This window comes from Nerophis lumbriciformis, linkage group LG07 (assembly GCF_033978685.3).
Source record: "Nerophis lumbriciformis linkage group LG07, RoL_Nlum_v2.1, whole genome shotgun sequence".
Classification (NCBI taxonomy): domain Eukaryota; kingdom Metazoa; phylum Chordata; class Actinopteri; order Syngnathiformes; family Syngnathidae; genus Nerophis; species Nerophis lumbriciformis.
In genome coordinates this window covers 23,316,448-23,460,626 of record NC_084554.2, presented here as the reverse complement: position 1 = coordinate 23,460,626, position 144,179 = coordinate 23,316,448, and the positions used below count along the sequence as shown (strand labels likewise).

General features: G+C 41.2%; 1 protein-coding gene across 2 annotated transcripts; it reads right to left on the bottom strand.

Moving 5' to 3' along the window:
• Nucleotides 1–74,449: 74,449 nt before the first annotated feature.
• LOC133609747 (cysteine-rich secretory protein LCCL domain-containing 1-like) lies at nucleotides 74,450–138,896 on the bottom strand. Of its 2 annotated transcripts, XM_061965626.2 has the most exons (15): nucleotides 138,751–138,896; nucleotides 138,234–138,559; nucleotides 109,062–109,180; nucleotides 100,856–100,988; nucleotides 100,667–100,782; nucleotides 98,514–98,614; nucleotides 98,268–98,444; nucleotides 87,787–87,847; nucleotides 81,359–81,425; nucleotides 81,126–81,256; nucleotides 78,190–78,233; nucleotides 78,037–78,109; nucleotides 77,886–77,961; nucleotides 77,676–77,809; nucleotides 74,450–75,342 (listed from the first exon to the last, which is right to left on the bottom strand). In XM_061965626.2, the coding sequence occupies exons 2-15, from the start codon at nucleotides 138,483–138,485 to the stop codon at nucleotides 75,291–75,293; spliced, it is 1,536 nt and encodes a 511-aa protein (XP_061821610.1). In that variant the 5' UTR covers nucleotides 138,486–138,559; nucleotides 138,751–138,896; the 3' UTR covers nucleotides 74,450–75,290. The 2 variants fall into 2 exon arrangements, with proteins under 2 accessions (XP_061821610.1, XP_061821611.1); XM_061965627.2 differs by lacking the exons at nucleotides 81,126–81,256; nucleotides 81,359–81,425.
• Between the last annotated feature and the right edge of the window lie 5,283 nt (nucleotides 138,897–144,179).

Sequence of the window (144,179 nt, the reverse complement as noted above, 5' to 3'; positions counted from 1 at the left end):
TTTCGCTCTCCGACTTGTACTTTGACTCGACGGACTAAGCTATCTCTGTCTTGAACAGTCTCCACCACTCGTCCTAGTTGCCAATGATTTCTCGGGAGGTTGTCGTCTTTAATGATGACAATGTCGTTGACTCTGAGGTTGTGCTGAGGTAAGTGCCATTTCTGTCTTGTGGATATGTTGAGCAAATATTCCTTTTTCCAGCGACCCCAGAATTGTTCGATGAGGTATTGAACTCTTCTCCATCTCTTTGTAGCGTACAAATCCTCCTTCACAAATTCTCCCGGGGGAGGAAGAGCAACTTTAGATTTCATCATGATGAGGTGATTCGGTGTTAAAGGTTCCAGGGCCTGTGGATCATTGATTCCATCTACTGTTAATGGGCGGCTGTTCACAATAGCCATAGCTTCATATAGCAGTGTTCTAAGAGAGGCGTCATCAAGGCGACCCGGGCACTGTGCGAAGGTGGCATTCAGTACATTCCTAACGGTTCTGATTTGCCGTTCCCAGACACCGCCTGCATGGCTGGCAGAGGGGGCGTTGAATACAAATTCGCACTGCCTTTCAGTCAGGAAGATTTCCAGTAGTTTGGTGTCACATTGTTTAAGTGCTTCCTTAAACTCATTTCTGGCGCCAATGAAGTTAGAACCTTGGTCGCAGTGTAGTTGTCTGACAGCTCCTCTCAGACTGATAAAGCATCTCAAAGCGTTAATGAATGAGTCTGTCGACAAATCTTCAAGCATCTCGATATGGACAGCTCTAGAGTACAAACATGTGAAGATGAGTCCATATCTTTTGTATTCTTTGCGGGCTTTCTTTACAATAAACGGTCCAAAACAGTCCATGCCGCTGTACGTGAACGGTGCTGAGGCTTCAAGACGTTCTTTAGGGAGTTCAGCCATCCGCTGACTCTGTCGGCCATCGAAGTTTCCTGCAAAGCACACAGGTGCGTATCAACTTGGCAACCAGCTTGCTCCCACCAATGACCCAGAATCCATTGCTCCTAAGCTCCATTTGTGTCTGGCTTTGACCTTGATGGCATATCTTGGCGTGGTAGTGGGACACAATCAGCTTAGATATGTGACTGTTGTTTGGTAAGATGACTGGATGCTTCACTTTGTGACAGAGAGATGATTGTTTTAATCTCCCACCAACACAGAGCAGTCCTTCAGACCAGATGGGATCCAGACTGAAGAGAGAGCTTGAGTTTGGAAGGCATTTTTCACCTTGAAGCATCTTTATCTCTTGGGGGAAGGCTTGCTGCTGTACAATCTTAATCACTTTCTCAGCGGCCTTCTCACACTCCTCGACAGTTACATGTTCACTGTGCTGGTTTTGTTTACACCCCAGCCTCTTGATTCTTGCAACCACCTTTACAAGTCTTGTCCATGAGGAAAACTGACTCAGACGCCTAAGGATGTCGTCGCAGTTATTTGCTTTGGTTGCAAGCACCTGAATTGTCTTGACTTCGGGATCACCCACAAGTAAGTCTGTTGGAGTGCTGGGTGTTAGATGTAATTCACTTTCCCAGAGAAACTTCGGTCCTCGCAGCCAGTTTGTTGAGTGAATATCTGAAGCATGGAGACCTCGGGATGCGTGATCGGCTGGGTTTTCTGAGGTGTCCACATAATACCATTGACTGGGATCACTATTATTTCTAATCAATTGAACACGGTTTGCAACGTATATGTGGAACCTACGAGCATCATTGTTGATGTACCCAATCACAACTTGTGAATCAGTCCAGAAAATTTCTTCATCAATTTTCATGTCAAGCTCACCCTTTAACATGACACTTACTTTTGCAGAAACCACCGCTGCTGCAAGTTCTAGTCTCGGGATACTTGTGACTTTTGAGGGAGCGACCCTTGCTTTCGCTATCACGAGACTGCAATGGACTTCATCTTTGTCATTTTTGTACCTGAGGTAAGAACATGCACCATATCCCACGCAGCTGGCGTCGGAAAAATGGTGTAACTCTACTCTGACAATGTCATGAAAGTCATGTGGGTGGTAACATCTTGGAATTGACACCTCTTTCAACTTCAGAAGACCATTTATCCATTCCTCCCACCGTGGCTTAATATCATCTGGGAGTGGGTCATCCCATCCGATGCCTCTGTGACAAAGGTTTTGAAGGATACGTTTTCCACTTAGGCTGAATGGCGCAATGAATCCAAGTGGATCGTAGAGAGAGGCGACGACAGAAAGACAACCACGACGGGTTGAAGGCTGATCCTTCAAGCTGATGTTAAAGCTGAAAGTGTCATTCTTTATCGACCATTGAATGCCGAGAGCATGTTCTGATGGGGTTGGATCAAAGCCTAGAGGCTCAATGTTTGTTGCTTTTTCAGAGGGGTCTAAGCAAGCGAGCGCTGCTTCTTCATTTGAGTTGAATTTGTGAAGGCGCAAGCCTCCTCTTTTGCACAACTCTTGCGACTCAGTGATCAGTTTCTTGGCCTCATCAATTGATGGGACGCTAACTAACCCATCATCAACATAAAAATGTTTCTCCACAAATATTGATGCTAGGGGATAGCTAGCCTTGTGTTGTCGTGCTAGATGCTTTAAACCAAAATTGGCACATCCTGGAGACGAAGCGGCTCCGAAGAGATGAACCGCCATCCTGTACTCCTGTGGTTCCTTCTCCAAATCTCCGCCTGTCCACCCGAGGAACTTCAGGTAATTCCTGGATTCAGGAGTGACAGAGAATTGATAAAACATTCTTTCAATATCACAGATAATGGCCACGGCTTCTTTCCTGAATCGGCAAAGTACTCCTACCAGAGGATTGATTAGATCAGGCCCAGTTAGCAAAGTGTCGTTTAAAGAAACACCATGGAATTTGGCCGAACAGTCGAAAACGACTCTTAGCTTGTCCGGTTTTCTGGGGTGGTAGATGCCATGATGCGGAAGGTACCACTCTGTTTCTCCCTCTGATGTTGCAGGGGCAGGCTCTGCATCACCCTTGTTAATTGTTTCTTCCATGAATGTTTTGTACTGATCATAGTATTGTTTGTTGGCCTTTAATTTCTTCTTGAGACACTGCAGGCGAACTGTGGCTAGCCTCTTGTTGTTTGGTAGGTTGGGCTGACTGTTGCCTTTGAAAGGGAGTGGCATCTCATAATGCCCGCTCTTCTTCTGTGTGATGTGGTCACTGAGGAACTGTACGAAATGCACATCATCTTGGGACACATATTTATCCTCATAAGTTCTCTCAATAAAGTCTGATTCCAGGGTCTTTAGAACATCTGTCGCTGATGGAACTGGCAGTTCTTTTACTGTTAGCCGATGCACAAAGCTTTGATTTCCTTGTCTGTCTAGGTGGGGGTTTGATGAGCCTATTATACTCCATCCTAGTTCTGATCTCTGTGCGAACGGTTGGTTTTTGTCACCTAAGATGACTTCAAGAGGAGCCAGTGCTGCTGGACAGTCATATCCTATTCGGAGCCCTACATCACAGTCTTGAAGGGGTGGTAACTTATTTGCTAAGTTTCTGAGATGAGGCCACAGTGATGCTGTTTCCTTTGTTGGAACGTAAGACTTGTCCACCGGGATAAAGTCACGGCTGTAGGCCTGGTGGAGTTGGATGCAGCTATCAGAGTAGAGTCCTCTAATCTGTAGATCATGAACACTCTTGCTTGATATGATTGTGTCGATGGCTGTCATAGTACTAAGTTTCAGCTTTACTGGTTGGACATCTACATTCAATTTATCAAGTACATCTTCTAAGACAAATGTTGAGTCACTTTGTGTGTCCAGTATAGCATATGTGAGTATTTCTCTGTGTGGTTCTTGTACTGTAGACACAAAAACTGGGACAATACCTGAGGTAGCAGATGCATGTTGTGTCGATGTGTGGGACATGACCTTGTGTGTTTCATGGCTTGCATGTTCTTCTGTGGAAGTGGAGCTATTCATCATTGCTTCCACAGATCTTAGTTTCCTGTCTTCGTGTAAGCAGGTTGGGTGATGACGATTGCATGTGTTACACGTGTGTCGTCTCCTACAGTCTTTGGTCATATGACCCTTTCTCAAGCATCCAAAACAGAGCCGATTTTCATGGATGAATGCCTTTTTATCCTCAGCACTTTTGGCTGCGAAAGTTGGACACCGTATGATACCATGAGTTTCACTTTTACAGACTGAGCAGGGTGGTTTTGGTTTACTGTTGTTTGTTTCTTGTCTTTCTTGAGCAAAACTCTTTGGTTGTGTATTTGTGTTAAAAGCTTTGGCCTTCTTTGGAGTTCTATCATCTGCAGGTTTGAAATGTATCAACAGTGGAGAAGCAATAGGGTTACAAGCTATTCTTGCCTCTCTGCTCAGGAAATCTGTGAAGCATGCAAGATCCGGATAGCTGCCTGATTTGTCAAGCTCATCTACAACAATTCTACTCCACTTTCGAACAATCCATTCCGGCAGTTTTTTTAGCAACTTGTGGTTTTCCTCACAATCGTTAAGGATAGCTAGTCCTTTGACATGTGGGATTGCCTCATTGCAGCTTTGGAGGAAGTCAGCGAACTCTCGTAGTGCTAGTGGGTCATTTGCGCTGATCTTTGGCCATTTCATGAGCTTATCACGGAAAGCCTTTTGTATAATGAATGGGTTTCCATATCTGTCCTGTAAAACTTTCCATGCTCCGTTGTATGCGCTTTCTGAATCTCGATAAAAGAAACCTTCAACGGCTTTGCGCGCCTCTCCTGCAAGATACATTTTGAGATAAAACATCTTCTCATTTGGTAAGAGGGGTTTTCTGTCTATAAGAGTCATGAATGACATCTTCCAATCTGTAAACCTTAAAGGGTCACCACTGAACGTGGTGGGTTCAGGGACTGGCAAGCGATTCATACTTAATGAGCTAGCAATTGCTTGTGCAAAGCTGACAGACTCCTGGGTCATTGTCATTTCAGGAGCTCTTTGGTGAGGATGGAATGAAGCAGCATCTGGATTTAATTGAGGTTCAGTTTGCATTCTGTAAGAAGTAGTTTTGTTGTCAATTTCTTCATTGTGGTTCTCAAAACATTCAAAACTGTCATATGCTCTCACACGAGCTGCTGCTATAGCGACCTCTTTTCCTGCTTGTAACTGCTGCAGTTTTGCTCTCTCTTGTTCCAACTGTTGTTGCATTTCCACCTCTCTTTGTTTCATTTCTGACAACATTTTTGCCTCTTTAAGTTTCCAGTCACTTTCCAACTTGTGAAGATGTGCTTTCTGTGCCTGAATTTCTTCCATGGCTTTTGATTGCTCCAGCTTAGCAGCAAGCTCTGCTACTGCATCTACTCTACTGCTATGGGTACTGGCTGAGCTGGAATGTTTGCTTGATTCATCTGAGGAATCTGATGAACTTACAGTTTCAGTTTTAGTTTGGCCAAAGACAGACCCATATTCATTTTTGTTTAACGTTTCTCTTACCTTTTCCTTTTCTAGTTGATCGTTATAATCTTTATTAATAGTCGCTAGACGGTTGCTTATGAGACTACAGATTTCCTTTGTTAGCGTAACACAAGCGTCCATTTTGTTGACGATCTCTGCCGTGGTTTTACTGTTATGTAGGATAGGTTCATATTGCTGTCTTACGGCGTCGTGCTTTGTTTCAATATCCTGCTGTAATTTATTGAGGTCTTCTAATGAACATAGGGTTTTTAGTTTTGTCCTTGTTTCCCTTGCTGTTAGCTTCCAAGAATTATAGGCCTTGTTAAATGTTTTTTCACGTTTTTTGGTGTCCTCGTCATGCATTTCTTGGCCTTTCTCTGTTAATTTTCTCTCACGTGAGCTAAACCTACTCAGTGGCCTAGTGGTTAGAGTGTCCGCCCTGAGATCGGTAGGTTGGGAGTTCAAATCCCGGCCGAGTCATACCAAAGACTATAAAAATGGGACCCATTACCTCCCTGCTTGGCACTCAGCATCAAGGGTTGGAATTGGGGGTTAAATCACCAAAATTATTCCCGGGCGCAGCCACCGCTGCTGCCCACTGCTCCCCTCACCTCCCAGGGGGTGATCAAGGGTGATGGGTCAAATGCAGAGAATAATTTCGCCACACCTAGTGTGTGTGTGACAATCATTGGTACTTTAACTTTAACTTTAACTTAAACCTGACTGGTGTATATGTAGGATTCTCTGCTTCTTCTGTTGGGAGTGACATTATATTTGCTTGTGCAACTGCTTTAAGTCTTGCGTGGCTTTTGATTGTCCTATGCCTAAATTCACTTATAAGCTGTAGTTATCTTTTACCACAGAGTAATACTTATATCAAGCATTTGCATATTATGGACATTCAAAGGATTTTCAACATAAAACAGTAACAACAAAGTATGTCATAAATGAGCGCTCTAACCATTAATAGCTAAAGTGCTTCACCCTTTAAACCTTTATCGCAACAGACATGTCACAAATTACCTTTTAAAGACATATACCAATTGTCTTAAAACATTCACCCATTTCAGAATTGTTACGTGTTGCTCACAAATTATTTTGACCTCAAAATATGATGTTAGTATTTAAGACACTTCAGATACGCTGTAAGCTTGTAACGTGTGTGTAAATAGTCTCCTTTGCTCCTTGGCACCCAATGTTGTACCTTTAGCGTGCTGTCCTTTTAATCTTGCCTGTGCAGGATGTGGGTGCAAATGGAGTCAGTTGGCTGGTAACAGGTTGGTAGCTGGATCTCGGATGAGATGGCGTCAGCTTCTCTGCAGGGATGGCAGGTCTGTTGCAGCCAGAAGTTGTCACTGGTTGCAGCCGGGGAGTTTTCACTGTAGCGGCCCACTTGGATTAATGACACAAGATGCAGAGAGCTTCGACTGGTGCAACTTTAATTCTCTCCTCCTCTTCTCCTCACAATTTTGACACCGTGAAAACTATGAAGATGGACAAAAAATACAAATGCCATATTTCCACAAACAATACATAAATCATGTTTACATTTTCAAACTTATAAACAAATCTTTTTAGTAAACTTAAAGAATGAATTTTCACATGAATTAAGCTTAATTACAAGTTACAACGCTTATTTAAATAAAAATAATGACATTTTCCCGTTTGTTTTAAATGAAATGAACCACTTGTTTTACAATAAATAAAACCATTAGTCTCCTCCTACCTCTTTCCGCTTCCAAGGGCGCTAAGTTTGCTCCGCTAGTTAGCTTAGCTTCCACACACAGCTCGGAGTGACTCTCCTTAAATGTGACATATAAACAACGCAAACACGAGGCACAATAAAATAACCTCTCACAAATGTTCACACAGAATATGAGAAATATATCTTTGTCAGCATGTTTTACCAGTCCTGGAGTAACGTGAGTATGCTGTTGAAGTCAGACAGAACGGCAGCAGGAAGTCAAGTATCAGCAATAAAGGAAGTAACAGAATAAGAGTGGGCTCTTCAAAATAAAGGCACAAAAACGTAACATGCCAGAACTGCAATTATCTCCTGAACAAAATTTGCTGCCATTTACAGTGTTTGATGAGCATTCCTCAACTTTATCAGTATTTATTGCCACCTTTCCCAACTTCTTTGTCACGTGTTGCTGGCATCAAATTCTAAAGTTAATGATTATTTGCAAAAAAAAAAAATGTTTATCAGTTTGAACATCAATATGTTGTCTTTGTAGCATATTCAACTGAATATGGGTTGAAAATAATTTGCAAATCATTGTATTCCGTTTATATTTACATCTAACACATATTCCCAACTCATATGGAAACAGGGTTTGTACAAAGCAATTAGCTACCTGCTGCCACCTACTGATATGGAAGAGTATTACACGGTTACTCAACAACAACACATAATTTGCAGACAATAATTACTCATTTTCAAAAAATATTTTTAACCCAAATAGGTGAAATTAGGGTCACCACCTTGTGAACAAATGCGAGAGCAAATTGTCGAACAGTTTAAGAACAACATTTCTCAACAAGCTATTGCAAGGAATTTAGGGAGTTCACCATCTAAGGTCTGTTATATCATCAAAAGGTTCAGAGAATCTGGAGAAATCACTGCACGTAGCATTGAATGCCCGTGACCTTGGATCCCTCAGGCGGTACTGCTTCAAAAACCGACATCAGTGTGTAAAGGATATCACCACATGGGCTCAGGAACACTTTAGAAAACCACTGTCAGTAACTACAGTTCGTCGCTACATCTGTAAGTGCAAGTTAAAACTCTACTATGCAAAGTGAAAGCCATTTATCAACAACACCCAGAAACGCCGCTGGCTTCACTGGACCCGAGCTCATCTAAGATGGACTGATGCAAAGTGGAAAAGTGTTCTGTGGTCTGACGAGTCCACATGTCCAATTGTTTTTGGAAACTGTGGATGTCGTGTCCTCCGGAACAAAGACGAAAAGAACCATCTGGATTGTTCTAGGCGCAAAGATCAAAAGCCAGCATCTGTGATGGACTCCTTCTGTTTTTTGGGCACCACCCTCACCCAGGACCTCAAGTGGGAGTCGACCATCAGCTCCCTCATCAAGAAGGCCCAGCAGAGGATGTACTTCCTGCGGCAGCTGAGGAAACTTAAGGTGCCGACCGAGATGCTGGTGCAGATTTACTCAGCCATCATCGAGTCCATCCTGACCTCCTCCATCACCGTGTGGTTCCCCGGCGCCACAGTCCAGGATAAGCATCACCTGCAGCGCATCCTACGTGCTGCTGAGAAGGTGATTGGCTGCAAGCTTCCATCCCTCCAGAAGTTGTTCTCCTCCAGGACCAGGAGGCGTGTGGGTCGGATCATAACTGACTCTTCTCACCCTGGACACACACTATTTTCCCCTCTCCCCTCAGGCAGGAGACTACGGTCCATCCAGACCCACACTTCCCGCCACCTGAACAGTTTTTTTCCCCTCGGCCATCAGGCACATGAACAATAGCTCCTAACAGTAGCTCCTTCAATTCCTTCTAAGTCTATAACAGGATCTGATAGCTCAGTTACAGCTCTTGTTATTATCAAATCTGTGTTATATGTGTTTTATGTTGCACGATTGCACCAAGAAAAATTCCTAGTTTGTGAACCCGTTCTCAAACAATGGCAATAAAACAATTCTGATTCTGATTCTGATTCTGGTGCGCTGCCTGCCCGGACTGCCAGCTGGTCAATCCAGCGGCCATGCCCAGGGCGCCTTTGCGCCCATTACCACTCATAGAGGTCCCGTTTGAGCGGATTCGCATGGACCTCATCGGACCACCGGAGCACACGGGGATATCGTTTTGCGCTAGTCCTGGTGGATTACGCAACTCGTTATCCCGAAGCAGTGCCGCTGCGCTCCATCCCTGCAAAGAGTGTAGCGCAAGCACTGTTTCAGGTCATCTCCCGGGACGGAATCCTGAAAGAGATTCTGACTGACCAGGGCATGTCCTTTATGTCACGCACGATAAAGGAGCTATATGGATTATTGGGGATCAAATCCATTTGGACCAGCGTCTACCACCCGCAGACTGACGGGTTGATGGAGCGGCTGAATAGGACGTTAAAACCATGATCCGTAAGCTCGTGCACGAGGACAAACCGAATTGGCAGGAAGCCGCGCGGGGTTCTGGACCTCATTAAAGAAAGCTGGGAAGAAGGTCCGAGCCCCAGCAAAAATGAAATTCAATACGTCATGGACCTGCGAGCAAAACTCCACACGGTGGGGCACTTCTCACGTGAGAATTTGCTCCGGGCCCAGGAACGCCAACAGCGCTTGTATAATAAAGGGACTCAGCTAAGGAAATTTTCACCGGGAGAAAAAATGCTTGTGTTACTTCCAACGTCCAGCTCGAAATTACTCGCCAGGTGGCAAGGACCCTTTGTGGTCACACAGCAAGTGGGTGATGTGGATTATGAGGTCCGGCGCTCGGTAGAGACACACAGAATTTACCATCTAAACCTCCTGAAGGCATGGAAGGAGGCGGAGCCTGTTTCAATGGTGACGGTGGTCGAGGAGAACGAGGAGTTCAGGTCAGAGATCCCGCGCTCTGCCCCGCCCTCCCCCTTCCTCTGTGATAATCAGCTCAGAAAGCAGATGTTGCCAAGCTGCAGCACCGCTTTACTGATGTGTTCTCCCCTCGGCCCGGCCGCACGGACCTTATCCAGCATCACATTGAGACCAGCCCGGGTGTTACGGTGCGGTTTCGGCCCTGCAGGCTCCCCGAACACAAACGCAAAGTGGTACGTCAGGAATTAAAATCCATGCTGGAGTTGGGGGTAACAGAAGAATCCCACAGTGCGTGTTGCAGCCCCATCGTTCTGGTAGGGAAGAAGGATGGGTCTGTGCGGTTCTGTGTGGATTACCGCAAGGTAAATGAGGTGTCGCGTTTTGACGCCTACCCAATGCCCTGGGTCGACGAGCTCCTGGATCGGCCGGGCACTGCTCGCTTTTTTACGACACTAGATTTGACCAAGGGCTACTGGCAGATTCCCTTGTCGCCAGAGTCCAAGGAAAAAAAACGCCATTTTCCACTCCGGAAGGTTTATACCAATTTGTAACACTTCCGTTTGGCTTGTTCGGTGCGCCCGCCACGTTCCAGCGCCTCATGGACCGGGTGCTGCTCTCTCACGCTGCATACGCGGCCGCCTACCTGGATGACGTCATCATCCAAAGTAGCAGCTGGGAAGAACACATGCGGCGGGTAGGGGCAGTGCTCGAGTCCCTAAAGCAGGCGGGGCTCACCGCCAACCCGGTGAAATGTGCAGTTGGCCAGAGGGAAGTACAGTATTTGGGGTACCACTTGGGAGGAGGGCAGGTGTGCCCACAGGTAGACAAAACAGCGGCAATTGCGGCCTGCCCAACCCCCAAGACGAAAAAAGACGTGAGGCAGTTTTCGGGTCTGGCAGGTTACTACCGGAGGTTTATCCCCAGGTTTGCGGACCTGACCAACCCACTAACTGACCTCACCCAAAAGGGTGCTCCAGATCTGGTCCAGTGGACGGAGCAGTGCCAGCAGGCGTTTGAGAGGGTTAAAAAGGCCCTCTGCGAGGAGCCGGTCCTGCACATGTCTGATTTTTCTCTACCGTTTTGTCTGCAGGCTGACGCGTCGGGCAGAGGACTGGGAGCTGTTTTGTCCCAGCAGGTGGAGGGCGTCGACTGCCCCATCCTATACATCAGCCGGAAGCTCTCCGACCGGGAGCGAGGTACAGCTCAGTGGAGAGGGAGTGCCTCACCATCCGGTGGGCGGTCGAGGCCCTCCGGTACTACCTCCTGGGGCGCTCATTCAGTCTCTGCTTGGACCACAAACACCTCCAGTGGCTCCACCGCATGAAAGATGCCAACGCGTGGATCACCAGTTGGTACGTAGCTTACCAACCCTACAACTTTAGACTGATCCACAGACCGGGGGATAGCTGTGGCTGACTTCCTCTCCCACTACCTCACGTGTCCTGCGGGCCTGCAGCGAAACGGGGTGTGCCAGGACCGGCCTCGAAGTCAGCGACAGGTTCGTAGATGGCCCAGGTGGGCCTTATTATCTAATCACCTGTCGCTCTGTTTAAGCAGCAGCCAGGAGAAGAGACATTGTTGGAGCTGGCGTGAGAGCGAGAGCGTGCCTGTCACCGCGACAAGAGACAATTGCTGAAAAGCAACCCAGAGACTTGATCGAAAATAAAGCTGTATTGAACCTGAACCAGAATATCATGTCGGTGCTTAGTGGTCCAAAGAACCCACTGGGGGGCAACCTCCACAGTAGATTAATAAACCATTTCCTACCGAATGTCCCTCATAATTTTGACTTAATAATACAGTCTATAATGAAACTGTGTACTGCATATGCCAGCAGTCAAATTAGAAGCCTTTGTAAATTGTATACTTACTACTAAAAGAGAAATTGTCTAGTTAAAAAGTTAAAGTTAAAGTAGCAATGATTGTCACACACACACTAGGTGTGGCGAAATTATTCTCTGCATTTGCCCATCACCCTTGATCACCCCCTGGGAGGTGAGAGGAGCAGTGGGCAGCAGCGATGGCTGTGCCCGGGAATCATTTTTGGTGATTTAACCCCCATTTCCAACCCTTAATGCTGAGTGCCAAGCAGGTATGTTTGTTATTTTATTTAATGCGAAAATTGTTCTTTGATTGTAATAAGAAACATATGTTTAATATATAATACGATTTTCTGTTAAAATAAATAAATAAATGATAAATGGGTTATACTTGTATAGCGCTTTTCTACCTTCAAGGTACTCAAAGCGCTTTGACAGTATTTCTACATTCACCCATTCACACACACATTCACACACTGATGGCGGGAACTGCCATGCAAGGCGCTAACCAGCAGCCATCAGGAGCAAGGGGTGAAGTGTCTTGCCCAAGGACACAACGGACGTGACTAGGATGGTAGAAGGTGGGGATTGAACCCCAGTAACCAGCAACCCTCCGATTGCTGGCACGGCCACTCTACCAACTTTGCCATGCCGTCAAAATAAAATAAAAATAAAGTCAATAATGAATTTTTTTGTGGTCCCTTTATTTTGAAAAGTATCGAAATACATTTTGGTACCGGTACTAAAATAATGGTATCAGGACAACCCTATACACTACCATACAGTATAGGTGGGTCTTTACATGAATATCTTAACCTCATAAAAGGTCAATTAGTAAAAAAATACACCAATAGCCTTATTTACTCTAAAAAGTGAACGATTTCTTCAAAATGTGATGCAAAGTTTGGCGGTTAAAACATTTAAAGTGCAGCAATGCCAGCTCATTATCCAGCACAGCTCTTATGGTGTCGAGAAGTGAGTTTTACACAAGATACTCTAACTACTACAGCATACCCACACTAGCTAGCATTCATTATACTTGCCGTGCTGGCTGTAAAATAAGATAAAGCAAGCAAAGATGCTTGTTATGGTATATTTCTGTTGTTAAACACCTTTTCATTCAAAAAAATGCAAAAAAAAACCCAAACAGGATCAAATGCACTCAACCACTCTGATAGTCTTAAAGGATAATTTTATTTAGACAACTTCTGATGCAACCTTTCAAGTCTTAAGTCAAATTCCGAACGCCCGAGTTTAAAGCGAAAATGCAAATGTACAACAGAGCTTAGAGTTGCGACTAATTTGTAACACGCTTTGTACCTTGCCTCTCGGTTATTGCTCGTCTGAGTATGAATATGATTTCCATATTTTTTGCCACACAGGCCGCTAATGGGGAAATACAATTTTAGATTGCCTCTGTGTGTGTGTGTGTGTGTGTGTGTGTGCGTGTGTGCGTGTGTGTGTGTGTGTGTGTGTGTGTGTGTGTGTGTGTGCGTGCGTGTATGTGTGTGTATGTATGTGTGTGTGTGTGTGTGTGTGTGGGTGTGCGTGCGTGCGTGTGTGTGTGTGTGTGTGTGTGTGTGTGTGTGTGTGTGTGTGTGTGTGTGTGTGTGTGTGTGTGTGTGCGTGCGTGTTTGCGTGTGTGTGTGCGTGAGCGCTGTGTTTTTTATTATTAGGTCGCCTTGAACTGATGTTGTTTGATTTGCCCATGAATAAAACCAGATAGTCCAGCATCCTATTAAATGATCACATAAATTCTGCAAGAGCCAAGACTGTAAAAAACCTCCACGTCCCACTTATATATGTACAATGCTGCGGACCGGCAATCAAAAAGCACTTAAAATAAATGCAGGGAAGACAAATTTGACTTTGGCCATAGCAATAGACAGAGTGAGGGGCTCAGTTTGTTGAATTATGATCAGGGAATTTTCTTGGCATTAGACAGCAGATGGTTGAGCTACTGTATATTGATATGACAGGCTGCCATTACTTACATAGATTAAAATGAAAAGAAGATAAATGGCTTATATAATGGAGTAAGATAAGAAGGCTTGGATCAAACATCCTTTGTTAACTCTCTCAAATACTGCAATAAGAAAGAGTCAATGATTAATGTTGCAACACATTTTCCCTTTATGAAAGTTGTCCTTTTTGCTCACGAATCCTCATTTATTTACGAGTGCTTTTCATTCAAAAACTGTGTTTTTGTCACTTTGACTCCCTTTTCAGAAGCAATATTCTGTCAGGAGTCCCAGGGTAAAACGCAACGTCTTCTTTTGTGTGTGTCAAATTCACAAGGGCACACCGAGCAGCAAGCTGCCAACCGTCCAACAAACAACCTGTCTATAATAGTCTGCAAATCTCTCTGGAAGTGTCCTCAAATTTCAGACTTGTCATGGCTGTTTTGGCTTCATAATCCTCTTTGTGTTCCTCATCCTCTCTCTAGAAAAACAATGTTGACACTGTTGTTATTGCTTTCTTTATTTTCACAGCATTGTCATTGGCAAAAATCACACCTATAAACAGTACTGGATATAAAACGTTTCTTAGAGTCACCATAAAAAAGGAAGGGTACATTGTGATACACTTATACATCGGGGGTCTCAAACGTGCGGCCTGAGGGCCATTGCAGCCCACAGGCCCATATTTCGTGGCCCTCTACTTACCTTTATAGTTTAGCGCACAGGTGTGGAACTCAAGGCCCAGCGGCCAGATCTGACCTGCCACATCATTTTATATGGTTCGCAAAAGCCTAGAAATAATAAGCCACAATATAACATTTTACAATCTATCTCTTATTTGACAGAAACGACAATATCTTGTCATACATTTAAATTTGTTATTGTTAAAATGAAAACAAATATTAAAATACTTGCTTTACTTATGATTTCAAAGCACGTTATCCACCAAATTATACACTGTAAAAAGAAAATGTAATTTACAGCAACATTTTTCTGTAAAAAAAAAAGGTGGTACCATTTTTAATTTTACAGTAATACACTAAAACCAACCACCATAGATTTTATAGTAAACAAACAAAAAAAACAACCCTGGCAGGCCACCACCATAAAAAATGTTTTGTTTATATTATTAAGCTGGAAAAAAAAAAAACCTTAAATTTTACAATACAATTCTGGCGACTGTACTGCCAGTTTTTATTTCATAATATACAGCTATTTTTCCCCACAGTAAACATAAAAAAAATATACAGTAATCAATAGCATAGGCAATTGTGTAACAATATCATTATGCAAACCCTTATACAATTATATGAATATGCGATGTCCCTCAATGAACACCCCTGGTTTAAGTGTAATTGCGGCCTGCACACCCTGGGCGGCTAATAGTTAAATATATTATAGCAATCTTGAATTGTCCAAACACAAAAATTACAGTGAAACAAACACACATTGTGGTTAGAGTGTCCGCCCTGAGATCGGTAGGTTGTGAGTTCAAACCCCGGCCGAGTCATATCAAAGACTATAAAAATGGGACCCCTTACCTCCTTGCTTGACACTCAGCATCAAGGGTTGGAATTGGGGGTTAAATCACCAAAAATGATTCCTGGGCACGGCCACTGCTGCTGCTCACTGCTCTCCTCACCTCCCAGGGGGTGATCAAGGGTTATGGGTCAAATGCAAAGAATAATTTTGCCACACCTAGTGTGTGTGTGACAATCATTGGTACTTTAACTTTAACATTGGGCACCGCAAAAAGCAAGCAAAAATGTCTCTAACCTTCTCCTGTGGAATTCAACAGTGTGAAAATATAACATTTTTACATTAAATTTTTATTTTATAAACATTAAGGCCTGTCATAGCTCTGGGTCACCCTAGCTGCTGGTTCGAAGTAGAACACAATAGTGAATATTTTGTGCAGCCCAGCATCACCCTGACTCTACCTCCAGTGGCCACCAGGGAAATTGAGCTTGAGACCCCTGTTCGACACAAAACTAATTAATGCTGTCAGCAAAAGGAGCTTCAACAATCACATGTGTGTATTTATTTATTTAAAATTTAAATTTAAAAACATCTTTAAATATTATTTTTTTTCAAAAAGACTATATTGGTTACGGTATTTGACAATTTTTCTATACACTGTACAAAAATGTCAGTAAATTTTACAGTAAAAGACTGGCTGCTAATTTTACCGTAAGTGTTAGCGTTTTTCAATTTATAGTAATGCACTATAATAGCAATAACCACAGATTTTATGGTAAAAAAAAAAGAGGCAGAATTTTACCGTAAAAATAAAAGTGCTACTGTTTTTCCATTTACAGTAATGGACTGTAAAAAACAATGTAGATTTCACAGTAAAATGAATAGCTCAGTCACCAGTATTTTATTAAAAGACATAGTGGTACCAGTATTTTGTTTACAGTAATACGCAGAGAAAAAACAATGGCCGTACATTTCATGGATGAAATAAAATGGAAGCTCACTCACCAGAATTTTTCCGCAAAAATAAAATTGAGACCGTTTTTCCATCTACTGTAGAACTACAACCGCAGATTTTGCGGTAAATGACTTGTACAGTCCCCAGAATTATGCCTTAAAAATAACAGTGGTACCATTTTTCAATTTACAGTATTTTTTTTAATTTTACAGTAATATTTTGGCCACTGAGCTTTTTTGTTCAGTAAAATCTACAGATTTTTAAAAATGTTTATAGCGTAGTTCTGTGCAAGCAATATCCCGTGTGTTCATCTGCACTGCAAAAACTGAACTCTAAGTAAGATTAAATATCTCAAATAAGGGTGATATTTGCTTATTTTCTGTCTGATAATATAATTCTTCTCACTAAGCAGATTTTATGTTAGAGTGTTTTACTTGTTTTAAGGGTTTTGGTCCTAAATTATCTCAGTAAGATATTACAGCTTGTAGCTGAGATTTTATGGTCTATATTGATTAAAACATGCTTGAAACTAGAATATCAACTGTAGCAAAGCCGTATCATCAACACTCACAAGTATAAAACTACTTTTTTAAAGTAATAATTTCTTATTTCTAGCATGAAAAAAAAAATCATGACTTTGACACAATTGTGTCTCATAATTAAAACGGATATAGTAATACAGTTGGCACAGTACAGTAAATTGACAGTTAATATTTAATCATTTAACATGTGACATTTCAAACAAATTTGAACAGAAATAGTTCATGCACATTCAGATAAATTCTTCAAAATTACAATAAAAATGTTTTTGGCCCGGGGCCAGGCTGTATATATGCACACTAATTGACTGAAAGAGCATGCACTTGGCACGATGATGTCATGTTATCGATGGAAAAATGCATTTTTAGACCATATTATTTGCCTGAGCGGCTCGGAGACCCCGAGAGTAACAAGAGGTTGCCTTGTTGCCTTGCCATTAAGAACAATAAATTAGTTTTTAGTATAAGTTTGCTGGTTTCAAGAAATGTAATGCCGAGCGCATATCATTATGTCAAGATAATGGCACTAGCATTTACTTAATTTAAGAATATTTTCAACATCCATCCATCCATTTACTACCGCTAATTCCCTTTGGGGTCACGGGGGGCGCTGGAGCCTATCTCAGCTACAATCGGGCGGAAGGCGGGGTACACCCTGGACAAGTCGCCACCTCATTGTAGGGCCAACACAGATAGACAGACAACATTCACACTCACATCCACACACTACCTATCCCCAGGTGCATGTCTTTGGAAGTGGGAGGAAGCCGGAGTACGCGGAGGGAACCCACGCAGTCACGGGGAGGACATGCAAACTCCACACAGAAAGATCCCGAGCCCGAGATTGAACCCAAGACTACTCAGGACCTTCGTATTGTGAGGCAGATGCACTAACCCCTCTCACACCGTGCTGCCCATTTTTCAACATATTGAGCAAAAATCTCTTTTTTTTTTCTACCAAGAAAAGTGCACTTGTTATTAGTGAGAATATTCTTATTTTTTTAAGGTATTTTTGAGTTCATTGAAGTTAGCTAATTTTACTTGTATTGGAAAGTCTTGACAGGCCAAATGTTCTTGTTCTATTGGCAGATAATTTTGCTCAGTTCAAATAAAATACCCCTCATTTTTGTATTCTTTTTTCTTGTTTTTGAACACTGACTTTTTGCAGTGTAGCCTGGTAGATACATATGCACACACACACACACGCACGCATGCACGCACGCACGCACACACACACACACACACACACACACACACACACACACACACACACACACACACACACACACACACACACACACACACGCACACACACACACACACACACACACACACACACACACACACTCAACATATGGTCCTGACATACATGAATGACTGCCAACAAGGTCAGATGTGTGAGACTCACTCAAGAGCAGACAGACCTTCATCAAAGTCATGAACGAAGCAGGCATATGTCTGTGCGTGACAACATTATCTTTGTTTACCTTTCATGAATATTTTGCATATTCGTGCCCATATATAGTCCTATCATTGCATTATTATTTTATAGCATTTTTATTGTCATTGCACATTAAGAAAAACTAAATTGTGGAATACTGATGGCGGAAGCTGCCATGCAAGGCTCTAAGCACAACCCATCAGGAGCAGTTAGGGGTTGGACATGAGCTTACCCAGCTAGTATCAATGTCCACCTGCCATCCACATGAATTTACATTTGATATGATTACTGAAATGGTGTGTTCATTGGCTACATCCTAAATAGATGTACAGTGAACTCTGGTTTATTGCTCCTAATTGTTTCTGGGCCTGACCTTGTTTAAATGAATTATTATGTGTAAATTAGGGCTGTCAAACGATTAAAATATTTAATTGCGATTAATCGCTTTGTTCATAGTTAACCAAAAATTAATCACGATTAATCACAGATATATAAATACAATTTTTCATCATTAATAAGTGTACCCTAGACAAATAATATGACCATGAATGGACAATTAATTGTATTTATAATTAATTGTACACTTCCATGTTTAGATAACAGTTTCACGCATAAATAACACAAAATGTTGATTGTTAAGATCACACTTTCATCGTCAAAGATATTTCTGTAATATCCACCCATCCATTTTCTACCGCTTTTCCCTTTTGGGGTCACAGGGGACTGGAGCCTATCCCATTTGTAATCTGTGATATTTCTATCTGAATAAATGCATCTGATATTCTATACATTACATGTTGTACAAGTTAATGGTCTTCATATTGCTGCAAGGTAGAGATGTCCGATAATGGCTTCTTTTGCCGATATGCAATATTCTGATATTGTCCAACTCTTAATTACTGATTCCAGTATCAACCGATACCGATATATACAGTCGTGGAATTAACACATTATTATGCCTAATTTGTTGTGATTCCCCGCTGGATGCATTAAACAATGTAATAAGGTTTTCCAAAATAAATCAACTCAAGTCATGGAAAAAAACTGCCATATTTATTATTGATTATTAATTTTTTTTTTTAACATGCCTCAAAACAGCAGCTTGGAATTTGGGACATGCTCTCCCTGAGAGAGACTATGAGGAGGTTGAGGTGGGGGGTGGGGGCTAGGGGGTAGCGGGGGGTGTATATTGTAGCGTCCCGGAAGAGTTAGTGCTGCAAGGGGTTCTGGGTATTTGTTCTGTTGTGTTAATGTTGTGTTACGGTGCAAATGTTCTCCCGAAATGTGTTTGTCATTCTTGTTTGGTGTGGGTTCACAGTGTGGCGCATATTTGTAACAGTGTTAAAGTTGTTTATACGGCCACCCTCAGTGTGACCTGTATGGCCGTTGACCAAGTATGCTTTGTATTCACTTGTGTGTGTGAAAGGCCGTACATATTATGTAATTGGGCCGGCACGCAAAGGCAGTGCCTTTAAGGTTTATTGGCGCTCTGTACTTCTCTCCACGTTCGTGTACACAGTGGCGTTTTAAAAAGTCATACATTTTACTTTTTGAAACCGATACCGATAATTTTGAAACCGATACCGATAATTTCCAATATTACATTTTAAAGCATTTATCGGCCGATAATATCGGCAGTCCGATATTATCGGACATCTCTACTGCAAGGCGATGTTTTAACCTTCTGTTTTAATTAATAACATGTAATATTCAGCCTGCTAATCATGTTGTAATTGAGGACTAAACCAGAACATATTTATAAAATAATTTACATTATATATCAGCCAGCCAGAATTTTTTTTTTTTCAAAAGTATTATACTACAAATGGGTTTTGCGTCATGAGTCGTAATTCTCGTAAAATCTCATCCCACGAGACTCCACTTTGAGGAAGATAGTGCAGATGTTAAGACGCCATTTCTTTCCCTGTGTTGTTGGCTGCAGATGAGTCTCTAAAGGTGCCAAATGCAGGAGTTGCAACCGTACATCTAACTTGGCTGCACTCTTCAGCCATGAGAAAAATCCTGTATTTAACCAGGTGCTTCCTCAAGTTGGAAGTATTCCCGCCACTTGCCTTGATTTTGGCATCACAAACGCAGCAAGCTTAATCTGCATCAGCATCGTTGTGGCTTGTGCAGCCCTTTGAGACACTCGTGATTTAGGGCTATATAATTAAACATTGATTGATTGGTTGATTGATTAGGAAAAGACCATCCACACTTTAGAACGTTTTCTATTTGACATTGTTGGGTTGTTGTCATAAAACATTGATGGGTTGCAAGATTAGCATGTCCGCTTTGAAATCGCCTGTTTTCCTCTCAAGTGCGAGCAAGTACTTGCCTCTCGCAAGTGAGAATTCAAACAGACGTGACGTCACGCACAACACAGGTGAATCGGTGCCTGGTAGTACCAGCTGGTTTTGGCCGGTGCCAAAAAAGTAACTCCTAGTGACAAAGCATGATCGTAGTGACATTTTTATTTTGTAAATGCAGTTCAACCGGATGTATAGCGTAGCCAGTGCCGGCCCAAGCCTCCATGGGGCCCTAAGCAAAATTTGATTTTGGGGCCCTCTATTTCTGCCAATAATATTGATTGTTGATCATTCACACACCTACTATAAACTCATTGCGGGTCTGGCAGTGTTGTTTACATTATCCTATTGTCAGCCTGGCATGTCTTTACAAATGACATGTCATTTATAAAGATATGGGGGTGGCCCAGTTAAGAACATAAATAATACCAATGAATGAACGAATGATGTCCAGAGTGCCACATATGGTTCCTAATCTTAAAATGTAGAAAATATTCAGCTACAAGAGTGGCCTGGGGTTGAACAGTCCAAGTGATAAAAGCTTTGTATTTACAGTAAAAGTGTCATCTTGTCTCATCAGTCTTGTACATATTAGTATTTAATGACTAGTTTATATTTTTAGTTAATTGTTCATATTTAATGTTTACTTTGTACAAAGAGAGTGCAGTCTACTGAAGTTAAATTCATCAATAGTTTTCCCCTTTGAAAGACGCAAGGCAAATTCCTTCCATTTCACCATGTTGCTACAATGACCTTCACTGTTTTCATGCTGTTTCAGCAGTGCACCTATGTTGACCCAATCCCGCTGTCCCTCGGCTGCCAGTTTTAAGGACTTTTTGGAAAATAATTTGCAGCAAAAGCAATAGACTGCATCTTTACTTCTTGAATAAGTCAGCCAGCTACGCTTGACTTTTTCCCCATTGACTAGCTGTCTGTAGGTATAATGATAATGAAAACTTCGGCCATCATGCCGTTTAGGGAATGAAAAGTTCTCCTTAATAGACAGTGGTCCTCTGATCACCTGCTCAGTCCTGTCTGAATCTGAGAGGAAAGAAGGCCACGGTGATGGTGATGGTCCATGGTGTGAAGGGGACGTTGTGGTGGAAGTTGCTGAGGAAGTGACCAAAGAAAGACAATGACTAAAAAAGAAGGACCTATAAGGTCATTAAATTGCACTGTTGGACATAATTATTAATCTCAGAATGTTCTGCAGTACAATGAGCAATTATAAAGGGTGTTTTGCAGTTAACTTACTAGATAAATCAGCTGTGGTTTCAGACATGGTGGGGACAGTGGGCACAGAGGATGGAGGTGTGTGAGAGAGCACTGTAGAGGATGGAGATGGACCTAAGATGAAATAAATACATACATACATACATATAGGTACACATATTAATGAGATACTTTGACTATATTAATTTCCCTTCAGGTGTAATGTTTATACTAAGAAATTAAATGTATACTGTATGGTGACAGTCTTTTCCTCACCTGATTCATCACTCACAGTTGAGCCTGAGGATGTGGACTGGCTCTGGGCTGATTCTGTGCCTCCAAAGTATTTTATTAATGCTCCTGGGGAAGTTTCATATAACTTATGAGTTGATGTAAAAAATAATGTTTATTTTACTCACATAAATTACCGTGCTCTGCTGCAAACAATTTGTGCAAACAACATATCTCACTAGTAACCTGATGCTAAAAACATATTGCTAGCACCGCGCTAGCTAGCTAACGTCACCTAGCTAAAGCTAATTACAGCTACAAATCTCTTTGATAAACTTTTTATTACCAAGTCATGCAAACATACCTTTATCATGGCATTTTTCTCCTCTTCCACTGTCTTCTTCTTCCTTTTTTCTGCACCTGAAGGATGTGTCCTTTTTTGTGACATTGTTTTGCCTCTATCTGCGCTTTTGATGCCCAGTGCGCACTGGCATTGCACGGCAGGCGGCAAACGTCACAGGTGCAGCAGAGGCAGTTTTACATTTAAAGAGAGGCAGGAAGAATCACTAGGCCTAGATCAGCAGCAGCACTCTGTTGACCTAAAATTGTGTTTTTGTACAATAATATATATTTGATCATTTAGAAATCATCAGTCAGACTCCTACATGCAAAAAATTAAAAATAAGAATTTTTTGTTAATTGCTTTTGGGGCCCCCCTGGTGGCTGCGGGGCCCTAAGCAAGCGCTTAGTACGCTTTTGCCTTGGGCCGGCTCTGAGCGTAGCGCTTTTATTTTGACGCCCTAAAAGTGTGTGATTGGTTTGAAAAAGTTTATTGATACGTTTTGGTGTTGTATCGACTGTTTGCAATTTAAAAAAAGTCTCCTTTCGACTCCCTGCCGACTGTCTTTCATTTCTGTTGAGCTTTTAGGTCATCTTACTTACTAAATCAGTCACAGTAACAATCTAAATGTTATGTTATCACTGCACCTTGACCATAATCTGAACACGGAAGTGAAGCACCACCCACCTGAAATACGCGCGCAGCTGTTGCTTGCTACAGGGATGTCGCCTCTTCTCACAGCGAAAGAGTCCTTTCTTGTCGGGAGAACAACTTTCGATTACTTTAAACCTGATATTTCTATACGGTAGACTTTACTTTGTCCGTTTCTGCTCGCTTGTGGCTCATGACTAACAAGTGAACTACAGGCAACTTCCCCCGCTGCGGCATTCCCCGAGGGTCAAAATGGACATGTGTGCGTTAATCGCCTGTTAAATTATTTTTGGCTGTTATTTAAATGTATAGTTTACGCGTTATCGCGTTAACAATGACAGCCCTAGTATAAATCAAATACATTCATAGGTACAGGAAATAAAAAAACTGTTTACGATTTTCTCAATACAATTTTTAACACTTTGAGTGTGTTCTAGACATGCAATACCATGCACACAGTCTCCTTTACTCTCTTATAATACCATATAGCAGTGGTTCTCAAACTTTTTTTTCCTCAGAAAAAGAGCCACCTTAGAAAAAAACTTGGCTCTCCAAGTACCACTATAATGACCATTAAGATATAGTAGCATTGTAGGCCCAAGTATTCATTAAAAACAAGGCAGAGGTTTTTTTTAACGGTATATTTAATATTTTTGGCCACTATAACATTACACACAGTATTTCTTATGGGGATATATAAACACTGTACGTTAATCAAGTTGGTGTACCACTACATGGAGCCCGTGTACCACTACCACAATTTGAGAATCACTGCCACATAGTAATGCTGGCTGGCGCTGAGTCAATCAGTGGCCACGATACTGAACAGCATGCTCTGATTAGTTTGGTCTCATCTAGTGGCCAATACTAGGGTAGTATTGATATTTGTAGTTCTTTTAAGCATAAAAATGATGAATTTAGGCCAAAAGTAAATAGTTTATGCTTTAAAATAAACATGTGAATGCAAATTAATCATTGTCTTTATTAAGCTGAATATAATTTTTAACCCATCTGCAGCGAATTAATGACTCAAAATCCCCAAAACGTTTCTTTCTCGAGTCTCCGCTGGTGCACAATGAAACGATAAGAATAGAATACCTTAAAAATTAATTCCCAGCAACCCTGTCATTAGTCTGATTTAAAAATATATATATATCGTTTGACAGCTTTAAAATATATCCAAAGCAAGAAAGCTACCTCTATGTTTGCAAATACACACACATCCAGCTAAATAATGAACACAAAAAAAGCATAAGAGTGTATGTGTTAGGAGGTAAGAGTGGAAGACACATCTCGAAGCCAGGTCCGCATTACTTTAATTTTTTTTTTTTAGATGTAGGCGGAGGCGAGTGAAAGAGATCCCACACATGGGCAGAGAATTATGGTAATGTTCTGTACCCGAGCTTTTTACAGCAACCACCATCAGCCTGATATGTTAATAGGCACAATGGGAATTGGGTCTGATTAAATGTCAATGCCTAGAGGGGCTGGGGGGCGGGGGATGGAGGAGCTGGAGTACAGAAAGATATGCCCATTTCTCAGGAAAGTGGGTCCTTGGCCATGCATGCTCGAAGGACGCCGGTTGGTCACACGGTGTGGGACAGCTAAGGTCGACTGAAGTCTCAGAGGATCCACTCATGGCATGTTTGTGATTTACACCATAACAGAAATTCAAAAAAGGATTGGAGGGCTTTTCTGTCCTTCTTCAGTAAGGGGAATAGAGAGATGGCCATTTTACTTAGAGGTGGAACATACAGTTACTCTAACAAAATATACAGTGGGAAGGGGATTCATATAACCCTATTCGTTGCTGTTTACCTGACATATGAAACGTGACGTATTTGGGCCATGCACTATCCACTGTAGCCGCCAGATGGCAGTGTAAATGTTGAATATCTTAAAATGTGTTTTGTGGCAAATTCCAACTTTGACCACAGCATCAGTAGTTACATCCCTGCAAAAAATGTTCTATAGAATCTCTATAGAAATATATAGAACGCTATAGAATTTCGTCGGAATTTCTTTAGAACTGAAGATTCTATAGAATATGTATTCAAAATTCTATAGAAATTCTATAGACATCAGCTTCATGTGCTGGAAGGTCTTTTCACTGTTCTATAGAGCTGGGAATTCTATAGAATATCCTATAGAAATTCTATAGACATTACATTATCTGATGAAAAGTCCATAGATTGTTCTATAGAACTGGGCATTCTATAGAATGTCTAACAGAAATTCTATAGACATTACTTTATCTGCTGAAAGGTCTATAGATTGTTCTATAGAACTGGGCATTCTATAGAATGTCTAACAGAAATTCTATAGACATTATCCTTTATCTGCTGAAAGTTCTATAGATTGTTCCATGGAATAAAATTCTATAAAATGGCAGCAGCGCTATCACCATAGCATTGATTAATCTCATTAAGTTGATTCACCAGACTTGAGCTTGTTTTTTGAACAATGCAGGATGTCTCCCTCAATTATGAAAATGTTAATTTTGTATCATTCAAAATTGTGAGGTGTCATTTCAAGGCGGACACCCAGAACTTCGGCAGACTTTATTTTTCAAAGTATATTTATTCCAATAAATCAATTTATTTTTATTTTTAGAGTTTTTGAGTTATCTATAAGTAAAAAGTGTGAATATTTTCGTAACTTACTTTTTTATGTGATAAAATTAATTTTATTGGACTTCCAACATAAATTGATTTAGCAAAACTCAGTTCAAAGGTTTAAATCAGACCTAAAACGTCAGGACCCGCCCACGTACCTGCATGCAGCTGTGGAAGAACAAGCCCAGACACGTTTCTTCACGGAGCCCAATAGGAAAACACTTTACCGAACTCATGTAAGTAACAATTTATATTGTTAAAAGTCAGTATTTGCCAGGATTTAAATGTATACATTTTCAAAAGCATGGTGCAATGTTATATTTAGTTTACTACTTTTCCCGCCGTAACATTACAAACCCCCCCCCCCCCCCCCCCCCCCCCCCCCAAACACGATAGATAGAACTGCTCTCGTTTTGTTATAAAATAACAAAACTGTTTTAAGGCTGCAATCACAACCAAATTCATGTATAGTTGGTAATAATCGCGTTGTATCAATGTTTCTCATATCCGACACTAATAAGTGCGAATATGTTTCAAATCAACTTTTTTTTTAAATTATTTATTTTTCCCCTTCGCGCTTGCCGTAGTTGCAAAGCAGATTTCGCGGGCAGTTTGAGTTGGTGATGGCGGCCACAACGTCCATGTTGACTTCACTCGCTCTTTCTAAGCTGCCCAAGTCACGTCGGAGTTCATTGACGGTAACTTTGTTGGCTTAAACATCACATTTAGGTTTAGGGTCTTCTAGGCGCGATGCGAGACGTCACAAGCGGGCTAACGTTGAGCCAAACAGCAGCTTCGAGGCACGGGCGGAAATGGTGAGCTAGCAAAACTAGCCTCATTTATTATTATTAGTAGTATTATTATCATCCCTCCATTGTTTGTAACGTCAGGCTTGTGTGATCACACAGAGAAGGAGTTTGGCCCCCAGTCAGGTCGCCAAACGGAAGCAAGGGGAGGATGATCATCGAGACGAAATATATTATATTAACCACGCGGTTCTCGAGAGAAGATGAATGGAGAAAATTGGGACAGTGATGAAGAAGTCCAAGTTCCATGGCCACTCAACAAAGCAGGAGGAAGGAAGCAGTCACAAACCAAATACGTGGCAAGAATTCTGAGATTTGGTGGTAATTAATAAACAGTTGAAAACTTTTCAATTCAATTCAGTAAAAAGTATACGTTTTACCAGAAGTACATATAAATATAGATATATTTAATATAGATATATTTAATGTACTTCTGATTTTACACCTTGAACTTTCGACTTTGTTTATGTAAAGTTAAATTTAAATAATATAATTTTTTTTCTTCCATGATTGATAGTAATTTCTCATCAGTGCAGCCCTGGTATACTGAATGTTTCAATCTGCAATGCTGAGGTGATTGTCATGATAGTACAGACTTAACCTTGACAATTTTTTAATATGGCTGTAAGCCTGTAAATAAGGGAAAGTAAGGTGAAATTTGTTTCTCGCTGAGGTGAATTTCTGAATCATCAGAACTGTAGGTATACCAAAGTAATTTAGTGATAACAATCTGCTGCTGAAATGTATGACTAACTGTACAGTTTAATTTAGCTTAATGTGGCACATATTTGTTTTTACACAGAAGACACACGTGAACTGACGCCATATTTGAAAGCCGCTCAGGATGGCAAGGATGTACCCCTTACTGGTGATTTGGAATATGGCAGAGGCAAGAGAAACAAACAGCCAAAGTCTTGGTCATCAGACAGTGAGATCAAGGATGAAAGTGTTGAGGAGACTATCTGACAGACAGCAGGTACTTTTATTTCAGTGGTGTTGTCGCGATATGACCGAAATAGTGTTGAAAGCGACGTTAAACGTTAATTCACTCACTCACTATTTCAGTGGTGTTTCAACTGTGTGAGGTTTTGTAGGATTCAATCCCATACTTTTGAAGTACCTTGTCAGTTTTTCTTTATCATAAAAGTTAATCAAATCATGTTTCATTGTAGGCTTTAAAGTTATTGAATATTTTGATTTAATTCGACCAACTCAGACAGAATAATATTCAAGACAAATTGAGGTGTTGACAGACTTTCTGCATGTACTCGAAAATCTATCATTTCTGCAAACATATTTCTTCACTTCAATGGCATATAAAAGAACTGAACACGTTTTCTTGTTAATCTTGATTTTTCAGAAGAAAAAGAGGAAAGTAAGCCGTACAGCTGTGGGATATGATGCTCGGGCACAATTGAAGGCCCAACTTGCTGCTGTGAGTACATGAATAGAATAGAATAGGATTTTATTGGTTAATCAAAGCACCCTCTCGAGGCAAACAATCACAAGTACCTAGCATTCATTTGAAATCGAGGACGTAAAAATTGCATCCCTGGCAACTGGTTTAAAACACAAGTTTATACTTTTACTTATATGAAAATAACACTACAAATACCTGATGAACAGTGCCTACTGTGTGAATGGCTTACTGCTACATGTACATGTAGCATATTCAAATTAATGTGCCTACAAGGTTGCTTATACATGTAAAACTTATATGGTGCTGTCAGGGCCGTATCCAGGACAAATTGTTTCCGGAAAACATATGAGCGCCCAAATTAATCATAATACAAATTATTTCATTTGATTTACTATTTTGACATTTTCAGCTGGGAAGAACTTCACCGAAAGATACATGTACAGAAATGGAATCCCTGAAGAAGGAAGTCCTCCAGTTGAGAGAGGAAAACAAATCCCTTCGAGATGCATTGAGGGTTGTTGAAGGTAGGTTTTCTTATTCTAGAAGTATGTTATTGTAATTATCATAGGTTGATGGAAAATATGCTTACATGTCGATGTATGAAATAACTTTCTTATTACTGTATTTTCATCTAACTTTGGCCTACGGGTATTGTCGTCATGTACGGCTGTCCATCCGTCACCGCAATATTTACAGAATCGTTTCATGTACGGAAACCAAACTTGTTACATCTATTTATCTTAGTGTAACAAGAAGCCTATCGAAAATGAGTCGTCTCGGACAATATTTTCCAGAGTTATGCCCCTTTTTTCCAATAAAAATCCATTTATGATTTGGGATAATTTCAGAACTGTTGCATATACAACATCCTAAGTTGTGATGTCCTCCCCTCTAAATAAGGGGAGGACATATGGTGTTTGTTTGTCTGTCTGTCCGTCCGTTTTTGTGTGTTTCTCTTATATTAGCAAGAGTTACGTCCCTTCCTTCTTGATATTTTGTCTCAGCTGGATATCTGATTAATACTTGACCGACAAATATTAAATCTTCGCGTGGTCAGGATGAATTAATATATATGGTTATATATATTTTTCATCTTTGATTGCTTCCTTACCATGTTTCCCTTGACTTGAACAAGATTCCTATCAAAATACCCTTACATTATGATAGCTGGGGTTAGAGCCGAGCGGTTTGGATATCGCCAGCTTCATGTTATTAATGTATTTTTTTTTTATTGTGTCTGCATCACAATGTACTTTTTTCTATTAAAGGACTTCCTGGCCTGCTAATGAAGATGGACGACTTATCACGTCAGGCAACAATACTATCAGCTCGACGTCCTGCTGTCGCTCTGCCAGAGAGGAGCTGGCCAACAGCAGCTTGACAGGAAAAAAATCCAATGCTTTTAAGGATAAGCATGAGAAACCAAAACTGGATGACAAGAAAGTGTCTGCTATTATTGGTGAGTATAAGTTAAATCAATCTGATTAAAACCATATCCACATCAGGGAAGTGGATCTGACCCTTTTCCTATCTCCAAGTCGTTCCGTGATCGTTTGGCATGAAGTATAGATATCCATAGCTTCCAGTCTGCTTGGTCCATGAATTGACTGCGAGATGTTCGTTTTGACAGATTTATAGGCATGGGTGGTCACATTAGCTTTGATCTCGTCGGAAACCAACATCAAGTGACAAAGCAAAAACCGCAGCGCACGGATATCTACACCTTTTTCTCGTTTGATATCTTATATCGGCATTCTCCGCCTTACTATTTAACAACTAGCGTCGGGAATTTCCGTGAGTTCTGCTGCAAGTTGAGAAGTGAACGACTTTTAGATAGGGAATGTGTCAGATCCCCTTCCCGATGTGGATATGGTTTCAATCAGATTGAAGTTAAATATTTTTATTAGAATTCTATTAATGCACTTTCGTGATTGTTCGAACGCCATTGGGGACACCCATCAAGTACACAACAAGATTCACAAGAAAGTGAAATCCTGAAAATAATTTGAAAAATATTTCACACACTGAATGGATTTTCTATATAGCTAATGAATAGTGTACATGCACTGTCAGAATTTGATACAGATTTGTTGCAGTTCGTAAAGCCTGGCATGATTGCACCACATATGATTTTGTGTGCGTCAAGCAGTGCAAGTGCCTTACAGCATAGAAACGCGTGATATGCAATGTATGCAGTGTGTTGACTATCCATTGCATTGATTAAATGATAGACATCACTCTCTTTATCGAGCTGAAAAATGCCATAGTGTGACTCATTGCATGACAGCTAGTGTCTTGGTGTCTGCAGACACTAATTCTGGTATATTTTATTGATCTTTCAGATTTTGTGAAGAAGCTCCATCCCTCAAGTGAAGCAAATGTGATAAAGAAAATCATTGGAGTGAAACTGAACATTGCGCAGAAAATGGGAAAAAAAGAAGGCCTCAGAAACAAATTCTGCTGGACGTCTAACCGTCTCTAACAGTCGGGGAAGCGCGGTGATCATGTTGATTTATGCTGCTGACATTTATTTATTACGTCAAGATTTGAGTTACATGTATATAATAAATACAAGTCAACATTCATTCAACTGCAATATTTGTCTTTCTCCATTGCCAGTGTTAGACCACAGATTTTGTAGAATGCCTGCCCAATCATTTCTACATCATTCTGAATCGTATTCCACAGAAAGCCATTCCATAGGAGCCTGTTCTATAGAACTACTCTTTAGAACTTTCTTCTATAGCACTATTCTTTAGAGGAGATCTATAGAACCATTCTTTAGAACCCTGTTCTATAGAACCATTCTTTAGAACCATGTTCTATAGAACCATTCTTTAGAACCATGTTCTATAGAACCATTCTTTAGAACCCTGTTCTATAGAACCATTCTTTAGAACCATGTTCTATAGAACCATTCTTTAGAATCCTGTTCTATAGAACTTCGGTCCTAAAGTTCATTAGAAATTCTATAGAGATATTCTTTAGAAATTCTATAGAACTTCGGTCCTAAAGTTCATTAGAAATTCTATAGAGATATTCTTTAGAAATTCTATAGAACATTTTTTGCAGGGATAGACTGGCGTTTTCCATTATTTTCAGCACACTGCATTGCAAAATGATTAACCTATCATGCAAGATCCACACAGGAATGGGGCCCCATGAATCCTTTACAGAACGCTCATCGTGAATTCCAACAGTAACTATAAAACGCCTGTCTTTGCCTCTACAGTCATCAGTCACTACGTTTCCATGCACTAAATTAGTCTGATTTCCCAAATAGTTTATTTTTTTGTGAAGTCCCAGTGTCCATGCACACTCTCTAATGTGACTATTAGTCATACGTTGGCCTCCCGTACACTGGGGGGCGCGGATTTCTTTTTAGCAGGAATAAATGTATTGCTTTTCCAGTTGCCTTATGACGTCATACTAGGCATCTGCGGCTCCTTACAAGTTAACAGCCTAGCTCTGTTGTACCTGATGCTCGCTGTAATATTGGCAAAGATTGCAAATATTATGTCTCTAATGGCTATGCTGATGTTAAAGGGGAACATTATCACCAGACCTATGTAAGCGTCAATATATACCTTGATGTTGCAGAAAAAAGACCATATATTTTTTTAACCGATTTCCGAACTCTAAATGGGTGAATTTTGGCGAATTAAACGCCTTTCTATTATTTGCTCTTGGAGCGATGACGTCACGTTGTGACGTCACATCGGGAAGCAATCCGCCATTTTCTCAAACACCGAGTCAAATCAGCTCTGTTATTTTCCGTTTTTTCGACTGTTTTCCGTACCTTGGAGACATCATGCCTCGTCGGTGTGTTGTCGGAGGGTGTAACAACACAAACAGGGACGGATTCAAGTTGCACCAGTGGCCCAAAGATGCGAAAGTGGCAAGAAATTGGACGTTTGTTCCGCACACTTTACCGACGAAAGCTATGCTACGACAGAGATGACAAGAATGTGTGGATATCCTGCGACACTCAAAGCAGATGCATTTCCAACGATAAAGTCAAAGAAATCTGCCGCCAGACCCCCATTGAATCTGCCGGAGTGTGTGAGCAATTCAGGGACAAAGGACCTCGGTAGCACGGCAAGCAATGGCGGCAGTTTGTTCCCGCAGACGAGCGAGCTAAACCCCCTGGATGTCTTGGCTCACACCGTCCCTTATGCCACCGAAGATGATCAAGAGAAGAATATCGACCCTAGCTTCCCTGGCCTGCTGACATCAACTCCAAAACTGGACAGATCAGCTTTCAGGAAAAGAGCGCGGATGAGGGTATGTCTACAGAATATATTAATTGATGAAAATTGGGCTGTCTGCACTCTCAAAGTGCACGTTGTTGCTAAATGTATTTCATATGCTGTAAACCTAGTTCATAGTTGTTAGTTTCCTTTAATGCCAAACAAACACATACCAATCGTTGGTTAGAAGGCGATCGCCGAATTCGTCCTCGCTTTCTCCCGTGTCGCTGGCTGTCGTGTCGTTTTCGTCGGTTTCGCTTGCATACGGTTCAAACCGATATGGCTCAATAGCTTCAGTTTCTTCTTCAATTTCGTTTTCGCTACCTGCCTCCACACTACAACCATCCGTTTCAATACATTCGTAATCTGTTGAATCGCTTAAGCCGCTGAAATCCGAGTCTGAATCCGAGCTAATGTCGCTATAGCTTGCTGTTCTTTCCGCCATGTTTGTTTGTGTTGGCTTCACTATGTGACGTCACAGGAAAATGGACGGGTGTTTATAACGATGGTTAAAATCAGGCACTTTGAAGCTTTTTTTAGGGATATTGCGTGATGGGTAAAATTTTGAAAAAAACTTCGAAAAATATAATAAGCCACTGGGAACTGATTTTTAATGGTTTTAACCATTCTGAAATTGTGATAATGTTCCCCTTTAAATAGCAGGCAGCATCAATAAATGCTCTTAGATTGCGCTACGGACATGACGCTACTATCAATAATGTATTAGAGCGGCTGCAGGTCCGAAGCAAAGAAGGGCCGACGGGAGAGTTGTTTGGAAGGAATTTTTGGACGAAGAATCATGGAAACAAAACTTTTGAATGTCACTGAGTTCATTCATAAGGCTCTGTGGATTGATGGAAGGAGTTTTAAATCCGGAGGAAAAGATAGTTTGTGTCCTAGACTAATACTGTTCCAGATGAGGGTTGCTATTGTTATGTACAAGTTTGCCAGTTGTGTAGAAAACAGAGATATTGCTAATCAGTTTGGAGTGCACACATGCAGCTTGAAAAGGTTTGTGTAAACTTTATTATTTGCCTTTATTATACCTGTTTCATTTTCTTTCATCTCATTCGTATTTGGGGAGTCTGAATTAAGCTGTCATTCTACAGTTCCTTAGCAACCTTCTTAAATAAATCTCTGTTTCTTTTTTTCTCCCATCGATGTACTTCCAAATATTCTGTTATCTCCTTTTCATTACAATTGTTGCATATGATTTTATTGAATGGTATCTGCTTCCACTGAGACTGAAGGATCTGGTTTTCAATCGCATAATTCAGGTGTGTTAGTCCGACTTCAAATATCGAACACGATCGAATTAAGGTGTTTCCATGGGTTGCGGGATGCTTATTTAGAGCCAAACTATTTGAGAAATCAGTCTAATTGAGTGCATGGACACATACTGAATGTTTTATGATGTGGAAAGTTTGCTCCTAAATTTTTTTTTTTAAGTCAAGGTGTAGTGGAATTTCTGACCTTTTGTACCCTTTCTATTTTGTTTGTCAAAGTCAGAGAGAGCGAGGTCGAAAAGCATTAAGGAGGACATGACAGGACGTGTCATCCTGACACTGTACAACATATCTTGATTGTTTGTTATGGCGAAGAGAATGTTGATCCAAAAACAGCTGGTCCCTGTTGGAAGGACACACAACCACCAGGGAAGCAGATAAATAACCAAGTAGACCAAGTCTAGGAGATGATTCAAGCTCTTTCTTTTTTTTCCCTGCTCGAGGGAACTCTTTCTTTTTCTCCGGAGAAAACTGTCTGTAATCATGGCAATTCAATCCAACCTTGTACCATTTGATTATGGATAAATAAAACTTTTGTACTAAATTCACTTTTGTTCCTGCTTAAGATTTGGACATTTCACCACAAAGGGATTTGTTTTTAATTATTATAGCATAACCTAGCAGAGTGTACGTAACATAGCATGGTATAGCATAACGTAGCTCAGCATAGCATAGCATAGCAGAGTTTAACGTAACAGCATGTAACATAGCATAGCATAGCAGAGGGTAATATAACATAATGTAACAAATGTAACAAAGCATAACAAAGTGGAATGTAACATAATATTACTTAGCATAGCATAGCAGAACGTAACGTAACATAACCATTTTAACGTCTATGGATGTTCTCATTCAATCAGGTCATTGTATTCTCACGGCATTCAATCAATCAATCAATCACAACCAGAGGTGGGTAGAGTAGCCAGAAATTGTAGTCAAGTAAGAGTACTGTTATTTTAGTGATTTATTACTCAAGTAAAAGTAAGGAGTAGTCCCCCAAATATTTACTTGAGTAAAAGTAAAAAGTATGTTGTGAAAAAACTACTCAAGTACTGAGTAACTGATGAGTAACCTGTTCGTTTAATGATGACGGCAACAAATAATGCACAAAAACATAAAAATAGCAATGAGCAAATTCAGAGCCAGGAATATCTCTTAAGCAACTAAAACAATAATATACATTAAACAATAATACATAAAAAAAAAAAAAAATGAAGGCAAATTGAGCCGCAATAACTTAACAGCACCATAGGCTCAGTAGGCATTCATTGATTGATTGATTGAAACTTGCATTAGTAGATTGCACAGTACAGTACATATTCCGTACGATTGACCACTAAATGGTAACACCCCAATAAGTTTTTCAATGTTAATCAATTACTTAATTAATGACCAAGTCGAGGTGATCTACCTCATATATACATAAAAATGTACATACACACACATATCATATACTGTATACATATAAATATATATATATATATACATTTATATATACAGTATATAACTTACATTTATTTATTTTGCCGTTTTTGTTCACATGTTGAAGGTTTTTAATGAATATACATGCATGTTTAACATATAGATGCATTGATTGGAATCAGACAGTAGTGCTGATAACGTCCATGTTTTCAAATGGAGGAGAAAAAAAGTTCCTCCTTTCTGTCTAATACTACATGAAAGTGGTTGGTTTTTGGCATCTTATTTGTCCAGCTTCCATATTCGTTTTTATACACTTAACAAGAAATACATTGGCGGCAAACTCCGTAGCTTGCTAGCTTGTTTGCGCTGGCTTTCGGAGACTCTTATTTTGTTAACGCAGGCGCGATGGAGCGGCACTTTTATTGTGAAGACAGGAACTGTGTGGTCAGTCTTTACTTTAGGCTTTTGACGGGAGGTACGGTTGAAATAAAAAATTTTCTTTTTTCCTTCACACTTTTGATTGATTAATTGAAACTTTTATTAGTAGATTGCACAGTACAGTACATATTCCGTACAATTGACCACTAAATGGTAACACCCGAATAAGTTTTTCAACTTGTTTAAGTCGGGGTCCACGTGTGACGGTCATGTGACCGCCTGGCTCTGTTTGATTGGTGAAACGGAGTGCAACGTCACCAGTGACTGCATCTGATTGGTGAAACGTAGTCAGACGTCACCAGTGACTGCATCTGATTGGTGAAATGTAGTCAGACGTCACCAGTGACTGCATCTGATTGGTGAGACGCAGGCATGCGATAGATCCTACTTTGAAGGTCTGTCTGACAAACCAAAACAAACAAAGCGTGCATTAACAGATCGATCAAAATCAGTAGCGAGTAGCGAACTGAATGTAGATAAATGGAGCGGATTAAAAGTAGCGTTTCTTCTCTATAAATATACTCAAGTAAAAGTAAAAGTATGTTGCATTAAAACTACTCTTAGAAGTACAATTTATCCCAAAAGTTACTCAAGTAGATGTAACGGAGTAAATGTAGCGCGTTACTACCCACCTCTGATCACAACTGGACGGTTTGGTTTGTCTTGGTCTTTGCGTCTCAACAGTTTTTTGTCGCTACAATAGGGCTGAACCATCCTTGCCTAGGAACGCCTTGTGCTGGAGAATAAATAGCTGTGGTTTTGGCAGCAGTTGCAAGACTAGATCTGACCAATCTAAGACTATGAGCATGAACTGATTAAGCCTACTTGGATGAGAGGTGAAACGTTTTTTAAGACAGTGTTCCTTAACATTGTTGATCCGCAAGCGCCCAACAAAAAAATATCTGTTTCTCAGCTGTGGTCCTTATGAGCCGTAGCAGTACTCAGTTGTAATTCACTTTTCCCGCTCTTGTGGCAGTAATAACAATATCAAACAAACAGAAGAAGTCTAAATCTAAAGTCGGTAAAACTTTTTTTAAGTGCAAAAATTATGACTGGTGAAGCTGTATTTTCATTTGCCCTTAAATTTTATCAGCAATTTATTTAAGAAACATATATTTTTTATTATCTATTATTAATTTTGTTAGAATGTATTAATTTGAGCACTTTGAATTTTTTTTAATGTATTTTTCGTCAGTTCTGATCAGTCCCTTCTTTTGCAGGCGTGGCGAAGTTGGTAGAGTGGCCGTGCCAGCAATCGGAGTGTTGCTGGTTACTGGGGTTCAATCCCCACCTTCTACCATCCTAGTCACGTCCGTTGTGTCCTTAGGCAAGACACTTCACCCCTTGCTCCTGATGGCTGCTGGTTAGCGCCTTGCATGGCAGCTCCCGCCATCAGTGTGTGAATGTGTGTGTGAATGGGTGAATGTGGTAATACTGTCAAAGCGCTTTGAGTACCTTGAAGGTAGAAAAGCGCTATACAAGTATAACCCATTTATCATTTGTATTTATTTATATTTGATTATTATTAATTGTTGTAATCTGCCTGACTTAAGCCTTGATAATAATATTTGTGAATAATACATGGTTTCATATTATTTGACAAGGTTTATCATGCTTGGCACTCAGCATCAAGGGTCGGAATTGGGGGTTAAATCACCAGAAATAATTCCCAGGCGCGGCCAGCCCTGCTGCCCACTGCTCCCCTCACCTCCCAGGGGGTGAACAAGGGGATGGGTCAAATGCAGAGGACAAATTTTACCACACCTAGTGTGTGTGTGACAATCATTGGTACTTTAACTTTAACTTCTCAGTCAAGTTTCTACCTATGAGACAAATCTAAAGCTCTTGTTCTCCTTTTAACTTTAACTTTAAAAGAGCTGTTTGCAACATTTACACAGATGTCTAGAGGGCGCTAAATTTCCAATGTATTTTATACGGTATATCCCGCCCTTTTCCGGCTTCTCGGATATAATGACGTAACTACGTACGTAGGTAACACATGACCGGGCATTAGCTTTGGGTGTTTTTAGCTAAAAAAAGTGATTTGGATAGTTAGTGTTTGGTGTCATTGAATGTATATTCTATCATAACAACAACAAGACTGAAAATTGTTTGTGGGTGAATGACCGTCATAAACACCAATAATTTTATTCGGGCTGGTAAAATATTTTAGTACACAAACTTAGTAATTGTGAAACATTTAGATCATTTTAACTGAAATGTGTTCTGTTAAACCACTAATAGTAACACAAACTAGCCAGTGGTGTTCTTCTTATATTTTATGCTTTGAAAAATCAGACTTTGAGCAAGTTGCGAACAGCCCCTTTAAACTGTAAGTAGGTTAGATATGTTTATTGAATACAATTATATTCAGGAGTAAGATTACTCATTCCTCTCTATAGTGACAAAATTGGGCCCCGAGGTCAAAAAGGTTTAAGAACACCTGTTCTAAGACAAACCAAACAGTCCAGTTGTGACCAATAATGTTTTAACCTTACTTTCTGCATTTATCAACTGCATTTGTTCTGTTTCCTTTGCTTTTGTTGTTTTTGTTTTTTATATTCGCTATTTTATACACTCTTATTTACAAAACATAACGGAACATAACATAACATAACGTGGCAGAGCAGAGCGTAATGTAACATCATGTAATATACAAACGTAGCATAGTTTAACATAGCTTAGCATATGATATCAGAGCGTAACATAGTGCGTAACATAACGTAAGGTAACTCAAAACTAGCATTTTTTATATATATGCATAGATCTACTGTCTTATCTAATAAGGTGTTGAAAGTGATGTTGACTCGACGTAAAGGGTCATTTGGGTTAGTAACGTAATCTTCCTTTTCATGGTGGTCCATTAAGAAAATAATAATGGCCATAGTATCATGAAACTATGATCGTACAAAGAAACACATTCTGTCTTAATTAAGAGTCAAAAATGAAGAATGCATGCTGGGCAGAGGAGCGTGGAAGCTTGAATGGAAAAGTAAAAGGGTCATTATCAGTGAGAGGATCCACTTCCTGGTGGTCTTTTGTGTCCTAAATTGGGGTCCATTCAGTGTCACATAAAGGTTGAACCCACATCCGCTTCTCTTGAGACTTGTTCTACTGCTTTGGCTTTTCTCACAGAAAGAGCTGAGAGACTGAATCCACAGTTCATCACACTCGTTGTCTCCTCTCCTGGAAGAGTAAATAGCTTCCTCCTTCTACTCCCACAAGAGGCCCTTGCCCCTCCATTTCTTTGTTTTTTTCTTAACGAGAGAATGGCGATTGAATTTATCAAGTTCTTTGGATCAGTGACCAGGTCATTCTTGTGGCCGCCTCGTTTATCTTTCCCACGCCGAAACACTCGATAAATTAGAGGTTGTGTTCCTTATACCAATTCGTATGTCTTGTCTTCTTCAGTTTCACATACTATATTTCATGTTTGTTTCGTGCAGGTACGAAAATATTAGCCAAAATTGTCCTACTTTACGGTTATCTTATGGCCAAACTTGTATCATTTAACAGAATCGACCACCCAAATTAAGAATCTAACATATTGGTGACTAGCAGTGTTGGGTTAGTTACTGAAAACCAGTAACTAGTTACAGTTACTTTATTTCAAAAGTAACTCAGTTACTAACTCAGTTACTTACACCAAAAAGTAATGCGTTACTGTGAAAAGTAACTATTTAGTTACTTTTTTTTCTTTTCTTTTTTTTAAGGCTCCCGTTAATACCCTTTTAGGCTTCATTTCAGTATTGTTATTGCACTGGAGAATAATACAATGTGTTGATCAACTTGACATGCATTTGCATCACTGAACTCTGCTAAGCAATGTGGTCTACATACAACACACAAAGACAAAGATATGTTTCAAAGGGCCAATTTATTTCAGGCCAGAACAAATTGACAAAACTATTTTAAATAGCTGCAACATAATGGCACTTTAACTTTAACTTTAAGTAGATAGGCTCTTTGATCCAAGACACAACTTACATTTAACTAAGATGTTATTTTCTTTGTGCTCGACAAAAGAAAAGTATTGAGAATGTCTCCATTTTAAGAAACTCGACTTCTGGCTTCACCATGATGTCTTGTTAGTTGTTATGAGAGTAGTGTATATGTGTGTGTGTGTGTGTGTGTGTGTGGCCCTTTAAGATATGACAGCATGTGAGGTGAGTGACGTCAGTGAGTGAGTGGGCGAGAGAGGCGAGTGAACTGGGACAGTGAGTGCGTGCAGGTGCTCTAGCTTGGTGGATGGCTGCGTCCAATAAAGTCACAAGGTTGCAACAAACCGTCGGCCTCGTCATTCACCCTCAGCTGTAAAGATCCACTTCCGGGTAAAGTGACGGTTGTTAGCCCCGAAGTACATAGGCCCTGGAGGAACGTCTCCCCTGCGCCCCTCAACTACAGTATGGGAGTCCCCCCCCACCCACACAAAGCACACCTTTTTTCCCCACCGCAGCGCTCCAATAAAACACACTCAGATCTTCTGTTTCTAGCCGATACTACATAACTAATAACGTAAAATAACGCAGTAACGCATCATGTAGTAACGGTAACTGAGTTATTGAATATAAAAAATAACGCGTTAGATTACTAGTTACCGCCGAAACTAACGGCGTTACAGTAACGCGTTACAAAAACGCGTTATTACCAACACTGGTGACTAGGGCTGCAGCGATTAGTCAACATTTGTTGCGGACAATTATATTTGTTGACAATAGTCTTGACGTCATCACTCATGTTTTTCCGGGCAGAAGTTGGTGCGCATTGCCACTCGCAAAAACATTGCCAGTGATAACATGTAAAGTATGAGAACATTTCCTCTTATTCTTGTTAAAACATGAATACCTTGCTCATTTTGCAAATCGGACCTTGATTTTATAGCAGTACATCTGTAATATCAGAATCAGAATCAGAATTAGAAATACTTTAATAATCCCCGAGGGGAAATTAAGATTTTCAGAATCCCATTCAAGAGCAGACAAACATTACAGGGAGACAAAACAGGATCGCTGACGGGTCTGCTAACTTCCAGCGCCCCTTACAAAAAAGGTGAGAAACAGGTAAACGCTGGGTGAGAAAAAAAAACATTCAGTCTAAACCTGGGCCCCTGGAGAGGGGGTCCAGGCTGAGGCCAAGGGGGAAAAAAAAATCTCATAGCCATAGCACATATAAGCATGTGTGTAATAGGGAAACATCAAAGAACACAAAGGACATTCAAGACATTAAAAGAGCAGAGCTGATGCAACCAGCCATTTCTACATACAGCTACAAAAGTAAAAAAAACAAAAAAAAAACATATACACTGTGGTGGCCTCTGTGGTGTTCCATGCCATCTTCTGCTGTGGTGGGGGGAGCATGGCCAGAGACAGGCCAACAAAGAAACCAAGAGAGCCGACTCCACCCTCGGCCGCCCACTAACTCTCGGCCAGTGTCCAGTCCGCATGGATGAGCGAGGATGCAAGAGTGTTACCCAGATAGCAAAATATAACTGGACCAGATATGGGCTGGAAGTGCACAAAAATCTGGTGCGCATCCGTTTTACCCATCTGGGCCAGTGTCATTTTGCACCTCGGACTTATTTAGCAGACCTGACACAGCTTTGGGCCAAATCTGGTCCAAAGCAGCGAAAAACAAGGTCACATACGGCCCAAATATGGCACATGTGCGTTACCCAAATATTACATTCGGACCACCTCTGGAACAGAGGTGGTCCGAGTTATTACCAAAACTTTTTTTAGCATTGATTTGCATCTTATTTTAATGTGTCTACAAAGAAAATAAAGTTTGTCTATTTAAAATAATTACGACAATACTTTATTAGGTTTTTAAAAAAAAGCTATTTATTGATGGTAACAAAATGCACAATTACATTGCAAACAATTAGCAGCACACTGTTGTACAAAATATGTAAATAGTATATCTAATAAAACACAAGATTTCCATTAGAATTATTCAAGTTTAAACAGTAAACGTCACTATTCAAGTAGTGTTTGTTTATATTGTTTTATATATTCAGTAAAATGCTGTTCTTCTGAGCTTGGTTTGTGAAATAGATTGCAAAAATAAACAATTATTGAACAAAATCTAAATAAAAAAACATGGTAATTAAAAGAACATAAACAAATCTTCAAACCTTCAAAAATCAAATCACAGAACCATACACATGTTCAAGTGTCACAGACACAGTAGAACATCCATCCATCCATCCATTTTCTACCGCTTATTCCCTTCGGGGTCGCGGGGGGCGCTGGAGCCTATCTCAGCTACAATCGGGCGGAAGGCGGGGTACATCCTGGACAAGTCGCCACTTCATCGCAGAGCCAACACAGATAGACAGTTTTCCTCAAAAAGATATTACCTTTTTTAACTTAGATCTTACATGTTGTAAAGCAATCAACCTTTTGGAGGGTCAAATGGGACACCATTAAATAAATCTGTATATAATTACTTAAATGTCATTATCTACTATAGGAATTGAATACATAAATGGGTTATTAAATGTGTCATTTTTTATTTAATGTAAATATATATACACATTATATATACACATAAACATATACATATACATATATATATATATATATATATATATATATATATATATATATATATATATATATATATATATATATATATATATATGTATATATATGTATGTGTGGGGAAAAAATCACAAGACTACTTCATCTCTACAGGCCTGTTTCATGAGGGGTTCCCTCAATCATCAGGAGAATTTAATGGGAGCATTCACATACCATGGTTTATATAGGGCACAGAGTGGGTGGGTACAGGCTGGCGTAGGGGCGTGGTGATTGGCTCATGTGTTACCTAGGAGGTGTTTCCGTCTGTGACGGCATGCTGATACAATTTCGCTGCGCTTGTTGAGGGATGACAGGTCTGGACGGTATATAATAAACAGTTTCTCTTTCAAGCATAGGTTGCATCTTTTATTACCACTATTGTAAGGTGTGCTGGATGCAAGAATTTGCCATGTTATTGAATATTCAACATTATTGTCTTTGAGGTCCCAAATGTGTTTGCTGAGTTCTGTGGTATTCCGCAGGTTTTGGTTCCTGAAAGAAGCCTTGTGATTGTTCCATCTGGTTTTAAACTCTCCCTCGGTTAATCCTACATATGTGTCGGATGTGTTAATGTCCTTGCGTGTTACCTTAGATTGGTAAACAACTGATGTTTGTAAGCACCCCCCGTTGAGAGGGCAATCAGGTTTCTTGCGGCAGTTGCAGCCTTTGTTGGTTTTGGGGTCGCTCTGTCCGGGGGCCGACGGCTCATTTGCAATTGTTTTGTTGTGGTTTGAGATAATTTGTCGTATATTGTTCATACAGCTGTAGCTCAATTTAATGTTGTTCTTGTTGAATACTTTTCTTAGGGTGTTGCCTTTGGGGAAGTGTTTGTCAATCAGACTGAGGAATTTGTGGCCAATGTTACTTGAGACGTTGTTGCTGTATGGGGGGTTGTACCAGATGATGTTGTTTCGTTTTCTGTTCTTTTTTGGTTGGTTTCCTGGCGTGGGTTCATAGGTGAGGGTGAAATTGTATCCGCTTTCAGCAAGGGCTTTTTGGTACGGGGGGGTTGCTTGGTCAAATTCAGCTTTGCTAGATGACAGCATCGATAGCCTTTTATTAATTCCGGTAGGTATTCTTTTTGTGGTGGTGGGTGGGTGGTTGCTCTCATGGTGCACGTCTTGGAGTGTTGTGTTGGATTTCGTGAATGGTTGGTAGCTGTTATTTCTCAGGTTGAAAGTGACATCAAGGAAGTTGACGGTTTGCTTGTTGGCTTCAATCGTGATCCGTAGGCCGTTCTCTTTGAAAATTTGGCATATGCGCTTCTTGGTATTCTCGCTGCTCCTTGGCGAGGCGCGGCACACTGCCAGTCCGTCATCACGGTAAATACCAAGGTTCAGGTTGAGGCTAGCAAGCTGGGAGAGGAGGAAACTCCCAACGAGTTCACACGTTTCTGCTCCGTCAAAACTTCCCATAGTGACGTCAAATGTTGAGTTGTTCTTTTTTGCCATGGTGTACTGTTGTGGATGAGTATGGAGTTTTTTGCGTGGATGATGATGTTTCTTTCGTTGCCTGTGATTGAGTCGTAGTCTGAGGCGAAGTCTAGTGCTTGAGTCAGTAGGTCTTGCGTGATGGAAGGGTAAAATTATTCGATATCGAAGGAGATAAAGTTGTGCTGTTGTTTGTCTTGGATGTTGTTGAACCATTTGATTACTGCTGCTGTATTTCTCCATTGGTTGAGTGGTGTTTTGTCCTTGATTTTTGTGTTGACTCTGTCCAGGACTATTTTGCTGATTTTTCCTATTTCAGATTTAGTTGGGTTTATTAGTCGGCATGTTGGGTTATTTGCGAAGTTGGGAAAGAAACATCATCATCCATATATATATATATGTATGTATGGGAAAAAAATCACAAGACTACTTCATCTCTACAGGCCTGTTTCATGAGGGGTTCTCTCAATCATCAGGAAATTTTAATAGAAGCATTCACATACCATGGTTTATATAGGGCACAGAACGGGTAGGTACAGGCTGGCGTAGGGGCGTGGTGATTGGCTCATGTGTTACCTAGGAGGTGTTTCCGTCTGTGACGGCATGCTGATACAATTTCGCTGCGCTTGTTGAGGGATGACAGGTCTGGGCGGTATATAATAAACAGTTTCTCTTTTAAGCATAGGTTGCATCTTTTATTACCACTGTTGTAAGGTGTGCTGGATGCAAGAATTTGCCATGTTATTGAATATTCAACATTATTGTCTTTGAGGTTCCAAATGTGTTTGCTGAGTTCTGTAGTATTCCGCAGGCTTTGGTTCCTGAAAGAAGCCTTGTGATTGTTCCATCTGGCTTTGAACTATCCTTCGGTTAATCCTACATATGTGTCAGATGTGTTAATGTCTTTGCGTGCTACCTTTGATTGGTATATATATATATATATATATATATATATATATATATATATATATATATATATATATATATATATATTAGGGACGGCGTGGCCGAGGGTCCCTGGTTCAATCCCCACCTAGTACCAACCTCGTCATGTCCGTTGTGTCCTGAGCAAGACACTTCACCCTTGCTCCTGATGGGTGCTGGTTAGCGCCTTGCATGGCAGCTCCCTCCATCAGTGTGTGAATGGGTAAATGTGGAAATAGTGTCAAAGCGCTTTGAGTACCTTGAAGGTAGAAAAGCGCTATACAAGTACAATCCATTTATCATTTATATATATATATATATATATTATTAAATAAATTATTTCATGATTTATTTAAGTATTTCATGAATTTATATTATCTGTCAAACTCAGCCTCAAAGTCAGTGGGCGGGTTAGTATTTTTAACTTACAATGGTATTATTTTTGTATTGTTTCAGTTTCACAAATTCTTTTAATCATGAAATAATATGATTAACAAACTCAATAATTCAATATTACATAAAATATTACATAAAAAAACAACAACACATTTATGTATTTAATTCCAATTATAATTATTGACGCATTCAATTTAAAGGTGTATTCTTTTTTTTTGTCCCATTTGACCCTCCATACATTTGAGATCACATTAGCATTTTCAACAAACACATTGTAACCTAAACCTTGAGACAGAGCAACATACTTGAATAAACTAGCTCCTGCGTGGTTCTGAGCTGCAGACCTAGGGAAAATTAGTAAAGACAAAGAAAAAAAACTCGGAAGTGGCTCTTTTGTTGAAATACCAGAAAACTCAAATTGATGACATCATGCAATGTTCACTGCAATAAAAAGCAGTGACAAAAATTAGCCATGTTACAAGTTGAAGTTTGATGTTTAAAATATTAGTTGCATTTAGAGTTACCACAGTCGGACACCAAATTGAACCATCTGATGACATGTTTATGTCCCTGCCCATCACTTGGGCAGAGACATTTGCGTACAGCACCTATAGTAACCCAAACATTGTTTAGTTCAGATGCTTAATATACAATTTGACATGAAGTTTAAGCATTTATTTATATATTGATGATATATTGCTGCGATGAGGTGGCGACTTGTCCAGGGCGTACCCCGCCTTCCGCCCGAATGCAGCTGAGATAGGCTCCATCAGCCCCTGCGACCCCGTAAGGCACAAGCGGTAGAAAATAGATGGATGGATGATGTATTGCTGAGTTTCTCTCCAAAGTAACTTTTATACAGAAGGAGTGTTCCCTGATTGTGATGAAAACCAGGCCCCACCCTGTTCAAAACTATCTTTTTTTTAATTTTTTATATATGTTGAAGTCTAACGCTCCTTCCACATAACATGGGAAACAACATTTGAAAATAAATAGAACGACACATTTTGTAGGATTAAAATGAAACATGTGGAAACTACGCAAGAATGTAACATTTCATAACATTTTCAAAACATGCAACAAAGGATATGTCAAGCCTTCTTTTGATATAATGTTGATGTTTATTGCTTGAATCTTATGAAAACATTGACTTGAAAATCTCAGAAAATGTGGGTTTTTTAAAAACTGTAAGCCAAAAGATTGATATTACATAAAGGCTTGACACGTCTCACTTAGCATGTAATGTGTTTTATGTGCGTGTGAATGTTGTCTGTCTATCTGTGTTGGCCCTGCGATGAGGTGGCGTCTTGTCCAAGATGTACTCCGCCTTCTGCCCAAATGCAGCTGGGATAGGCTCCAGCTACCCCCGCGACCCCGTGAGGGACAAGCAATAGAAAATGTTTCACCTGTCTGATATAATGACTGAGTGAAAATGAGGTTGATGGAAACATGCACATTTTATCTGACTACAATTGAAAATTCACTTACCGAAGGAGCATCTATGTGGCAAATAGTGTAAGCTTTCTTTTGACCACAAACTAAGTCACTGCCTGGTGACATTGGTCGTTCCTGGCCGAGTGGTACTCTTTCCTGCCACGATGAATGCTAGCGGCAGATGTGAATTGGAGCCATTACTGCCTGCTTTGAAACCAATCAGAGTATGTCTCCTCATGGTGATCTGAATAAGAAGGCATTCATTTCAATTTAACAGGTAATAGCGCTAACATTAAAAGCGGTATTAGTACCTGTTGTATTTACGCCAGATCACTGACGCCTGTGATGAGATCGGCACGGTTCAAAAACACGACATTCATTTATAGTTATTGCATGCTATGTGCTCAAATGTTTCAGCATATTGCTTGTATGTCCTCTTCAGGGGCGCCGCTAGGGATTTTGGGCCCCATGAAAATAATCTTTACAGGGCCCCCAACACAGTGTCATTATTTTTTCTGTATTATAATTTCATCATTATTAGGGGCCTCTCTGGGCCCCCTCCATCATGGGCCCTTAGAATCCGTCTCCTTTACCTCCCCTTTTCGGCGCCCCTGGTCCTCTTGATGAAATAACTACTTCGGAATGATTACTAGTAGCGCTGTTGTAATCTTTTCTTATAAAACGTTGAGCGCTTATTCTGTCCGGGTGCCGCCATTTTTTTATTTGCTCCCTTCCATGATATTTTCTTGGCCACATCGTCAAAAAATGTGACAGGATGTTTTAGGTAATCTGCTTGATAGAAGACAAGGCAAACATCTGGGGATGATGAATGAATGAAGACAAATTATAAGAACAATTTACATGTCCTTTCATTTTAGAGATGCTGCCAACATATCCAACTGGAAATAGCTTGACATGGTGAACTACCTACTGCTCAATGATAGTTGGAATGCACATTTTTGAAAGGATATGAAAATATGTTTGTACAGCATTTATCAACTTCAAGAAGAAAAGGACCCCTGTGGAGCCCATCAACATCCAGGACCGGGAGGAGGCACTAGTGGCGCAGTATAAGTACCTGGGAGTCCACTTGAACAGCAGACTGGACAACAGCAAAGCTGTATACAAGAAGGGCATGAGGAAGCTTAGGTCCTTTAATGTGTGCAGCAAGCTGTTGGAGATCTTTTTTTCAGTCTGTTGTGGTCAGTGCCCTGTACTTTGCAGTGGTTTGTTGGGGGAGCAGCACCAGCTAAAGGGACATAAACCGGATTGACAAACAGATCCGGAAAGCCGGCCAAACTATTGGCACGCAGTTGTAGCCGTTTGTGTCAGTGAGGGACAGGAGGACACTGGACAAACTGCTCGCCATCATGGACAATACTGCCCACCCACTACACGACTATTGAGGGACAGCGGAGCTCGTACTCCAACAGGCTCCTTCAGCTTTGTTCCCACATAGTTCCATTCAAGAACTCCTTCATTCCGCACTGCATCCAGCTTTATAATCACTCGCCATACAGCAATAGATGATATCTGTCTATTACCTGACCGCTTCTATGTTAGCTACCTCTCTTTGTTTATAATCTATAATCCATCTTTTCTGCTGGATCTACTCTCCGTTTTATGCTGCCCTTTTTTTGCTGCAGCTGTTACATATACTGTAATATTGTACATGGTAATTGGGATGTGTTATATATTTTATATATTATATAAAAATATAATATAATGTATCAGTATATATTATATACTGTATGTATAATATGTAAATATTACATATATGTTACATTTTATATTGCTACTATGGTACATTTTAAGTCTACTTTATACCTTTGGTTTTCACCCTCTTTTTGTGCCCTTGTGTGCATTATCCTTTCCATCCTTACCCTTTCCATCCTTTGTAACTGCACTACTGTGTCGAGCAATTTCCCTTGTGGATCAATAAAGTTTGTCTAAGTCTAAGTCTAAATATACCGTGCAGATTTTATACCATCTGCACTTTGACAATGAACAATTAAAATCAGTTTTGTGTTTTTCAATGACTCAAAATATAGAGGAAAACGCCAACAGGACGAATGGACTCCAAAACCTAACTAATGAGCCTCATATCCTGCAGCACACGTTCACCGTTTCTTCAAGCAAACTTAGGTACAAGAATTGTGTTTTCATCTTAATTAAGACGTGGTTTAATTTAGCTATAGTTGCTTGCGTCTTCGTAAAAAAATAAGTAAGTAAGTAAGTTGTGTTACATAGCAAACATTAAGTGTAGAGCACAGACAGCAGTTGATAAGTATAATTTATGTCTTAATCTAAGATTACAGTTGACGATTCCTGGCAAAGTTCAAAACACTGTATGCATCACTACTTCGACAGCTAATGTGAAAAGGCTAGCTACTATTAGCCACATGCTAACTAGCTAGCTACCGCTTAGTATGTTAAAACTCAAACTATGGTTGTCCACCGACACGTTGGTACAAATTAGTAAAGTAAACCAGAGTACCACTGTATCAATCATGATTTCATTACAATACTGATATTGTGTTAAGCATTAGGACTGTCAAAAATAAGGAATTAACTTGTGCGATTAATCCACACAAAAATTGCATTAATAATTTATAAATTATTTATTTTATCCACAAGCTGGTACTTTTTAGTAGATAAATGAAGTGAATTATTATTTTTTCTTTTTTCGTTTGACAATTTAAAAATAAAATTATATTTGTGTCAAAATATGGGGGTCTTTTTTAAAGTGTACCTATAGTTTGCAAGCAAATAATTTACTGCATTTAATCATGATAAAATAAAAAGCATACTTGCCAACCTTGAGACCTCCGAATTAGGGAGATTGGGGGGTGGGGTGGGTGGGGCCGGGGGGCGGGATTAAGGGGGAGGAGTATATGTATAGCTAGAATTCACTGAAATTAAAGTATTTCTTATATATATATATATATATATATATATATATATATATATATATATATATATATATATATATATATATATATATATATATAAAAACAGTAATGAAAACACAGTTGTTCTACTAACTGTACTGTACTTGGGGGCGGCATGGCGTAGTGGGTAGAGCAACCGTGCCAGAAACCTGAGGGTTGCAGGTTCGCTCCCCGCCTCTTACCATCCAAAAATCGCTGCCGTTGTGTCCTTGGGCGGGACACTTCACCCTTTGCCCCCGGTGCCACTCACACCGGTGAATTGAATGATGAATGATAGGTGGTGGTCGGAGGGGCCGTTGGCGCAAATTGCAGCCACGCTTCCGTCAGTCTACCCCAGGGCAGCTGTGGCTATGAAAGTAGCTTACCACCACCAGGTGTGAATGAATGATGGGTTCTACATGTAAAGCGACTTTGGGTACTTAGAAAAGCGCTATATAAATCCCAGGTATTATTATTATTATTATTACTTGCTGCTTACTTAAAAAAAAAAAAACACTTACCTTTCACTATTTGAGTAGCTTTTGTTCTGCCATTTGCGTACTGGCAAGCGATCTCTGAATCCGGGAACATATCCTTCACGGATTTGTTGAAAACATCCGCAAATCTAGAACGGAATGTTGATTGCAAGGTGGCCCATAATACTGGGCTGTGACCTGCCTTGTGCTTCTCTGACCGTTCATGAGTGACTATATCCATTCGGCCACCGTGTTATGGGTTATAGATAAACCAATGGATAACGGAGACATATATAATAGTCTCCTTTTCAAGTGAGAGGACGCTAAGGGCAGTGCTTTTAAGGCACGCCCCCAATATTGTTTGTCCGGCTGGAAATTTTGGATAGTACAACTTGCCGTAGTTTTGAAGCAATGCATGATGGGAATCCGGATGTTGTGTGTCAGTGTATTAACGTGCCTGTCAGGCTTGTCCCTGACAGTTTGACTGTGTTTTAGTTTTTCCTCTGCGTTTGTCTTAGTTTTCTGTCAGCGCTTTTATTTTGTCTTCATTTCCTGATTGTCTCCCTGAGTGCTGCTTCCCCTCAGCTGTGGCTGATTGGCACCTGGCCACACCTGGTGTCAATCAGCCAACTGCTATTTAAACCTGCCTTCCCCTCCAGTCAAGGCTGGATTGTCACTACTACCTGTCATAATACTTGTCGTTGTAGCTCTGTCTACTTTTGTTCACTCTGCTCATGTCATAGTTCCTTCGTGTCACAGTAAGTGTTTTTGTTTCTTGTTGACAGTTAGCCTTTGTGCTATTCTAGTTCATAGCCAAGTTTGTTCTCCGCCTTGTGCGCGCCTTTTGTTTGTACCCTTTTGTTTGTTTTTTTGCTATAGTGTTAAATTAAATCATGTTTTCTTGTACCAAGCCTGCCGCCATCTCTGCATCTTGGGGTTCGCCACCAACAAACTCTGACAAATAGCTCCGTGCCTGCGTACTTTATAGGTTATAGATAAACCTATGAATAACAGAGACATATATAATAGTCTCCTTTTCAGGTGAGAGACGACGCTAAAGGCAGTGCCTTTAAGGCACGCCCCCAATATTGTTGTCCGGCTGGAAATCGGGAGATTTTCGGGAGAGGCACTGAAATTTGGGAGTCTCCCTGAAAATTCGGGAGGGTTGGCAAGTATGATAAAAAGTCACGTGTGATTATTGTGATTTAATATATATATATATATATATATATGTATATATATATATATATATATATATATATATATATATATATATATATATATATATATATATATATATATATTAAAAACATCACTTTCATTTTAGATAATTAAAAAAAAGCTTTAAAAAAAAATAAATTATTAAATATTTATTAATTATCATAAGAAATAAAACACATTTGTTTTGTCTATGACCAACATTTTGAAATAATTTGCTGGATTTTTTAGAGCTGAGAGTTTGCAACGACTGGTCGATTTAATCGATTAATTTAATTAGAAATACATGCTTCGGCTTATAGCCTGTTGCTTCAATTTATCGTTTAATGAATGCAACTAATTCAAAATTGATAAAATCCAGACCGCATTGATTGCTCGGAACTTTAAAGATGCACATGTAGTTTCCGCAGGGCCTCTACAATAAAGTGCACAGACATTGGTGGTGTATTGTTGCCGTGATCTGGGTGCCAGCTAACAGCGGACAGTTTTTGTAAAAAAAATTAATATTAATGTACACATGTTAAAAGTGCAGTTTTATTGTTGATGATGTGAATTTTATGGTAAGAAGAAAACTATTTGTATCAACTATATTCCTTAAAATATTCATTGAGGTTATAAAGTGTCTTTCATCGTATTACTCCATTAATCAAACACGTTTTTTGCTAAATTACTTAATTACTAAAATAATCGATAGCTGCTGCCCGAGATTTATTCAGGCATATAGTACAGGTTAGTGTAGAGTGTACGGTTTAAATTAGGATTATTAGACATTGTCTGCATTCTACCAAAAAAACATTCCATCTTTTTAATTAAGTTTTCTAAGCTAATAATTAACCAGCTCAATGTTAGACAGGTTTGCCATTAAAATTTACACAACAGCACAGATGTTCCAACTTCAAGAGGGTGCGAATCAATATCAGGTCTGTTTCTTCACTGCATAATTATATCACACTCCAGACTTTCTCACAAAAAAGACCAAAATAAAGAAAGCAATGAGAGGAGACAGGCCAAGCATGACTAACATGTACGCCCTGCAGAGGGCAATATTGTCTGCAGTGATAGATGGAGATGTTTGACAGGGCTGTTTAATATCTTCATCGTGCGCTGGTTATGGTCATATTGACTACTGTAGTATATTTCTGTACTGTGAGCTGCAACTGACATTAATGTCACAAGAAAACAAAAACATGTTGTTGGTTTATTTTTTTTGTAGCACATTTGCATTACTGCACACATGTTTGTATTATTTTATATGGTGCAGCAGAAAAACAGCTTCCAGTGCCACTTTATTGCCCCTCTTGCCAAGCTTGGTACCTCATATAATAGATGCATGCTGACGTCAACTCGCCTAATAGGGCTAGCTAGCTGGCCTCCAAAACATATGAAATCTCAGTTTTAAGAGTTTCTCTGCTCTGTCGTTCCTTTTCCAAACGCTTTGAGAACTACAAATGGGAAAGAGAATCAACCATGCGGGCTTCCAAAGCAACCAAATCGTTTTGGAGGCAGTAAGAGGGGCCTCAAAGTGGTCATGAAATCTACTTTTGATTGATTTTGAATAGTCCTCGTGGTGCCTTGCTGCCGTTTTGGACATCCTGCTAGATTTACCCAAACGCACCCTTTTGATGCTCTTGGCTTCTTTTTTAATCCAACAGATTTAATATAAAACAGGTGATACTTTTCTCAATGGCAGTCTCCTCTTCAGGATTGGCAGAAGCGCACCACTTCAGCGCTCACCGTCCAGATTTGGGACAAAGCGACTCTTTTACCTCCTCGGGCCGGCCTCACAACGGCTCATGTGTGAACGTGGAAAAAAAAAAGTGGAACTGAAAACTCCTCTGTAAATACATGAAAGGTCAGTGATGACGTCAGACTCCAGGAGCAGGCCTCCGCCATGATTTTTTTGGTGTTTTTGTGTTTTAGCAACGTACTGCCGGCTCCCGATTTGTTGCGGCTCTTTATATTTTGCACTCTTTGCACCCGGCACAAATATAACTTGTGTCTGCATGCACTGCAAAATTGAAGCTACGACAAACACAATAGTTTAGCTCGATAACCCTGCAGTCAGTAGAGTACAGTTGTGGTCACCAAACCCTGGCAGCAAACAGCATATCATGCACTGTCAAGGATTAATTGTTGATTATTGTTGACTAGGGCTGAGTAAAATGATTAATTTTAATTATTATTTATTAATATATTTTAAATGTTGCAATGTCAATTCACAAAGCATAATATCGATTATATCGACCATAAAGATATACTGTACATACAGTAATAAAAGCCATCGTCACTTGTAATGGCAATTTACAGCTGAGAAATTAACCATATTACGTTATGATTATGCAAAAAAAAATCTGACAGAAACGGTGTTTACTGGTGATGCGCCGATTGATCAGCCACCAATCAGTATGGTGTTATTTTTTATTAAAAAGTATGTGATCACCATTTCCGAATAATGACTTTTAATGCCAATCCCCTCTGGCGCACGCTGTATTAATTTTTAGCCACCCAGTTGACAAACGGCTAGCAGCTAATAATGTGTAATACAGAGTGTGGAGACACACCCATAAGTTTACAATAATCACCTTCATTACAGCAAATAAGCCACATGTCTTAGTATCTTAAGTATAATTATAAAGGACGAGGATAAACATGTTACACACCAAGAGCAAGCCAGGCAAGGCAGTAGCTAAGCTAATCGCTAAGCTAGCTTTAAACCACACCAAGCAATAAGTGCTTCGTAAAAACCCTGATCAGACATTCCTAGATATTATCTGAATTAAAAAAACCTGGTAGAAGTTAGCATATCATGAACTGATGTGACTATTATAACATGACTTGAAGAGACCTGGCTTAAACCAAATATATCCTATATTTTTGCCTTCCAGCAACAGCCTGCATCATGAGCACTGTCTTAACTACTGCTTGGCCCTTAACCTAAATATATTAGGTTAAGGGCCAACACGATTCTCGATTCACACCGATTCTTGCAATGTATTGTTTGGTATGATAGTTATAATAAAGACTTTTCAAAACAGGCTACAGGCTACAAAACCTTATTTTGGTTGCTGATGTTTGACGTATGCATGGGGATGGCCTAAAAATTTATTTTTTATAATTGATTCTTAAAGACCCCACCACCGACCACGCACCCCTCCACCCCCCACACCCCACCTCCTGAAATCGGAGGTCTCAAGGTTGGCAAGTATGAGCAAATATCATACCATGCATTGTTTTGACAATTTCAGAATTACTGAGAAGAAACTTCAACCAAATCCATCATAATAATAATATTAATAATAATACATTTTACTTTTAGGGTGCCTTTCTGAGCACTCAAGAACACCGTACAAAATCAAAACAATAAAATGAAATTGGATAAAAACAACAACAACAACAACAAAAAAGATAGATAAGATAAGATGATTACAATGAATAAGCAGTCAGGAATAGGTGTGTTTTGAGTCTTGATTTGAAGAGGGATATTGAGTCTAAATTACGAAGGTCTGGTGGTAAAGAGTTCCAAAGATGAGAGGCAGAGCGGCTGAAAGCTCGGGCAGCCATGGTGGACAGTTTAAATAAGGGGACAGTGAGATGGATGGATGAAGAAGATCTTAGGGAACGTGAGGGTGTGGCAACATGGAGCAGGTCAGAGAGATATGACAGAGAGAGGTTATGGATAGCTTTGAAAGTGAGGAGAATTTTTTTAAAGTGGATACAGTGTTTGAATGGTAGCCAGTGGAGTTGCTGCAGAACAGGGGTGATGTGCTGGATTGAAGGGATCATAAAATGTCCTAAAGCCTAGCAGTATGATATTTCTGCTCCAACGAAATCTATCTGTATTTCTTAGTGAGCATCATAACATCAATCAATAAATCAAAGTTTATTTATATAGCCCTTAATTGCAAGTGTCTCAAAGGGCTGTACAAGCCACAACGACATCCTCGGCTCAGATCCCACATCAGGGCAAGAAAAAAACTCAACCTAATGGGATACAATGAGAAACCTTGGAGAGGACCTCAGATGTGGGGGCCCCCCTTGGGCGACCGGTGCAATGGACATCGAGTGGAACAGCTAGTGCTCATCTGTGGTCACCTAATAATCTCTCCACGCAGGAGGGGGGCAGAGCAGAAACGAGACGGCAGATTAACTGGTCTAAAATGGGGGTTTACTTAAAGGCTAGCATATACAAATGAGTTTTAGGTTGGGACTTGAATACTTCTACTGAGGTAGCATCTTTAACTGTTACTGGGAGGGCATTCCAGAGTACTGGAGCCCGAATAGAAAACGCTCTATAGCCCGCAGACTGTTTTTGGGCTGTGGGAATCACTAATAAGCCGGAGTTCTTTGAACACAGATTTCTTGCCGGGACGTATAACATGCACTGTCCTGCTTCCATGGTCTTTGTTGCCACTTCCATGCTCTATTTGCAACTTCAAACCCTTTGCCGTGTGGAGCATCTTGCGCTGTGCTCCAGTTCTCCCTCAAAGTGTATTTTTCTTTCCTCTGCAAATAAGAGCTTGTTCGACACACAGTTCATCTGATGGCTCCTCGAATCATCCAACCTCTTTAAAAGTCAGGCCGTTACGTTTCTTATGCTCTGCTTGGTGTGTTGAGGCTGGTGCCACATTCCCTGGCTGCAGTAATGTTGGTATTTTATCGTCAACACACTCACGGCTGACCCACACAAGAGAAACACACTGTCAAAGTGAGGCTGCTGAACAAAATCGATCCAGTGTAATCTCATTTCTAGTATACTTACATTAGAATGTTCTTTATCCCCCCATGCACAGTTATGAATTAGTGATGAAGTGTCTTTGAAGGGCAGCAGGGATGTCCAGACCCTCTCGGAGATGTAACCTCACCCAGAGTATTAAAGTGCCTCACTCACTGCCATATGTGAATATTGATAGGTGTGCAAAAGCCAAATGATAATGAATTCGCTTTGTATCAACAACGTCTGCAGATGCTCTGTGATTACCTAAGTCCACAAATTTTTCTTTCTCTTGAGCTTTTTTGTGATGCCACCGTGAAGCCCTCATGAAGCCCTAATTGAGATGATAACCATAATGTTACTGTGTATCATAGCAACAATTCTAGCTGCTCAGTACAATATATGACAACGGCAGTAATACATTGATAATAAAAACATCAATATACATTCCATTGTACATGATATACACAGTCAAAATTATTGAAAAAGACCCTCAAATTTTCTCCATTCTTGCAGCAAGCCGTGTACAAACCCTGTTTCCATATGAGTTGGGAAATTGTGTTAGATGTAAATATAAACGGAATACAATGATTTGCAAATAATTTCAACCCATATTCAGTTGAATATGCTACAAAGACAACATATTTGATGTTCAAACTGATAAACTTTATTTTTTTTGCAAATGATCATTAACTTTAGAATTTGATGCCAGCAACACATGACAAAGAAGTTGGGAAAGGTGGCAAATAATACTGATAAAGTTGAGGAATGCTCATCAAACACTTATTTGGAACATCCCACAGGTGAACAGGCAAATTGGGAACAGGTGGGTGCCATGATTGGGTATAAAAGTAGATTCCATGAAATGCTCAGTCTTTCACAAACAAGGATGGGGCGAGGGTCACCACATTGTCAACAAATGTGTGAGCAAATTGTTGAACAGTTTAAGAAAAACCTTTCTCAACCAGCTATTGCAAGGAATTTAGGGATTTCACCATGTACGGTCCATAATATCATCAAAGGGTTCAGAGAATCTGGAGAAATCACTGCACGTAAGCAGCTAAGCCCGTGACTTTCGATCCCTCAGGCTGTACTGCATCAACAAGCGACATCAGTGAGTAAAGGATATCACCACATGAACTCAGGAACACTTCAGAAACCCACTGTCAGTAACTACAGTTGGTCGCTACATCTGTAAGCGCAAGTTAAAACTCTAAAGGCGCAAAGTTGAAAAGCCAGCATCTGTGATGGTATGGGGGTGTATTAGTGTCCAAGGCATGGGCAACTTACACATCTGTGAAGGCGCCATTAATGAAAGGTACATACAGGTTTTGGAGCAACATATGTTGCCATCCAAGCAACGTTACCATGGACGCCCCTGCTTATTTCAGCAAGACAATGCGAAGCCACGTGTTACATCAATGTGGCTTCATAGTAAAAGAGTGCGGATATTAGACTGGCCTGCCTGTAGTCCAGACCTGTCTCCCATTGAAAATGTGGGACGCATTATTAAGTTAAAGTTAAAGTACCAATGATTGTCACACACACACTAGGTGTGGCGAAATTATTCTCTGCATTTGACCCATCACCCTTGATCACCCCCTGGGAGGTGAGGGGAGCAGTGGGCAGCAGCGGTGGCCGCGCCCGGGAATCATTTTGGTGATTTAACCCCCAATTCCAACCCTTGATGCTGAGTGCCAAGCAGGGAGGTAATGGGTCCCATTTTTATAGTCTTTGGTATGACTCGGCCGGGATTTGAACTCACAACCTACCGATCTCAGGACGGACACTCTAACCACTAGGCCACTGAGTAGGTTAAGCCTAGAATACCACAGCGGAGACCCCGCTGAACAACTTAAGCTGTACATCAAGCAAGAATGGGAAAGAATTCCACCTGAGAAGCTTAAAAAATGTGTCTCCTCAGTTCCCAAACGTTTACTGAGTGTTGTTAAAAGGAAAGGCCATGTAACACAGTGGTGAACATGCCCTTTCCCAACTACTTTGGCACGTGTTGGGCGGTATAGCTCGGTTGGTAGAGTGGCCGTGCCAGCAACTTGAGGGTTGCAGGTTCGATCCCCGCTTCCGCTATCCTAGTCACTGCCGTTGTGTCCTTGGGCAAGACACTTTACCCACCTGCTCCCAGTGCCACCCAGACTGGTATAAATGTAACTTAGATATTGGGTTTCACTATGTAAAGCGCTTTGAGTCACTAGAGAAAAAGCGCTTTATAAATATAATTCACTTCACTTCCCTTCACTTCACGTGTTGCAGCCATGAAATTCTAAGTTAATTATTATTTGCAAAAAAAACAACCTTTATGAGTTTGAACATCAAATATCTTGTCTTTGTAGTTGAATATGGGTTGAAAAGGATTTGTAAATCATTGTATTCCATTTATATTTACATCTAACATAATTTCCCAACTCATATGGAAACGGGGTTTGTACAAACGTTTTATCCATTGAAGCCACGCACCTCATCTGAATGATTGCTACCTACTGTGCGCAGCGCTACTTTGTGTATTATTAGGTGTTTTTTAGTTGTTTTGTTTTTTTACGGCATTTTTCTAGTTTTGCCACCTCAATATGAGTCCAAAGAAAGCAATGGACAAGCAATGAAACATTTTGGAAGTATCCGCAGTGCCTCTACCCCCCTCCGCCTGCATTCCGGTGCAAGCCAAGAAGATTAACCTACAAGGTAAAGTGGATTTTATGTTTTATTCCTAATCATTGTGGTTACCTGGATGCTAAAGGTAAGGAGTTTTGTGATTTCAAACTGCGAGTGCACCCCAGCGCTAGTGTTAGATTGTGTGTGTGAAGGTAGCATACGAGGAAGACAGTACAGCTTGTTGTGGTTGTTTTGGCTTTGTTACTAAATAGAACGTTGATCCATAACCCCTTGTTATGTTTGTTGGATATGCAGTACTGTATAGCGCTTTATATTGCGTTTAAAGTGTACAAACTATTACTAAAATATGGACTTTTGTCGAGGATGCAACCCTTTTTTCTTGTTTACGTCGTTTCTTACGGAGACATGTACTTCAATTTACAAACTTTTTTATTTAGGAACCCTGCTCAAGAACCAATTACGTTCGTAAATTGAGGTTCCACTGTATTTGACTGACACTTTTGAAGTATTTGATTTAAAGTTTGAATCACCAGCCTGAAGGGATAATGCAATGAGGTGTCCAATGTCTGTCATTTTGGCTGGGTGGGTCACTTTTCACAGTCAGCTCGGCGTGAATGGTTGTTATAAATCAAACGTCTAGGATTTGTCTGAGGTTTACTTTAAAAACATAGAGGCCTCAAATAAAATAAGAAATAAATAATTAAATGAGTCACCTTGCCACTCAGGAAAAACTGTCTTTTTGCTTTTTTTTTTTGGTCCTCTGAAGTGCCCACTTCATCTTCGGGAAAACACATTCACAGTGTGGCTATGTGCGTGTCATATTTCTGGATCTCGAGGTGCAAAAAAAAAAAAAAAAATCCCTGTCAAGGTTTATATTTTGTTCATGTGCCAAAGTAAAGGTTTGACAAGAATGAAAACAGTCATTACCACTGGCAACCATAACTTCTCACTGAGGTGTTCCCTGAATGCATCGCTACTATCTGAACCTCATCCAACCGCAGTGGCACAGACATGGCGTATAAACAAACAGGTGACGAAGCAAAAAGAGAACCATTCAACCCAATTAAAGCCAAATATACAACATTCGCATACAGCAGCGTGCACTAATGCAGAAAGTCTTTTTCCTTAGGTCTCTTTCACACAGTCGGCTGCCATGCGTCTCCCACATTTAGCCTTGCAAGAAGTGCCAGACAGCAACAGTGAGGAGGTTATTAATGGCCTTCCTTATTTTCGGCGACAGTTTCAAAACAGCGGTGACACTATGCGGACCCACAGCGAGCTGCAGGGCTTGTCTTTCATCCCATCTGTCTTTGGGGCGCTCCCTGCTTCTAATGGGCCAGTGGTTCTGTCACTTTGAGTCGAACGCATTCTTGCCGAGATGTATTCGAAGCATGAGTCAGCCATTGTCGACGCGCAACTTGAATTTTGCATCGTTTTTTGGATTGTAATAAAATGACTAGCAAGGCTGCAGCTGTCACATAGACACGCGTGGTGTGATATGGTTTCACTATGGAATTAAGGTTGCAACGGTTAATCGATAATCACAAATTCTGGACTATAAGCCACTACTTTTTTCGTGCGCTTTAAACCTTACGGTACAGTTAGTTTCTGGATTTTTCTTTACTAACGGCCAAAATATTTTGTGTTCAACAAATAGTTTTCAATAAACACAAGCCAAGACACTGAAAATAGGTGTCATTGTTTGTTCCATGGTGTCATTCTTGGACGGGTTTGCTGACTGCATGTGCTGCGGGGTGAATGTCTATAGTATTTTCTTCTGTTAGTGCTTTCAACCGGATATACAAGGGCCGCTCCATCTTCTAGTCATCCATAGCGTTTTTACTTGTATGGATTCTTCATTCATTAATCAAAGCAATGTTTGTAAGTTTTACAATATAAAATATAAAATATGAAACTATTCATACTTAATAAACCGTCCCATGTGTGATGTCTGTAGGAGTGTTTTCCTGCATATTTGTACGCGCTATCGTAATGTAATCAAGCTTGCGTCGCTAGCATTAGCTAATACGAGTGTCTGTGTTAGTATTATGAACCTACAATGGCATTCTTTTTGTATTGTTTTCACAAATTCCCCAGTAAATTCTCCAGTAAATTCTCCAAAAACGTCACCGTGGAGTTATTGAGTCTGTTTAGCTGATTGGAGAGCTAGCTCCCGCAGCTAGTGGGTCCATGACAATGACTTCTGTTTTATTTGATCAGTCATTTTACTGCCTTGAACAAGCACTGTTTAGAAACAGTTAAGGTTTTTAAATAAACATTTACAAAACCTTTCTGAGTAAATAATGCATTTCAGAACATATATATCTGCAGCTAATAGTCCGGTGCGGCTAATAAATGGAAAAATATTGTTTCCTTCTAAAATTTAGTGGGTGCAGCTTATCGATTAATTAGCTTACATCAATTAAGTCGATTTCACAAAAGTTTGATTATATTTATGTGACTTTGATTAATCGTGTCAGTGTAACTGTAAACATTGATAAAAATCAAGACTAAATGGAGTGCACAGAACTTTGAATACGGGGACATAGTTTCCGCACAGCCACTGCAATAGAGCACGCATGAAAAAGTTGGTATGTGGGTGCTGTGATTAATTTTATTTTTAAATAAAAATGTACACATGTTAAAAATACAATACCAATGTTGATGGTTTATTTTAATTTTTTTATTTCTTTAAAAAAATAATGCCGATTTTGGCAAGCGAAAAACTCTTTTTTTCCTCTTGTCAACCTTGACAAGGTTACAAAGTGTATTTATTCAAATTACACAAATAATCGATAAAACCTTAGTTGATAGATTACACGGTCTAAATCAATTACATTTTTAAAAGTTGCTTTCAACTTTTATTGACAATGGAGCGGATATTGCACCATATTTTTGGTGCATCATTTGTCAATCGTGCGCAACCAACAAACTATATATAGCCATTCGTACTGTAACTCCCTGCTGGTGTTAATGTGTATGTTAGTGAGTTATGATGGTCATTTTTCCCATGGTCTGTGAACACACTGTGTAGGTGGAGAATGAACAAGTGTTGTGTGTCTGGGAGTGAAGCAAGAAGGCAGACGTGTGTGCATGGAGGAAATACTTGCTGGAATTGGGCCCGTTGTTATCATAAAATTGGCAATAAAAACTTAAAAGAAAGTCTGACTTTTTTTGTTTTCTCCTGGACGGTACAATATATTACATTAACTTATTTTGTTAGGTGTGACAGCTAATATGAAACCCTACATTAAGGAGAAACCCTAAATGTAGTTAAACTGGATGTATGGCGTAGCACTTTTATTTTGAAGCCGGAAAAGTGTGTGATTGTTTTGAGAAAGTGTTTTGACATGTTTTAATGTCAGATCGACTGTTTGCAATAAAAAAAAGTCTCCTTTTGACAATTTCTGTTGAGCTTTTAAATCATATTACTTACTAAATCAGTCACAGTAAAAATCTAAATGTTATGTTATTACAGCACCTTAACCGTAATCTGAACACTGAATTGAAGCGCCACCCACCTCTTTCAACGCACGCAGTAGGTGTTGCTGCAGGGATGTTGCCTCTTCTCACGGCAAAAAATTGTCCTTTCTAGTCGGGAGAACAACTTGCCATGGATTTGAACCTGATATTTCCATAAGGTAGACTTTCCTCTGTCCATTTCTGCTCGCTTGTGGCTCATCAGTAGCAAAAAGGAAGTGTTTGCGTTAATCGGCCGATACAAAAATGTGTGCCATTATTGAAATGTATAGTGGTATGGCGTTAACTTTGACAGCCCTACTTTGAACCAAGTTTTATTTAGAACATTAAATTACAAAAGTAGACAAACTTTATACTTTCTTGGCAGAAGAAACATTAAATATTGTTCTGGCTTCTTTAGAGCTTTAAAATAGTGTGTTTAAATATGTTTATCTTCTGTTTTAGTTTGTAAAGGTTTAATAATAAAGGCAAAACGGGTGTTGTTAGCTTCACTTCCGGTTGACATTAATGTCTCTTGTATTTATGTTAGCATTTAAGCTAGCGCTAGCTTGCTTCTATTGTAAATTAACAGTGTCATTTGTCCATGAGTATTTTAAAGAGCAGTTATCTAAAATGGTATTACGATTATTTTAATCGAAAGGTAATATGTTAGAATAATTATGTATAAGTTATCACACAACATACAAATTATGTATAAGTTATCACACAACTCTTATGATAATAACTATAGCTGTTGCTATAGTTATTATCAATTGTGCTGATGTTGAACTTTTCTATCTGTGCAAAGGGACAACATGCAATCTTGGATTGCGAGTCGTCTCGTATCAGTGTTTGTGTCCAGACCCGGCCTGCTGACTGCCAAGGGCGAACATCGAGTACTTTGACGCAGACAAAGCAGAGACAGGGCGATATCACGAGTGTCAGCACATTTCCATTTCTGAATAATCATATATTGTGTCTAACTGGGGCTGCTGAAATTACCCCCCTTCCTTCAGAAACAGCCTCGGTGATGTAACCAGGGACCTCCCGAATAAATAGTGGAGCACGTGGGCTTTGCCTTAGGGCGTAGGTTGGAACTGTAACTGAGTGTACAGCCCGATACGTCTCTCCTCTTTGAGCAAAATTGACCTCTGTCTCTGCATGATTCCTTGCTTCTTGTCTGTTTAATAGATGTCATCAGTGTTTGAACCTGACATAATACTAACTGTCGGGAGTTTTACCGCGGTTTAGCATTATTCCAGTTTATCGTTACATCTCTGGTGCAAACACTGTGCTTTTGGTGTGAAACGATATTCTGTCATTTCCTGTTTTCTGTGTAGATTTTGTTTACTGCCACGTTATGTTGCCAAGTTAGGATGCTATCACAAGATGCTGCGCTGCTGATACTTGAAAGAGATAGTGCTTAATCCCTAATGTGTCTCTCACACTTATTCTAAACATATAAAATGTTTTGGAACCTACCAGTAATGAATGATATTGTAAGATGATGGATGAACAGATGGATTTAATGAGCTTTGGCAGCATCAGCAACAGTTAAGACATTGGTTCTAATTGCCTCACCCACTCAGCTCTGGTGCGTTTAAAGGCAACCAAACAAAGTGGGACATCTCAATGTAACGTGAAATGGCGTTAACAGTAAAGCACAAAGACATACACATGGATAAATTGAGGATTTGTAAATGTATGCTTTACATTTACACCTATATTGTCACATCCATCCATCCATCCATCCATTTTCTTCCGCTTAGCCGAGGTCGGGTCGCAGGGGCAGCAGCCTAAGCAGAGAAGCCCAGACTTCCCTCTCTCCAGCCACTTTGTCCGAATAGACCTTACCGGGAAGGCTGAGGAGTGTGATCCCACGATAGTTGGAACACACCCTCCGGTTCCCCCTCTTAAAGAGAGGAACCACCACCCCGGTCTGCCAATCCAGAGGTACCGCCCCTGATGTCCACACGATGTTGTAGAGTCTTGTCAACAAAGACAGTCCCACAGCATCCAGAGCCTTGAGGAACTCTGGGCGGATCTCATCCACCCCGGGGCCTTGCCACCGAGGAGCTTTTTAACTACCTCGGCAACCTCAGCCCCAGAAATAGGAGAGCCCACCACAGATTCCCAAGGCACTGCTTCCTCATAGAAAGACAAGTTGGTGGGATTGAGGAGGTCTTCGAAGTATTCCCTCCACCAATCCACAACAGCCGCAGTAGAGGTCAGCAGCACACCATCCTCACCATACACGGTGTTGACAGTGCACTGCTTCCTCCCCCCCGAGGTGGCGGATTGTGGTCCAGAATCACTTCGAAGCCGTCCGAAAGTTGTTTTCCATGGCTTCCCCAAACTCCTCCCATGTCCGAGTTTTTGCCTCCGCGACCGCTGAAGCCGCACTTCGCTTGGTCGGTACCTGTCCGCTGCCTCTGGAATCCTATGAGCCAAAAGGACCCGATAGGACTCTTTCTTCAGCTTGACGGCATCCCTCACTGCTGGTGTCCACCAGCGGGTTCTAGGATTACCGCCACGACAGGCACCAACCACCTTGCGTCCACAGCCCCAATCAGCCGCCTCGACAATAGAGGCACGGAACATGGTCCACTCGGACTCAATGTCCAGCACCTCCCTCGTGACATGTTCAAAGTTCTTTCGGCGGTGGGAATTGAAACTCTCTCTGAAAGGAGACTCTGCTAGGCGTTCCCAGCAGACCCTCACAATGCATTTGCTCCTGCCAGGTCTGTCCGGCATCCTCCCCCACCATCGGAGCCAGCTCACCACCAGGTGGTGATCGGTAGAAAGCTCTGGCCCTCTCTTCACCCGAGTGTCCAAAACATGAAGCCGCAAATCCGATGACACAACTACAAACTGCGGCCGAGGGTGTCCTGGTGCCAAGTGCACATATGGACACCCTTATGTTTGAACATTGTGTTTGTTATGGACAATCCGTGACGAGCACAAAAGTCTAATAACAAAGCACCACTTGGGTTCAGATCCGGGCGACCATTCTTCCCAATCACACCTCTCCGGGTTGCACTGTCGTTGCCAACATGAGCGTTGAAGTCCCCCAGCAGAACAAGGGAATCACCCGAGGAAGAACTCTCCAGTACTCCCTCAAGGGAATCTAAAAAGAGTGGGTACTCTCAGCTGCTGTTTGGTGCGTAAGCACAACAACAGTCAAGACCCGTCCCCCAACCTGAAGGTGGAGGGAAGCTACCCCCTCGTCTACTGGGTTAAAGTCCAACGTGCAGGCTTTGAGCCGGGGGACAACAAGAATTGCCACCCCAGCCCGTCGCCTCTCATTGCTTGCAACGCCAGTATGGAAGAGAGTCCAACCCCTCTCGAAAGAACAGGTTCCAGAGCCCTTGCTGTGCGTCAAAGTGAGTCCAAGTATATCTGGCCGGAACTTCTCCACCTCGCGCACCAGCTCAGGCTGCTTCCCTCCCAGCGAGGTGACGTTCCACGTCCCAAGAGCTGCCTTTGGCTGCCGCCCAGCTCACACTGGACTCGACCTCTATGACCCCTCCCATGAGTGGTGAGCCCATTGGAGGGGGGACCCACGTTGCCTCTTCGGGCTGAGCCCGGCCGGGCCCCATGGGGACAGGCCCGGCCACCAGGCGCTCGCCATCGTGCCCCACCTCTGGGGCATTGTCACATATTTATACATAAATGCTGACCTAGGGAGAATGTGATATGTTTTCTCCGGAAACAACGATATAATTTCGGAGAGTTTGAAATCTATTTAATTTTAAAAAATCTGGGAATTTACAACATCGCAACTATGTTAGAATAGTAAGTTTTGTATTTTTAATATCATTTATAGGGGTGCCTTAGAATAGTCGACAATTTGATTTGGAGGAGTCTATTACGACTATCAATCTAGCTGTCAAATTATCTTACATTAAATCCCCCTCCTTAGATTATGTTTTACAGACCATATTCAAGCCGCTTTCTGGCTGTTTCTTAAGGATGCACCATTTTGTAGGCGGTCTTACTCACGTGCCGCCCCTCTGACTGTGTCTTTTCCCCGTCAGTCATATTGTAGTTTTTACCGCTTCCATATGGAGTCTACTGACAGATATAAGTTAAAACTTTACACTATGTATTAGAAACGGCATCAGCATAGGATGCATGTGCATGCACAAGCCAGTCTGACCCACAACAAGAGGATGGAGAAAAAGAAGGAGCTTATGGTGTACAACGTTGGACTACAATGGTGGTCTCATGCAAAGCTCTTCGAGTATGTATCTACCATGTATGGAGTTATCCACTGACATCACAACTGGGGAAAACGTCCTAAATTGAGCAAATTTCAATTGGCTCGTTTGGAGGAAGTAAGAAGGATGGCAAGATTGTTTTATAAATATCTCCGCCATGCCTCCATAGTTTGATTTCACATTTTTGGGACTTATGCAGATCACAAAAGCTCAAAAACAAGGTACCGATAGGTTAGAAAAGTGGGTTTTGCATAATATGTGCCCCTTTAATGTTTAATATAACATTTAGATTTAGATTTTATGGGAGTGTAACGATTGATCAATATATTGATAGATATTCCTAGATTTGAAGTATATCGTTCTGTGTTCGACAAATTTGCCCTCCGGAAGATAGGTATTGATCCAAGATTATTTAAAAGGGAATCGATCAATTTTATCGATACTAGAAAAAGGAAACATTGGATTTAAGGACAGCACACACTTTCTATGAACATTTGCACTTTTAATGATAATGATGTTAAATGTTAAGTCTGTCTGCCCATCTGTGACTTCATCTACAAACCCCGTTTCCATATGAGTTGCGAAATAGTGTTAGATGTAAATATAAACGGAATAGAATTATTTGCAAATCCTTTTCAACCCATATTCAATTGAATGCACTACAAAGACAAAATATTTGATGTTCAAACTCATAAACTTAATTTTTTTTTTGCAAATAATAATTAAATGATAAATAAATGGGTTGTACTTGTATAGCGCTTTTCTACCTTCAAGGTACTCAAAGCGCTTTGACACTACTTCCACATTTACCCATTCACACACACATTCACACACTGATGGAGGGAGCTGCCATGCAAGGCGCTAACCAGCACCCATCAGGAGCAAGGGTGAAGTGTCTTGCTCAGGACACAACGGACATGACCAGGTTGGTACTAGGTGGGGATTGAACCAGGGACCCTCGGGTTGCGCACGGCCACTCTTCCACTGCGCCACGCCGTCCCTAATTAACTTAGAATTTCATGGCTGCAACACGTGACAAAGTAGTTGGGAAAGAGCATGTTCACCACTGTGTTACATGGCCTTTCCTTTTACCTACTCAGTGGTTAGAGTGTCCACCCTGAGATCGGTAGGTTGTGGGTTCAAACCCCGGCCGAGTCATACCAAAGACTATAAAAATGGGACCCATTGCCTCCCTGCTTGGCATTTAGCATCAAGGGTTGAAATTGGGGGTTATATCACCAAAAATTATTCCCGGGCGCGGCACCGCTGCTGCCCACTGCTCCCCTCACCTCCCAGGGGGTGATCAAGGGGATGGGTCAAATGCAGAGGACAAATTTCACCACACCTAGTGTGTGTGTGACAATCATTGGTACTTTAACTTTAACTTAACAACACTCAGTAAACGTTTGGGAACTGAGGAGACACATTTTTTAAGTTTCTCAGGTGGAATTCTTTCCCATTCTTGCTTGATGTACAGCTTAAGTTGTTCAACAGTCCGGGGGTCTCCGTTGTGGTATTTTAGGCTTCATAATGCGCCACAAATTTTCAATGGGAGACAGGTCTGGACTACAGGCAGGCCAGTCTAGTACCCGCACTCTTTTACTATGAAGCTACGTTGATGTAACACGTGGCTTGGCATTGTCTTGCTGAAATAAGCAGGGGCGTCCATGGTAACGTTGCTTGGATGGCAACATATGTTGCTCCAAAACCTGTATGTACCTTTCAGCATTAATGGCGCCTTCACAGATGTGTAAGTTGCCCATGTCTTGGGCACTAATACACCCCCATACCATCACAGATGCTGGCTTTTCAACTTTGCGCCTATAACAATCCGGATGGTTCTTTTCCTCTTTGGTCCGGAGGACACGACGTCCACAGTTTCCAAAAACAATTTGAAATGTGGACTCGTCAGACCACAGAACACTTTTCCACTTTGTATCAGTCCATCTTAGATGAGCTCAAGCCTGGGTGTTGTTGATAAACGGTTTTTCGCTTTGCATAGGAGAGTTTTAACTTGCACTTACAGATGTAGCAACCAACTGTAGTTACTGACAGTGGGTTTCTGAAGTGTTCCTGAGCCCATGTGGTGATATCCTTTACACACTGATGTTGCTTGTTGATGCAGTACAGCCTGAGGGATCGAAGGTCACGGGCTTAGCTGCTTACGTGCAGTGATTTCTCCAGATTCTCTGTTTTTTTACATCCTTGTTTGTAAATGACTGAGCTTTTCATGGAATCTACTTTTATACCCAATCATGGCACCCACCTGTTCCCAATTTGCCTGTTCACCTGTGGGATGTTCCAAATAAGTGTTTGATGAGCATTCCTCAACTTTATCAGTATTATTTGCCACCTTTCCCAACTTCTTTGTCATGTGTCGCTGGCATCAAATTCTAAAGTTAATGATCATTTGCAAAAAAAATAAAGTTTATCAGTTTGAACATCAAATATGTTGTCTTTGTAGCATATTCAACTGAATATGGGTTGAAATTATTTGCAAATCATTGTATTCCGTTTATATTTACATCTAACACAATTTCCCAACTCATATGGAAACAGGGTTTGTACACAAAAATGGCGAATAGCTACGGTGGCTGAGAAAGGTCACAAAAAATACAAAAGTCACAAGCCAACATTATTAATTACAACACAATAACTTTCAGCTACAGCACGATTGCAAAAGTCACAACAAATACAAACAACATCACACAATAATGTAAAGCCGCAACACAACTTCAAGTCACAATGGACGCGACCGACACAACGGAAGTAATTGCAGAGCAAGTTACGGCGATGCACCAACTACCGGAACACAACAACATGAAGCAATAACACAACAACTTGCTGCCAAGGAGGAGTCATTTCATCAGAAATAAATAAATGGACGAGATGGATGAAGAATGCTATGGAAATTAGGAAGCAAGTGGCTAACCATCAACAGGGATGATTCGCTGTCCGTCATCGGTGATGCCAGGGGGGGCCGAGTCGGGGAACTTTATTGAGCAGGTAAATCTACTGTTAAAATGTTGGTTACTGTAGTTTTATTGAAAATTGCTAGAATATTGAAAAGAGCAGAAAAGGTTTCCTCCTGTTAATTTAATCTGAAGTGTTGGTTGCACTTTATTCAAATAAGATGTGAATGCAGTGGCCTTTAATTGTTGTTTACTTTTTATCCATAGTTCATTTATACATAATTCCCTTACAAGAAATAACAGGAATATAGGAAACTTCACCTGCAGTTTCCAGTATCCAGTATTTATTTCACAGTCAGACTGCTTGAATTTTGTCTGCTAAGGAGTTACTGAATCGATTCTAACTCACTGAATCGTTATGGAAGGTATCGTTCTAAAAAAAAAAAAAAAAATCTTCCCTGAATTGAATCAAATCGTTAAAATGAATCGTTAGACACGTAAAATATTACGTAATTGTATGGTTTAACGTTTAGGTTTACCATTTATATTTTTATATAACATTTAGATTTGACATTTTGATTTTGAGTAAAAATTTCGATTGAACATTCAAATTCTCCATTTAATTTCAACCTCAAATGTGAAGAAAATGTGCAAAAACTGAGAAAAGTGAGCTTAATATTCAGAATAGTTCAGCAAGAAAAGTGTGATAAAATGTTTACATTGTGCCCCCAACCCCGTGCGACTATTACCTTTTATTTGGAAAATGGCCCTTATTTATTGCCGAGTGACCATTGAGTGACGGATAAGACAATCAAAAGCCAATATTTTTTTATTTAGGCTTTTTCCTCCTTTTCCCATTCCCACTGTTGTCCCTTTTCATCAAAAGCTTTCGGCACCATCTATCACCTGCACGCTCTGGTGGGAATTCTGACACCGCTCTGATATCTGCCTCTCTTTTCTCTCACTGGACTTGGATGTATACACAGGCAGCTGATCTATTGACTCCACAGCCCTCCATCAGCCAAGCAGGATAGATCAATGTGTGCTTGCGACAAGAGCGTGCATGCTTTTTGTCATTCATGCAGGTTTAGTGAACATTTTTGCATACAATTCCTGCACGTTTTAGGATGCAAAATGTTTTTTAGCACCGTGTCAGTAATGGCAGCCCATCATGTATGATTTAGTAGCTCTCCCCCAAGGGGTAACGCCGACTGACAGCTGGAGTCGCGAGCAATGGCAGGCCTCCGGACATCATAACACGGTCAGACATGAATAAAGTGAAAGCCAATATGGATTGGTCATTTCGCTCCATTGCTGCTTAGAAGCAAATGAGGAGCGACAAGCCCACTGACATACCATAAGAGGGAAGCTGGGATATTTAAAGTCAAGAAGCTTCAGTTCCCTAAGGCCTGAATGAATAATCCATATGGATGCTGAGGAAAAAAAAAAGGTGCTGAAGTCAGGTCAATTGGAGAGGGTGTGTGGGGTTCACGTGAGTAAAACACAGCATAAAAAGTCACCAAAGTCACCACTTTGGTGACTCCCAGAGGATATTCGATCTTACTGTGTCTACTGGGTTAATGCAAGAGGACATATTGGCAATGAGCTTTGAGAACATATTGTCACCCTTTGAAAGCACCATGACCCGTATCAAATGAAGTCTTCAAGGACCACTGATAGCAGTGTACATCTGCTCTCTTACACACCTTGTGCTAAACCCAAACTTATTATTCTTCATCGTGAAGACTTCATTAGGTAACATCAAAATTATACTTTTACAGAAATAATAATGCTCAATTTCAGTCATTTTTTTACAATGTTTATTATTGACAGAAGTGTATTCAAAGTTTAGGTATATCATACAAGAGGAACATTATCCATCCATCCATCTTCCTCCGCTTATCCAAGGTCGGGTCGCGGGGGCAGCAGTCTAAGCAGGGAAGCCCAGACTTCCCTCTCCCCAGCCACTTCGTCCAGCTCCTCCCGGGGGATCCCGAGGCGTTCCCAGGCCAGCCGGGAGACATAGTCTTCCCAACGTGTCCTGGATCTTCCCCGTGGCCTCCTATCGGTCGGACGTGCCCGAAACCCTACCCTAGGGAGGCGTTCGGGTGGCATCCTGACCAGATGCGCGAACCACCTCATCTGGCTCCTCTCGATGTGGAGGAGCAGCGGCTTTACTTTGAGCTCCTTCCGGATGACAGAGCTTCTCACCCTATCTCTAAGGGAGAGCCCCGCCACCCGGCGGAGAAAACTCATTTCGGCCGCTTGTACCCGTGATCTTGTCCTTTCGGTCATAACCCAAAGCTCATGACCATAGGTGAGGATGGGAACGTAGATCGACCGGTAAATTGAGAGCTTTGTCTTCCGGCTCAGCTCCTTCTTCACCACAACGGATCGATACAGCGTCCGCATTACTAAAGACGCCACACCGATCCGCCTGTCGATCTCACGATTTACTCTTCCCTCACTCGTGAACAAGACTTTGAGGTACTTGAACTCCTCCACTTGGGGCAAGATCTCCTCCCCAACGTGGAGATAGCACTCCACCCTTTTCCGGAACATTATCCATCCATCCATTTTCTACCGCTTATTCCCTTCGGGGTCGCGGGGGGCGCTGGAGCCTATCTCAGCTACAATCGGGCGGAAGGCGGGGTACACCCTGGACAAGTCGCCACCTCATCGCAGGGCCAACACAGATAGACAGACAACATTCACACTCACATTCACACACTAGGGCCAATTTAGTGTTGCCAATCAACCTATCCCCAGGTGCATGTCTTTGGAAGTGGGAGGAAACCGGAGTACCCGGAGGGAACCCACGCAGTCACAGGGAGAACATGCAAACTCCACACAGAAAGATCCCGAGCCCGGGATTGAACCCCAGACTACTCAGGACCTTCGTATTGTGAGGCAGATGCACTAACCCCTGTACCACCGTGCTGCCCTCCGGAACATTATATGATTGATAAATCTATCTCTATCATTACAACATCTAATTGGATGATTCATAGGGGTATTCTGACCCAATATTACAGTAACAGTGAATATCAGTCCAATATCAGCAAAAAAAAAAAGTATTCGATCATATTGCCTTGCATCTAAACTCTCCGATACCAGCAGTACTTTTGCAACTAAACGTCCTCCAATGAGCACACAAGGTTGGTCTTTTCTTCTATTTAATGAAGTCATTTACTTAATGTTAACATGTTATAAGCTACTGGGCACTAGCAGCTACACAACAGCCAAGCACATAATAGCGTATCGTAATCCGATTCACGTGTCTGTGTACTAACGTGTATGTCTGTATTTTAATCTGTTTTATTTGTGTGTGTGTGTGTGTGTGTGTGTGTGTGTGTGTGTGTGTGTGTGTGTGTGTGTGTGTGTGTGTGTGCGTGCGTGTGTGTTTGTGTGTGTGTGTGTGTGTGTGCGTGTGTGTGTGTGGGTATAAAAAAAACTTATTTCGATCTGTGTGTGTAAAAATAAAATAAAAAAATGTGTGTGTCTGTATTCAGATTTGTGTGAAGCAGGAAACCTCGATATGTGAACAAGTGAGGTGTTCTTTCTTCAATTTTGTTCACATACAACATTACTGACAACTTAGCTGATGAAGACCAAACTACTTCTGAGAACTAAGTTACTGCGAAAACAGAACTACTGGTGAATATACAGAAAGGAAAGGTGAAGTTGCAGACAAATCTTTTTACACATTTGCATCGCTGTATGCACACAAATCTTCCACGGCACAAGTGTAGAAAAAGTCACGTGTAAAAAGATTTGAGGGTTCCTGCTCCACACAAATCTGAATACAGACACACAGCTTTTTTGTGTTTTTTTTACACACACACAAATCAAAAAATGGACACAATTTAGAACAAGCCCGCACAGATCAGATTACACACAGATTGAGAAACAGACACACAAATTAGTAAACGGACACGCAAATTGGATTACACACGCACAGATTGAGATACGCATTGGCAAATAGTTTTGCTGCAATAATACTTCACTATAAATGTCCCTATTTGAATAATATTGCTGTCTAAAACACTACATTTGTCAATATAAAGAAGTATCAAATAACTATAGTTGCGTATTAATTACACATTCAAAGTCTCCGAGGCAGAAAGCGTACTAGAAAGTATCAAGGAAGAAATGTGTCCGTATCATTTAAGTTACTGCGTCATGAGCTCAATTTATTATTGTGTCGCCCAAAATATTACCTCTCCAATTCAACTTAAAGACAGCATAAGTCCATTCCAGACGGGTAATCATACAAAACCCGAAACCAGTGAAGTTGGCACGTTGTGTAATTCGTAAATAAAAACATAATACGAATCCTTTTCAACCTATATTCACTTGAATAGACTGCAAAGACAAGATATTGAACGTTCGAACTGAGATACTTAATTTTTTGTTCCAAATAATCATTAACTTAGAATTTAATGGCCGAAACACATTGCAAAAAAGTTGGCACAGGGGCATTTTTACCACTGTGTTACATAGCCTTTCCTTTTAACAACACTCAGTTAACGTTTGGGAACTGAGGAGACCAATTTTTGAAGCTTTTCAGGTGGAATTCTTTCCCATTCTTGCTTGATGTGCAACTTAAGTTGTTCAACAGTCTGGAGCCTCCGTTGTGGTATTTTAGGCTTCATATTGCGCCATTTTCAATTGGAGACAGGTCTGGACTACAGGCAGGCCAGTCTAGTACCCGCACTCTTTTACTATGAAGCCACACTGTTGTAACATGTGGCTTGGCATTGTCTTGCTGAAATAAGCAGGGGCGTCCATGATAACGTTGCTTGGATGGCAACATATATTGCTCCAAAACCTGTATGTACCCTTCAGCATTAATGGTGCCTTCACAGATGTGTAAGTTACCCATGCTTTGGGCACAAATACACCTCCATACCATCACAGATGCTGGCTTTTGAACTTTGCGCTTATGCAAAGCACTGTATGGTTTTTTTCCTCTTTGGTCCGGAGGACACAACGTCCACAGTTTCCAAAAACAATTTTAAAAATGGACTCGTCAGACCCCAGAACACTTTTCCACTTTGCATCAGTCCATCTTAGATGAGCTCGGGCCCAGCGAAGCCGGCCGCTTTTCTGGATGTTGTTGATAAATGGCTTTCGCTTTGCATAGTAACTTGCACTTACAAACGTAGCGACAAACTGTAGTTACCGACAGTGGTTTTCTGAAGTGTTCCTGAGCCCATGTGGTGATATCCATTACACACTGATGTTGCTTTTTGATGCAGTACCGCCTGAGGGATCGAAGGTCCGTAAAATCATCGCTTCTGTGCAGTGATTTCTCCAGATTCTCTGAACCTTTTGATGATATTACAGACCTTCGATGTTGAAATTCCTAAATTCCTTGCAATAGCTCGTTGAGAAATGTTGTTCTTATACTGTTCGACAATTTGCTCATGCATTTGTTCACAAAGTGGTGACCCTCACCCCATCCTTGTTTGTGAGTGACTGAGCATTTCATGGAAGCTGATTTTATACCCAATCATGGCACCCACCTGTTCCCCATTAGCTTGTTCGCGTGTGGATTTTCCAAATAAGTCTTTGATGTGCATTCCTCAACTTTCTCTGTCTTTTTTGCCACTTGTGCCAGCTTTTTGGAAACATGTTGCAGGCATCAAATTCCAAATGAGCTAATATTTGCACAAAATAACAAAGTTTTCCAGTTCGAACATTAAATATCTCGTCTTTGCAGTCTGTTCAATTCAATATAGGTTGAAACGGATTTGCAAATCATTGTATTTTGTTTTCATTTACGATTTACACAACATGCCAACTTCACTGGTTTTGGGGTTTGTAAATAGGATAGTGTTTTTCATACACTTAATTGTTCTCTGAGTAATTTCAATTGATCTAACCTTTTCCAACATTCCACACTACAAAATAAAAGTATGTATCGTCCAATACTAAAAGCTTCAATGTCGATGTCGTATCGGAGTTGGATAAGTTGTATTTGGACACCCCTATTAATTAACAATATCGAGTTAAATAAAAACAATATTGTAGGATTGTAATATTTTATTGCAAAATGGGTTTTTCCTAATAACCTGAGATAGGAAAATACTGTATACTGAATATGACAAACAAGTCAAATAAATTGGGACCGATAAAAGCTAAATATACATACATATATGAATAATGCACAAGATATAACCATTTGTGTTGATCAGTATTACAGATATGACATTTTTGGAGTACAAATATTGAAAGAAAACCACTTCAAACATTTACAAGATTTGAATAAAACACTCTGAGTGTTGACTGTACTTCCTGCCAGCAGGGAGTGTGTATTATCCGAACATAGGTAAATAACAACATACAGTATAGCAGCATTCTGATACATCGTAAGCCTGGTCATATAAAAATAGATTGTTGCCCAAACTTTAAAAAAAAAAAAAAAAGTACATAAAAGTAAAAATGTGCCTGACAGTCAACATGATATGCAGCTTTAAGTGCCATTCTAAATTGTATTAAAATGATGATTATTTTATCAAGAGCTACATTTTGTTATTATATATTCATACTTTATAATCATGAAATAATTATATTTTATTTATTAGTGTTGAGCAATGAACAAGTATGCACAAAACATATGAATATGAGCTACTGTCATATATTTACAGTTAACTAAAGCTGGCAAAACATTAGGAGGGAGGGTCCTGACAGCTTCTTCTCATATGCGTGTAAAGTGTTTGTTTAGGCTGTCATGGAGACGACCTCTACCGCCCGCCGGTTTAGCCAAGGCTAGAAGCGTTTCAGTCACTGCCTTTGATTAGCGACTATTCACAAGCCAGAGTGCGCTCTCTGTTTGGGCACGCCGCCCTCAATGGGATGAGAAGGGGGTCGGGTGGGGTCACTCAAATCACGGCAAACACCCGAAACGCCTTCCCTCCGACTGGATTCTGAAGGCTGGAGGGGAACAAGAAGAGAAGACAGTGTTGCTAGGGGGTGCAGATGACATGCGCACACAAACATGTACACTTGCAGGTTCGTATGTCGCGTCATGACACCGATGACAGATCGGACGCAAACAGACACGTTTCTGTGCAAACAGCGGCGGATTCACGCGCTCGCACGGCAACGACAGACACGTTGTGGAGTTCGGGGAGAAAGATAAATAAAGCAGGAGATGCTAACAAAACGTCTGGTGAGACGAAGATAAATGCAATGGCGAAAGACGAGGGCGTGGAGGATGTAGGACTGAAACTAGCAATGTTGGCGTAGATGACCACAATGTATCCCAGTGGACATTGTCTGGAGTTTGTTATGCGTTCTTATGCAAATCAACATTCCAGGAGGGTCGATTATACGTTTCATATGGGGGACTATGTAAATTAGACCCGAGACCGCACCATTCGCATTGTGGGAGACGGTTGATAGATCCGTTTATTTCAATGCAACACAATTTTACTCCTATTTTTGGTTCTTACCGAATATGTGTCGTCCATCCCCAAAGTTTTATGGGAATCTGTGTTGTAGTTTTGCATAGCTAACAAATGACAAATGAATCAATAATTAATTCAATCATAAAATAAATGAATGTTGTTTAACATTAAAAACATTGATACCACATTTTGTACCACATTTATGTATTTATTGTCAATTATATTTTAATAATGACACGTTAAACTAATATTTAAAGATATATTTATTTATTTAATTTTGGCCCCATTTAAGGATGTAGCGATAAACAGTATTAACAAATTTCAGACGAACCTGACGCCCTTGTAAACTTTTTGGAGTTGTTGTGTATGTTAAGGGCCTCAAAAAGGTGTCTAAACCAGGAGACTATTAAAACTAACTAGATGGGGCAATTCCTGAAGGAATTGCGTGTGAATGCTTCAATGCTGAAGTTGAACTGACATGCTGGAATTTTTTTAGAATTGTTGAACTAGAGCACACAATTCCCAAACAGGCTGTATATTTTGAAGTTGGAACAGTTTGAATCAGATGAAAAATGTGGAAGTTGTGGAACATTGAAGAATGTCCCATTGATTTCAATTGAAATTTAAAAAAAATTGGGGAGTTTCGGGAAAAGCGGATATTAATTTTAAATGGTAAAAACTTTAATGTTCTGAATGAGTTGAAATGGTTGGTGTTGACATTTTTCAAATCGGTCGAGAAATGTTGAAGTAGTAACATGTTGAATTGAAAAATGGTATTACGGAATTTTGGGAATTTCGGGAAAACCAAGAATTTTTACAGTTCAAAAAACAACTACGTTTTTTTCCTAATTAAGAGGAATGTTTTGACGGTGGAACCGTTGAAATGGTTTGAAAAATGTGGGAGGAGTAGTCGCCAGAAAAAAGGGTGGAAATAGGGCTTTGGAAAACCAGGAATTCTGGAAAATCCTGGAATTGTTTTGAACTTGGAAAAAGGATAGTTTGAATTTCCAGAATGGTGCAATGTGTTGAAGGTCGAATGGTTTGAATCGGTTGAAAAATGTGGAAATGGTGAAAGTTTGAAAAATGACCAATTCATTTTGAATGGGAAAACTGTCCCAGAAAACCTGGAATTCTGGAAAATCTGGGAATTTTTGGAATTTGTTTAGGGAAAACCCGCGATTCCGGAATAGGCTGAACAGTTTGAAGTTGGAACGGTTTGAATGGGATAACAATCTGGAAAGTAGAGAACGCGCCAAAATCTGGAGAAGAAGAAGAAGTTGTTGAATAATAATAATAAATAGATTAATTTTGGTGTAGAAAACCATATGTGTGAATGCTTTGGAGCATTCATACAATAATAACAGTAATAACAGTGAATGGGGTGCTGGCATTGCAGCAGTCCCATAATAATAATAAAAAACACAGCAATTTCAATAGGGCCCTTGCTTGCTTGCTTGCACCTGCTGTACTTGCTTTGCTGCTCAGGCCATAATAATAACCGCTGTAAAACTCCCGACTGTTAATATTACTGTTTTAGATTAAAATCATCAAAAACTGAGATTGATAACTGCACTTTGATAAACTCACAGACTGACTGGCACCAGCTTGCTAACTTAAATGCTAACAAGAAAATAAGACACAAAAACGTATTTCCCCATTAAGAAACAACATACCCAAATCTTAACTTGTATAAACACATTACTGTCTGAGCAACTAAGATATTCAATTGTGCACATTGAACCTACAGACTGTCCTCTCTTAAAACAGAGTGATTGTTCTATACTCAGAGAAATACAAGATTGAGGCATTGTCATGGTGCGTTATTAAGCATATTAGGCATGATCAAATGAACCGTACCTTTCGGAGACCACACCGTTTTGGTTAGAGGCCATGTAGAGTTTCCGCTTGTCCACCGGCATCACATCGATGTAACCACCCGCGTTGTTTCCAAGGACCCCGGCATGAACCGCTGCCCGACAAATACTCGATTTCTGCAGAGGCAAGCAGATAAAAAACATTCTGTCTTATCCCGCTCGCTATTTACGCCACCTTTAACAAAAAACTCACATCAGAGTATAAACTGGTGCCAATTACTCTGGATATCTTTGGGTTCTCTTCCAAACAGTTCCTGGGGCAGTATAACCTAACAGGACAATATATAAACATGAGGGATGGTTGTATTTACACAAAGGGACTAAGATGCAGGGACATACTGTACCTTGGGCAATGCTTTGCAGGCCGCTGGTATGGACACAGTTGTGCGACTGTGGTCTCACATGTGATCGCTTTGACTGCAAGACAGCATAACAATCCATAAGCAAAAGAAGTGCAGATGTTACATCTTTAATTTGGAAATGAAGGTGTGAATTACCTGCTACTCTGGAGACTGTGAATGAATTAGCACTCTGGTATTTCCTGTTGAAAGAGAAACATTGCATTAGACTTGGACTTAGACTTAGACTTCCTTTAATTGTCATTCAAATTTAAACTTTACAGTACAGATAAGATGCACCTGACTTCGTTTTACCACCACTATGGATGGGTAATTTTGTATTTGAATCGATAAAGTACCAATTCATGTACCTGGGAATCAGAAACGGTACACAATGGTACCAATTTACAGTGCATCGGTGTGTGTTCATGTGTTAATAAATGTTAATATATTTACCCGGTAATAAAAAAATAAAAAAACATTTAACACTGAGCTGATTATGATAACTGTGCTGTTCGGGTATTACATCTTGATTTTTTTTTACTTCTTAGTCTCATTTGCAAGTATTATACATGCATGCAGTTACAATTTAAAACGGTGTGTTGCCTAGCCAGGGGGTAGTCTTTGCCATTAAGCTAAATCTAGTCTTTTGTTGCATCTTAAAAAGTGTTTATACTTTAAGTATTATACACACCAGTTTATTGATTAGAATGTGAATCTTGGTTGTAATTTTCATGACCAATTTGGAGGTGTTGACATTGCTATGTGAACTTGCTAATCAGTAGCTTGTATATGGCAAATTCAATATAAAATAGCATCGAGGTAGTGCAGGGGTGTCAAACTCATTTTAGCTCAGGGGCCGCATGGAAGAAAAGCTGTGCACACGCGGCCCGGACTATTAAAATCATGGCATTAAAACAAAAAAATAAAGACAACTTCAGATTGTTTTCTTTGTCTTACTTTGGCCAAAAATAGAACATACACATTCTGAAAATATTACAATACAAATATAGAAAAAAATACCGGCAGCGGTAAAGTTTAGATCCATGAAGGAAAGATGAAAGTGAATGAATAAACTTACATAGGCATAAAAATTAGTTTTTTTAGTGTATTGTTTTTTTTATGAATTAAGTAACGTTTATGACAACCTTTTTCCAAAACACAATAGAGAATGTGAGATACAACAGGATAATGCATACATTTATCATTTGTTTTCAAAACGATTACAAAAAAGTGGGACCCCAAAAATTTACTGTGGGACCCTATTTTTATGACTTGATGGGGCCCCTGGGACCACATTTTGAAAGTTACTAGCGCCAACAATGATGTAGTATTGGTCCGTGCAAAACAGCAGCAGGCGGCTGTGGCCTGCGGGCCGGTTCTAATACTAATCAAATATCATCCCAGGGGCCATAATTCATTTGTGGGCCGGATCTGGCCCGCGGGCCTTGACATTGACACCCCTGAGCTAGTGCATTTTGAAAAGTGGAAAAGTGGAGCCTTATGTGCGTTCAAGTGTTTTCTATTGTTAGCTTGGGAAATTGAGAACATTCCCTTGAGGCAGTCCCACTGAGTGCTGCTTAAGTGCTCTTTCAGTCTGCAACAGGACGTCATGTCACCTCTTGCATATTGTTGTAAAATATGCCGTATGGTTGAAAACAAGGACAATAGTAAACATCATTTTTTATCTGTAAGATTATTTTGTGTGTATTAATAGCATATGTTTTTACTTGACAATAAAGTAAACTACAGAAAAAATCAATGAAGAAAGTTACAACGCATTGCTTTAAATGGGAAAGTGGTCCCCACTAAGATGGCCGCCACGTAAGCACTTTTGACAATTTAGAGTGTCCAATGAACCTAACATGCATATTTTTGGAATGTGGGAAGAAGCCGGAATACGAGGAGAAAACCCACACACGCAGAGGCAGAACACGCAAACTCCACACAAAGATGTCCAAACAGAGATGCAAACCTAGATTGCCTGACTGTGTCGTCTACATGCTAACCACTATACCACCGTGTTCGGATTTCATATTTCATAGAACACAGAAAAAAAATCACCAGAAACGTAAAAAACGACCATAAACAGATACCTTTTTTTTTTTACTCAAATATTTATTTGGCATAGGCCCCTTAAATAAAATGTGTTTGGTTTTGTTTTTAACTGTGTATATACTTGAGCAATATACATTATTCTACATAACTAGATGTCTTTTTGATGCAAAATACAACACCATACTGTTTCTTCCTACAGGCCAGACTGCTGTCTTGTCTTAAATAGCAATCCGTTTTTTTTGTCATAATATAAAAAAAACATCTGTCTTTGGTCAGTTTTTTTTTTTGTTTCTGCTAACTGGTGATTTGTATTTTTGTTGTATGAGATACTAAATTAGTTTGCATGTTCTCCCCGTGATTGCGTGGGTTCCTTCCGGGTACTCGAACTTCCTCCCACTGCCAAAAACATGCACCTGGGGATAGGTTGATTGGCAACACTAAATTGGCCCTAGTGTGTGAATGTGAGTGTGAATGTTGTCTGTCTGTCTGTGTTGGCCCTGCGATGAGGTGGCGACTTGTCCAAGGTGTACACCGCCTTCCGCCCGAATGCAGCTGAGATAGGCTCCAGCACCACCCGCGACTCCAAAAGGGACAAGCGGTAGAAAATGGATGGATGGAATTTCAAAATGAAATTCAGATAAATTAATTTGTTTTTTTGTTTCTCAATTCCCATTCATAAAATGAAAATTCAATGACTAAAATATACACTGACCTCAGCTTGGGTCAGCTTGGTTTTATCCTTTCTAGTATGGCTGTCAAATGAGTCAAATGTGTATATCGGTTGTGTGCGTTAACTTTTTTAATCAGATTTATTATGACAATAGATTCATCCGCATTAAATTGTTCATTTTTACAGATCTAAGTCCTTGTAGCCTTAAAAACACTTGGAACACAGGCAGAACGGCTACCAGAAATAGTACCTCCAAGCACCTGATTCTGTCAATTGCGAGTTGAGATAGCTCAATCAGAAAAAAAACATATTATTTTGAGTCATTTTAGTTCACTTTCTCTTTCAGCAGTATAAACTGAGTTCTCACCCCAGCGACTGAACTTCATATTTGTTCGACTTGATGAAGATGTCCTTCCTCCCTTGTCTTGTTACATCCATCCACCCGCCGTCATTATCAATGACTCCTGCGTGTAGACCAGCTCGGCACACACTAGATTGCTGCAGAAATGAAACAACGCGTGCAGAACACCACGTAAAAAAACCTGTGAGTTGGCGGTTTTATGGCACAGTAAAAGCTTCGACTCAAGTAGGTTCACTCACCATTTCATAGTAAACTGTTCCAACTACTTTGCCTGTAGCATCTAAGCATCCAGCAGGGCATTCATACCTGGAGGTTTACACAAAATCAAAGATTTAAAGACTTAAAAAAAAAAAATTGCATATATTATTCAAATGTGTCTTTTGGTAAGCAGGATTACACAAATTTGGGTTAATAAATGGGAGGATTAAATGGGAGAAATACGAACCAGCATCAGCTCTAGTGGACATTTGTTTTTGGTCTGGTAAATACATTAAATGTCTACTGCAGAGGCACTCAGGAGAATACATGTCGTGGGCAAATTTCTACTCTTGAGCTGTGACTCAACCAAACCAGTCGAGGCGGACAGCCGCCCCCCAGTCTTGTTTCTGTTTGAAGTTTTTTTCCTTAAGTTAGGGATGTTTAGATCTGGGACAACAACATTTTGCTGGATCATATATTTTCACACAGTTGATGGCTGGGAAGTGATATTATTGTCAACGTTATTTTGAGACTAATATAAGCACCAATAATAATGCAAGTATTGTATTGCAAGTACGTGTCAAACTCAAGGCCCCAGGGCCAGATCTTGCTTCATTTAATGTGGCCCGCCACGTCATTTAATATGGTCTGCCAAATCATTTAATCTGGTTCACCACGTCAATTAATGCGGCCCTCTGAGGGCAGCCGTAATTAAATGATAAATAAATGGGTTGTACTTGTATAGCGCTTTTCTACCTTCAAGGTACTCAAAGCGCTTTGACACTACTTCCACATTTACCCATTCACACACACATTCACACACTGATGGAGGGAGCTGCCATGCAAGGCGCTAACCAGCACCCATCAGGAGCAAGGGTGAAGTGTCTTGCTCAGGACACAACAGACATGACGAGGTTGGTACTACCACACCTTAGTCATAGGGGACTCCATCACCCGAAACATAAAGCTTAGCAAACCAGCCACAATTAAGTGCATCCCGGGGGCCCGAGCACCTGACATTGAGGCTAATCTTAGGGAGCTAACTCGCAACAGGCCTAGTAAACACGTACAACAGGCTAATCGCACCACTAGTTATGCGAATATAGTTGTACACGTTGGCTCCAATGACACTAGAATGAGACAGTCAGAGATTACAAAGAGAAACATAGCCAGGACTTGTGATCTCGCTAGAAAGATGTCCAGGCATCGAGTAATTGTCTCTGGCCCCCTGCCTGCGAGAGGCAATGATGAGAGATATAGCAGATTAGTCTCGCTTAACAAGTGGCTGGCTAGCTTCTGTAGACAACAGGGACTAACGTTTATTGATAATTGGCCCTCTTTCTGGGGCAAACCAGGCTTGCTGATGAGGGACGGCCTTCACCCTAACCAGGAAGGCGCCATCATCCTGTCTAAGAATATAGACTACTGTTTAAGTCACATTTGACTAACTACACTAGAGCAAGCCCGGTCACAGGCAATTACAGAGCCTGCTAGTCCGGGTGAGGAGTCAGTTAAGCTAGAACTAGCCAGCACCAGGCTGGATAATTCCTGTACGCATAGCAATTTTCTTAGAATAACACACAACTCACATAATGTGTTTTCTGTTGTGAATGTGTCCGGGGTAGATATGCATTCTACTGAGGTGGCAAATCATGATGCGTTCAGTCGATCGCAGCATCAAGCAAACAATCTGAAAATTCCCGTCATATCAATTCCTAGATATGGTCGAAACTATTTAAAGTGCACTACGTATAATAAACGCAACATTATTAATATTTCTACTACGGATAATTTAAACAAAAACTCGTCAAAACAGCCCAATACTTATAATATGGGCTTTTTAAACATAAGATCATTGTCTCCCAAAACGTTATTAGTTAATGAGGTCATTAGAGACAACAATCTTAACGTCATTGGTCTTAGCGAAACCTGGCTCAAACCAGACGAATTTTTTGCGCTAAATGAGGCATCTCCTCCTAACTATACGAATGCGCATATTGCCCGTCCCCTTAAAAGGGGTGGGGGGGGGGGGGGGGGGGGGTCGCACTAATATATAATGAAAACTTTAACCTTACCCCTAACCTAAATAATAAATACAAATCGTTTGAGGTGCTTACTATGAGGTCTGTCGCACCGCTGCCTCTCGATATGGCTGTTATCTACCGCCCCCCAGGGCCCTACTCGGACTTTATTAATGAATTCTCAGAGTTCGTTGCTGATCTAGTGACGCACGCAGACAATATAATCATAATGGGGGACTTTAATATCCATATGAATACCCCATCGGACCCTCAGTGCGTGGCGCTCCAGACTATAATTGATAGCTGTGGTCTTACACAAATAATAAATGAACCTACGCATCGCAACGGCAATACGATAGATCTAGTGCTGGTCAGGGGTGTCACCACCTCCAAAGTTATGGTACTCCCGTATACTAAAGTAATGTCCGATCATTACCTTATAAAATTCGAAGTTCTGACTCATTGTCAACAAACTAGTAATAATAATAACTGCTATAGCAGCCGCAACATTAATGCCGCCACAACGATGACTCTTGCTGACCTACTGCCTTCGGTAATGGCACCATTCCCAAATTATGTCGGCTCTATTGATAACCTCACTAACAACTTTGACAATGCCCTGCGCAAAACCATTGATAGTATAGCACCGCTAAAACAAAAAAGGGCCCCTAAAAGGCGCACCCCATGGTTTACAGAGGAAACCAGAGCTCATAAATTATCATGTAGAAAGTTGGAACGCAAATGGCGCGCGACCAAGCTTGAGGTTTTCCATCAAGCATGGAGTGATAGTTTAATATCGTATAAACGCATGCTTACCTTAGCTAAAGCTAAATATTACTCAAATCTCATCCGCCTCAACAAAAACGACCCTAAATTTTTGTTTAGTACAGTAGCATCGCTAACCCAACAAGGGACTCCTCCCAATAGCTCCACCCACTCGGCAGATGACTTTATGAATTTCTTTAATAAGAAAATTGAACTCATTAGAAAGGAGATTAAAGACAACGCATCCCAGCTACAACTGGGTTCTATGAACACAGATACAACTGTATCTACGACGGATACTGCAATACAAAATAGTCTCTCTCTTTTTGATGAAATAACATTAGAGGAACTATTACAGCGTGTAAGTGGGATAAAACAAACAACATGTTTACTTGACCCACTTCCTGGGAAACTTATCAAGGAGCTTTTTGTATTATTAGGTCCATCAGTGCTAAATATTATAAACTTATCACTTTCCTCTGGCACTGTTCCCCTAGCATTCAAGAAAGCGGTTATTCATCCTCTGCTCAAAAGACCTAACCTCGATCCTGACCTCATGGTAAACTACCGACCGGTGTCCCACCTTCCCTTTATTTCGAAAATCCTCGAAAAAATTGTCGCACAGCAGCTAAATGAACACTTAGTGTCTAACAATCTCTGTGAACCTTTTCAATCCGGTTTCAGGGCAAATCACTCTACGGAGACAGCCCTCGCAAAAATGACTAATGATCTACTGCTAACGATGGATTCTGATGCGTCATCTATGTTGCTGCTTCTTGATCTTAGCGCTGCTTTCGATACCGTCGATCATAATATTTTATTAGAGCGTATCAAAACACGTATTGGTATGTCAGACTTAGCTTTGTCGTGGTTTAACTCTTATCTTACTGACAGGATGCAATGCGTCTCCCATAATAATGTGACCTCGGACTATGTTAAGGTAACGTGCGGAGTTCCTCAGGGTTCGGTTCTTGGCCCTGCACTCTTTAGTATTTACATGCTGCCGCTAGGCGACATCATACGCAAATACGGTGTTAGCTTTCATTGTTATGCTGATGACATCCAACTCTACATGCCCCTAAAGCTGACCAACACGCCGGATTGTAGTCAGCTGGAGGCGTGTCTTAATGAAATTAAACAATGGATGTCCGCTAACTTCTTGCAACTCAACGCCAAGAAAACGGAAATGCTGATTATCGGTCCTGCTAAACACCGACATTTATTTAATAATACCACCTTAACATTTGACAACCAAACAATTACACAAGGCGAATCAGTAAAGAATCTGGGTATTATCTTCGACCCAACTCTCTCGTTTGAATCACACATTAAGAGTGTTACTAAAACGGCCTTCTTCCATCTCCGTAATATCGCTAAAATTTGTTCTATTTTATCCACTAGCGACGCTGAGATCATTATTCATGCGTTCGTTACGTCTCGTCTCGACTACTGTAACGTATTATTTTCGGGTCTCCCTATGTCTAGCATTAAAAAATTACAGTTGGTACAAAATGCGGCTGCTAGACTTTTGACAAGAACAAGAAAGTTTGATCATATTACGCCTATACTGGCTCACCTGCACTGGCTTCCTGTGCACTTAAGATGTGACTTTAAGGTTTTACTACTTACGTATAAAATACTACACGGTCTAGCTCCGTCCTATCTTGTCGATTGCATTGTACCATATGTCCCGGCAAGAAATCTGCGTTCAAAGAACTCCGGCTTATTAGTGATTCCCAGAGCCCAAAAAACGTCTGCGGGCTATAGAGCGTTTTCTATTCGGGCTCCAGTACTATGGAATGCCCTCCCGGTAACAATTAGAGATGCTACCTCAGTAGAAACATTTAAGTCCCATCTTAAAACTCATTTGTATACTCTAGCCTTTAAATAGCCCCCCTGTTAGACCAGTTGATCTGCCGTTTCTTTTCTTTTCTCCTCTGCTCCCCTTTTCCTTGAGGGGGGGGGGGCACAGGTCCGGTGGCCATGGATGAAGTGCTGGCTGTCCAGAGTCGGGACCCGGGGTGGACCGCTCGCCTGTGCATCGGCTGGGAACATCTCTACGCTGCTGACCCGTCTCCGCTCGGGATGGTGTCCTGCTGGCCCCACTATGGACTGGACTCTTACTATTATGTTGGATCCACTATGGACTGGACTCTCACAATATTATGTCAGACCCACTCGACATCCATTGCTTTCGGTCTCCCCTAGAGGGGGGGGGGTTACCCACATATGCGGTCCTCTCCAAGGTTTCTCATAGTCATTCACATCGACGTCCCACTGGGGTGAGTTTTCCTTGCCCGTATGTGGGCTTTGTACCGAGGATGTCGTTGTGGCTTGTGCAGCCCTTTGAGACACTTGTGATTTAGGGCTATATAAATAAAGATTGATTGATTGATTGATTGATACTAGGTGGGGATTGAACCAGGGACCCTCGGGTCGCGCACGGCCATTCTTCCACTGCGCCACGCCGTCCCTAATTGCGACATGAACCTCAATAAAAATGAGTTCGACACCTCTGATTTAAAAGGATACAAACTTCCATCCATCCATTTTCTACCGCTTATTCCCTTTGGGGTCGCGGGGGGCGCTGGAGCCTATCTCAGCTACAATCGGGCGGAAGGCGGGGTACACCCTGGACAAGTCGCCACCTCATCGCAGGGTACAAACTTGTATTTCACATTGCTGTAGAATTGCTTTCATTGTACTGTAATTGTAAATAACTTTTATTTATCCTAAATAAATAAACAAACAAAAAATGGACTGTCATCTCTGTAAACCAAAATTTAACTCAAAAAAAATATTGAATATCTTAAAGTGCTTTTTTTTTCCAGTTGGAAAAACTAGGTCAGTGTGTGTTGCCATCATGGTATTCTTTCATCCGTGTTGATGGGCTCATATTACCCATCCAGTTTAAAGCTGAAATATTACCACAACGGGACATTTGGCTTTGTAATCATAACTTTTCGTCTTCATTTTTGTTACTTTGCAGAACTTCTCACTAGCAAAGCACAAATAAGGATGTCCGTGAATCGTGTGTGTGTGTGTGTGTGTGTGTGTGTGTGTAATCTAGCGGTCCCACTGAGACAAAGATTGTGGATGACTGAAAAGAGGGCTCACTGCATTCTGTTAATTCTACTGTTAAATAAATAAATAAATCATATTGTTACATCCCTATTACGAGTATTTTCTTGCCTTGTATTTTCAGCTGTGCATTGACATAACTTCTTCTATATAAAGTTGTCCTTCGCCACTTGCAGATTTTAAAGCATTTTTTTTTTAAAATAAAGTATTTTTCAAGCATAAAAATGGCTAAATCAAAAAAAAAAAAGAAATCCTACAATAGTATTGGCCATGAGGGGAGACCAAATCTAGCGCGCGCTTCAGCCTCAGACAGTATGACTAACGAATATTATTTCATGTCTAGAGGGCTCTCATAATGTCAGAAAAACATTTAGAATGTATTAAACGTTTTTTTTTAATGCCCTAACTATGAAAATATTAAATTTATAAATAACGATTCTGACTTTGCAGAAATTCATTTATCTCTGTCTTGTTCAAAATCTATTCACAGCGATAACTGAGGGAGGACTGTACATCAAATGTTCTCGACTAATTAAAACCGTCTAACTTTGGCGGAGGGCTGCGCTTTACGGTTCTGGGTACCATTCTGGTTTCAACGCTACCTGTTGCATGTTGTTCCTTTGCACTGATCCCGCAGCTTGGTGTCACAGGTTACGAGCTGAGCTGCAAAACATGAAAACAATCGTTTAAAAAGCATTTTCATGACAATCACCAATCATGTTTATAAATTAGAATTTTATAGATGGGACACATTTGCATACATATCAGCATTTTAATTACTACCTGTCTGCGGGCTAATAGCTGTACAATTCTTTCGACAGCAAACAAGTTGAGATACAATCAACAGTGACACTTCTGGTTGTAACTATCGTAATTATGACATGTTGTCACAATACCTTCAGGTGCCGCTGCCACGCATAAAAAACCCCCCCAAAATTGGTAGACTCTGATATTCATCTTGGAATAATCACAAAAGGGAAAGCAACACCACACAAACGTTTATAACATGACAATATGTCCTCCTCAAAAGTTCCTCAAAGTCACACACGCTAAAGAGTTTGTGTCAATTTGAAGGCAAATATTCACTACTCAAAAAAGTGACAATTTTGAAGTAATATAATAATCCATAAAGTAGCTCTGACACAAGATAGTATCCGGTGACAGGTCTCTAGTTTGCATGGCATCAAAACACACCTTGCACACCCACATAACATGCTCGTTGATTGTGTTGATTTCTGTTATATATTTTATATGTAAAAAGTGTGAATGCCATACATAAATATTATTTCCAGCTGAGTGTAATTGTGATGAGTGATGCAGCTGTGTGGTCTTTACGAGATGATAATATGTATTTCATCATAGTTGACTTGCTAAAGACTTAAAAAGCAGGTGTTGATAAAAGACTTCCCTGCTCTGAGATGATACATGATGTTGGTGATGTACAACATCTGTGCTAATAAAATGCTCATAAAAAATGCAATTTTGTTACACCTTCATTTACACCAGGGGTGTCAAACTAATTTTCATTGAGGGCCACGTCGCAGTTATGGTTGCCCTCAGAGGGCCGCATTTAACAATGAGTAATATATGAATATACATGTATATATAGAATACATTAACAATGTATTTTTTTACATAAGCTGCAAATTATTTTTTTTAATTTTACTTTAAAAACTGGCATTTTTAGAGTAAACGCAGTGTTTTTTTTTTTTACAGCATATAAACAAAATTAATAAATGCAATGGAATGGAAAAACAATACCGCTATTTTTAGCGGTAAAATTCAAGCAACAGAGCTGCCAGTTTTTTTGTTTACCCTGAAATCTTGTTGTTTTAATGTTTTTTTGTTTGTTTTTTTATGTTTTAGTGTCTTACTGTATATGGGAAAAAATAGTACCAAAGTTGAATTTAACCATAAAATCTATTGTCAATTTTACAGTCTAACATTTGATTGATAATTTGTTTTGAGATTATAAATCAAGCAGATATTTAAGTACAGTATTTATCTTTATTTTAACAACAAATATTTTTGGAATACATGATAATATAATATTTTGATTTTGATAATATTGAATTTTAAAAGAAATGCAATTGCATGCAGTACATGATGTTTAATGTCAAAAGAGAATAAACAAATATATTTAGTAAGAAAAGATTAAGTATTTTATTAACGCATATTATTTCCAGGCTTTTGCGTGCCAGCTTTGGCCCCTGGGCCTTGAGTTTGATACCTGTGATTTACACCAATTAACATAAAGAATACAGATAAATACAGGTATTAAAAAATATATTGATATTGGTATCGGTAACGTTTCCAAGTAGACCCGCGGTTTACTTTTTTGAGCGCTTTAATACTCAGATATTTGTGATGAAAAGTGTCTCCCTTGATTAAGCATTTTTATGTTGTTTTAAGTGCACTTATTAAAACGATAAATAAATAAATAATATAGATAAATAGAGAAAAAGTCATTTAAAACTCTTTTTTTATGAGATGTTTGGGGTCACAGAGGCAACTGCCTGTGTTTTCGTGATGGTAGGTCAACCTACCAGACCAACGTTTCTTGCCTATTGTTACCTGTTTTTGTGTATTTGGGATCTTCATAAGACCCTAAAAATGTGAAATCCAATCATGAAAACATGGCGGAGAAATTTACAAAACAATCTTACTTCTCTCCAAACAACCTTTAGTTAAGTAATTTGCCTTAGGCCATGTCTACACTAAGTCGTTTAACCTCTTAAACTACAAACCCCGTTTAAATATGAATTGGGAAATTGTGTTTGATGTAAATATAAACGGAATACAATGATTTGCAAATAATTTTCAACCCATATTCAGTTGAATATGCTACAAAGACAACATATTTGATGTTCAAACTGATAAACATTTTTTGTTTTTTGCAAATAATCATTAACTTTAGAATTTGATGCCAGCAACACGTGACAAAGAAGTTGGGAAAGGTGGAAATAAATACTGATAAAGTTGAGGAATGCTCATCAAACACTTACTTGGAACATCCCACAGGTGTGCAGGCTAATTGGGAACAGGTGGGTGCCATGATTGGGTATAAAAACAGCTTCTCAAAAAATGCTCAGTGTCATGTCTGTGTAATCATGTTTTTGTTTTAAGTCATGTTTTTGTTTAGTTATAGGAATGGTTTCTGGCTTTTCACTCCCTTGTCTTGTTTGCATGATTACCCATTAGTTTCACCTGTTCCACGTTTGGACTCATTGTGCACTCTTGATTGTCACCATAGCAACCCATTAGTTTTCACCTGTCACGTCACGCACCTGTTTCACGTCTTGAGTCACGCACCTGTTTTCGTTAATCATGTCTGTAGTATTTAAGTTGTGTTTTTTCAGTTTGTCTTTCTGACGACCTCACACCACATGTATGCTCTGTCCATTTTTTCATGTCCATGTTCACGCTGCTCCTTTTTTGTCCATGCCAAGTAAGTTTTCTTTATTCAAGCCATAGTTTGCAAGTTTTGTTTAATTGTTCATAGTTTATTCTCCGCCACTGTGCGCGCTTTTTGTTTGATCCTTTTTTTGTATTTATAGTCTTTAAATAAATCATGTACCTTCATTCACGTCTCGCCCGTGCCAACTTTCCGTTGCATCCCGGAAAAGCACACACCCCGGACCAAGTCTTGACAGTAGGTCGTCAGCAGACCCGCTTTTCCGCACCTAAGTTGGCCGAGTTGGAAAGATTGGACGAAGGAACGTGGGAGGTCCTGCGCGCCATGGAAGCTGAGACGCTCCGCTATTCCCCCACGGAGCGCAAGGATCTCATGTGGGGTCCGACTGGCAAACTGGTGCCGATCAGCTCCGTTTGGCCCGGGGACGTTGGCGCGTCATCCCAGCCAAGGAAGCGCCGCCAAAGGCGAGGGACGCCAGGAAGGACATCCGCGAGCCAGCGGTACACGCCGCTCCCACAAGCCCCGCCCCCTCCGGGCGGAAGCAAGCAACAGTCTGCTCGGCTTCCCCAGGATGACATCACAGCCCAGGATTTTTTTTTCAACTCTTTTTCTTTTGAACACCCGCCTCCAACAAAAGACACTAATGGCATGTCTTTGATAAAACATTATCAAAACATGTTTTTAGAAATCAGGTCTAGTCAGTCACAGCCATCCCAATTTCATGCCCCGCCCCCCAAGACTCATGCCCCGCCCCCCAAGACTCAAGTCCCGCCCCCGTCACAATTTTTTTCTTTTTTTCCGCCCACACAACCCCAGGTGGGGGATAAAGAAAAATATTGTGGCCAAAATAAAGGGGAAATTCCTGAACTCCCCCGCCCACCCCTACAGAGAGTTCCAGACCGCAGGGAGCGCGTCTGGTATCCGCCCCTTGAGGGGGGGGCTGGGGTCGGGAGCTGTGTAGGTGGGGTGGCTCTGCATCACCATGTCAAGCCACAGCCTCCCTCACGGCCGCCACCACCAGTCTACCGACCTGTCAAGCCACAGCCTCCAGCACGACCGCCCTCACCAGTCTTCCGACCCGTCAAGCCACAGCCTCCAGCACGACCGCCCTCACCAGTCTTCCGACCTGCCAAGCCGCAACCCCCAGCTAGGCCACCTCCACCTGCTCCACGGCTAGCACCAGTCACAGCTCCACGGCTAGCACCTGTCGCTGCATCTGTTGCCGCACCAGCTCCACCACGCCAAGTTCCACGGCAGACTCCAGTACCCGCACCACGCCTAGCCGCATCATGCCAAGCTCCGGTACCAGCTCCACGCCGCCAAGCACTGCCAAGCCAAGACCAAGCACTGCCAAGCCAAGACCAAGACCCTCCACGCCAAGTCCAAGACCAAGACCCTCCACGCCAAGTCCAAGACCAAGACCCTCCACGCCAAGTCCAAGACCCTCCACGCCAAGTCCAAGACCAAGACCCTCCATGCCAAGTCCAAGACCAAGACCCTCCATGCCAAGTCCAAGACCAAGACCCTCCACGCCAAGACCAAGACCAAGACCCACCAAGCCAAGCTCCGGTACCAGCTCAACGACGCCAAGTGCCGCCAGTCGCAGCTCAACGACGCCAAGTGCCGCCAGTTGCAGCTCAACGACGCCAAGTGCCGCCAGTCGCAGCTCAACGACGCCAAGTGCCGCCAGTCGCAGCTCAACGACGCCAAGACCTGCCATGCCAAGACCAAGACCAAGATCCGCCATGCCAAGACCAAGACCCGCCATGCCAAGACCAAGACCAAGACCCGCCATGCAAAGACCAAGACCCGCCATGCCAAGACCAAGACCCGCCATGCCAAGACCTAGACCAAGACCAAGACCCACGCCTAGACCAAGACCAAGACCCACGCCGAGCTTCGCCGCCGGACGCGCCACGCCGAGCTTCGCCGCCTGACTTGCCACGCCGAGCTGCCACGCCTGCCAAGTTGACGACGCGCCTGTCTCCTCGTCGGCCACGGATATGGCCGCTACCTGGTCGTCCGCCACGCCAAGTGCGCCCACCTCCCAGTCGGCCACGAATGTGGCCAATCCCTGGGCGTCCGCCTCGCCTGCTGCAGCGGCGTTCCACTCGCCGCCGCCACTTGACTTTGCCTCGGTGGATTCGGGGCCACTTGGGCTGGCGACCCACCGCCATGTCCCCCTCCCGCCCTCCCATGACTCTTGTTAATTTTTTTTATGGACATCTGGTATCTGTCCTTAAGGGAGGGGCTCTGTCATGTCTGTGTAATCATGTTTTTGTTTTAAGTCATGTTTTTGTTTAGTTATAGGAATCTTTGGTTTCTGGCTTTTCACTCCCTTGTCTTGTTTGCATGATTACCCATTAGTTTCACCTGTTCCACGTTTGGACTCATTGTGCACTCTTGATTGTCACCATAGCAACCCATTAGTTTTCACCTGTCACGTCACGCACCTGTTTCACGTCTTGAGTCACGCACCTGTTTTCGTTAATCATGTCTGTAGTATTTAAGTTGTGTTTTTTCAGTTTGTCTTTCTGACGACCTCACACCACATGTATGCTCTGTCCATTTTTTCATGTCCATGTTCACGCTGCTCCTTTTTTGTCCATGCCAAGTAAGTTTTCTTTATTCAAGCCATAGTTTGCAAGTTTTGTTTAATTGTTCATAGTTTATTCTCCGCCACTGTGCGCGCTTTTTGTTTGATCCTTTTTTTGTATTTATAGTCTTTAAATAAATCATGTACCTTCATTCACGTCTCGCCCGTGCCAACTTTCCGTTGCATCCCGGAAAAGCACACACCCCGGACCAAGTCTTGACACTCAGTCTTTCACAAGAAAGGATGGGGCGAGGTACACCCCTTTGTCCACAACTGCGTGAGCAAATAGTCAAACAGTTTAAGAACAACATTTCTCAAAGCGCAATTGCAGGAAATTTAGGGATTTGATTGATTGATCGATTGAGACTTTTATTAGTAGGTTGCACAGTGAAGTACATATTCCGTACAATTGACCACTAAATGGTAACACCCGAATACGTTTTTCAACTTGTTTAAGTCGGGGTCCACTTAAATTGATTCATGATACAGATATATACTATCATCGTAATACAGTCATCATACAAAATAATCATCAGTGTATATACATTGAATTATTTACATTATTTACAATCCGGGGTGTGGGATGTGGAGGGGGGGTGGGGGGGTTAGGTTTGGTTGTTATCATCACTTCAGTCATCAACAATTGAGAACAGAGAAATGGACATTGAAACAGTGTAGGTCTGACTTGGTAGGATATGTACAGCAAGTAGTGGGCAGAGAGAGAGAGAGAGAGAGAGAGAGAGAGAGAGAGAGAGAGAGATCAGAAGGCATAAGAAAAAGTATCTACATTTTATTATTTACATTTAATTATTAACAATCCAGGGAGGGTGTTAGTTTAGGGTTGAAGTTGCCTGGAGGTGTACTTTTATTGCGGTTTTGAAGGAGGATAGAGATGCCCTTTCTTTTACATCTGTTGGGAGCGCATTCCACATTGATGTGGCATAGAAAGAGAATGAGTTAAGACCTTTGTTATATCGGAATCTGGGTTTAACGTGGTTAGTGGAGCTCCCCCTGGTGTTGAGGTTATGGCGGTCATTTACATTAAGGAAGTAGTTTGACATGTACTTCGGTATCAGGGAGGTGTAGCGGATTTTATAGGCGAGGCTCAGTGCAAGTTGTTTTACTTTGTCCTCCACCCTGAGCCAGCCCACTTTGAAAAAGTGGGTAGGAGTAAGGTGTGATCTGGGGTGGAGGTCTAGAAGTAATCTGACTAGCTTGTTCTGGGATTTTTGGAGTTTAGATTTGAGGGTTTTGGAGGTGCTAGGGTACCAGGAGGTGCAACATCTACGGTCCATAATATCATCAAAAGGTTCAGAGAATCTGGAGAAATCACTCCACGTAAGCGGCACGGCCGGAAACCAACATTGAATGACCGTGACCTTCGATCTGGATCAAAAACCGACATCAATCTCGAAAGGATATCACCATTTGGGCTCGGGAACACTTCAGAAAACCACTGTCACTAAATACAGTTCGTCGCTACATCTGTAAGTGCTAGTTAAAGCTCTACTATGCAAAGCGAAAGCCATTTATCAACAACATCCAGAAACACCGTCGGCTTCTCTGGGCCCGAGATCATCTGAGATGAACTGATGCAAAGTGGAAAAGTGTTCTGTGGTCTGAGGAGTCCACATTTCAAATTGTTTTTGGAAATATTAGACATCGTGTCATCCGTACCAAAGGGGAAGCGAACCATCCAGACTGTTATCGACGCAAAGTTAAAAAGCCAGCATCTGTGATGGTATGGGGGTGCATTAGTGCCTAAGGCATGGGTAACTTACACATCTGTGAAGGCACCATTAATGCTGAAAGGTACAAACAGGTTTTGGAACAACATATGCTGCCATCTAAGCACCGTCTTTTTCATGGACGCCCCTGCTTATTTCAGCAAGACAATGCCAAGCCACATTCAGCACGTGTTACAACAGCGTGGCTTCGTAAAAAAAGCCTGCCTGCAGTCCAGACCTGTCTCCCATCGAATATGTGTGGCGCATTATGAAGCGTAAAATACGACAGCGGAGACCCCGCACTGTTGAATGACTGAAGCTCTACATAAAACAAGAATGGGAAAGAATTCCACTTTCAAAGCTTCAACAATTAGTTTCCTCAATTCCCAATCGTTTATTGAGTGTTGTTAAAAGAAAAGGTGATGTAACACAGTGGTAAACATGCCCTTTCCCAACTACTTTGGCACGTGTTGCAGCCATGAATTTCTAAGTTAATTATTATTTGCAAAAAAAATAAAGGTTATAAGTTGGAACATCAGATATCTTGTCTTTGTAGTGCATTCAATTGAATATGGGTTGAAAAGGATTTGCAAATCATTGTATTCCGTTTATATTTACATCTAACACAATTTCCCAACTCATATGGAAACGGGGTTTGTAATAATTATTTAGCCTAAGCCCCGTTTCAGCCACACTAAACCAGCATTTAAGGTACCCCTCCTCGGACAAATTTTTACACGGGTAAGTGCACCGTCTATTTTTCGAATCTCCGGCACTTAGCTTTGTATGGACTCATTGATCGTTTACAAACTGAGTTCGGAGAGGAAGTAACGCCAGAAAGACCGCGCCACAGGCAGCTTCATAGCAAAGATGGAGGCGGATCATCCAGACATGCCCGTGTTTCTCCTTCTTCTACATGTACAGACGCTTTTGGAAATCACAAATCAATACCTTAAAAGAAGGCAACGAGGGATTGCAGCTATTTCGGATACAACACATCTCAGACGACAAGAGAACTTTCCAATGTCATCACTCAGCTGTGATTCTACTAAGCAAAAAACTTTGTCCCTTCCTCCCGTGGATGTGATCGTGATAGGCAGTGTGTGACTACAAATATTGCTTTATAGGTGTGACTGTAAAATGGCGAGGCAGCGTGTGTGATGCCCGCATCTTCGCTAACTCCACCATTATTACTTTGGGTATTCTCTGTCTAAATTAATCGTTGTAATTGTTGTTAAATGTTCTTTATCGCATTGTCTACTTTCTCATGTCGATTAAAGATTCTCTACAATAGGGCCCCACAGCACACTGGACTGTAGTTAATTGAAATACCACAACACTGGATATTGTTCAAAGGAGATACATTTTGATTTAAAAACTTGCACTCAAAACACAGCAAACAAATGTAAAATGCACAGCAAACTATTTACAATGTAGCTCTTTTAAATAGCAACTTCACAGTAAAGTAAAGTCATCTACTGGAGAGCTTGGAGCAGATGGACGCTCAGGTGGATTTTTATTTTTTTTCTGCGAATGCGTACTAGGTTGCGTTGCGCCGGCGGGCGGAGGGGGGCGGAGTTCTTAAACGGTGGCATTGTTGGGTGTGGACACGGATAAGGTTATGTGTGATTTACCCTGGATAACCTTATCCGGCTTAATGGAAACGGGGCCTAAGTTACGTCAGCGGATATCTCCATATATGGGAGAGCTTTGTGCGAGTCCGCCATTGTAGTCCGATCCTTATTTTTCGCTATCATCTTGTTGTGGGGCAGACTGGCTTGTATGTGCACATGCATCCTCCGCTGTAGCCTTTTGTAATACAAAGTAGCGTATAATTCAAACTTATCAGTTGGCCTGATATGGAAGCGCTAAACACTACAACATGGCTGACAGGTGAGAAAATGCAGTCGAAGTGGAGGCACATAAATACGACCACCCACAAAACAGGCATCCTGAAGAGACATTCAGAAAGCGGCTTTAAGATGGTCTGTAAAACATAATCCATGCAACATTAACACCAAAGAATGTTATGTAGACCACAAGGAAGTAGAAAACACCTCTTAACATAACCATTTTTACATAACTGACATCACCAACAACTGGCCTGCTGTGGTCATGACAACATTTGGTATGGTGCCAACTGTTCTAGGTCATTGTTGTGTTAAATTACCTGGCCTGAAACATCATGACCAGAGTGGTCAGTACTGCATGGAGGATGTGTCAGCTTAAAGCCACGAAGCCATTTAAAAAAACAGAACTCTCTCTCTCTTAACCTGTCTGTCTGTCTGTCTGTATGTCTGTCTGTCTGTCTGTCTGTCTCTCTCTATTTCTTTATCTCTCTCACTGTCTCTCTCTGTCACTCTCTCTCTTTATCTGTCTGACTGACTGTCTGTCTGTCTTTCTCTCACTCTCTGTCGTTCTCTCTCTCTTTATCTGTCTGACTGACTGTCTTCTGTCTGTCTGTCTCTCTCTCTCTCTCTCTCTCTCTCTCTCTCTTTTCTCTCCCTCTCTCTCAATTCAATTCAATTTAAATTTAAAGGTTTTTTTTGACATGGGAAACATATGTCTACATTGCCAAAGCCAGCATTAAAACACAATCAAAAAAATTATCTCTCTCTCTCTTTTATCTGTCTGTCTGTCTGTCTCTCCCTCTCTCTCTATCGTTTTATCTCGCTCCCTCTTGCTCTCTCTCTCTGTCTCTCTCTCTCTTTAACAGTCTGTCTGTCTGTCTGTCTCTCTCGTTTTCTTTCCCTCTCTCTCGCTCTTTATCTGTCTGTCTTTCTGTCTGTTTCTCTCTCTCTCGTTCTCGCTCTCTCACTCATTCTCTCTCTCTCTCTCTCTTTCTCTCTCTCTCTCTTTATCTGTCTGACTCTCTCTCTCTCTTTATCTGTCTGACTCTCTCTCTCTCTCTCTCCTTCCATCTCCCTCTCTTTCTCTCTCTCCCTCTTGCTCTCTCTCCTTCTCTCTGTCTCTCTCTCTCTGTCTCTCCCTCGGCTGGCCAAAAGTAAACAGGCTTAAAATAAAACAGAGCTCACCCTCTTCTGCCTGCTCGCCACATTGAGACTGTCAGGGCCAGTCAGGGAGATGACAGATAAAGGCTACAGAACATCAAGGCTATTTAGGAATAATTACAAGAATAACATTTCCGGTCAAGGCCAAATTTGTTAGCCGTTTTTGCTCGCTCAGCACTTAAAAAAAGCCACTCATAAAATTTGACCCATTTTTTTTTTTTCTACAATACTTTATCACCACTCCCAAGCCTGGAACAGATCAGCCTCATCTTTTTTTTTTTTCTTGAAAGAAAAAGAAACTAGACACAAAATAAACAGTCAAATGGCAGCTTACACATCTGCTGTGTGTTGACCACTTCATTCTTTGGCAGGACCACTGTGGGGGGCTTGGTGGGGGCAGGAACAGGAAGACTGGGAGTCTCAGGTTTGGAAACCCGAGGCCGGATCTTCTGCTCGGGCTCAATAAAGTTGTTTTCTTCTCTTTCTTCTGGTAGAAGGTTGTTGTCGTGCCCTTAAAACGAAGTCAAGTCAATAACAATCACTTTTTCATCTTAGGTGCATCTAATGCGGCCCCACATACCTTTGTAGCAGAGATTGTCTCTGCAGCCGCCTCCATAGCTGGGAGGGCATGCGGAACAGGGGGTCCCGTGTTTGTACGGTGCATAACCCAACCAGTTTCCCCTTTTTAGGACACATAACAGTTTTATTAAAGGCACAGTTCGAAGCTTCATTTTACAGTCAGCGTAATGCAAAGTAACTGCACTACACTTCCAATCCAGCAGGTGTCAGTAAAAAAAGAACACCAATGCTAGCCAACAACAACTGTTAAGGCAAAGTGTATGGCAGCCATTTCTTGGTTCTGTGGTCAGACTAACCGCTGCACAGTTATTGTGGTTTTTGGCTTTCCCCCAAGTCAGTGAGGTAAATAAATAGCCCTGCAACTAAATTTAGAGCGAAACACAGTGGCCTTCTTGAAGACCTCTTGTTCCTGGTGTTGAAAAGCACAATTAGTTCAGTAAAGGTCCCATATTGATTGTTTTTTTTATTGTCTCAGAGGTCCCACAAAAGTTTATCTAAAGTGTTTTTTAAATTAGTTTCGTTAGTTTAGTTTAAAAGTGCTTTTGGTCGTTTATTATCTGGACCGTTGATGCTAATGAGCTGTCTCTGACAGAGAGTGTCGCTACATGAAGCACTATTGTGCACGTACTGTACACCGTAAAGCTACACTTGTCAAACACAACAAATGCTACATGGGATGGTTATTGTTTACATTAACAGTCAGATACTAGTACAAAAGTGGCACTTTAAAAAGACGGTGCCAATGCTTAAAAGATGCCCGAACCGGGACTTAAAAAATAGAAAACATGCACATTTGTGTTGAGTTGAACACATTAGTAGTAATTGAAATAACTCAATTATATAAAGTAAATGATAACTAAATAACAGATTAAAAAATAAGAAATCAAATCTACAACAAATTGTCATAATTATTGCAGCAATACAGAATGTAGAGATGGGCAAAAACTGACTTGTTTGGGTTGTAATGTTTGAGGCTCATAATTTTGGGGTTTCCTGAATGCAACCTTGCCCGCTGTAACCATCACTGGTGTATAATGAGGACCTGCTGTGTTGTTGTGGCTATATTGGCTAGCGTTACGCCGCCGTTATGAGGGCTGCTGTTGGTGTCTGAGTCCACATTCGTTTAGCACGAGCTGTCTGGCTACTTCAGTTTACGTTGCCATCGGTGCCATTATGCGGAGGGCACAAATGTTTGCAACACTAGCATAGCTATGTGCATCACTTTTTCCACATTTGGTTATGTTACAGCCTTATTTCCTAAAATGGAATACGTTCATTTTTGTCCTTAAAATTCTACACACAATACCCCATAATAACAATGTGAGTAAGTTGTTTTTTTTAAAAAGTTTTTGCAAATTTATTAAATATAAAAAACAAAGAACTTCCATGTATTGTATGTGAGCTCTAAAAAGTTCAGGCTAGTTTAGCCTATTTACTGAAAAAATAAGATAATTAGCATGGCTTAATGCTTTACTTTAAGATGTATCATGAAGCCTGTTTATTTATTCATTTTTTAAAAAGGGACAAGCGATAGAAAATGGATGGATGGATGGATAAAGGTGTCCTTTGTGAAGTGGTGGGCTCATACATCTAATCATCTACTCTCGCTAAGGCGGGTCAGAGGCGGTATAATGTCCATGAAGATGGAGGTTTTTTTTGTTGTATGTTTATGATGTTATTAAAACCTGACATTTAAAACCAAGCGTTTCCACTCCTAGAAGGGGATCTAACAAGTGAGGAAGATAATAGATATTTCTTACTTTAGCTGTTCATAGAGAGGCTATTGTAACACAATTACAGTTTTTCATTTGGCATAATATGGGACTTTTAATTCGTAAAATACATTAGAGCGTAAAGGTGTGGTGCAGATCTGAAATAAGGTGCCGACCGATTCTTTTTTTAAATTGTATTTTTATACTTATTTATACTGTTATTGTACTGTTACAGTCTGTTACAGTCGATTTGTCTATTTCTTTAATACTGTTACAATCTGCTTGCATTGGGGGACAATTGAGAGAAGTGACACACCAGATCCAGCAGATGGCGCTGTGGTGAACTGCATTCCGTGTAGAGTAAACTGCAACATGCGCTATAGCCTTTATATCTGCCATGCATTTGGGAAAGAGCAGCATTTTAAACAATGCAGGGACTTACTTTGGCGAATAGTTGCACACCAGATACACGGCTTTGGCCCAAATCTGTCCCCATACGTTCATATTGTAGCACATGTTGACCGCACAGCCAACCCGGCTGCTGGTGGCCCACACCAACTAGAATTTGATATCGACCATTAAAATAAACACCTGAAAATTTGTTTCCCGACCCAGATGTATCTGTTCTTACCTGGGTGTAATGTGTGCAAACTGGGCCAGAGCATCGTAACGGGCAATAGGGGTTACACTCCTGAGGGTAGGGGTAGGAGTAGTCTTTCACTTCATCATACCAGGCTTGTACATGGAAGGTGGGGGGTCGATACCTGCAGGGATTTGACACGGCATTATCAACAATAAAACAATGCTGGCTAGTCATTAAATCAAAAAAGTGTTGTTTTTCTTTTTCTGCTCTGGCATGTTTTATACATAACACAGAGCAGTGATTCAATTGAGATGAATGTGTATACTTACTGTAGACTCATAATTCATAAAGTGCTGTTTGTTTTTGCATCAATTTATTTAGGGTTCATGTCTAATTTGCTGTTTGAACAGCATGGTGGGTGTGGCTTGACATTTATTTTTTGCCTAGCAACTAAAACAAAGCTAAATGGTTGGTACTCACTCAAGTTTTCTTCTTAATTCTTTTGTTGAAAAAAAGTTTTGTAGTTTTTAAGAATGTTCACCAGGTTCAACTCTGTAAAAATAAAATACATAAATGCAATTTATAACTATTAGGGATACTAAAAAAAATGGAAACAAATCAAAATTACTATTTTAATTGATTACCATATTTATTTATTTTTTTATACATACAGTATACGTCTATGAATATATATATATATATATATATATATATATATATATATATATATATATATATATATATATATATATATATATATATATATATATATATATATACATATATATATATATATATATATATATATATATATATATATATATATATATATATATATATATATATATATATATATATATCTGTATATATATATATATATATATATATATATATATATATATATATATATATATATATATATATATATATATATATATATCCATCCATCCATCCATCCATCTTCTTCCGCTTATCCGAGGTCGGGTCGCGGGGGCAGCAGCCTAAGCAGGGAAGCCCAGACTTCCCTCTCCCCAGCCACTTCGTCCAGCTCCTCCCGGGGGATCCCGAGGCGTTCCCAGGCCAGCCGGGAGACATAGTCTTTGAGTACCTTGAAGGTAGAAAAGCGCTATACAAGTACAACCCATTTATTATTTATTTATTTAACGTGTCCTGGGTCTTCCCCGTGGCCTCCTACCGGTCGGACGTGCCCTAAACACCTCCCGAGGGAGGCGATCGGGTGGCATCCTGACCAGATGCCCGAACCACCTCATCTGGCTCCTCTCGATGTGGAGGAGCAGCGGCTTTACTTTGAGCTCCCCCCGGATGACAGAGCTTCTCACCCTATCTCTAAGGGAGAGCCCTGCCACCCGGCGGAGGAAACTCATTTCGGCCGCTTGTACCCGTGATCTTGTCCTTTCGGTCATAACCCAAAGCTCATGACCATAGGTGAGGATGGGAACGTAGATCGACCAGTAAATTGAGAGCTTTGCCTTCCGGCTCAGCTCCTTCTTCACCACAACGGATCGATACAGCGTCCGCATTACTGAAGACGCCGCACCGATCCGCCTGTCGATCTCACGATCCACTCTTCCCTCACTCGTGAACAAGACTCCGAGGTACTTGAACTCCTCCACTTGGGGCAGGGTCTCCTCCCCAACCCGAAGATGACATTCCACCCTTTTCCGGGCGAGAACCATGGACTCGGACTTGGAGGTGCTGATTCTCATCCCAGTCGCTTCACACTCGGCTGCGAACCGATCCAGCGAGAGCTGGAGATCCTGGCCAGATGAAGCCATCAGGACCACATCATCTGCAAAAAGCAGAGACCTAATCCTGCAGCCACCAAACCAGATCCCCTCAACGCCTTGACTGCGCCTAGAAATTCTGTCCATAAAAGTTATGAACAGAATCGATGACAAAGGGCAGCCTTGGCGGAGTCCAACCCTCACTGAAAACGTGTCCGATTTACTGCCGGCAATGCGGACCAAGCTCTGACACTGATCATACAGGGAGCGGACCGCCAAAATCAGACAGTCCAATACCCCATACTCTCTGAGCACTCCCCACAGGACTTCCCGAGGGACACGGTCGAATGCCTTCTCCAAGTCCACAAAACACATGTAGACTGGTTGGGCAAACTCCCATGCAACCTCAAGGACCCTGCCGAGAGTATAGAGCTGGTCCACAGTTCCACGACCAGGACGAAAACCACACTGTTCCTCCTGAATCCGAGGTTCGACTATCCGGCGTAGCCTCCTCTCCAGTACACCTGAATAGACCTTACCGGGAAGGCTGAGGAGTGTGATCCCACGATAGTTAGAACACACCCTCCGGTTCCCCTTCTTAAAGAGAGGAACCACCACCCCGGTCTGCCAATCCAGAGGTACCGCCCCCGATGTCCACGCGATGCTGCAGAGTCTTGTCAACCAAGACAGCCCCACAGCATCCAGAGCCTTAAGGAACTCCGGGCGGTTCTCATCCACCCCCGGGGCCTTGCCACCGAGGAGCTTTTTAACTACCTCGGCAACCTCAGCCCCAGAAATAGAAGAGCCCACCACAGATTCCCCAGGCACTGCTTCCTCATAGGAAGACGTGTTGGTGGGATTGAGGAGGTCTTCGAAGTATTTTCTCCACCGATCCACAACATCCGCAGTCGAGGTCAGCAGAACACCATCCTCACCATACACGGTGTTGATAGTGCACTGCTTCCCCTTCCTGAGGCGGCGGATGGTGGTCCAAAATCGCTTCGAAGCCGTCCGGAAGTCGTTTTCCATGGCTTCCCCGAACTCCTCCCATGTCCGAGTTTTTGCCTCCGCAACCGCTGAAGCCGCACACCGCTTGGCCTGTCGGTACCTGTCCGCTGCCTCAGGAGTCCTATGAGCCAAAAGAACCCGATAGGACTCCTTCTTCAGCTTGACGGCATCCCTCACCGCCGGTGTCCACCAACGGGTTCTAGGATTACCGCCACGACAGGCACCAACTACCTTGCGGCCACAGCTCCAATCAGCTGCCTCGACAATAGAGGCGCGGAACATGGTCCACTCGGACTCAATGTCCAGCACCTCCCTCGTGACATGTTCAAAGTTCTTCCGGAGGTGGGAATTGAAACTCTCTCTGACAGGAGACTCTCCCAGACGTTCCCAGCAAACCCTCACAATGCGTTTGGGCCTGCCAGGTCTGTCCGGCATTCTCCCCCACCATCGCAGCCAACTCACCACCAGGTGGTGATCGGTTGAAAGCTCCGCCCCTCTCTTCACCCAAGTGTCCAAAACATGAGGCCGCAAATCCGATGACACAACTACAAAGTCGATCATGGAACTGCGGCCTAGGGTGTCCTGGTGCCAAGTGCACATATGGACACCCTTATGTTCGAACATGGTGTTCATTATGGACAATCTGTGACGGGCACAAAAGTCCAATAACAGAACACCACTCGGGTTCAGATCCGGGCGGCCATTCTTCCCAATCACGCCTCTCCAGGTTTCACTGTCGCTGCCAACATGAGCATTGAAGTCCCCCAGTAGAACGAGGGAATCACCCGGAGGAGCACTCTCAAGTACTCCCTCGAGCGAATCCAAAAAGGGTGGGTACTCTGAGCTGCGGTTTGGCGCGTAAGCGCAAACCACAGTCAGGACCCGTCCCCCCACCTGAAGGCGGAGGGAAGCTACCCTCTCGTCCACCGGGTTGAACTCCAACGTGCAGGCTCTGAGCCGGGGGGCAACAAGAATTGCCACCCCAGCCCGTCGCCTCTCATTGCCGGCAACGCCAGAGTGGAAGAGAGTCCAGCCCCTCTCGAGAGAACTGGTTCCAGAGCCCTTGCTGTGCGTCGAAGTGAGTCCGACTATATCTAGCCGGAACTTCTCAACCTCTCGCACTAGCTCAGGCTCCTTCCCCCCCAGCGAGGTGACGTTCCACGTCCCAAGAGCTAGCTTCTGTAGCAGAGGATCGGACCGCCAAGTGCCCTGCCGTCGGCTGCCGCCCAGCTCACAATGCACCCGACCTCTATGGCCCCTGCTATGGGTGGTGAGCCCATTGGAGGGGGGGCCCACGTTGCCTCTTCGGGCTGTGCCCGGCCGGGCCCCATGGGGCTCGCCATCGTGCCCCACCTCCGGGCCTGGCTCCAGAGGGGGGCCCCGGTGACCCGCGTCCGGGCGAGGGAAATCTGGGTCCTTTATTTTTATTCGTCATGGAGGTCTTTGAGCTGCTCTTTGTCTGATCCCTCACCTAGGACCAGTTTGTCTTGGGAGACCCTACCAGGGGGCATAAAGCCCCCGGACAACATAGCTCCTAGGATCATTGGGACACGCAAACTCCTCTACCACGGTAAGGTGGCAGCTCAGAGAGGAGTATATATATATATATATATATATATATATATATATATATATATATACCATATTTATTTATTTTTTATACATACAGTATATGTCTATGAATTTACATGTAGATATATATATATATATATATATATATATATATATATATATATATATATATATATATATATATATATATATAGATGCCACCTCAGTAGAAGCATTTAAGTCCCATCTTAAAACTCATTTGTATACTTTTGTATGTAACCTGTAACCTGTTTTTAAAAGGTAGTGTCTCCCAAGTCAAACAGGTCCTAGGTGAGGGACCAGACAAAAAGCAACTCGAAGACCTCTATGGAAAGTCCAATTCAAGGAATGCGGGTCACTGGGGCCCCCCTTTGGAGCCAGGCCCAGAGGTGGGGCTCAATGGCGAGCGCCTGGTGGCCGGGCCTGTCACCACTGGGACCGGCCGGGCACGGCCTGCAAAGGTAGAGTGCGTCCTCCCTCCGATGGGCTCACCACTCACAGGAGGGTTGACAACTCTGCAACATTGGGTGTACTTCGAGGGTGGTGCCTCTGGATTGGCAGACCGGAGTGGTTGTCCCTCTCTATAAGAAGGGTAACTGGAGTGTGTGTTCCAACTATCATGGGATCACATTCCTCAGCCATTCCGGTGAGGTCTATTCGGGTGTACTGGAGAGGAGGCTATGCCGGCCGTACCTCAGATTCAGGAGGAGCTGTGTGGTTTTCGTTCTGGTCGTGGAACTGTGAATCAGCTCTATACTCTCGGCAGGGTTCTTGAGGGTGCGTGGGAGTTTGTCCAACCTGTCAACATGTGCTTTGTGGGCTTGGAGAAGGCCTTCGAGCATGTCCCTCAGGAAGTCTTGTGGGGAGTGCTCAGGGAGTATGGGGTATCGGACCGTCTCAATGTGGCAGTCCGCTCCCTGTATGATCAGTGTTAAAGCTTGGTCCGCGTAGCTGGCAGTAAGTCGGATTCGTTTCCAGTGAGGGTTGGACTTCGCTAGGGCTGCCCTTTGTCACCAATTCTGTTCATAACTTATATAGACAGAATTCCTAGGTTCAGTCAGTGCGTCCGGTTAGGTGGATGTAGGATTACAGCCCCTACTTTTTGCAGATTATGTGGTCTTGATGGCTTAATTTGGTCAGGATCTTTGGCTCTAACTGTATCGGTTCGCAGCCGAGTGTGAGAATCAGCACCCCCAAGTCCGAGTCCATGGTTCTCGCTCAGAAAAGGAAGCAGTGTCATCTCCGTCGTGGCGAAGAAGGAGCTGAGCCGGAAGGCAACGCTCTCAATTCACCCATTGTCATGGGTGAATTGATCACGGGTACGAGCGGCCGAAATGAGTTTCCTCCGTCGGGTGGCGGGGCTCTCCCTTAGAGATATGGTGAGAAGCTCTGTCATTCGGGAGGAACTGAAAGTAAAGCCGCTGCTCCTCCACATTGAGAGGAGTCAGATGAGGAGGTTTGTGTATCTGGTCAGGGTGCCCACCGGATGGCTTCCTGGGGCATGTCCGACCGGTAAGAGCCCACGGGGAAGGCCCAAGACACGTTGGGGAGACTATGTCTCCCGGCTGGCCTGGGAATGCCTCGAGATCCCCTGGGAGAAGCTAGATGAATTAGCCGAGGAGAGGTAAGTCTGGGCTTCCCTGCATAGGTTGCTGCCCTTTGCGACACGACCTCGGATAAACAAAAGAAGATGGATGGATGGATGGATTGTCACTCCTTATCCAAACATTCCAAAAAACCCACACAAATTAATAAAAATTCACAACCTAGTCTTGTCCCTGGGTTTTCACTCAGTCCTATTACCTAAGGACAAATATTTGGAATATTCCATAAGTCACATGGTCTATAGGAAGTTGCATCATTCAGCCAATAGAAAGGCCAAACTAAGTTTAGTCAGCACAATCCTGATACCTATTTTTTCAAACATAGTTTTTATGAATTTTTTTGGTTGTTTTTTGTTGAATATGCTTCGTGTCTATATGTTATTATCATGAATGTCATTTGTTTATATTTCATGGATTTGCAAATTTTGTGCTAAATCTCACTCCTGTTACTTTCAGTCTTTTGCATAGAAATATTGTGCAACAATAAGATCAAGTTGCCTGAATTGGGAAAATACACACTTTGAGCAGTTCAATGTGTGTATTATCAGATGTCAAGTTGTTAAAAGATAGAAAAAGGTTTATTGTGATAAGCTTACAACAATTAAATGGTGCTGATATAGAGGAATAGCCCACAAATTGTAGGTGTGCATGTATAATATGTGTTGACACATAATGCACTGAATGCTGCATTTATCTATGTGCAGGACTTCTGGAAGAATTGATAATAGTTCATAAAATGCCAAGCACTTCAGTTATGTGTATGTGTTTGCTTCTGCTTCGAACGACACAAAACAGCTAATTCGCTGTCTTGGGAGTAGAGTGGTTATTGGAAGTGCCAGTGAGCAAACAGGAAACGCTAACGCAGAAACCAAACATCCTCGCCATTTTTACTTTGCCACCCTTGAGGAAAGGCAGAGTAAGCATTGCCAGAAACTTCCTCCCTATCCAATTAACACTTGGCTTTCTTGCCGACCCAGCATATAAAAAAAAAAATCAAATGCAGCATTGTGACTCGAACACACTTTATTTGAATGAGATGTTCCTTTAGTTTGCCAGTTATGGGCTGTTACATAATGGCTACATCAATAGTTCAGTGTATGCATAATCATTTTGTCAGAGAGGCTACTGGGGGCTATGTGAGGGCCCTAGCAGGCTGTGGGCCCTTAGAATTGTCATCAGCTTTCCCCTTTATACGATGGCCTTGGTTCACAAATGCTCTTAATGTGGGTGAGTAAATGTGTTGGAACATAAATGAATGTTTCAGATAGACGAACACGTTTCAAGTGTAAAACGTACACAGGGAATGTCTGCAACTTGCAGACGACAAAGCAGACGGCGGAAAATAAGGAAGCCTTTGGTGGTGTTTCTTTCTGTGATTATAATAAATTATCATCATTATGTATTAAAACAGTACAGTAATTTTACAATGAGTTCTGAGTATGTGCTTTTACGCCCATCTAGTGTCTACGTTTAAGTCTGTGTGGTATAAAACGAGTAAAACATCAATACAGTGTTTGTTTTCCAAATTTTGTTGAAATCCTGTTCTTTTTTAGGTCAGGGTTACAAGAAATCAGTAAATCAGTGTTATTTAAAAAAGCCTAAAATAAAATAAATAAATTGATAATGTGGGGCTTCACGGTGGCAGAGGGGTTAGTGCATCTGCCTCACAATACGAAGGTCCTGAGTAGTCTTGGGTTCAATCCCGGGCTCGGGATCTTTCTGTGTGGAGTTTGCATGTCCTCCCCGTGACTGCGTGGGTTCCCTCCGGGTACTCCGGCTTCCTCCCACTTCCAAAGACATGCACCTGGGGATAAGTTGATTGGCAACACTAAATTGGCCCTAGTGTGTGGATGTGAGTGTGAATGTTGTCTGTCTATCTGTGTTGGCCCTGCGATGAGGTGGCGACTTGTCCAGGGTGTACCCCGCCTTCCGCCCGATTGTAGCTGAGATAGGCTCCAGCGCCCCCCGCGACCCCAAAGGGAATAAGCGGTAGAAAATGGATGGATGGATGGAATTTGATAATGTAAAAAAAATGCATCCTGGACTGACCATATAGTGACAACATTTTTATATTGTGTTAAATTATATGTATATGTTTGTTATTGGGGTCGTAGTTTGCATCAGTGAAGAAGAGCATCGCAGCATATTCAATATCGTGCACCTCTCAGGTCCCTAAATATGCTGACTTAAAATTTTACATCAGTACTGGCGCAGTATATTTTTACACCACTGCAAACTACAACCGCAATAATAAAAATGAGTCGTGCATGTTTATTGTCTATTAAAAAAATATGAGGATTTATTTACCTCCCCCAGTGAGCTCCCAGATTTTGTCCGATCTGGGGCAGTAAGCTTGCAGGGCCGTGCTCCCACAGACAGGTCTCGGCCCACTCTTCTGCCGTGCGCTCCAACTCAGTGTCCCATTGCTGAACAAAGCGAGGAAGCGCAGACACAAAAGCATTATTAGGGTTATACAACCTATACATTGTGAGATTATATTGCAGGGATTTGCTCAAACATGAGGTGAAATTTTGGACTCAGTCATTACTGCTTCTCGCAATGTGCTGTTATGTTGACTAAAAATGCATGTAAGTAATTCCTTGCATATGTTTGTGGTAAAATGTAACTCTAAAAATAATGAAAATGTGACTCTGTGGTGACTTGACAGAATCATATTTCCGTTGAGAAGGTTTTCTCGGAACGCTAAAAGCGTCTTCCCACCACGCTGACCTGTATACCACCATACAGAACCCTGCACGAACGGCAGCTGTACACGATTTCCTCTGAAGGACACCATATGTTGCATTTTAATGGCACACTTTCACTCTCACCTACAAGCTTATAACCCAGTTCCCGGAAGAGTCCATTAGTTTTTTACTCATGTGCATGTGGTATTAATTGTCATAGATGTCACAAGTGTCCACATTTTCAGACGTTGGACCCTAAAAGTTAAACCTGGCTTCTTTCTGAAATGTAAGAGCACTAGGGATGATGTTCGTTAAGAAAAAAAGTATACTTAAAGGGGAACTGCACTTGTTTTTTTAATGTTGCCTATCGTTCACAGTCATTATGAGAGACAAGTACACAATTCCTGCAAGCTGAAAACATCCCAGTTCTTGCATGGTCAGCATATGCACCGGACATGTCACCCATTGAGCATGTTTGAGATGCTGTGGATCGGCGTATACGACAGTGTGTTCCAGTTCCTGCTAATATCTAGCAACTTCGCACAGCCAATGAAAAGGTGGACCAACATTCCACAGGCCACAATCAACAACCTGATCAACTCTATGTGAGGCAAATGGTGGTCACACCAGATACTGATTCCTTTTCTGACCCCCCCAGAGCCCCAATAAAGCAAAACTGCACATTTTAAAGTGGCATGTTATAATGGGCAGCCTAAGGCACACCTGTGCAATAATAATGCTGCTTAATCAGCATCTTGATATACCACACCTGTGAGGTGGGATGGATTATCTTGGTAAAGAAGAAATGCTCACTAACACAGATTTAGACAGATTTGTGAACAATATTTGAGAGGACTCGGTCTTTTCTGTATATAGTAAGTTTTACATATTTGAGTTCATCTCATGAAAAATGGAAGCAAAAACAAAACTGTATTTTTTTGTTCAGTACCGTATTGGTCATTTTCTTCCGTGATTTCTTCTGTGCATTGAATTCCGTTGCCATAGCAGCGCACTTCCTACTTCTTGCCAAAAAGGTGTGTTTCTACTTCCGAAAACAAATGCAAGTGTTTTTTTCTAAGCATGGCAAACTTGGCAATACACAACAAAGACGATTATTTTTGGAGATATGAGGATACACAACCTTATCTTTTTTAAGTTAAATATACTGAGGATGAACTGTTGGTTACAGAAGCGAGCACAAACAGAAGGTGAGACGTTGGAGCAGACGGAAGCCAGGAGTGTGAGGTCGGCTTGACTCGAATACGTAAATGTGGAACTTGGAGCCAAGGTATTTCGACATAAATGGAGTGCTTAACCAAATAAACCGGAAAAATGCCCTTGGACAGCTGGACCAAACGCACAACTGTCCATCGAGTGAGTCACACTTTAAATATTGATCATGATACACATAGCACACCATGCCTGTTATGACAACTACAGTACATACACTGTATGGCTAGCTGTGTACAAACAAAACATGAATTGTGGGCTAATACTTTACAGATACTGTAATATAATTGTTCATATTTTTCAGTCAGTACAGAGTGGTGTCCTATCGCAATGTGTTGTGCATTACAAACTCAAACGTGTTTCGTGCTGACGTAGAAGCTAGTTTATCTCTTTCCGTAGCTAGCTATTATGGCTAATACCAAAGCATGCCGATGTGTTACTACGCTAGAAAAACAGTTCCTAAGTGTTTGTTTTTACAACAACAATGTTGTTACAGCTTGGTTATTATACAGGTTACAGAACGTAAACAAAGTATTGTTGACGGTTTTGAATGCATTTTTAAAGCAATCTAGAGGTGGAATTGATTGCTCCCATTAGCTGCATTGCTCGCCACCAAGTTATAATGCAAAAAAAACAAACTTGTGTCTTCTTGTCCCTCATAATGATTGTGAACAATAGGCAACATTTGAAAAAAAAAGTGCAGTTCCCCTTTTAAAAATCTTTACATTTTTAGGTCCTAGTGTCTTAAACGTGTTAATATCATTGCGTTGGATTTTTAAATATTGTGCATTGATTTTGTTTTGAAATAACACGTGTTTCATGTAATTGTTGTGGAACATGTTGTGGAAGAAGGATATCATCCATAAGAGAGATAGCGGAACGGTGTTTCGGTTGGATATGGGGATAAATAATTTTTGGAACTGGTCGTGATTAGAAAAATAAGTCGCTTTCGGAATTTATTTCTAAGCACAAAGATCTGGAAAGCACTTCGCAGCCTTTGCCATTGGAAAGTGATCAACTATCGTGGCAAAGGTTGCTTGTCATTGAAAGAGCATTGCGAGGAAAACAAACATGCAGAGAAGAAAAGTTTGAGAAGAGAAAACTACAAACAAACTGAGTCATTTTCATAAGTTACTACTCTTCCTGCAATAAGCAATATTATAGCATATTGCTGTTGACCAGTACAAATTATGTCTCATGATCTAAATCATCATTAAAAATACTAAACCAACCTGTACTAGATTTAGTGTGCATGGCCAAAGTTACCTAAACAGCACTATAAAATATGATCATGAATTTATTAAGATTACATGTAATAAAAAGCTTCATGTTGTAATTGAATAAACCAAAAGACTTGTAGCAGATACCATGAATTAAATCTTACATCCATGACTTTACTTAGTGACTCACTAGTTAAACAAAATATTTGAGTTTATACAATTACAATATTTGTTATCAAATATAGCCATCACATCTCGTGTTCATGAAATGCCTTATAGTGATGTGGTGAAGAGATTTTCTCAAAGCAAACAAAACAATGAACTAATTTAAAAAAAAAAAACTATGGATGTTGTACATGTTGGAATGAAGATATTTTTCTTAACAATGAACTATTGATACTGTATATTGATATTGATATTGATAAACAATTGATATTGGTACAGTCATGAAAAAGAGGTGTGGGTTTAAGTTTATAGCATTGAATTTGAATTACGTCACGTCCAGCTCATCGAATATGCGTGGTGGTCAAGCAGCGTCTGTTCTCAATAGGTACTGGGCGCCATTTAGCCTTTCTAGAAGAAAAATGCTTCTAGTCTAGCGTTGTCTTCGGCTGCACGTATTGTTCTAATCGCAAACATTTCTTCAGAGTTCCTCGAGAAGTAATTAAGAAGGGCGGAAGAGGGCAAGCGGCACACACTCCAGTACAAGGGAGCAGAGTGGAAGAACGCACAAATATGCAGTCACCACTTTGTTAAAGGTTTGTTTGGTACATCTTTAATATACTTTACTCATTTAGTATTTTCCATTGAAGTATTAGCTTGATATTATTTGTATTACATTTTTTAACAAACAGAAACCAGAAAGTGTAAGCACTGCTTTCGATACCGTCTATCATAACATTTTATTAGAACGTATCAAAACATGTCTTAGCAGACTTAGCCTTTTCTTGGTTTAACTCCTATCTTACTGACAGGATGCAGTGCGTCTCCCATAACAATGTGACTTCGGAGTATGTTAAGGTAACGTGTGGAGTTCCACAGGGTTCGGTTCCTGGCCCTGCACTCTTCAGCATCTACATGCTGCCGCTAGTAATATATGCTGCTTTAATCTTACTTAGGGATCTCTCCTGAAGGAATCAATAAAGTACTGTCTATCTATAAAGGTAACATACAGTGTTAGCTTTCACTGTTATGCCGATGACACCCAACTCTACATGCCCCTAAAACTGACCAATACGCCAGATTGTAGTCACCTGGAGGTGTGTCTAAATGAAATGGATGTCCAGCAACTTTTTTGCATCTTACTTAACGCTAAGAAAACGGAAATGTTGATTATCGGTCCTGCTAGACACCGGCACCTATCTAAAAATACCACCTTAACATTTAACAACCAAATAATTACACAAAGCGACTCTGCAAATAGTCTCTGTATCATCTTCGACCCAGCTCTCTCGTTTGAGTCCCACATTAAGAGTGTTACTAAAACGGCCTTCTTTCATCTCCGTAATATCGCTAAAATTTGTCCCATTTGGTCCACCACTGTCGCTGAGATCATTATTCATGCGTTCGTTACGTCTCGTCTCGATTACTGTAACGTGTTATTTTCAAGTTCTCCCTATGTCTAGCATTAAAAGACAATAGTTGGTACAAAATGCTGCTGCTAGAGTTTTGACGAGGACGAGAAAGTTTGATGATATTACGCCTATACTGATTCACCTGCACTGGCTTCCTGTGCACTTAAGATGTGACTTTAAGGTTTTACTACTTACATATAAAATACTTAACGGTCTAGCTCTATTCTATCTTGCTGATTGTATTGTACCATATGTCCCGGCCAGAAATCTACATTCAAAGAATTCCGGCCTATTAGTGATTCTCAGAGCCCAAAAGAAGTCTGCAGGCTTTAGAGCGTTTTCTATTCGGGCTCCAGTACTCTGGAATGCTCTAAAAAGTTAAAGTTAAAGTACCAATGATTGTCACACACACTAGGTGTGGCGAAATTATTCTCTGCATTTGACCCATCACCCTTGATCACCCCGTGGGAGGTGAGGGGAGCAATGGGCAGCAGCGGTGGCCGCGCCCGGGAATCATTTTTGGTGATGTAACCCCCAATTCCAACCCTTGATGTTGAGTGCCAAGCAGTGACGTAAAGGGTCCCATTTTTATAGTCTTTGGTATGACTCGGCCGGGATTTGAACTCACAACCTACCAATCTCAGGGCGGACACTCTAACCACTAGGCCACTGAGTAGGTGAACAGTTACCGGTAACAGTTAGAGATGCTACCTCATTAGAAGCATTTAAGTCCCATCTTAAAACTATTTTGTGTACTCTAGCCTTTAAATAGACCCATTTTTAGACCAGTTGATCTGCTGTCTCTCTTTTCTGCTTTCCCCCCCTCTCCTGCGTGGAAAGGTTATCAGGTGACAATGGATCAGCCTCCACAGATGAAGCTCTAGCTGTTCAAAGGTGGGACCCAGGATGGACCACTCCTCTTTGCAGCAGTTGGTGACGTTTCTTTGCTGCTGACTTGTCTCCATACAAGATGATGCCCTGCTGGTCTCCCAATGGACTGGACTTGCACATGAAGTCGGGACCTGGGGTGACCACTCCTAATGCATCAGTCGGGGACGTCTCTGTGCCCCGACGTGTCTACATCTGCGGTCCCTTCCAAGGTTTCTCATTGTTCCCATAGGGTTGAGTTTTTTCTTGCCCTGATGCAAGATCTGAGCCAAGGATGTCTTTGTGGCTTGTGCAGCCCTTTTAGACATTTGTGATTAAGGGCTATATAAATAAACTTTTATTGATTGATGATTGATTGAAAGTCAGAGTCTATGATACTTTGTCAGGTAAGGTACTTCTACGTCTCCCCTCTTGTTTATTTTGTACACAAATGTTTTAGAGTACATATGATAAGACAAAAATCAAATATGGTCATAATTCAGTAATTCTTAGTTTGTTAAATGGATATGCAGTCCCAGGGGTCAAGCTGCCGGGTGCTAGTTTGTTTACATGGACGCAAGACGCATGGTTGAATCATGAAATGCAACCTGGCCTGGAGAGTCTTGGTTACAATGTCCTTGATCCAGCCACACACAAAGAAATTGTTGACCTCCATGCTTTTACAAGTTTTCATCGTTTAGAATGACGTCATTGCACAATATAGTTCGACATTTCTGGGAACTTCACCGACGGATAATCCTTGATATCACTCAACAAATCTTTTTTTGATAAAGTATACGGATTTATTCAATTGCATGATTGGATTTTTTGCTCGTATCTACTTTTTGCAGGAAGATCTAGGCTCCTTGTGTACTCATATAGTTTGCACGCTGATTGTTGCGCAACAGCCATCTTGGTTTGGTGGGCCACCACGGGTTTTCACTTCCAAGAAGAAGTCACGTGTCGGAATACAAGCAATAGCATCTCACAAATAGAAACAATTGGTGAGTTTTCTTGCATTTTTACAGAAATTCAATTTAGGAAATGCCTTCCAAAGCATCTTAAAAATGGTAAAATCTCTTCCACTTTAGGAGGCGATGCCCCTTGAACCCCCAAAAGTTCCCCCTTGACCACAAGCTGATGTTTTTTAATTCCTCTACTTTTTACCTCACTGGGATCCCTGTTGTAACTACATTTCCATAATAGAAAATAAAACATCTAATTGTCACTAAAACACAAGGTCAAATCTACAAAAAATATGGTATCTCCAATAATGAGCGTCGGCATCGGGCGCCTTAACCCCGCGTTCGGTTCATCCCGCAGCGCCAGTTCTGCTTACCAAAAGTGGCCCACTCGGCTCACTGCATTCCACTGGGTTAGGGTGAGCAAATCAAACGCTCCTTTTTTCCTTCTCATGTCTAAGCTTCCTTGAGCTCATTAAAAACAAACATTTTGTATGTTATTTGCACCAAATGTTCTGCAAACGTTCCGCTTCAACACATTAAATCTTATCAGCCACCGGTAAGCCGCCAGTGTTTTGAAAGTCTACGAAGACGCCTGCTGCTAAAGAAGCTGCCCCAAAGCCAGCCACAAAAGAAGGGTGTGCACAAATTACATTTAAATCTACATTTGAAAATATTCGACTTTTGAATTTGGATTAAGCTTGATTAATCGCTTGCATAATGTAAATACATTTTAAAAAAGACCCAAATATTTGGACTCAAATGAAATTTAACTTTCAGAATGTCTCCCAGGAATGTTTTTTTTCAAATATTTTACTTGAATAGACGTCATTTATTTGCACAAAAGTTGGTAACAGTTTTGTCCCATTTTTTTTATTGAAGTGAAATTTGCCAGCAAGCGCACCTGATGTATGCATTGACCTGAGCACTGACCGGATAACAACCCGGGCCACATCCCATAACAGTTAAGATAAAGTAGCATGCACAGTGAAAATAAATTGCGTGATTAATCCGCTCATTTGTTTTCCATGCATTATGCCCAAACATCCATCCATCTACCCATTTTCTACCGCTTGTCCCTCTCGGAGTCGCGTGTTGGTGCTGGAGCCTATCTCAGCTGCATTTGGGCGGAAGGCGGGGTACACCCTGGACAAGTCGCCACCTCATCGCAGGGCCAACACAGATAGACAGACAACATTCACACTCACATTCACACACTAGGGCCAATTTAGTGTTGCCAATCAACCTATCCCCAGGTGCATGTCTTTGGAGGTGGGAGGAAGCCGGAGTACCCGCAGGGAACCCACGCAGTCACGGGGAGAACATGCAAACTCCACACAGAAAGACCCCGAGCCCGGGGATCAAACCCCTAACCCCACTAACCCCTGTTCCACCGTGCTGCCCTGCCCAAACATGCATCTAATTAATGTATAAGGATAGAATAACAATAATTTTACACAAAAGGGAAAAAAAGACAATCAGGGTTATTTTTTTAGGGAGTTGGCACCCCTTCATGTGTAGTTCTGGGAAATCCTGGCTAAGGAAATCCGAGCTCCCAATATTTTCCTGGTCACACAGCTAAATGCAAATTAGTGATGTGACGTTCGCGAACTAGTTGAGTCTTTTGAACGGCTCTTTTAAGTAAACGGATACCCAGTTAGGAGTCGTTTGTGTACAAGACATTTTTATTCAAAAAAATGCCCACACTTACATTTAATTCTTATTTGTATCTGTTTCTTTGTATTGTATACATTCTGGGGAAATGTTTGGATGAACTTTATCTGTAGCATGCATAGTTTTTATTTTTAGGTGAGGTAAAATGCAAAATAGGGACATCATTTTCAAGCACAACTTTCTAGAATGTATATAATAAAAACACCAGATTAATAAATAATACTATTTCAAAATAATTTCCACCAATATAGTAAATACTGGAAAGACTCAAGATTCGACACAAAGAACCATTAAAGTGAGTGATGGGTTAAGCGTAACTGTACTGGAGGTATTGTTTCCATCTCATCGTCACGACACCTCCGCCGCTAAAGTCTCTCAGCAACGTTCACGCTGCGTTGTTTATTTCGCTTGACACTTCATTTGCTCCACTCCACCCCCTTGCTCACTCATCTGGTCGCATTCCAAAGGGTATAGAAGTACTTCCTCTGCACGTGTCGGGTTTCCTGTTCCATGTGTAATTAAGTGTGCAGAAAACGGGGGAAGTATTACAGTAGAAAAGAATTGTGACGTTTGTACTAAAGCCATTTGTCCATTAATAGTATGTTCTAGTCTTTTTCATACAGTCCAGTGCAGTAATACTGTAGTATTACTGTAGCATACGTTGTATATACGTTGTAGTTAATCATTTTGGACAGTGTTGTTTGGAAACTTGGCATTTGCAGTAATTGTTTTAGGAAATGGTGGCACTCAAATTTAGAGGATAGTTTGAAGGCAGGGTGGGGGCCTACTAAGCTGATCCAGTCATGAGTGATGTGCAGATCAATGCTAAAATATCAATACCGCTGATACCGCATCTTTATACTCTAATATCCATCCTCAAATTAAAATAGCAAAAACTTTTGATACTTTAGTTCAGGGATGTCCAAACTTTTCCACCAAGGGCCAGGCCGTATACTGAAAAGTCAATGTGGGGGCCATATTGAAAACAATTTTTTTACATTAAAAAAATGCTAAAAACAGATGTTGTGTTAGCTATGTATTATAGGCGACTAAGTATATTAATTTTAATTACTAGTATCAGTGTGTGAATGTGTGTGTGAATGGGTGAATGTGGAAATACTGTCAAAGCGCTTTGAGTACCTTGAAGGTAGAAAAGCGCTATACAAGTATAACCCATTTATCATTTATTATTTAGTTAGAACATTTCAGCTTTTCTTCATTGAATAACAAATCTTTGCTTTTTTCTTACATTTTTTGCTGTTGTTTTTCCCCATGTAAGAATAGAAAAATATATCAATACCATGATTGTTAAACTGCATAACCTAGCGTGTCAAAAATTCTGCCTGTAAGAAAATAATAATGTTCATGTTTATTGTGGTTGTTGTAATTTTTCTAATTAATTAATTGCTTTGTATTATTTTATATTGTAATTAACTAACTGAACTTTGTTCATATTTTAAGTATATTTTATTTTCATTTTGATTCTAAAATTTTAGATCAGGGGTGTCTAAACTTTTTCCACCAAAGGCCGCATACTGAAAAGTCAAGTACAGTATGAAGGGGGCCTTTTTGTCACACATATATACTGCTGATATACGTGTGTGTGTATATATATATATATATATATATATATATATATATATATATATATATATATATACATATATATGATAGCAGATTATACATATAAACTTAAAGACAAAACTTTGTGCTATAGGTCACTAAGTATATTATAATTAATTGTTAGTTTAAAAATGTAAGCCTTACCTCATTACGTTCCAATTTTTTTTCTTTTTTCTCTTACATTTTTACTGTTGTTTATTAAGGATAGTTATGTTATTATTTGAAAATACACAATTTTTTAAATTTTAGCAGCCACGTTAGGTATATTTTCACAAAATCGGTATCGGATTGGTATCGCCGATAGCAGCCTGAATTTTACATGGTATTGGTTCGGAAAGAAAACTAGTCGTTTTTCCAAATCACTACATTTGGTTAGCATTTTTTGCAGCAGGTCCTTGAAATCCGCAGAGCGCTCTTGTCATAAAGAGGATCTTTTAAGTAGCAATTTTGTAGTAGGTCATTAAAAACAGCAGAGAGCTACTGTCATAAAGAAGATCTCTTAAATAGCAATTTTGTAGTAGATCCTTAAAAACAGCACAGAGCTACTGTCATAAAGAGGATATTTGACTTGCATTTTCAGGATTCAGGATTCAGGATTCAGGATGTGTTCTTATTGTCCATTCTTTAACATGTACAAGACAAATAAGAACTGAAATTAAATTTTTGGCACAGTCCCACTAAGAGCAAACATACGTTACAGGGAGACAAGACGGGACCGCCAATAGATCAGCCACTTACGGCTCTCCTTAAAAATGCAGCAAGTCCTAAAACAGCTGGATAATTCTGTTGCATAGAAGATCTTTGACTAGCATTTGCATATTTGCAGTAAGTCCTTAAAACAGCAGGGTAGTCTTGTCATATACAAAATCTGACTAGCATTTCTGCAGCAGGGCCTTAAAAACTGCAGAAAGCTCCTGTCATAGAAAGGATCTTTGAGCAGCATTTTTGTAGTAGGTCCTTAAAAACATCAGAGTACCATACGATACCAAACTCTGGTTAACTTTTTTCACCAAGCACCACCTCAGAAAAAAACTTGGCTCTCCAAGCACCATAATGATGACCAACATTAAAATACAGTAGCGTAGTAGTCCTAAGTATTCATTAAAAACAAGGCAGAGGTTTTATTTTTACAAGTACATTTTATATTTTTGGCCACTGTAACATTACACACAGTTTGAACAGTAACACTGTGTTTGAATATAGGAAAATAAAACACTGTACTTTTGTCAAGTGATTCTTTGGCCTACCACTAGATGGAGCCCGTGTACCACTGGTAGTACACGTACTACAGTTTGAGAATCACTGATATAGAAGACCTTTGTAGAAGGTCCTTGAAAATAGCAGTGATCTTGTCATATGCAAATTTTCTAATGTTTTCGCGAGAGGTGGTTAAAAACAGCAGGGCAGCCTTGTCATACAAAAGATCTTTGCATAGTGTAAACATGATGTTATGTCTTCATTTCTAACTATATTAACTATTTACTTAAGTAACAATTTGAAGGAATGGTAAAGGCTTGCATTGAGATCGCAAACAATATAAAAATAAAATTTCTGGAAATGTTTTCACCAGAACCATTCCGTTAAATCACTGTGGTTTATGCTTTTTGTTGCCGTTTCGTCCAACCACATACTTCCACCTGAAGAGCATCTTGCTGGCAGGTTTAAAGTATCCACAGCTCTGAATAGTCCTGTAATGTATGTCCCGTGAGGCCCGGGGCTCCATTTAAATTAGAGAAAACAAATGCTCATATGTTTGGGATGTTGTGCTTTGTCAGGGTCATTAGTGTGAGTTAGTGGCATTGTGATGAGCCACAGGCACATTCAGGAACTGACTAGATTACTCTAATAATCGCTGCTAAAACATTTCACCTATTCCACCAGCCTGGGTGTCTATCATTTTGAGTCAAATACATGTCATTATTATTACTTTTTGTGTGCAGCCCTATCACATACACAGGAAAGGTAAACAAATTGGCGTGGTCATTTAAAGGGATCATTTTGAAATGTGGTGTAAATGTACCCTAGGAGTCACAGGAGGTGCTTTGAGGATTTCCCCGGAGTGTGAAACTTGCTTTTCTAGGGAAATGTTTTTTTTTATGTTGTATAATGACAGAATGGGAACAAAGCCATGGGGATAAGAGAGAGCAGGACAGCAGGGAAGAGGAAATGGCGGAGATTTGAATAGATGTTATCTTAAGAGTCCCGGAGTTTAACGCCACAGAAGGTCAGCCGGGTTCTGGTTTAATACAAAGGCAGACGATAACAAAGCTGGGTGTGTCGGCAATGCAGTCTTCCAGCAGACTGGAGCTGTCGGCGTCTTCTGAGACGTGACGGCGGTCCAGCACTGACCCAAAAGAAAAAATAGTAAAGCTCATAAACTACCACAATGTACCTTCTATGTTTTCTAATACAAATATCTCAAATATCACCTATGTGATCTAGAACAAGGTTGTTGTTTTTTTATGTTAGCTTAAGTAAAACAAAAACAAATAATATTTGTCTTTATTTTTGTCAAGCTGCCGCACATTTTGAGAACATGCATGGAGCATGTGAATCATCGACCATTTAATTATACCATAATTGGTGGTATTTTTCTTTTAAATTGAGGCTCTTTGCGTTGGCACTACTTGACTCTCCTGCTTGTCATTGTTGGGTCTTTTTAAAGTAACTCCCTCGAGACTTTTTTCATTACCTTAGCTTAAGTTAGCTTGTGGGTTTAATTGAGCAGGCATCATTACTGGGACACACTGAAGCACAGACGGACCGGCTGGCGGGATGATGAGGTTGTTGTGCAGAATAAAAGACCCTACAAAGAGCCGGTGAAATTGGAAACTAATGTGTTCAATATATGCTGTATAGCAGTGATGTGCACAGTGCGGCCCGGGGGCCATTTTCCGCCCACACCTTATGTTTTGATTGGCCCTTGGTATAACCTCTTTAGAACCAGCGTTCTTTTGCACTTTTTAACGCTGACAAAAAAAAAATGTTCCTCATCACTTCACGCATCAAGTGTTGCGGCTTCACTTCATCACTGGTTTTTATACGCGTTTTTTTAAAACAAATTGTATGTGTTTTTAGCTTACATTTAAGGAAAACTGCACCTTTTTAAATTTTTACCCATCATCCACAATCTCTATGTGAGACAATAATGCGCGTCTTTTTTTTCTGTGTATTCTAAATAGTAAAAAACTGCTGGTACAAAGGGGCTAACAATTGGGACTCATCTATTCAGCTTAAAAAGCGCTATAAAAAATGGTCTGCTTAAAAAAAGGATCTGCATAAAAATAGCTGTTACCAGAATATTGACCAAGCTGCAGCAACATTTTTATTGTAAGAGTTAACTTAAGAACTGATGAAGCCTACTCGGATGAGAGGCGAAACATCTTCTAAGACAAAACAAACAGTACAGAGCGTTTGATTGAATGCCCTGAGATGACAAGGACCTGGATGAATGAGAACATTCATGGACAGTTAATATAGAAGAACTCATTTTCTGTTGTCGTGCTCACACTGGGCCCCATTCAGCAATAAGTTCCTAACTTTTCCTCTTATCTTTCTTCCTAAGTGATTTCCTAAGAGGAGTCCATTCAAATTCATGACATGTTCTTAAACCGCCCAATTGTTTCCACCTTCTGTTCTTAAGTTGCTGAATGCCAAATGGTTAGCGCGTGCGTGTCTATCGTAATTTGCATATAAACACGCCCTTATTTCCCCGGTATGCATAGGTAAACGCCCTTAATTCCGTAATTTGCATAAGTAAACACCCTTAATTCCCCATATAAGGGCACAATTTCGGCGGAATAGCCAAACATCAAACACACGGAGAAAACACAAATATATTACAGAAAATACATTCGTATTATCCTGCGGGGGAAATACATAATGTAAAAACGTATGTTTAAGAAAGGGGGGACTGCAGAGTTCAAATAAATATTTGTTACTACGGGCAAATAGGTCGAAATGGTCGTGAAATATGCGCTCCCTCCCCAGGGCACGATCTGCGGCATCTTGCAGTAGCAGCAAAAGCTTTGCCATTGTGTGTGTGTGTGTGTGTGCGTGCGTGTGTGCGTGCGTGAGTGTGCGTGTGCGTGTGTGCGTGTGTGTGTGTGTGTGTGCGCGCGTGTACACACACACACACATTAAGCTGCTAATAAACTTGGTTGCGATCCGCTATAGAATGAAGAAGTATTGCCTTTGAGTTAGTAAAAGTTAGTGATAGAGTATAAATCATACATCTCACCTGTATACTAGAAGGTTGTAGCACCAAGCTGGGAATTTGGTCAACTTTGAAAATCCACAAACTGCCAACTTGATACCATATGGCTCTCAACAAATAGAACACAGTATAAGACAATTGCAACAACTTTGGGGAGTATTTTTTTTATCAGAGGAGTGAGGATTATTCAGAATTTAGTAGCTCAAAGGGAGCACAAGTGCTGAAAGATACAACCATCCCATCGTTCGGATTCCCAGTGAGAGCGGACATTGGTGACATTTATTTTCTTATTTGAAACATTTAGTGATAGTGCTACAGGATAACGCTCCAAGGCTCTCACAAAGTCTGCCGTCAGCGTCAACAAACATAGAAAGTGCTCTCTATGTTGTTATTGACATTCATTTCAGAGCGCACACCAATTAATTCTATGGTGACTACTAGTGTTGTTCCGATACCAATATTTTGGTACCGGTACCAAAATGTATTTCGATACTTTTCGGTACTTTTCGATACTTTTCGAAATACAGGGGACCACAAAAAATTGCATTATTGGCTTTATTTTAACAATAAATCTTACGGTACATTAAACATATGTTTCTTATTGCAAGTTTGTCCTTAAATAAAATAGTGAACATACAAGACAACTTGTCTTTTATTAGTAAGTAAGCAAACAAAGGCTCATAATTTAGCTGCTGACGTATGCAGTAACATATTGTTGTTATTTTCCATTGTATTATTTTGTCAAAATTATTAAGGACAAGTGGTAGAAAATTAATTATTAATCTACTTGTTCATTTACTGTTAATATCTGCTTACTTTTTTTGGTCAATTTACAATGCACAGAAAAGAGAACGACGTGTCACACAAGGATGGAGCATGATGGGCAAAATTCCCCTCAAAAAGTGCAGTTTTTCTTTAAGTCTCAAATAAAGTCGTATTTATGCATTCTACGTATTACATTACCACGTGTCTTATTTTCTATTATGTTGTGGTAATCACCAAAATATACCCTAGAGAGATATTCACCATGTTTCCATGCAGATGGAGCCATGCCTGTTTTTACAGTCACGTTGATGCACTTTCTCTTCGACTCAACTAAATGAACAAAAGCAAATGTCTACGGCAAAAGACGCTGGTCCTCAGGAGGATATTTTCTAATATAAACCCCAAAACCAGTGAAGTTGGCACGTTGTGTAAATTGTAAATAAAAACAGAATACAATGATTTGCAAATCATTTTCAACTTATATTCAATTAAATAGACTGCAAAGGCAAGATACTTAATGTTCAAACTGAGAAACTTAATTTTTTTTGCAAATAATCATTAACTTAGAATTTAATGGCAGCAACACATTGCAAAAAACTTGGCACATTTTTACCTCTGTGTTACATGGCCTGTCCTTTTAACAACACTCAGTTAATGTTTGGGAACTGAGGAGACCAATTTTTGAAGCTTTTGAATTCTGTCCAATTCTTGCTTGATGTACACCTTAAGTTGTACATCCCGGACTGTTTCCGGGGTGTCCGTTATCGTATTTTACACTTTATAATGCGCCACACATTTTCAATGGGAGACAGGTCTGGACTACAGGCCCGCACTCTTTTACTATGAAGCCACGCTGTTGTAACACGCGGCTTGGCACTGACTTGTTGAAGTAAGCAGGGGCGTCCATGATAACGTTGCTTGGATGGCAACAGATGTTGCTCCAAAACCTGTATGTACCTTTCAGCATAATGTTGCCTTCACAGATGTGTTACTTACCCATGCTTTGGGCACGAATACACCCCCATACCATCACAGATGCTGTTTTTTTACCTTTGCGCCTAGAACAATCTGGATGGTTATTTTCCTCTTTGTTCCGGAGGACACAACGTTCACAGTTCCCAAAAACTATTTTAAATGTGGACTCATCAGACCACAGAACCCTTTTCCAATTTGCATCAGTCCATCTTAGATGAGCTTGGGCCCAGCGAAGCCGGCGGCGTTTCTGGGTGTTGTTGATAAATTGCTTTCGCTTTACATAGTAGAGTTTTAACTTGAACTTACAGATGTAGCGACCAACTGTAGTTACTGACAGTGGTTTTATGAAGTGTTCCGGAGCCCATGTGGTGATATCCTTTACACACTGACGTTGTTTTTTGATGCAGTGAGGTCATGGGCATTCAATGTTACGTGCAGTGAGTAAAGGAAGTAAATCCCTAAATTCCTTGCAATAGCTTGTTGAGAAATGTTGTACTCAAACTGTTCGTTAATTTGCTAATGCATTTGTTCACAAAGTGGTGACCCTCACCCCATCCTTGTTTGTGAATGACTGAGCATTTCATGGAAGCTGCTTTTATAACCAATCATGGCACCCACCTGTTCCCAATTAGCCTGCTCACCTGTGGGATGTTCCAAAAAGGTGTTTGATGAGCATTCCTCAACTTTCTTAGTCTTTTTTGCCACTCGTGCCAGTTTTTTTGAAACATGTTGCAGGCATCTAATTCCAAATGAGCTAATATTTGCAAAAAATAACATAGTTTTCCAGTTTGAACGTTTAGTATCTTGTCTTTGCAGTCTATTCAATTGAATATAGGTTGAAAATGATTTGCAAATCATTGTATTCTGTTTTCTCCTCTCTGAGCTGCCACCTTAACGTGGTAGAGGAGTTTGCGTGTCCCAATGATCCTAGGAGCTATGTTGTCCGGGGGCTTTATGCCCCCTGGTAGGGTCTCCCAAGGCAAACTGGTCCTAGGTGAGGGATCAGACAAAGAGCAGCTCGAAGATCTCTATGAAGAACACTGACAAGGAACCCAGATTTCCCTCGCCCGGACGCGGGTCACCGAGGCCCCCCTCTGGAGCCAGGCCCGGAGGTGGGGCACGATGGCGAGCGCCTGGTGGCCGGGCCTGTCCCCATGGGGCCCGGCCGGGCACAGCCCGAAGAGGCAACGTGGGTCCCTCCTCCAATGGGCTCACCACCCATAGCAGTGGTCATAGAGGTCGGGTGCGATGTGAGCTGGGCGGCAGCCGAAGGCAGGGCACTTGGCGGTCCGATCCTTGGCTACAGAAGCTAGCTCTTGGGACGTGGAACGTCACCTCGCTGGGGGGGAAGGAGCCTGAGCTAGTGCGCGAGGTGGAGAAGTTCCGGCTAGATATAGTCGGACTCATTTCGACGCACAGTAAGGGCTCTGGAACCAGTTCTCTCGAGAGGGGCTGGACTCTCTTCCACTCTGGCGTTGCCGGCAGTGAGAGGCGACGGGCTGGGGTGGCAATTCTTGTTTCCCCCCGGCTCAGAGCCTGCACGTTGGAGTTCAACCCGGTGGACGAGAGGGTAGCTTCCCTCCGCATTCGGGTGGGGGAACGGGTCATGACTGTGGTTTGCGCTTACGCGCCAAACCGCAGCTCAGAGTACCCACCCTTTTTGGATTCACTCGAGGGAGTACTTGAGAGTGCTCCCCCGGGTGATTCCCTCGTTCTACTGGGGGGGTTCAATGCTCATGTTGGCAGCGACAGTGAAACCTGGAGAGGCGTGATTGGGAAGCATGGCTGCCCGGATCTGAACCCGAGCGGTGTTTTGTTATTGAACTTTTGCGCCCGTCACAGATTGTCCATAACGAACACCATGTTCAAACATAAGGGTGTCCATATGTGCACTTGGCACCAGGACACCCTAGGCCGCAGTTCCATGATCGACTTTGTAGTTGTATCATCGGATTTGCGGCCTCATGTTTTGGACACTCGGGTGAAGAGAGGGGCGGAGCTTTCTACCGATCACCACCTGGTGGTGAGTTGGCTGCGATGGTGGGGGAGGATGCCGGACAGACCTGGCAGGCCCAAACGCATTGTGAGGGTTTGCTGGGAACGTCTGGCAGAGTCTCCTGTCAGAGAGAGTTTCAATTCCCACCTCCGGAAGAACTTTGAACATGTCACGAGGGAGGTGCTGGACATTGAGTCCGAATGGACCATGTTCCGCGCCTCTATTGTCGAGGCGGCTGATTGGAGCTGTGGCCGCAAGGTAGTTGGTGCTTGTCGAGGCGGTAATCCTAGAACCCGTTGGTGGACACCGGCGGTGAGGGATGCAGTCAAGCTGAAGAAGGAGTCCTATCGGGTTCTTTTGGCTCATAGGACTCCTGAGGCAGCGGACAGGTACCGACAGGCCAAGCGGTGTGCGGCTTCAGCGGTCACAGAGGCAAAAACTCGGACATGGGAGTAGTTCGGGGAAGCCATGGAAAGCGACTTCCGGACGGCTTCGAAGCAGTTCTGGACCACCATCCGCCGCCTCAGGAAGGGGAAGCAGTGCACTATCAACACCGTGTATGGCGAGGACTGTGTTCTGCTGACCTCGACTGCGGATGTTGTGGATCGGTGGAGGGAATACTTCGAATACCTCCTCAATCCCACCAACACGTCTTCCTATGAGGAAGCAGTGCCTGGGGAGTCTGTGGTGGGCTCTCTTATTTCTGGGGCTGAGGTTGCTGAGGTAGTTAAAAAGCTCCTCGGTGGCAAGGCCCCGGGGGTGGATGAGATCCGCCCGGAGTTTCTTAAGGCTCTGGATGCTGTGGGGCTGTCTTGGTTGACAAGACTCTGCAGCATCGCGTGGACATCGGGGGCGGTACCTCTGGATTGGCAGACCGGGGTGGTGGTTCCTCTCTTTAAGAAGGGGAACCGGAGGGTGTGTTCTAACTATCGTGGGATCACACTCCTCAGCCTTCCCGGTAAGGTCTATTCGGGTGTACTGGAGAGGAGGATACGCCGGATAGTCGAACCTCGGATTCAGGAAGAACAGTGTGGTTTTCGTCCTGGTCGTGGAACTGTGGACCAGCTCTATACTCTCGGCAGGGTCCTTGAGGGTGCATGGGAGTTTGCCCAACCAGTCTACATGTGTTTTGTGGACTTGGAGAAGGCATTCGACCGTGTCCCTCGGGAAGTCCTGTGGGGAGTGCTCAGGGAGTATGGGGTATCGGACTGTCTGATTGTGGCAGTCCGCTCCCTGTTTGCTCAGTGCCAGAGCTTGGTCCGCATTGCCGGCAGTAAGTCGGACACGTTTCCAGTGAGGGTTGGACTCCGCCAAGGCTGCCCTTTGTCACCGATTCTGTTCATAACTTTTATGGACAGAATTCCTAGGCGCAGTCAAGGCGTTGAGGGGATCTGGTTTGGTGGCTGCAGGATTAGGTCTCTGCTTTTTGCAGATGATGTGGTCCTGATGGCTTCATCTGGCCAGGATCTTCAGCTCTCGCTGGATCGGTTCGCAGCCGAGTGTGAAGCGACTGGGATGAGAATCAGCACCTCCAAGTCCGAGTCCATGGTTCTCGCCCGAAAAAGGGTGGAGTGCCATCTCCGGGTTGGGGAGGAGATCTTGCCCCAAGTGGAGGAGTTCAAGTACCTCGGAGTCTTGTTCACGAGTGAGGGAAGAGTGGATCGTGAGATCGACAGGCGGATCGGTGCGGCGTCTTCAGTAATGCGGACGCTGTATCGATCCGTTGTGGTGAAGAAGGAGCTGAGCCGCAAGGCAAAGCTCTCAATTTACCGGTCGATCTACGTTCCCATCCTCACCTATGGTCATGAGCTTTGGGTTATGACCGAAAGGACAAGATCACGGGTACAAGCGGCCGAAATGAGTTTCCTCCGCCGGGTGGCGGGGCTCTCCCTTAGAGATAGGGTGAGAAGCTCTGCCATCCGGGGGGAGCTCAAAGTAAAACTGCTGCTCCTCCACATCGAGAGGAGCCAGATGAGGTGGTTCGGGCATCTGGTCAGGATGCCACCCGAACGCTTCCCTAGGGAGGTGTTTAGGGCACGTTCGACCGGTAGGAGGCCGCGGGGAAGACCCAGGACACGTTGGGAAGACTATGTCTCCCGGCTGGCCTGGGAACGCCTCGGGGTCCCACAGTAAGAGCTGGACAAAGTGGCTGGGGAGAGGGAAGTCTGGGCTTCCCTGCTTAGGCTGCTGCCCCCGCGACCCGACCTCGGATAAGCGGAAGAAGATGGATGGATGGATGTATTCTGTTTTTATTTACGATTTACACAACGTGCCAACTTCACTGGTTTTGGGGTTTGTACAAGTAATTGAATAATAACTAGACATACGAGACAAAATATAGCAATTGAGATATAAATTGCCATGAAACAAAAAGGGGTTGGATTAAATAAGCTCTGCTTCTTCCTACTCCTTTTCGTAGATGCTGTAATGAGAAATTGGAAATATGTGATGTGTCGTATCATAACTGTATGCATGTTTGAAATAAACTAACACCATAACCATATTATTAGATATTAACACCTATTTGCTTTGTCACATGTAACACTAAGCAAACATATAGATGTTTTGTGCGGATAGCTCAGCATAAACTGAGCTGAATTCAATTAGTTTAAACATCTTTAATATAGAAAATGCATCGAAGTGACTACCACATCCTTTAATTCTTGCGGCCTTCGGTGGGGTGCCATTACAGAAAATTTGAACTATTTCTATCCTGAGATTTATTTCACACTCTTCCAAGAATCTATTATTGTTTTTCTCCCTCCTCTTGATTATTCAACCTTCGCTTTCGGCCTTTCAGTTCCTTAGAAACCCTCTCTCCTTTCAATTTCAAATCTGTGTGTATCATCTTTAGACCTCTGTTTTTGTTTACCTATTCCTTGCCAACTCTCCTTCTAACCTCACGTCCACTTGTTGCATGACTCCACATAGTTCACCCCCGGGTGCCTCTGAATGTAAAAAAAAAAAAAAATCAAAAAAAAGAAAAAGAAAGAAAGAGAAAACAGCCAACTGTAACAGGAGACAGTAGAAAGGAGCTGTGCATGGCTGGCTGCTGGCTCAGCATTTCTCCACATGAGTGTGCCTCTAGCAGAGGCCTGCCAAGCCCAATTCACTCACAAACACACACACACACACACACACACACACACACACACACACACACACACACACACACACACACACACACGCACACACACGTACTTGGTCCTCAAATCCAAACTCTCAATTAGACAATTACATAGTCCAGCAATTGCCCCCAGCAGGAAATGTTTATTTGCCTTTTTCGTGGAATAATACGCCTTTTGTCCTGTAGCTCTTTTAGTGAGAGACTTAAAAAAAAAAGAAGTCATTACTTTCTGGATGCTGTATTGATTTGTTTTTACCGGGCCCCGATGCCGTCGGTGGCCATTCACAATGCCCGCGACTACACGTGTAGTCTGATTGCAAGTGTTCCAGATGGCCGAGCGTGCAGCACTTGACTTTGTGGACGTGTGTGGGTTTGTATGGGTTCGGTAGGGGGGGGCGTATGGGGTGAAACACCTGGTAAAACAAGCCGGGGTGCCGCGCTCTTGATTCTAATTGCATGGTGAAAAGCGATCTGGCGGACTCTGCGTGCACTCACACACACACACACACACACACACACACACACACACACACACACACACACACACACACACACACACACACACACACACTCTTGTATTTGTTACCTTCTTGAGACCTCCGAAAGATGCCTACCTCTTTAGGACCACCCTTTCTAGATACATAAAGATTTGCATTTACAACATTAACAATATATACATACTATGCAAATATAAAACAAAGCTTGTTGGGAAAATATTATAAAAGTTGGAATTTTACTCAATAAGAGTCACAAGTTTACAAGAAAAGTTCAACATTTTGGCAATTTTATGAAAAGACTCGTAATTTTACTCGACAAAAGTCACAATCTTATAAGAAAACTTTAAAATTTTGGCAACAGTATGATAATTTTCGAAATTTTGCTTGGCAAAATCATGACAAAAGTCATAATCTTACTCAAAAATGTTCACTATTTTACAAGAACAACAAATAAATTGGCAATATTGTGATAAAAGTCAGAATTTGATATGACAAATGTCACCATTTTGCATTAAAAAGTAATAATTTGACATAAAATTGTTTTAATCTTACGAGAAAATATTGCAATATTACAGAAACAGAAAGAATATGAGAAATTGTTCCCATTTTTTTAAGAAAAAAGTCGACACATTTTGAGAAAAAGACTGCTATTAGTTAATTTATTTATTTTTTGAATTTTTTGTTTGCTATTGGTTGGTAATCAGTATGTCTTTATATACATATTTATTTGATTTTTTTTAAATTAATTTTGGGGGTGCATTTCAATTTCTTACACACACTTGTTATTACATATGTTGGCCAGAGGAGGAGCACTTCAAATTTTTACACACACTTGTTATTTCATATGTTGACCAGAGGGGGAGCACTTTTAAAACCGACACAGTCAATTTGAAAAATCCCTACTTTTTGGGACCACCCTATTTTTGATAGATTTCACCACCAGGGGAGCAAATGAGACGTTCTCTATTAGATGCAATGGTTTTCCGTATTGGGACCATGATTTGTGTCCTAACTTGTTCACCGGTCCTCATATGGAAAGTACTTTTCCTTGTTGATGTCTCAAGAAAGGTAGAAATACAAGAACATCACACACACACACACACACACACACACACACACACACACACACACACACACACACACACACAAGAGGTTAAAGTCAAACAAATAGCATAGCAGGACTAAAGTTATGATCGTGGGCAACATCCCCCCCACCCCCTTGTAAAAACAACCAAAGTCACATGTGTAAGGTCTAACGTGTGTAAAGGTGCTTAGTGGGAAACGTGCCAGCTGCTCTGCTGGCTGTCGCAAAGCTGTACGGCCCACAAAAGTACACTTAACAAGTTCAGACTGGGGTCATTAATAATGCCGCTTTTCCACTGGCGCGGTTAATACTTCAAATTAGCTGCCGAAATCATGCTTCACTGAACGCATCACACAACAACAGAGGAGAACCCATGTATTTATTACGTTTCGGTCAACTTTATTCTTAAGGAGACTAAGGGCAGCAAGAAACACGGGCCACTTTAGCAAAATGGAGACTGTGGAGTACTACCTACTCAGTGGCCTAGTGGTTAGAGTGTCCGCCCTGAGATCGGTAGGTTGTGAGTTCAAACCCCGGCCGAGTCATACCAAAGACTATAAAAATGGGACCCATTACCTCCCTGCTTGGCACTCAGCATCAAGGGTTGGAATTGGGGGTTAAATCACCAAAATGATTCCCGGGCGCGGCCACCGCTGCTGCCCACTGCTCCCCTCACCTCCCAGGGGGTGATCAAGGGTGATGGGTCAAATGCAGAGAATAATCTCGCCACACCTAGTGTGTGTGTGACAATCATTGGTACTTTAACTTTAACTTTAACTTTACTGTATATTACTGCAGTGTCCAGAGTGGCTTAACAATCATGCTGGAATAGCAAATCTGCTCGACCAATTAGCAACCAGTGACTAATATCTTGACTAAATTTATTCAACAGGAGACTGAGGGCAGCAAGAAAACAAGCCGTTGAATCTAAATGGAGACTGTGGGGTTTAGCACTGCTAAAGCGGTATTTTCAGCCACCACGTACCCAAAAACATAACAATGATGCAGCGATTACTAATCTGCTAGACCATTTAACAACCTGTTATTTTTAGTTTGACTAATTTTATTTAAGAGAAGACTGAGGGCAGCAAGAAAACAAACCACTGCATGAAAATGGAGACCCTGGAGCTTGCTACTAATGCTAAGCCTTGTACCGTATTTTCCGCACTATTAGCCGCACCTAAAAACCACAAATTTACTCAAAAGCTGACAGTGCGGCTTTTATATGGATTAATATTACGATTCATTTTCATAAAGTTTCGATCTCGCAACTTCGGTAAACAGCCGCCATCTTTTTTCCCGGTAGAACAGGAAGCGCTTCTTCTTCTACGCAAGCAACCGCCAAGGTAAGCACCCGCCCCCATAGAACAGGAAGCGCTTCTTCTTCTACTGTAAGCAACCACCCGCCCGCGTAGAAGAAGAAAAAGCGCGCGGATATCACCGTACGTTTCATTTCCTTTGTGTGTTTCAGCAAAAAGCTGTGAGTACACAACTAAGGTACAACAACGGGTTGTTTATTGCATAGTTTGTTGTTTATTTCTAGCCATTTGCTGCAGCAAAGTGGATACTGTGGAATATCATACTGCCAAAGCGGTAGTGCATCCGCAAATGTAACAAAGATGCGGCAACGACAGCAAAAATCTGCAAGACCAATTAATAACCGGTTATTTTTACTTTGGACAATTATTTTCCAAGAGGAGACTGAGGGCAGCTGGAAAATGAACTGATGTAGCAAAAAATAGAGACTGTGGTGTAGAATACTGCTAAAGTAAAACAACAGGTTGTTTATTGTTGTTATGTCAACAATAACAAATATGTAAGTGACGGTTATTTGTATATCAACAAATTTTATTCAAGAAGAGACTGAGGGCAGCAAGAAAACAGACCGCTGGAGGAAAATATGGAGACTGTGGAGTTATGTTGTCCACATAACAACATACAACATTTGCATTTAAAAATAGGAAGATTTTCCGGTAAATAAGTATAAATAATAATTATTCTTGACCAATCAGCAACCGTTTATTAATACCAATTCTCTTAACAAGTAAATCTCAAACTGTGGTAGTGGTACACGGGCTCTATCAGAATGACTTGATTAAATATTCCAACACAGTGTTACTGTTCAAGCTGTTTGTAAAGTTGCAGTGGCTGAAATAATAAATATACTTGTTAAATAAAACCTCTGCCTTGTTTTTAATGAATAATTAGGCCTACTCGATACTGTACCACAATTTTATGTTGGTCATTATGGTTGTACTTTGAGAGCCAGGTGTTTTCAAAGGTGGTACTTGGTGAAAAAACTTTAAGAATCCATGCTGTAGACCAGGGGTCCCCCCCCCCAGCATCCAAAGGAGTTTGCTTTGCCAATAAATCCAACTTGGTCAGTAAGCTGGCTGCACTTTCCAAAGGCGTCAGTGACCGCCTGATGACGCTGCGCCTGCCTCTTCCAGGAAAACACTCTGCCACACTCATCAGTGCCTACGCCCCCACGATGACGAACACAGACGATGTGAAGGAGAGGTTCTATGAAGACCTGAACGCTACCATCGCGGCAGTGCCCAGGGCAGACGAGGTCATCATCCTCGGTGACTTCAATGCCAGGGTCGGCACTGATCACAAGTCATGGGAAGGAGTCCTCGGCAAACATGGCATGGGCAGCTGTAACAGCAATGGCACCCTTCTGCTGAAGACCTGTGCGGCACATGAGCTCTTGATCACCAACTCAGTTTTCAGCCTCCCAAAATGCAACAGGACCTCATGGATGCATCCCTGCTCAAGACACTGGCACCTACTGGACTATGTCATCGTGAGGCAAAGGGACAGACAGGATGTCAGGGTTACAAAAGTGGTGTGCGGTGCAGAGTGCTGGACTGACCATAGGCTCCTTGTGTCTAAGCTGAACATCAAGATCCACCCTCCCAGAAGGCCTCAAGGTTCCAAACTTCCAAAGGGCTTGAACGTTTCCAGGCTCACCAATGCCTCTGTCAAGCAATCCCTGACTGAAGAGCTCACCAGCAAACTGCAGGACCTGAAACCCTCAGGGAACCTCGAGGAGGACTGGGCTGCGTTCAGAGACACCGTCTACACTGCTGCTCTCAATGCAGTAGGACCTACAGCCCGCATGCAACAGGACTGGTTTGATGAGACCGATGATCACATCAGAGATCTTCTCCAGGAGAAACATCTCAAAAACAGTCTGCCCTCAAGAACATCAAAGCAACCATCCAGCGGGAGCTGCGTCAGATGCAGGACGACTGGCTCTGCCAAAAATCTGACGAGATCCAGTCCTATGCAGACCAGAATGACAACAAGAAGTTCTACAGCACCCTCAAGGCCATCTACGGGCCCACAACATCAGGATCTTCTCCTCTCCTCAGTGCTGATGGCAGCACACTGGTCACAGACAGAGAGAAGATCCTTGAGCGCTGGGCTAAGCACTTCCACGGTGTTCTCAACCGCCCCTCAGCCATTAATGACGAAGCCATTGCACGCCTCCCTCAAGTCCCTGTCAACACCTCCCTTGACGAACCACCAACGGAAGCTGAGGTCATCAAAGCCATCAGAGGACTTCCAAATGCAAAGCACCTGGTGCTGATGCAATTCCAGCAGAAATCTACACAGCTGGTGGACCACCTCTGACCAAACAACTGGTAGACCTATTCTGCACCATGTGGAACCAAGGGAAGCTGCCACAGGAGTTCAAAGACGCCTCCATCGTCCATCTATACAAATGCAAGGGCAACAGGCAGGACTGCAACAACCACCGCGGCATTGCTCTGCTGTCTGTAGCAGGAAAGATCCTGGCCAGAATTCTGCTAAACCGCCTGACGGAACATCTTGAACACAAAGACCTCCTACAGGCAGGGTCGTGGTACAGTGGACATAATCTTCGCCGCTCGCCAACTCCAAGAGAAGTGCAGAGAACAGAACATCACTCTATACTCCACCTTTATAGATCCTACGAGGGCCTTCGACACTGTCAGCCGAGAGGGCCTCTGGAAGATCATGGTCAACTTTGGCTGCTCACAAACATGGTCTGTGAATTCCATGATGGAATGCAGGCACAAGTTCAGGACAACGGTGCATCATCTGAGCCTTTCCATGTGGAAAATGGAGTCAAACAAGGCTGTGTTCTGGCACCCACTCTGTTCAGTATGATGTTCTCAGCCATGCTGACAGATGCTTTCCCTGGCACCCACTCTGTTCAGTATGATGTTCTCAGCCATGCTGACAGATGCTTTCCGGTCTGCGGACATGGGGATAGACCTGCGCTACTGCAGTGATGGCAAGCTGTTTAATCTGTGAAGATTATAATTACATAAATATAATTATTATAAATAATAATTGAGCTATTGTGTGGAACAATTTCCCTTGTGGATCATTAAAGTTTGTCTAAGTCTAAGTCTAAGTCTATTTTTTTATATATATATATATATATATATATATATATATATATATATATATATATATATATATACATATACATATATATATATATATATATATATATATATATATATATATATATATATATATATATATATATATATATATATATATATATATATATATAAATGCTGGAATTAAAAACCATGCTGGAATTGGGAGTGATAGAAGAGTCACACAGTGCGTGGTGCATCCCCATAGTTCTGGTAGGGAAGAAAGATGGGTCTGTGCGGTTCTGTGTGGACTACCGCAAGGTAAATGGTGTGTCACGTTTTGACGCCTACCCAATGCCCCGGGTCGACGAGCTCCTGGACCGGTTGGGCACTGCTCGTTTTTTCACGACACTGGATTTGACTAAGGGCTACTGGCAGATTCCCTTGTCTCCAGAGTCTAAGGAAAAAACGACATTCTCCACTCCGGAAGGTGTATACCAGTTCGTGACCCTTCTGTTCGGCTTGTTCGGTGTGCCCGCCACATTTCAGAGACTCATGGACTGGGTACTGCGCCCCCACGTGGCATATGCTGCCACCTACTTGGATGATGTCATCATCCAGGGTGACAATTGGGCGGAGCATATGCAAAGGGTGGGGGCGGTACTCGAGTCCCTGAGGCGGGCTGGGCTCACCGCCAACCCGCCGAAGTTCGCGGTTGGCTGGAGGGAGGTACAGTATCTGGGGTACCACTTGGGAGGAGGGCAGGTGCGGCCGCAGGTAGACAAAACCGCAGCAGTTGCGGCCTGCCCGACTCCGAAGACAAAAAAAGAGGTGAGGCAGTTTTTGGGACTGGCAGGTTACTACCAGAGGTTCGTCCCCCAGTTTGCGGACCTGACCAGCCCACTAACTGACCTCACCCGAAAGGGTGCTCCAGATCTGGTGCAGTGGACGGAGCAGTGCCAGCAGGCATATGAGAAGGTGAGAAAAGCCCTTTCCGAGGAGCCGGTACTGCACATGCCTAATTTTTCCCTCCCGTTTTGTCTGCAGGCGGACGCGTCAAGCAGAGGGCTGTGAGTCGTTTTGTCCCAGCAGACGGGGGGCACTGACCACCCCGTGCTATACATCAGCAGGAAGCTAATGGACCGGGAGGCGAGGTACAGCACGGTGGAGAGGGAGTGCCTCGCCATCTGGTGGGTGGTGGGTGCCCTCCGGTGCTACCTGCTGGGACGCCCGTTCAGCCTCTGCTCGGACCACAAACCCCTCCAGTGGCTCCACCGCATTAAAGATGCCAACGCGCGGGGGGGAGTAGGCGCAGCCGGATGACATCCCGGCCTAAGTCTAGCGGTGGAAGTATGTGGAGGGGGCGTGGCCAGCACTGCCTACGGGAGCGGAGGTCCCCGTCGCTGTCCAAGGTACTGAGGACAGCGCGCTGGCCGAGAGGGGCGTGCCAGGGCCGGCTTTGGAACACAGCTGACAGGTGATTGGATTTCCCAGGTGGTGCTAGTTGTCTAATCACCTGTTGTCTTTAACAGTAGTGGTCAGGAGCAGAGAGGGAGAGAGACTTGAAGAGCATGAGACAAAGGAGGACTGAAAATTTGTGTGTCATGCAAATGCTTGATGGAAAAATAAAACCTGTTGTTGAATCAGAACACCGGTATCCAGCTGACGTGTGTGATTCACCCACCCCACTAGAAGGAGACTTCTACACGATGTTTTGTTTTTTTACACTTACATGTTGCGGATGATAGCATTATGTCTTTATTTGTCATTATTTATACTTTCTGAACAAACTTTGCGATAATGTTAATCAGTCAAATAGGTGAAATTGAGTCTAGCAGAAATTCAAAATGCTCCCATTGTTGGTAATTTTAATCGAGCAGAAGGTTAAATTAATACCAATATCATAATCAAATTACAGGATGTTTACTAATTTTCCTCAACTGATGTACTAACATCATGTGGTTTATTCTGTACATACATGTGTGTAGCATCATCTACAACAAAACCTGTGAATTTGGACTCCTTTATTAATCGTACATGAAGTTAGAAGGGGATACACATTATTTCAGCATATTAATGTGCACCCAAAAATTGTGTCCCCATTACTAACAACAACTTTGACAATCAAGGCATGAATGTACCTATCCACATTTTGTATACTATCACTAATAAACAGCGTGAGTACGTAGTGTCCAAACACGGAAACAGTAGCTCTATCTTAACACGACACATGGCTCCCCCCCTCTGAAGTCATATGCGCTTTAGTCGCAGAGGATACAAAGACTTGCTATTGCTATTGCTATTTCAGCTCATTTTTATACTGCGCAAACTCATCTCGCGGGCCGGGTAAAAACTGTTTGCGGGCCTGATACGGCCCGTGGGCCGTACGTTTGACACCTCTGCTGTAGACCATTTTTATTCAGAGGTAGACTGAGGGCAGCGAGGAAATGTCAAGTTTAATACTGTAGTGTCAAGAGCTAAGTTATATACCAGCACTATAGTTTAAATTGGCAGTATGGTAAATTAGGTCAAGTAGGTGCCATGCGGTGGAAAAGAGGCATTAGTTTACACACCATAATAGTCCACCTAATGCATCCACTCACCATGTACTCCATGTTGGAGGCCGGGGGGTACACCTGGCCTCGGAGCTTATTGTGAAGGTCCAATATGAGCTGGGCGTCGGTGTCCGTGATGGCCCTCCTCCCCCTTTGCTTGGCCTGCCACCAGTCGCCATCCTCATCCAGGTACTTGTCTAGAATCTGCTGCCAACCTGTGGCGTTTGGATGCGTCCCCATGGAAACGGCCCTCTGGGCGAGCAATAGCAGTAGCAGCAGGCTCGTACCTTTAGGTCTCATCTTTTACTATCAGCACCAAGGTAGAAATAAACAGCTAGAAAATTGAGACACTCCCGTGCATAGGTGGATGACAGCTGGCAACAGAAACATGAAGAGTTGTGCTATTAGTGGCAGACATGCTGTACAGTATACCACTAAAATCAAGTTAGTATAGTTTTTTCAAAACATCAATAAAACAGTTACAAATGAGCTAAAAAGTACATAATAATAATAAACTAATCAAGCCACTGCTTTATGCAAAATGTTCTTCCTAAATTTTTTTTACCTTAAATAGACTGAAGCGTAGTCCACTGAATGAATCCAAGCAGTGTGTCAAAGAAAAGGTGCAAATGCTAATCCTTCAGGCCTGAGTGACGTGCAGAGTTCAAGATACTCAAAGACCAACGTGTCTCCACTTTGTGCCCTCCAGGTTTTTGCACCAAAGTCTCTACCAGCATCGCTTAACACACATTTTATCCACAACTCAGCAGGCTTCACACTCTGCCTCTGACCACGCCCCCTCCAGCCCACTTCCCTGCTGCCAAAAGCTTCAATGGTGGTGACATGAGCAGTTTTTTTTCTTGCCCTAAACTTATAATAACTAACTATAATCGTAAATACAGAATATGAAATCATGTTTCCTTGATTATATTCTAGTCCATTTTTAAGTGTGGATATATTTAATGTTATCTTTCTTCTTGTTTTCGTTGAATAATTACAGACTGAAGCATTTAAAGCCATGTTATTGTGCTAAATATTTCTTATAAAATGTGATGTTTTTATTTATGATTCATTTATCTATTAATAATTATAAATATATAAATATTAAATATAAATATAAATATAATTACATAAATATAATTATTATAAATAATAATTGAGCTATTGTGTGGAACAATTTCCCTTGTGGATCATTAAAGTTTGTCTAAGTCTAAGTCTAAGTTTATTTTTTTTTATATATATATATATATATATATATATATATATATATATATATATATATATATATATATATATATATATATATATATATATATATATATACATATATATATATATATATATATTTATATATATATATATATATATATATATATATATATATATATATATATATATATATACATATATATATATATATATATATATATAAATATATATATATATATATATAAATGCTGGAATTAACAGCATTGGTTTGAATCTATATATATATATATATATATATATATATATATATGTATGTGTGGGAAAAAAAAATCACAAGACTATTTCATCTCTACAGGCCTGTTTCATGAGGGGGGGTACCCTCAATCATCAGGAGATTTTAATGGGAGCATTCGCATACCATGGTTTATATAGGGCACAGAGTATATATATATATATATATATATATATATATATATATATATATATATATATATATATTTCCATTTGTTATTTATAGCTATTGTTGTTAATGTTGTGAGGATTATTGGTTATTATTATTAATGATAATCAGAATAATAATAACAATTACAATATTTATTTTTGATAATACAAAAATAAACGAAAAAATAATAATATTAATAATAATGTTAATATTATCTATCTAATTATGTGGAATATATTATCAATAATATAGTATTAAAAATATATGTGTTTCAATTAATGATGCGGTGGCATTGCTGGAAGATTGTTATTAATATACATGTATATTTTTCAACTATTATTCTAGAAATTAATATCTAAATCAACTTTATTTTTATAGTGCTATTACAGTAACAACAATGTTCCAAAGTGATGCACATTATAAAACAAAAAAAAAGTAAATTAAATAAAATGAACAAAACAATTGAACAAGTGAAAAAATAAACAAAACCCCCCAAAGTAAGTCAAAACATATCAATAAATTCAAACAGTCAAAGACATAGAGGACCACACTACTCATGCCGAGTTAAAAGCCAGAACATTAAAGTGGGTTTTTAAGACGAGACTTAAAACAATCCAATGTGGGCAGCTGTTTTACCAGGAGGAGGCGTATATTATATTACAAACGTATATATAATTAATAACATAAGTAATTTATTAATAACATTAATAAAATAAGACAAATAAAAAGATACAGTACGTATGATAATGACAGGAAAGCTCGATAGTACATAAGTTGTACTTATTTCCACTTGTTTTTGGCTATAATTATAATTACAATGTATTGTTTTCCTTTTTATGTGTTTTCATTGCGATTTTTACTTTACTGCATTATTAATATTATTATATATTTTTTTATTTATTATAATTGTTTCCTTTATTTTGTTTTCGTTTTTAACGTGCCTGAAATAATTGGGGAAATTATAGCACTTACCTGATATAGTCTATACCGCTCACAGCCTCTAGGGGACATGTGTTCAAGGATATCTGGGGATATGTGCTTTGATGTATTATGCAACAATATAGTCCATCCATCCAGTTTCTACCGATTGTCCCTTTTTCTAACTATCTGTGTAGGTATTTAATATGTTTGCAATTTTATCAGCAGTTCACAGCCTTCACATATGATTTCTGTGAGAAATGCGTTTTTTAGTGAAGTGTTGCTAAGTATCCTCCAACCTTGTTCAGAAATATGTTAATCTAAAACAGATATGCCCCCTAGGGTGGAGCAAGGCAGCAAAAGTGGCCCTTATTCCTCCTAAATGTTCACAGGTGACCTATCTGGAGGTGGTGGTGGTGGTGGTATTCAAACACAAACCAATGCTCTGTTAATTCCAAAGCCTGAACTTGTCATCGGCGTTTCCCTCCCGCTCAAACACGAGGAGCCAATTCCAGTAACATAATGGAAACAGGCAGGTTTTGTCTTTTGTCATGTGGCACATGTGGAAACGGTAGCTAATCACGGTGGGCCTTGTGTGTTTGCTGACGTTTTACAAGCCCAAGAAACCCACTACAAGTGTGTTCAGACCACCATTCCACAGCTGCACGTCATACCACTAGATGTAGGTGCCCATCAAGAATAATGCTGGAGAAGAAAACACAATAGATTCTAAATTTAGTCAACGTTTTCCTGAAAATAGGACTCTAAATTAAAAATAGCCATCATGCATTTGTCTTGGCAGCTCAGTACAACATGGCAACAATACCTGACAATTCAAATGAAAATGAGCTTTTTTAAACATTAGCTATTGAAGAAGAATGAGTTAAGGGTGAGTTGTGAATACGCTTTTAAATGTATTATTATATGTTTGACTGTTAACTTATCTTTACACCTGAGAGTTAAACATGTTAAAAGAACCCACCAGTGATGTCTCCTGTCCATTTCTCAAAACACGTTGGCCAAACAAGATTTGAACCGTTTTACTATAAACTAATGTCTCTCAAATAGTGGCCGCCTTAGGGATTTGTTTCTACGCTCTAGTATTCATGTTAGAAGGATTGGCAAGCCTACAGCTAGGTGGCAGCAGTGCTCTATCTGGTAGAAGTAGTAAGTACACAGAGTAATGTGTACTGAGTTAACGGAGGCGAAGAAGTGTATGACATGAATGAAAAGGAAATAAGGAAGGAGAACAAGTGACGATAACCAGAATTAAAAGCAAACCTTTGAATTTACCTTAACTACAGGAGGAAATGAGGAAAGACCGATGTATTTTTAATATCATTTCACTACTTTTTGAAACATCCTATCTCTATGAGATGTTGTTTTTTACTGTTGCTGCAATAAAAACAAAATGGAGCTATTCAAGTTAATAAAATCACTTTTGAAACCCAGATTCAAAAGGATGCGCAGTGCAAAACGGAAATACTGCAGCCACTAAATATGAGCACAATCATCTACATGTATTATTGTAGGATATTTCCTGTGTATCTGGCGCATCTGGAGTGATGGCAAATTGAAGTTGAATGTGTTCATACAAAATGTAAAATAAGTCTGATAGAATTAGTCAAAGCTAATTGTGTTTCATAAAACAATTTCATAATGTTAGAAATGTTTCAGTGTTCAAGGCTTTTTAAAATAATTTTCTGGATAGATTGTATGTTCAGAGAGAGAACCTACAAATATGCATTTTCATCCCTTCTCATAAGCTTTACCATAGGGGTGTCAAACTTATTTGTACTGAGGGCCACAACGCATTTATGGCTGCCCTCAGACGGCCGCTTGTAGGAGTATACATATATATATATATATGCATATAAATATATTATATTAATGTATCATAGTCAATTATTTCGATTTTTTTTTTTTTACTTACAAATTAATTGGTATTGTAACTTGCTTTGAAATCATAAGTCAAGGTGATAAGCAGATATTTAAGTATTTATATTAATTTTAACAAACATGTTTCTTTGACATTTTTGCATAAACAAGTTTAAAAGAAATGCAATTGCATGCAGTACATGCATTTAAAAAAAACATGGAAAAAATACGTATATATATTTTGTGGTTACAGTTGTAATTGCATTGTGCACTTACATATATAGGCGTACAATTAGTATTATTGTATATGATAGTTCTTTATTAATTATTATTTACATGTATATTGTATTTTACTTTTCTTTTTGACAACAACATATATATATATATATATATATATATATATATATATATATATATATATATATATATATATATATATATATATATATATATATATATATAAATATATATATATATATACCCCGAAGGGAATAAGCGGTAGAAAATGGATAGATGGAAGGATATATATGTATATATATATATATATATATATATATATATATATATATATATATATATATATATATATATATATATTTATATATATATATATATATATATATATATATATATATATATATATATATATATATATATATATACACATATCAGTGACGTGCAGTCACTAGAAAGAAAAAAAATGTAAACATTTTTTTTTTTATTAAATTGTTATATGTATCCAGTGATTATACTATGAAGTTATTTTCCATTTAACTTCACCCGTTTTAGATTATTTTTATTTAAAATCGCTGAATTTTCACATTTGCCGTTCAAATATTGAGAAGAGACGGTGCGGTGAACAGCAGCCAGTTGAGGCACGTCACTGCGTTGTGCCTCACCATGGATTGCGGACTCGGCTAACTGCTGGCCTGCTGTGCAGTGAGACCCTATTGCTATATGAATTATATTATCCATTTCCATAGTATAATGTTAAAAGATATATCCTTATCCGCCTCGGATAAGCGGAAGAAGATGGATGGATTTCCATAGTTTAGTTAGCTGAGGTATATAATGTACAGTGTATTTTGTCAACAACTGTATGAGTGTAAAGTATTTCTTGTGCTGAGCGATCATAAAACGGCTGCAAAAGACGCACTGGCTGAGGCTCGCCTCCTGCACCCCTGCCGTAGAATGCACGGCAACCCGGGGGTGTTATATCAACTAAAGCCCACACTTAAACTTTCCACGTGCAAGATTGAATCTATTTAAAAAAGGTATTTCATAAGAAGCCAAAAAGTGCAAAAACAATAATGTTCGTGTTGGAGGAGTTGTGAAAGACTGCAGGGCCACAACATTAGGTACACTTGCAGACTGCAGGTGTACCTAATTCACAACTCCTCCAACACGAACATTATTGTTTTTGCACTTTTTGGCTTCTTATTAAATAACTTTTGTAACCTATTTTTATGGGCTTTCCTCTTTGTGATGTTAAGTTCCCTGTTATGCGCTGTTATACAGTATATGCCTTGAGCTCTTATTTTGAAGGC

Coding starts and splice junctions, on each gene's coding strand:
- LOC133609747 (XM_061965626.2), bottom strand. CDS start 138,485: ATGAGACCTAAAGGTACGAGCCTGCTGCTACTGCTATTGCTCGCCCAG. Junction 109,181..138,233: donor CCTCCAACATGGAGTACATG/GTGAGTGGATGC, acceptor CGCTTTGTTCAG/CAATGGGACACTGAGTTGGA. Junction 77,810..77,885: donor GCACCAGTTTATACTCTGAT/GTGAGTTTTTTG, acceptor TTGCCTCTGCAG/AAATCGAGTATTTGTCGGGC.